This window comes from Schistosoma haematobium, chromosome ZW (genome assembly GCF_000699445.3).
Source record: "Schistosoma haematobium chromosome ZW, whole genome shotgun sequence".
Lineage (NCBI taxonomy): Eukaryota > Metazoa > Platyhelminthes > Trematoda > Strigeidida > Schistosomatidae > Schistosoma > Schistosoma haematobium.
The window spans coordinates 22594348-22736431 of NC_067195.1; the positions used below are offsets into that span (position 1 = coordinate 22594348).

General features: G+C 30.9%; 1 protein-coding gene across 1 annotated transcript; it reads left to right on the top strand.

Annotated features, from left to right (window-relative positions):
- The first annotated feature begins 52330 nt into the window (after window positions 1-52330).
- Window positions 52331-87391, top strand: TSHZ3 (Teashirt 3). Its single transcript, XM_012942158.3, has 5 exons — window positions 52331-53088; window positions 64622-64721; window positions 73133-82283; window positions 84359-84508; window positions 86111-87391. Exon 3 carries the CDS (start codon window positions 73273-73275, stop codon window positions 79657-79659), a length of 6387 nt encoding a protein of 2128 aa, XP_012797612.3. The 5' UTR covers window positions 52331-53088; window positions 64622-64721; window positions 73133-73272; the 3' UTR covers window positions 79660-82283; window positions 84359-84508; window positions 86111-87391.
- Window positions 87392-142084: the final 54693 nt, after the last annotated feature.

The window sequence follows — 142084 nt, forward strand, 5'->3', positions numbered from 1 at the left end:
TGTACATAAATCCACTCCACTACAGTTTAAACAACAGGATAACACCACTAACCCTTAAAAAACTCTGCTTTCCATTTTTAGATACACAGATCTGTAGTTGATAAATGAGGTACGTTCACACTTTTTAGCTTAACAATTCGTTAATGCCTGGAGGGAGAAGATTTTAAGAAATTGTTCGATTTATAGCTTACATTACGCGCTGGCCTTAATTAGTCACTATTGAGAACTAGTGAACAATGGATTGTTATTTCACTCGAGTTTGGGAATTATCAGAAGTATGTATCTAGGACTCATCGAATGGATTTCAGCTACAGAGTAGACGACAGCATCTTCATCTATAGGTCACTAACTTTGAATAAAAAGATCTACAATATCAGCTCAAGATAGTGCACAAATATTATCTGGAGTCATTGATTATGTCTGTCTCACTACCGAAATGGTTGGAACCCTCTGATCACGGTTTCCAGAGTTAGTCACTAGCTAATGTTTATTATCAGAATATAGATTTGAAATAATAATAAATCAAATACAAAATATAAGGCATCATCAACTGTAATGTAATACTGAAGTCAATATATGATACATACTGTTAATAGAATTTTTTAAAAATCAAACGTTATTTTCTCCTAAAATGCCTTATTTCAAAATATAAGCAATCATTTTCGTAAGCAGTGATGGATAGTGGCTAGCAGTGGGATCCAGGACGCGCGCTTCGTCCTATTTGGGACTCGTCAGCTGGACGTGCCTGCATCTCACAGTTAATGTTCACACCGGGACTCGAACCCAGTACCATTCGCTTCAAACGCCATCGCGTTATCCATTCAGCTACTGAGTCCTGATAGCCACTTGCTTGTGCAATGGAGTGAATTTAAATTCACTTGGTATTGTTTGGCTTGTATCTTCCCATTGAGGTTTAAGACTATGAATTAAGGCAATATCGAGGCATACGCATAGTATGCACATATGCCAATAACAGACTGATCAATTGCAGTCTTAAACCTCAATGGGAAGATACAAGCCAAACAATACCAAGTGAATATAAGCAATTATGTTTGATAATAATAAATCAAAATTACACACAATAACTGTACTCCAGCCTGTACCTTCATTTTTATTTATAATAATGAATTCATAACTACTTATAACAGTATTTAATTTCAAGTACTAACAATTCAATAGTATTATTATTAATAATGATAATGCTTGGAGTTGATAAACAAATATAACCATCGTGGTGAACTTAAAAAAGAAAAGAAAAACATACACATATATATATTCTGACAGAACCATTGAATATGTATAAAAGTTTTTTTCTTTTTTTCTTTTTTTCTTTTTTGTTTAAATACTAAATTTTTCTTACTTTGATCATAAATATACCTACTGACAATGACCATTAGTAATCATGACATTTTAATCAAACTATCAATTACTTATCATAAAGTTTACTAATCTATTAAATATCTGTAAATAACTAAAATAATAATTCAATTTATAATTATTTATATTAAAAATATTTAATGTAATTGACGGTATTATAATAGAGAAATTACATCATTATTTATGTTATTTTAATGAAGATATTTTTAATCTAATAGAGTTATGACAAATATTATTTATTGTAGTTGTTTCTAAATTCAATTCAATTCATCACATACTTTGATTAGAGTTTATTTGACCAACAACAACAACAGCAACGAGAGTAACAACAAACACAAATGAACTGTAATAGGTATCATTGATTGTTCGATATTTTGTAGAAATCCATATCATTTGTACACTTATCTTAAATGTGTTCTTGTTTGTTTTTTTTAAAGAAAAATAGATGGTACAGTTTTAAAAGATTAACCGCTTGATAATAAAGGTATTTTTTATGGAAATATATTTTTTTTCTATAGAACAATGAGAACATGAAATTGATCTGAAAATATGTGATGTATTTACGTTAAACATTTCGAACAACTAATCATACCTATATTTGTCGGGGCATTTTTATATGAAAATTAATAAAGGTAACAAAGGGGTGAGAAACAAATTTACATCGTATAGAAAGAATAAGAAATCGTCGTGTTATTCTAGGCCATAGAATGACTTAAGGATTACCAAGGTAAATTCAAGCTTACGACAAATTATTAAGTACACATAAGGGGGGGGGGTAAATTTACGAATAACCAAAGTTTCAATAAACCTGAGAATTCGTTCTTGACAATTTCTATACAACGTTTTAAAAGCTGTATTAATGTCAATTTTATACCCGGTTTCAATGAAATGTTTCGCTATAATTTTTATAGAAACAAAGTTAATATTTTAAATGATTATTTGTTTAAAATACATAGATTACTGAATGCCACCTCATTAGCCATAAGTTAGTTTGATTACAATGACACCTTGATGTCTTTGAGATTTCGGGTTGAGTTGTTGTCTCAATACTCTTCTTAACTGAACTGTTGTAAAGAATTCACATTAAATAAAATTCATATATCTGTCAAATTATCATTTTTAATGGAAATACTTTGATGTGTAATTCACTTTATTAGCCTTTTGTAATGGTGTAATCATTACATATTCTAAAGTTATATAATTATCAAAAGTAAGTAAGTAGGAAATATATACACTGAACAGTTACTAGTTTATAAATCTAAATGGAATTGAGAAGTTTTGAAAACATGCTCACTTTCTTACTACATGAAACTTCTTATCGAATTTGTTATATTAGTTGTATATGCTAGATCTCAGATGAGTAATCTATTATTCTTGTTTGATTTTATTTAGTAGTACTTAGATGCATATATTTGGATTAGAGTCTCAGATTTTGCTACTATCATAGTAATTCAACACTTACCGCTTCAAAGGACAGTAAGTCACACAAAACTCACTCTCTGATTTTCCTTACAAAATATAATAACTATGTTATTGAACAAAATTACTAACATCCATGTTCTAAATCTGAATACCTACAAAGCAGATAATTCCAGTCCTATAAAGTGAAATTCTTATGAAAGCGTTCAGTTAATAAACGTAAATGAATACAAGTAAGAGGATCTTAAAGCCAGTAAATTTAGAACTACCTTAAATTTTTTCTAGTAAATCCATATTTGCCTACTTAGCCTAGAAATAACTGAAAGTAGTATATTTTGGAAAAAGTTGTATAGGAATCTAGTCTTTTTCATGAAATGATAGTATATTGATAGTTAGAAACACCTGTAATTCATAAAAGGAGTCTCGAAAAAAGTTATTTCAATTACCTGAGTACTGCACATCTCAAGAAAAAGCTGAAAAGAAAGTCTGCAGATGAAATGAATCTAATAGTTTAATCCTATTTTTTACATCAGTATTATTCTCCTGTAAGATTAATGTAGATTATAAGTATAGTGATATGTGGAGTTCGTAGTATTTTTACAGTTGAAATCACGAATCAATCTCAGTTAGACCACCATTGGAAACCAGAAAACACTGGGCGGCCATTTCGCCCTAGTATGCGACTCCTCAGTAGTGCACATTCATGATTATTTTAACTGTGAAAATACTATATTCTCCACAAAGCCCTATGCTGATAACAACCATGTGCTTAATAATGACTAGCTTCAAGATATAACTCTCGGAGTTCTAGTGGAAAGCTGTGACTAGTGGAGTCCAATCCGTGTCAGGTGTATGACAGCTATCCACCTCAGGAAATGGACGAAGGATTTCATATGATGGCGAATTGATTGAGGTTAGATATCAACATCGTCAGATGCCGGCTCAGTGGTCTAGGGGTTTAGCGTTGGCGTATCGGACTTTACATCCTGGGTTTATTCCTGCGTGTGGGAATGTGGGTGAGCACTTCTAATATAGATTAGCTAGGTCTTATTAAAATTGAGAATAAGGTTTCTACGGGTCCATACCTCAGCTAATTCAGCTTTGTTTATATTTAGAATTATTTAAAAGTGTTTAAGAGTTTTTTAAAGAGATCTTGAAAAGATTAACAAGTGAGCGGCATAGTATGTACTCAAACATTTGTGTGACCTGTTCAAAAGTATTTACGCCACTAGCAGCCATTACCATGCTCAAAATGAATTAACTTGTATTAATCAGTGTTTTGATGGTAAGATAATTATACTGGCCTTAAAGTTTAGGTGAAGTTGAATATCGTACTGGCAACTTTGATTATTGTCATCAATTAGCATCTAGGAATAACCCGTATGGCAAACTATGAAAAAAAAGATTATATTTTGATTCACAAACTTTTATGAAATATCTTATTATTATTGATCTACTGCTTTTATTGTTTTGGATGGATTAACAACAAAAATGAAGGTTGGCTTCCGTACAATGAAACTTTTGTGATATTCACCCTAAAAAGTCATGAGTAGTTTGTAATGAACTGGTTGATGAATTATTCTATCAAAACCCACATCAGTAATATATTATCTAGACAAAATGTACAAAATGCAGGCAGATCTCAGATGATATACAGACCTGACTTTGTGAAAGTTGATTTCTTTTAGTGTGTCAGTAGTATCAGATGAATACATTTTAGATACTTCCACCACACAAATGTTGTATCCACTGTCATCGAGTAGATGGATTGTGGTCAACATTAAACAAAATTTCAACCTTATTGGGAGTGAAACAAGTATTACTGGTAGGACTTGATGATCATTGGGTAAGACTGCTAAAATTTGAAAGATTAACCACTGGATTCCAACTCATTATTTTGACAATTTCATGTATGTCAGGGATTGTTAAGAGTTTTGCTTCAATTTTATGTAAATCTAGATAAAGTCAGTAGGAACAGAACAATACAAATTCATTTTTTTGGCGGTTTCTCCTTAACTGCTTACAAACTTATTTGTATTTAGATATAACATGATTCAAGAAGTGGGCGTCGGTAACTGAAAAAGTGTGAAAACAACAATTACCATATATATATATATATATATGCAGATAGATGTCGAGAACATGAACAGAATGAGGCAGTAATTATCTTCAATTCGTAAATTGATAAGTCAGATGGTATAATAATTTTAGGAGACTTGAAGGGTTCACATAAGTTCAACAACTGATAGAGTGGGAATCAAAGACTAGTGAAAAGATAATTTCGAAGTGGATAAAATAACATTTAGCTAAGAGAAGGTTGCATAACAAAGTATAACCAATAGTACTAATATTAATTCAATGAGAATTCAACGAAAATTCTAAGTTTACCATGATAGTGATAAACTGGTTACTGTTTGAATGCATAAATTCGATTTGAGTTTTTTGTGGTAACTGCTTCAGAGAAATGCAAATAAGTTACATATTCTTATCTGTTAGTAATTTCGAAAGATTTGTGAATCCCGTCTAAATATTTAGTCATTACACTATTCAGGTCTGCGACAATCTTTAGTCTTAAATTCTTTAAAGCGTGCTCGGAAGTATGAATGTTCAGTATTCTTTCTATTTGACAAGTACATGTAAATTGATATAACGAGAAAAATAAATTTGTCTTTATTCAAGAGCAGTTCATTTTACACAAGCAGATAAACCTTAATAGTGGATAAGTAATCATTAATGCAGAATTCATTCTTGTGTACACAATACTTTTGAGTCTTACATTTGTTGGAAACCTCTACTCATTAACTTTGAATTTCTACAAGCTTCCCACCTGATATCAGGCCGTGATGAAAACTTGATTCAACGTCAACATTAATTTAAACGATTACTCAAATCAACAGATAAACTAATAAATATGCAAGTTATGTCATTTTCTTAGTTGCATTTTTTAATATTTTGCTCCCCATATCGTATTATTTCCATTGCTAGTATTACCGTATTTCTCGTTTTGGTATAATAATGAAACACTTGATTTTCAAAACTCCACACTTCATTTTTTATACATTATATATCTGTTAGTTACGCAAAAATTACTATGAACAAACAGTAAATCATCTTATCACTTACTCCTTTAAACGTCCTAGCATAATCCTTCTAAATCAACATCGAGCAAGTGGAGTGAGTGTGAAAAATTCTGAGTAAAATAAATGCTCAAGTCGACAGAATTCACTTCAAACTTTGTTTCTCACTGTGATTTTACATGTAGTAATGAATATTTCAGTGGATATATTTTTTAAACTGCACAATGCATACAGTATGGTAACAACTAGAGAGGAAAAACAACACTATAATTTAAAGTGTTAAATAGCAACTACTCACTCTTATTTATAGATATAGTGATATGACCTTCTTTATTAAAAGAAACATTTATAAAGACAAACAATGCCCACAAGTTAATGGATCTCAGCAGATATTTGGAAAATTATGGCTAAACGTTAACAACATACACATTTATCATGGATCATCATTCCTTCTTTTGTTCTCTTCATAAACCATTCTTTTCAAATCTATCAGTATTACTACTGCCACTACTAATATTACTAATAATAATGTCAATACCGTTTTGAGGCTATCAGTAAAAATATTAAAGATAGCATTAATGAGATGTCGAGTGAGAATCAAACCCGTTTATTCTATTTAACATATATATAGAATTTAAATAAGTAAGCCCCCGTTTTTTACAAGATTATTTGAATATACGATTAATTACTTGGTTAATTTGGTGTCATTATTATTATTATTATTAGTAGTAGTATTATCCCTACTGCTATTTCTACCATTACTTTTACCATTAATCTTATTATTATAATTGATGTGAGAATATAATCTATAACTTCTTATTTCAATTATACACAATATGATAAATACAGATGCGTACTTGTTGTATTTCATAGAAAAACAAAGAGATTACTAAAACGCATATATCTTCTATTGGAAGTAAGGAAATAAGTTTAAATAAATAAAACGTGATGATTTGTGTAACTATACCATCGGTGTACATGCCATAAATAGATAGACACACGAACAAGTGAGAACACAATCACGGACGCACACGCACATACAAATAAATACGGAAGGATGCTTGAATTCAACTTAAAAGAAAGATGATTTATATTTGTGTCACAAATTTATTTATTTATTACTTCTCTATTAAAGAGAATAACTTTTTTCTACGTATTTCCTTGTTACATCTCTTCCTTTCATTTATTCATTTGTTCAACTAGCTATCTATCTATCTAGTTATTTATTTATTTATCCATCTTTTTTAATTTTGTTTACGATTATTTCTTTCTCCGTTTTCTTTTTATTTATTTACTAAGCGGAACTAATTGTGAGATGATTTGTTGTCATCAGAAGAATCAGAGCAGGTGTATAAAGACATATACAGATAAATACATCTGTTCTTATTTGAGTATATGAGCATATTTATTTCGGTATATAAATAAGAAAACATGAAATATTGGTTGAGAACATTTCTTTTAATGTTTGTGCGACGTCGTATTATGACTAATGTTATATATATGTAAATAATTGTACATTGATAAATTCATAAATATATACAACAAAATTGTTAATAATTCTTTTTTTTTTTTAAAGTTAAAGCAATGCAATAGTATTCGCTTATAATTTATCGTTTGATTGAAAATCATTCTTAAAGATATATTCACTCGGTTATCTATTGGTGAAACACTAGTCGTATATCTACAATAATGGAGATCTGTAACTTAGAGGGACGTAGTTGACGATGGTGTCATATTCTGTGAGCTGAATAATCTATTTATTCCCACGATAACATCACGAGTAACACTAATTTCTTCATAAATAACTAACACAACTTTCGGTAATGGATTATAGTATTGTATTTATTACATTATAGTAATATGATTGAATAAGTAAACTTAGTTGTATACTCAAAACTAACGATGGAAAGAAGTAGATGAGGTATATATATATATAATGTCTAAAATGCCTTATACTTTTGTCATTATTATTATTAATAAAAGAAATTTATGTCATTTCCTTTGTTATCCTCCATTATTTTTTGTGAATACCGATAATCCTTTGAATATATATATATATATATATATATATATATATATATATATATATATATATATATATATATATATATAAGGACACAGATAATTCGACCGACTAATACTACTACTAATACTCCTCTAATAAATGAAGGACGACTGACAAAAGCCGACACCGTAGATCAAAGTGATTCTGTCCATAAATGTATGATTGCATGTATACATATTTATGCATATGTACCTACTTCGATGCTCGTTTTGACTTGACGTCAAATAACTGTAACATAGCGTGCATATATATATATATATATATATATATGCTGTGAACACAGGCGTTCATAAACATTATATATTCATATGCATACATAGCCTGTCATCTTGTCGCCGTGATCCATATAGCTTCCGATTTACAGCTGGCGTATATTCCTTCTTTCAATGTTGAATAGATGAAAGTACGTAATACAAATTTTTGTTATTACTAGTCTCGGTTTTCCTATTTTCTTTTCCACTCAGGAACCAAATATACGCAGAAATAAAATGTAAAGAAAAAAAACACTAAATAAAATGATAATTTGTTCACAATGCTAAATAGTGATTATTATTATTATTATTATTATTATCATTATCAAATGAATGCCTATCTTGTTTTGATATTTATTACATTGTATAAATGTATTTTCATAGCTTTATTAATGATAACCAATAATAATCGTATTATTACTATTATTATTATTATGGCTAATATTGTTATCACTGTTACTACGGCAAATAATAAATTGGATAATTTGATTATAATCTTTCTAATAAGTAATTTACATCATTAAGAATACATTATTCATAATTATGATAGAAATTATCCCTTGATTCATTTTAATTTTTAGATGGTAAACAGAATTAAGTTCATTAATTTCTCAAGTTAAATTATTTTTATTTAACCATTATTATTATCAACATCATTATCATCATTTCTTAATCTATTTAATGGTTCAATGATTAGATCTTTTAAAAATATCTTCATTCACTAAATCTGATCTGTGATTGATTTGAGTTGAAGAAAAAAAAAGTAGTTAGCTTACGATAAAAAAGGAAGTATGTGAAATATCATAGGAAATGTTACTTTTCATTTATAGTTACTAATGTTAAAATGATATTAGCTTAAGGATTCTAATCGTTTTTAAACTCCAAAAAAAAATGAAAAGAAATTATGGCATTTTCGGAAGATATACTATTAGGATAGCCGAAAATACATGAATATAAGTAGTAATTAATTACCAAAAATACCAATTAAACAATGGATTACAATTAGTTTGTTATAAATAAAAATAAATGTAATTATTTCTTCTTATCATTATTCTAAGATACTAATGATTAATGAGTTTATTTTCATTCTGAATTCAATATGAAGTCATGGTATGAGGCAGACAATTAAATAAAATCTAAATATATATGCATAGATCAGTATAAATTGAATAATACAGTATAGTTATTTAATTTCTATGATTGATATTCTGAATGGACAGTCAGTTCATAATAACGCAACCATACCAGGAGTTAAACAAAAATCAATGGTTGTTGTGTAGTATTATCATTTTGCTGGAATTGGAAATATAAGCCACTGAATTTTGATATAGTAATTGAAAGGTATCATATTTGTTATAGGACTTAAGGATTCTGGGTTTGATTGGGTAGTGGACAGTAATTATAGATTGATGATGAGTCTCAAATTAGAACAAAACAACTGATCAGTTTCCTCTGATTTATAATTATTCTCAATAAATTTTAGATAATAATAACAATTGTCTTCAGAATGATCCATAAATAGGTGGTTAAAAATACTTCAACTCTTAGGGAGAAGCTAAAACTACAAATTATGAGCAGCTTTCAGTTAGAATATAGTGAATACAAAATTACATTGTCTTCAAAAAATATGAAAACTATACATTAAATACTTCATTTTCATATCTTCCACCAGTTGTCTCTTACAAACCTCACCATTCCTTCATCCCTGTTGTTATTACAATCACTCCTATTCTCTTCAATTCGATTTTCTCAACCTCCTGCTGCTAGGCATTCCACTTCTGATCGATGATAAATACTACATATATTTATTGGTATAAGTAGCACGCAACAAAGAAATACGTTGTGGTGAATCAAACATAATAACAGTAAATAAGATTTTGAATAAAAATTAAAAGGCAACTAAACCTAAACATTTCATGCTGAAACACGTCTTAAATTATTTATGTAAATTTGCTGCAAGGGATAATATCGAATAATGGTGTTTGTTTATTCTCATCACCTCACTAGGCAAATTTAGAATAATATTGTTCCGAAGTCGTCAATAATCATTAATTATCATTTTAATGAATCTGCACATTGAGAAAACACGTTTAGTAAAAAGTTACCAACTATCGTTCTAGCTTTATATCAATCTCACTAGAATTCAGTCAATATATTCATGATCTTTATTATTTGATCAGAAACTTGTGAAAAATTATATCTCTTACAATCAATTGGTACTTATATCTTTCGTTTGGATCATGTATTGATCTTAGTTGGCCCACAACTGAAAGCTTTGAGACACAAGATAGTTGTTTCGTCATAGTTTGGAACACCTTAGGCAAATCTTTCCAGCTGGTCTGACAGCACTTTGATTAAGATGAGATAGTATCTTTGTAAATTCGAGAATGATGTTGAAATTTCGTAATACCATTATCGTACCAAGTTGTTTTTGATGTAATTACTAATTTAGAAATTACTTACATAAATATAGTAATTTCAGAATAAAGCAAAGATGCCATTCGAAGCGGAGTAGTTTGAATTCATTGTATTTCTTTCATTCTCAGCAGCTAACTGTAACCATAACAAAATTTACAAGATGATCACACGTGTGCATGCTAAAGAACATATATTACAAGAGCATGGAGTATATTTCATTTTCACAGTTCTCTTCATGTCGAAAAGAACTTTTTGACCAAAGTTACCGATTTTCATTAAACTACAGTCAATCGATAAAGTCATACAGCTATAGTAACTCTGTCAAAACATTTTCATTTAAAAGAAAATACCTGTCAACTCGTTATGCGTATGATAATTTGGATATTTTGTTCATTCTTGCCTTCAGTAGTTGAGATCATAAGCTGATTGAAGCTAGACCACCATGGAAAACCTGGAAGCGCCGCACGGCTATTTCGTCCTATTGTGGAGCTCCTCAGTAATGCGCATCCACAGTTCCACCTCGCGAGATTCCAACCCTGAACCTATCAGTCTCGCGCACGAGCGCTTAACCACTAGACCACTGAGCGGGCGTACAACGTTGTTAATGTCTAACTTCAACTAATTCACTATCTCACAAAAGACCCGGTTGAACTCCACTGGTCACTGCTTCTCACTAGAACTCCAGGAAGTACCTCTGAAGAGTCCCACAATAGGACGAAACTGCCGTCCAGTGCTTTCAGGTTTTCCATGGTAGTCTAGCTTCAATTGGCTCATGATCTCAACTATTGAAGTTACTATAATATCCACAAAAACCCCTTCTAACATTCTTACTTTGTTAGATTATCTTATGTTTACCTGTTTATATTTAAGTTCATCCGCTCTAAAACACCCTGCCATTCATTGTATGATCTCTACTTACTTACGTGCAAATCTTTGAACACTAATTGGAAATTCTACGTAACATATGTCACTAATCTCTCATTTATAGAATAGTTCTCGTGTTACAAAAATTTCAGATCCTTACAAATATATGCGTGAGTATGTGATGAACCAAGCAAAGCTAAATGGAAATAATAAAAAATAATAATAATAAGTAAACCCCAAGTTAAAATCACCACGACACTTAATTCATTTGTATTGCTTGTTTGAATCTTCTTATTTATGTCTAGGACTGTGAGTGATCAGCCATTTTTGTGATATGTGCATTCTGTGAGGACTGTCTCGATATCTCTTTAAGTCACAAGTATTATAAGCCGCAACGCTGCTTATTACAGCACGTGTGCGCTCGATTTCGAATGTAAATTCTCTACAAATCTTTCATTAATGGAAGTGTTTCTCATTTAGACTCTTTTACTTGTTGCTCGTTTAATTTAATTTCCAAATGTGACAGTTGGTAGACGGATAGAGCCGAATAGTTGGTCTTTTAGAATCTCAGTATCTTGTGTTTAGGACATGCTGAGTGATATAGGCATCAATGTGAACTGGAAACTTGACTAGTAGTATAAGTGTATCCACACTATACATTCTACAGTACAGAGTTGAGTAAACATCTTCCCTTACCAATGATAAATTTATAGAACATACGTGAAATTTTAAGAAATACTTTTAATAAATGATATGAAAAAACCAACTTCAAACAGTTTCTAGAAGCAAAATGAGCAATAAAATGATTGCTTTTCATATCATTTGCAAGCACTCCCATATTTAATCATAAAAGATGCTTAGGTTTTCAGCTTAATTTCAAGTTAAGCCAAATAAATCAAAATGTTCCCTACAATTAATTTACTGATATGGAACATAAATATAACGGAATAATTCTATAATACGTTCTTGTTTCTACTTTTCCATAAAATCGTATTGAAGCACACTGAAAATAAGTTATCTATGACTGGAATAAAATTATGGTGGTCTCTCTTACAGAAACAGTGTGCTGTAAGTTCGAATCTCACACTGAGCATCCAGTTCCTTCAGTGATACACATTTTCTCTCTGATAAGTGCTAATAAACACGAACATTTGTTTAAGACTTTCTCCTGATAGCATTTGACCACGTCACATCAAAACACAGCAGACTATTATGTTAAACAACTAAAACTACTATTCATATTCAAACTTCCCCATTTGAAACTGATTAATGAGTAGGGTCAGACAACTTGACATTGATTACTAGTCGATGATCAATTAGTGCTAATGGTTAACAATAAGTTCATTGGCAAAGTGAATATTTGATCATAACATTTGTTCCATATCAATCTCAATTATTTTAGTTCATGTGAATCTTCAATGTTTTTTTAATCAGATATGTAAATCTTGTTAAATAATTACACAATTTCAAATAAACTTTCTTATCAAATAAAAGATGAGTGGAAAAAAACAAGACTTAATTTAATGCAGTCTTATTTTAGACAATTTACTGTCTACTTTTCCTTCCAGTGAATGCTTTATTTCAAAAAAATACATACGACATAAAATGAAACTGCCTACAGCATTATTAAAGTGTTCCCTTCAAAGTCAACATCAATAACAACGAACTGAAAAAGAAATTAAAAAAAAAAGAAACACAAATGTAAAGTCATGTTGTCTTTTAACATTGTTTTTTTCTTTCGCTCGAGAATTAAAACATGATCATAGTCTCTTTTATCAACCACCATTGGTTGTGTTTTTGAACCGGAATGAGTTGTAGTTGTTGTTAACTAACTCTCTAAAAATGATTGATTACACTAGATATGTAATGGAATGTTTTAATAACCTGAAAAGTAGGCAAAAGAAGGGCGATATTTAAAATTTTCGCTTTCTTTCACTTTCTTTTTTTTACCTTCATTCATACAAGTTGAAAAAATATAAAGTTAGTTCAAACATTGACATGCAGAAAAAGGAAAGATATAATCCAGAGAAGAAATAGTATTATTGTACACAAATTTATTTCACAATATCTCTCTATATGTATTAGTCGGGATCATTCACTTCAAAAGATTATTCATACATATTGAATTACCTATACATATATATTGCATACGTAAAATGAACATGGTAATAAACATGTATCGTATAGTTGTCATAAATCAATGTCTACACACATTATCATTTTAAAATAATCAAGTCGTCAGTGTCTGAAATGTGACCGACGCCAAAATTTTTTGCGAGGTTAATAAGACTTTGAATATTAGTGTTGTATATATATATATTAATGGATTGAGTGGCAAAGATAGGTAATTGAAACAGATATATAAATCAACCATCTGTAATATAGGTATATAGAGAGTTCTTATAATGGTTTATATTACTTCTGACAAATATTTCCATTATATATAAATAAGTTACAACTTTGGACTTGTAATTGAACCAGCTATCTTCAAACAGCTTGCCGAGTATGATACCCTTAAGACTTTTAGCTAAAAGGAATTCAAAATTCCACTCCGTAATGGGTGGCAAAAAAACAAAGGGCATGACCCATTAACATTAAATGTTCCTCTTCAGGCATTTCTCAAACCTTATAAGATTGGGTGACTAGTTACGTTACTGTTGAACTGCCTTTTGAGGAATAATCTTTTTTGGCATTGTCGGTCATTCCACTTTAGTTTTTTGCCGCAGAAATACGTTTTATTAGGAACTCAGACGGAAACTTGTTTTCGTCAAAAGATTACGGGTTGTCCTTAGATTCTCTACAAAAGTGTCTTCAGAGTATATTATTTTAGCTCTATAAACCAGGGTGCTGACAATAGTTCGCTTAGATGGTAGTATACTAGATATCAAAGATGAGTATATTGTTCCGGTGTGTTTGTTTAACAGTAATCGTTTCTTTGTGATGTCTCAATTAATCTTCGTAATAGGATATGTAAAGAGGAAAAGTTATTCTGGTTTTTTATATCAGTCCGAAAAGTAAATACTGAAAAAAGTGTTGTCAATTTAACTGCAATATAATTCCAGTTCTTTTGTCACACCTCAGAGAGCTGTTCTCCAATTTTGCTAAAAAATGTCGGTCAGAATCTTGATTTCATAGTAATACCATACCACTGTCCACTAGACTCTTGTTAAACAAAATGATGTACATTCAAAGTAAGTCTTTGCAAAGTGAGAATCTGGTTAATAATATCCATTCGTTGATTCACCTGCTCAGTATATATAACATCAAAAGAACATACAATCTATCAAATATGCAGTGACAAACAAAGATGATAGTTTGCATGACGTCATATATTTGTCCAATTTGCAATTTCTGTTTCTGACAGTAATTTCTAAACGATCTTTTACATTGTACTCTACGATTTTTGTATGATACAACTTTAAAGTTCGTAAAACCACTTTCAGACAGTACGATAAACTGAATTCAGAATATCTGTAACTTTAGTAGATAGTAGACCACTTTTTTTGGTAGACTGAAAAGTTTGGGTACCACTGTGTTAGTAAGTTTGAGAGATTGAACCCATTTATTTTAAACATTTCGCTGAGTGGGTCAACTGTCCCATCGTTTTTTTACGAGAACTTTGTGAACAGATAACTGTTGAAATTTATAATGATCAGTGAACAATATTTTCATCTCTTCTATACAGCCCGCTTTGCCCATAAGAACTAATATTAATCTCCTTTCAGGTTTCCTTGTTCTTTTCGTTTATGTAGTGATTCTATACACCATTTTGCGAGTATAATGTTCATGCGAAATTTAGTGTTAATGGATTTGTAGCAATAAAGTCCAGGTCTCTCCTACTGAAAGCCTTCGTGAGTATTAAAGCTAAAAACTTTCATCGTAACTAATTTCACTAATGAACCTGTTCTAGAAAGTGTAAGGGGATTACAAAATGAAGAAGAAGAAATTTATATCGATTCAAGCTACACTTATGTTTAAAATTTGATAACTGACTTAGGTGTTATGGTGTCCTGATAAAATTTAAAACCTTAAGTTCATAATCATAATGAAATTTCAACTTTCCCGATCATGTTTTATGCTCAATATCTATACCTTTCTGATTTCATTCTAATTCCGTAAATAATGCACAGAAATGCTTGTTCTATAATTTCATACATCCTGATCCATTGATAAATTTAAACCAAACGAGAAGAGCAATAATTGTATATTAAGATGAAATTCATTATATTTCCAAGCTTCTCACCAGCTACAAACGGTCTAAATTTACGTTAAAAATATTATTATAAAAAATGTTATTACATACCATAATCAATGAAGTTTAGTTCAAAACGACTTAAGAAACAAGAAGAAACTACACATTTAACATAATCGTTAGGGTTGATTAGTATTTATATGTTGAGGATGAAATCGTAAAAAAAAAAGGAGAAAGGGGTAAATTAGTAAGTGATAATAAAGGGACAATAAATAATAAAGACAAACGGCTGACAAAAGAATGATAATCAAGACACCCTCTTAACATAAAATTATGTTCAACGTCTTGAGTGAATGTCAGTGGAACTTTTTACTTTAGGTTATAAACCATATTGAAGAGATGTTGTGACCTACAAATGTTGAAATAATACAACTATCTTAATATGGTAATGATGAGTTTATTACACCTTCTTACTGTATGCAAAGGTCAGGTCGAAAGCGCTTTATGGCAATGGCCTCTACAAAAACGGTGTAAAAGTGGTGTACGTTGCCTGTTAAAGAAACGATTTTCTACGAAAGTTATGACTTTTGACTATTTGTGTTAACAGCGATAAACCGAAGGGATTTCAAATTTTGAATTTTTTCAAGCATTTACAAAAATTCTTTTAGTGTTTTGAATGTCTTACCATTAATATGGTTTGGTATTTCCAGTGTACTTATACTTATTAACATATGGTCACATCATACATAAACCGTGTACATGCAAACGAACTGACATATATATTTTTTCGAAGTTATCAATGGAACAAACTAGTCAGTTTTGATTGTTGAACTTTTAAATAAGAAAAGCTTAACAAAGTAAACCCTTACATATTTTTGACAATGTAATCAATCATCACTACTGTGATACTGTTGATAAACACACAGTTAAATATATATGAAATATATAAGGCGGCACAGTTTATCCAATTTGTGTCGGCAACCGTACAAACATAACTAAGCTTCTAATAAATAACATAAAAGTAGAGAAAAGCAAAAAATGTCAGACTTTGAACCAAGTGTCATGTTGTTTCTGTTGTCAGTGTATCCTTCTGATTAATTCGCCTTTTTATACTCCCTTTATCAATTTGGTTTTGTATTTCGCATTAGTTGTACATATCTACTAATTCTTCCTTTCTTCAATCTTTACTTTATCTCTGTGCCTACTAGTTTATTACCTTAATTCTATCTAACTAGTCTATTTATTAACCTTGGATACCAACTACACTTATTGCTCGATTCTTTTGCTTTGTTTTTTCCTATTTCTCTGTTTTTCCCATTTGACAGTTCTTTGAACATTTATTCTCCCAGACAAATAGCCATCAAAAATTCCGTAACAGGAAAAAAAGCATCATCAATCAAAAAACTTCGGATGTTTGATCTGACATTGACATGATCTGCCCATCTTATTAAAAACTTGTATATGTTCAGAAGTTTGCTAATAATATCTGTTCTTGATATGATGTTGATGTACGTTTATCTATACATGGATGCAAACATACAAGTATATACATATTCATACATGTGAAATCTACAAACAAATATAAGAATACTATCTATCACTTCATTCCTGAATGCTATATACAGATTGACTACATTTACACAAACAATTTTTTTCTAGCGGTATGAATGTTATATTAATATGAGACAGGATGTATATAGATGTATATAAGATGAATTTACATCAAAGTACTTCATATATATATATATATATATATATATATCGTAAAATGTCACTACAAACGCTATCAGAAAACAGAAGCCCTAAGAAAATTTCTATTTTCTCTTCAGTATTTATTACGTATTATTGACTTCGTAAAAATGATTTTCATTAAAATTTCCCGAACAGGAATATGTAACTGTAGGAACGGTAAGAAGAATTAATTCTTTCAATTAATTAACTCTCTGAATCCGAAGCCGAATTCCTCTGATAGTGAAGCGCTGTGTTAAAGATAAGTGTGTCGGTTGACCGCGCTTCAGTACTTAAGGACTTTAACTAAAACATTTACAGTTGGATCAGCGTTTCTATATATCATTCAAGAATGACTTAGTTAAATGATGTTTGTTGCAACTACACATATTCCAAGGTCCGAAATTCTCGTGGATACAAGTACATTGGTAACACTTTCTCGATTCGATGTCTCATTAATTACGTATTACTTTAAGTAAGTAGAGAAATAGTTATGTTACATGAAGTTGGTGACAAATTGAAGTAGTTTGGCATGAGATTTCTGAACTGTGGCCTATGAAGGAAAAGTTTTTTTTTACAGCAATTTCGCATTGATGAAGAGGAGAGAAATAGTTGAAATATTGACTAGACCATTTAATATAACAGCTTTATCAGTTTGATTGTCTCAATTCCACCATCGATACAAGAAATCAGCTCGATTTCTTCTGACTTACATTAGCTGTGGGGCAGTCAAACTGTTTGTCTTTTTACCAAAAGGTGAGTATACAGTCTGGCCGTTCTCCTGATTGAAAGAACAGTCATTTGGTATACAAAACATTTGAATTTTAAGTATCATGTGTCATCCATGATTGATTGTGTTTAGTAAGATTTACGAATTTACTCTTCTGAAATTAGTTTAATTACTTACTATTCAAAGGAGTTAGAGTCATCGACAGATGTGTATATGTTATAATCTGACATAAGTTGGGCGTAATCCTCGTATCAAATCAACTATCTAAATGCACTTTACTAGCTAGCCTAAGAGCAGGATTTGAAAACAAAAGTAGTCCATGAGATTATTACGTGTTCGTCTAGGTTATTTGGGGAAATGAAAGTATCCCAGAGTAGTTCGTGAAATAACTAACATTAATCGGGAAGTTTAGGTGGCACAGCTTGAAATCTCTTGTAATGTTCAAAAGTCATTCATCCAAAAAATCTTTCTTACATCCCTGAACATCATTGCTTTCCTTTTACGATACCTCTAAATTCTTCGGTGTTTTTTGTCCTTTTAATCTTTTACTACCATCGACATTGTTCTATTTATTCTTTTATTTTCAATTTGTCTATCTCTACTTGTTTGCACTGACTGATGGCGTGACAATTTGAATCAATTTATAGTTGTGCCTAATTTAGCATTTCTTTGGTTATCTCTCTATGCCGATCAGTATAACACTATACATAAGCACACTGAACTATTCCATTCTTTCCTCAGTAATTAATTCAAGGTATATTTAACTAAAAATATACAAATGTAGGGATACAATTAAATTTGGGAAATTTACCTTGGACAGCCAAATTTCCTTCAGCAAAACAGTAATAGTAAACCTTCCGCAAATGAGTCATTTTCAACGGGATATCACTGATATGCTTCACATATATGTTCATAGTATGTAAAATAGAAAACAAGTTTTGTACAATCCTACAATAAAATTCACTTGATTCCTTTCATTTTTATATAAATGATTAGAAAACGCTAGGAAAAATTGATTTGCCTGAACATTTCTTATTACCTCAAATGACTCTTATATTATAAGAACTTTCATCCAAATTTGATCGAATAGTTTCACAGTATTTGAGCCCCGAGTTCATATGAGACATTAAAGATGAAGAATGTATTTATAAAATCTCAGTGAATGAATTTGAAGTAAATCCAACGTTTAGTCTGGCAATCTGGTCTAAGCTTTTTCAAGAAAATATTCTTGGATCAAATTACTAGGCGAAACGTTCGATTTACTCAAAATTCATTCGCTGAGATTTTATAAATACATTCTTCATCTTTAATGACATTTTTTACGCTAGTTGTAGGCAGTTCACTTCAATTGATATGTCTATTGAAAAACCCATTTATAATGGAAATAAGTTTGTTATTACTGTTGAATCTCGACACGATACTTGAACGTAAATTTCTCCTCATAGAACTATATTATTGTTATTATTATTATCAACTTATTTGAGGATAATAAAACATGCTAGATTAAGTATAAAAGAAAAGGATTTAAGCAAACAGAAACGCTAATAATAAATTACTTTAATTCTGAATCAACACAATTTAGCTTACATTTAATTAATTAATTTATTCATTAGTAAATTAAAGATAAGTTCACAATACGAACTATCTTCGTAGACTGAACAAATCTTTACATAAAACATTGTCATAATAATAATTACATGGCTGATATTACCTAAATTCAGGATGGATTCTCGAAGATCGAATGCGAAACTATGACGAGTGTAGTTTAACTGCTTTGGGTGTGAATCGGTTATCCACTAAAAATATCAGTTAACTGTTGCTCAGTATTATCACTTCATTGTATCTGGAAATAGATATCATAAGACTTAAACTCAGTAATTAAAAAGCAGCGTACTCAGACCTATACTGAAAGTTCTAGGTTTCATTCCTGAGTGCAATCTATGTTTGTATTGATACTTTATTTTTTGTGTGGTCGATTTATAGTGAAAAGCATAATACCATGATTACATATTTCTTTGTTTGAATGTATCTTCGTACGAGTTGTATTTATTAATTATTTTTCTTAACTGATTGAATTTCTATAAATATCAGTTAATAAATCAACGGAAGGGAATTAGTTCATTTGTTCATTATCTCATGGAGCATTGAAAATTTAAATCCAGTAATGCAAATTGTGTTTTTCTTCAAATTAAAGTTTTATCTTCTTTTGAAAAAAAACAGAAAGAAAGAAACAGGAAAAAACTAAATCATTCAACCATAAATCAATGGTTGAATGGAATCGTACTCATAATGAGACCTGAGGATTTCGTGTTCAAGGTAATGCGGAAAATTTTTCCACAGAAATTATTGATGTTCACAAGTGCTAAAATAGATATAGGGTAATAATGGGAAATATTTTCAAAATTAAGGCATCATCACCAATCAGTCAAATACCCAGTATTTTAGTTCTCAGTTTGATTCATGAACTAAAGTTCGACAACCACTAAAACATTTAACTTTAGTGTACAACACCTAAAAAATGTGCACTCACAAACCTAAGAATTGTAGGATCTAGGAAATGTAGGTCTAATAATTACACTGTAATTTTGCTGACTCGAAGCAGAATGTACTATGTTAAAATGTTATGTGATTGGAGGTAATCGACAAGAAGCCCTGTAGGTAGGTTTGATGTTTGCTGACTTTTAACAATAAGGTGTATATGTAATGTTGAAGAAACCGAAGCTCTCTGTGAGATTGGGAACAGCGTCACTCATCTTCAGAATCTGAAACAGTACAACTGAGTTATTTGAACCACTCCTGACTTCCTGTTGGCCAGGTTGCAACTTGATTGGCCGAATTTGACCAGTATGAAAGGATTAAATACAAATGACATTTGCTGTTACTCAGGGACTAGTCAGCTATAAATTTCATGAAGTGTTTGCTTATTAGTTAAGTTGTAACCAACCTGACCAGACTGAAAGTTGAGGTAAAGATGAGACGTTGACAGTTTACAAATACCTTTGGATTTAGGGTAAACAAAAGCAACTAATTAAATATAAACCAATCTGTTATTAACTTTCCTGAACCATTTTTAGAAATATATGAGTTCTTCTATTAGGTACTTAGAGATGTTCGATAAGAAACTTTGAACCCAAGGTAGTGAATATTTATATTCCTGATGGATTTGATGTCCTACACATGACTCAAACTTGTCTCACCTTATTTAATAACTAAATATATTACCGGTGAGCTATTTCATCTTCAAACTATTTCTTATAAGAATGAAATGTAAAAAGTAGCTGACTACTGGGTAATAACCAGTTTCAGTCATGTCTAATCTTTAGTGATGACGGAATTCTGTCTGGGGTTTGTGGAGATCGTAGTAATTTTAATAGTGTTGGGTAGTGACAGGCGTCTACCTCAGACAATGGATGAATGGTTGCATAGCCATTCATGGATTGATGAAAGTTAGACATTAGCACCATCGAACGCCGGCCCATGGTCTAGAAGTCAAGCGTTCGCGCGTGAGGCCGAAGGTCTTTGGTTCGAATCCCGAGTGCGAGATCGTGGACGCGCACTGCTGAAGCGTCCCATACTAGGACGAAACGGCCGTCCGGTGCTTCTAGGTTTCTAATGATGGCCAAGCTCATATCGATTAATGGATTCAACTATTAGAATTTTATCTATCAATTTCAAGTTCTCCTAGTCTAAGTGATTGGACTTATCAAGCACTATATTTTGACGTTGGGTCTTTCTTGGTGATGGACAGAAAGCCTTGAGAGTTTGTTGTTCATCAGATTCAATAAAATTAACTCTAATGACTGAATGCTTATCCAAGAATAAGGCATCGATAATGCGTAAGTTAATTAATATTTCTTATGAACGTAAATGAAAGATAACATGAAGCAGCTCGCTACCGAATTGTAATATGTTATATTATCACTAAAGAACAGTAGTATTAATTTTGGTCATCATTCAGTAAAACCGTACTTGGCACGCATGGCCTGATTAAATCAACAGAGTCTAGTTGTAATTTACGGTCAAGTAGAAATACAGACAAACCAAATCATTTTATGTTATAAATTTATATGCTGTTGTAATTCACATGATTTCCGATGACATTAGTTTGCTAGGACTTTGATATCCACTTTGAATCAAGTGAAATATTTATTACTTATTGGTACTAAAGTTAGTCAACCAAATTCAGCAACTCCAGTGAGCAGAACAATGTTATAGTCTCCCCGATGTTTAATAAATCCATTCTTTCATCATTTTCATTCCGATCACTGAATATTTGGATCCTGAGGTACAACACAGTGAACAATGACCAAATCAAACTTGATGATAAAACTCTAGAAGAGGTAGAAGCCTTTAAGTGTTTGGGCAGCATCACAATAACTAAGGAGGATCTGATTCAAATGTGAAGGCACGAATTGACAAAGCAATGGTAGCATCCCTACAAATGAAAAATGTGAGAAACACTAAGGAACAAGCAGACCAAAGAACACATGGTGTCAGAGATCGGAGAGAGATACTAAGACCATAACTTGATAACAAGTAGAAAAGTGATCCTAGGACAGAGTTGGTTGGAGATCCAAGGTCGATGGTTTATGTCCCTAGGAGGGTTCACATGATTGAGTAAGTAGGTAAACTTATCACCATAAGATGGGTCTTTTAGCTAGATATTTATGGTAGTTGATCACTTGGTGGAAACTAATGTCACTATTCTCTAATTCTTAGAGATAACGAAATTCTGTCAACAAAGTCGCGGTGTTGATACTGATAGAAGCGATATGTCATCGTTTTCTACTTTGTTTTACACTAAGTACTTAAAGGTTATTGGCAATTAAAAATGACATGAATTATTACTCAGTAATCTGATTGAATACCTAAGTGGTAATGTATTATAATAACTCCCCCTATAGCTCTTCTAGGGTTACTGGCGGTCCTGAGCACACATAAAGGAGGATTGGTTATGGGGTCAGCAACCCCACCCCTTACAAAATAACCTCGCTAAAATAACGCTAACTAGAATGAATAGATAAATGAATAAAACCATTAAAACTATGTCCTCCTAGTTCAAGGATTTTCTTTCAGAAGAATTATGACGCTTATTGGTGAAAGCCGATATTCTTTGGAAGTCACGAGGTGTTTATAAACAATTATCTACGCAAGATACTCAATATCCGTTGACCGGATACCATGAGTAACAGTCTAATGTGCAAAAGAACAAACCAGCTTCCAATTGAAGAGGAAATTAAGAAAAGGTCGTTGGAAGTGGATAGGACATTCACTAAGGAAATCACCAAATCGCAGCACGAAATAAGTGCTAAATTGTAATTTTGAAGGGTAACTGAAAAGCGGAAGGCCAAACAACACACTGCGTCAATAATTGGAAGCAGACATGAAAAGGATGAATAACAATTGGAGACAACTGGAAAGGATTGTCTAGGACAGAGTTGGATGGGGAATGTTGGTGGTCGACCTATTCTGCTCGACGAAGGGCAACAGGTGTAAGTATGTAATATATCTTAATATGATAGTGAGTTATATGAGTATGAATATAAACCGACAATATCAAACTCCTCAAGGTTTGAGTCGTATGTCTAGAAAGAAACGTTGATCCAAATTGTCTTATCGACGGATTTCAACTTCCTAACTGAAGCTCTTTTCCGGTGTACACACACACCCCACCCAAGAAAGAAAACTGTATTCATATTTTCTCACGTAACAAAACCGTTTTCAGCGTGAAGCAATCTCTACAAGCTCCGCCCCTCCACCCAAATTTTCGAAAATCCTGTGCTCATTACTGGTTGAGCATAAAATGGATTCCAGAAATTTCCACTGCGAATCTGTAGCTAATTAACTTTAGTCACATCAGAAATTATTCAGTTGCCTTGCGATGAAGTTGTATGGTCATTGCGTTACATAACAAATTCAATGATGAATCGTTATCGTCCATTGTTAAGCTATCCCAAACTGTTATGATATAGTTTTTTAGTACCTCTTAATTCATGATGATTTTCCACCTGATATCATCTCCGAATAAAAGAAACTATGTTCAAAACTGAAATTATCTTCAAAAATCATTTAACTTAATAACCAAAAAAATTTCATTACTTGTCTATTTCACTTTATTCTCTCTATATGTTTGTTTTTTTTTTAAAAATAATTCTTGTTATTATTTCACTTCTCTCATTACTATTGTCATTGTTCCTTAGACTAGTTTTGACAATCTATAGTGGATGTAACAATAGCGACCACATTAAATTATAATCAAAACTAATCTAAATCTATGAATTGCAATTAATCAAATTTCGGAACTAAGTCTAATTTATGTGAACATAGTATCAGTAGGCGAATGATGATTGTGAATAACAAGTGTATGTTATTTTGAAAAATTAAAGTAAAAAGTTATTTCAAAGTATACTAATGTATAAATCAATGTGTTCATGTGTAAACAATAATAATAACAATAACAATAATTCATGTGTACACACAATCTCAAATCGTATTCATAAAGAGTATATTTATCAAAGGCTATAATATAAATATGAATTAGACCAAACCTAACTGATTAATACAATAGTCGGCTACTTTTGAAGTTCATAAATTTACATCTCATATTAAACTTTGCCAAAAATCAGAAGAAAAATAAATAAACCAAATGTGAATTATTTTAATTTATGACCATTCATTACAATTTTAAATCTCGAAAACAGAAAAAAAAGAGAAAAAAAGAAAGAAAAAAAAACGAGATCGTAAACTTTTCAAAGTATTGTCATTTTAATCTCTTGGTTTGTACAAACTAATATAAATGAATAACATTTCCGACATTTGTATAAATCATTATTCAACTTTCTGAATACATGTGCATGTTTTATGATTACGTAGTTAATATTATAAATACTTTATATTCAGTAATTTAAAGAAATACGAGGGAGAAAAAAACAATCAATAATGAAGACTTAATGTTGATTTCATCATAAACTGTTATTCAACAGATTAATCATTTATGATTAGAAATGATCTAGAGTACAACTGTTTAGACGTTCTATAATATATTTGATAATTATTCTCTATCAACCGAGTTTATCATCATCAGATTTATAGTAATGTGTATAATATTTTGGGTGGATCATCCTTCCTTCAACAAACTGTCATAAGGAGAAAGACTTGGAAACGATCAATTTTAAAGATGAATTAACCTGGAACCTACAATTTCTTGTTGATCAATCACTGAGTATTAACCAGTGTTATACTGTCCACAGTTTTAGTGCAAATCTATTGATACGTTTATGGTATGATGTATCTGCTGCCTTCAAACAACAAATATCATATGAAGAGCAGTTCACTGTCCAACCAACTATCTTGATGGCTACATTACAGCTTGATCTATAGAATTCGTAAGAAATAACAATCAGAAAACATGAAGTTGATGAATTACTATTCTGTAACCGATTACTGTAAACGCATTACTCTTACAGATGATAAATGATTGCCTGAATATTCACGTTGCAAGATCTTTATTGTAACATCTATCGAACCCTGTTCATATCCCTCTATGACACATTTCCCTCACGATTGCATGTACGCCATACTGTTGAGTGTTAAGTACCATGCAACCAAGATTTTGAGTCCTGTGTATTTGTTTTCATCACTTAGCCTATAATTTAAGAAACTATCCACATATTAGGAGCTAGAATAACATTCGATAATGTCATTCTTCGTTATTTTAATTAATGATGTCCTGAAATTTCAATACTTTTAAATAATACCATGTTTATGAAGCTACTGTGATTGTTGATAAAAACACTACTCAACCGTTCGTTTTTCTGTAGCCTTTTAGGAAGAAACTAAATAGGTCTTTGTGCACTCATTTAACTATCTATTCCTATTGATACAACAAACACATGACTTTTGTACTCATAGCATTATCACCACATCAATCATCACTGTCTTTCTATGAAGTACTTGAAATCATTACAAATATCCTTTCATACTGATTTCATTGTAGGTAATTCTAGACGATTTTCATATATAGATAACTTAAACTTGTGAAAAAATTAGTTTGTGTATAAGTTAATAAACTTAGTTCTGTTGGCTACCAATCAAGAACATGGAACTTAGTATCTCTCATGATAAAAACTCATGAATTCAACTATAAAATTATTAAAATCTTCACAAAACCCCCTTCTGATATATATAATATCATTTTTATGAATGCTGAATTCGTTTAAGTGATTATATCGAAAAGAAGAGCCTCAGACTAAAACGAGATGTCTGTCGAATTCTTTAATAACCACTGTAATAAATAATATACTTATGTTCACTTGTGACTATGTTTGAGACAACTTCTTTGAAATTCTAGTAGGAAGTCATGCTCTTTGAAGTTCATCAAATCTGTAATGATGTATGAATCGCAGATGACATTTAATGAAGATTGTGTTTGATTCTAAAACTATTAATTTAGTTTAATAAATACGCACATTGTGCCTTAATACTGTTGGTCTACAATTTATTACATAATATTACCTGTCGAAATAAAAGCAAAACATTTGATACCAACTGTATAATTATCATAAGTAGTAATTGAACATTCTATATTATGAAGTACAATTTCTGTATAGTTCGGTTTATTTCAAAAACCTCTGATAAGCGTATTCCAACAATGTGTTGTTGATCTTAGATTTAAATTTACAAACACTACTGAAAATCAAAAATCTAAGCACGTCAACTAATCTTGATTTAACTATGAATTATGAATGCATAAGTAGAACAAGTATTCTCAATTTTATCAATAATTAATATATTTTCTCCCAATCCTGAATATTCACTCATCATATCAGTTGTTCTGTAATCCAACTAAGTATTTTCGTAATCATTATAGTTTCTAATTATCACGATTCAACTGTATATTGTTTGTTCGAATTGAAAACAACAAAAGGACTGGAAACTTTTTGCGCTTTCACTGTTTTCCTAATAACATTTCACATTTATTAGTTAGTTTTAAGACATTGAGAATCCTCATGGTGTAAATTAAAACACCATATAAACGAACAAAATTTCTTAGATTGATATAAATGATTGATGGAGACTTTTTGAATTTCATGGTTGACATGATGGATTGGACTTAGTTAAATAACCATTGGAAACCAGGGAGCACTATACAGCCCTGACATCATAGAATGGAACTCCTTACTAGTATCTATCCATGACCCCGCAGCCGAAAACGAAACCCAGGATTTTCGGTCTAACATGCGAACACTTAATCGTTGTGACACTGAGCTGACGCGTATTGGTATATATTCTTAACTTCAATCGGTTTGTAATATCGTACAACCATCTTTCAGTGCACTTGGTGAATAACTCACGCTCAACATAGTTGAACTCTACTGTCCACTGTTTCTTACCAGAACTCCCTAGAACTGTGGGAACATTCCGCTGAGGAATTTAATAATAGGATAAAATACGTATCCAGGGCTTCTTGGTTTTCAAAATAGTTTAACGAAGATCAGTCCGTATTGTTAACTATAAAATATTTCTCCCAATTAGATTTTTATCAAACTTTACTCTATACCGTAATATTTATATCCATCTAAATAAAAATATTAAGCAAATCAAGACAATTTATCAGTCGATGATAAGAACGTAAATGAATTACATGACTAATCATAATAAATAAGAAGTGTGAAATGACAGTAAGATGACTGGTAGGTAGTGTGGTGAATATAAGTTTTAAGTAACATGATATCGTGAAAAAAGTTTGCCAACATAGCAGTTTGTTTGATCTTTGAGAAAATCAACTTACTCAAATAATAATCATTATAAGTAATGTAACGAAAAATTTCTATGAATAAACAGATTAACTGCATAAATATTGAACAGTAGATACTAAAGACGTGAAGAAAAACAAATTAAAGGTGTAAATAAAATGGGTTCAATTGTTTACTAAGTCTTATCCTGTTTAAGAAATGATATGGATGTTACAAGTTGCTTTTGAACTCAGAAACTAGGATTGTCATCTCGAATTCCTAAAACTTCTACTATATATATATATATATATATATATATATATATATATAGAGAGAGAGAGAGAGAGAGAGACTAATGAAGATCTAATTGAAACTAATATTTATGCTTGTATATGTTGTTCTAATTCATTCTGTTTGAACCTTTATCTAATTAAAACATTTTTTCGAACAAACAAGAAGTAAAAGTTCCCCTTTCTGGAAACGATGCAATGAATATAAAACTTTGTTCTATCTAATATTTTAAACTAATAAAAGAATAAATTTTCTTAAAAATTTGTTTGTCAGTTCATCTGTCAGTCAATAAATCTAGTCCATACATTTGTGCACTTTAAAAAAATCAAACAATAGTGTTATCATAATTCTTCCAATGTATAACCATTTGATATATGTATTTATGAAGAGAACTAATCGTGTTGAGATACCAAGATCTAGTGATCAATCAAAATTTTCTTTCCTTGTTTCTTACTTATCTTCCCATTACCTGATAATAATAATAACAATAATAATAATAAGTATTAGAATAAATTATCATCTATTCCAGGTACAATATGCTCATGGTATGATAGTTATTTAGACGTTAGTTTATCATATTTCAAACTGTCGGCTTTGTTCTTTCTCTTGCTCGTTCCTATTCATACTTTTCAGTTGTTCAGTTCGACTCCTTAAAATACAGATACTTGGTGTTTTTTCCTCTTCTGAATTTATTATTCAATAACTCCAAAGAAGTAGGAATTTAATAACAATAATAATAAAATTATAAATTAAAAAATGTTGATTTTCGAAAGAGAAAATAAACACACTTGAGTACATTTTTACAGTAAAGTATCATCAAACAAAACCGACAGCTAACTATTAAATTGAATGAAGAAAGAACCAACCAATATTTAAAATGGTTTCATTTCGCGCTTTGGAATGATTTGGGAAATATCCTTTGATTTTTTTCCACTAAAAGTAAATAGAAAATAAGGGTGTATCGCCGCCACCCAATATTATTAAACATAAAAAGTGAATACCAATTAAATGAATATGACTATTAGTCTACTAGTGTCTCGTCTTTTTTTCATATATAAATGTGTTTATTTCACAAAAATCTTTATATTTTATTCTTTTTGTAAGCTTGTTGACGTATGCATTCAGCGTTGTACATAATGAAAAAGGGAAGACGAATATATACTTAAGCTATGAACACTAAATATATAGTGAAATGATGTATACACAAAAATCCCCATATATTGAAATGAATCAAAATTGCATTTCCCTTCTTTTGTTACAATCCCCTTTTAGTTATCTATCCATCATTAAACCAGACGTTCCGAAGAAAAAAGAGACGCACTGATGACAATATCAAAATACGATGGAGATATAAATAATAATAGTAATAATAATAATAAATATCACAGTACATCAAGAGTAAGGTTATGGAAATACAGTGAAAACAGGTCAGTTGATGGAGATGTTATAATTAGTACAAGGTATGAAATATATATATACAGAAAAAAACAGAAACTGGAAATTCACAGATAAAACAAAAAATGGCTCCATTTACCGATCTAAACGGCGACTTATATGAATGATTCATTCATGATTGATGGTTTCACAAGAGAGTAAAACAATAAAGAAAACAAAAGTCATTTAAACAGAAAAGATGTGTAATGTCGCCGAAATTTGCTTAATGACACCATCAAATAAAGCATATATATATACACGCAAATAAAATGAGAACTGTACTGAAACAACATGATAGACGACAATCTAATGGTGAGATTTAATAAATAAATATCTTAACACAAACGCATATATATGTATATATGTTTAGGCTAAGCTGAATATCATTATTTCGTATTACATATTAACATTTGGATCGGACTAGTTCTTTTTATGCATTTCGGTAGTAGTTACAGTTCATTCTGTCTGATTTTTTTTAAACAAGCACGCGATATATGTTATATTCTCCTTGTAAATTTTCTTGATTCCGCCAACAAAATAAATGAAATACCTGTAATTATATAACAGTGTAAAGGATGTGCATTTTTCAGTGTTTAAACTGAAATAATATATGTCATTGAGAAAGCCGAAAGAAAATATTAATACACTAAATTTTTCCATATATAAGATTTGCATAAACACATTTAATATCTTGTTATAGTTATGGGTAACAAATAAAACACTTATAATTAATGTAGGTTGGTCTTGATAATTTAATTCATGTCAAGCGGAAAAAATGATCGGTTTGCCTTGTATATATATATAAAGCTTTGACTGGGTCGACTAATTTAAACTAATAGTTTTATATGTAAACAATCTGACTTAATTTTACAAAAGCGATCTACATCTCGTACTGACTTCATTCTTTATACCGTTCTGAGAAAATTGATGTTTATGACATCTAAGTATTTCGATTCCTTTTATGTTTGATTAGGCATCTTTATCAAACTGAATTGATATCATTCTTAACATGAAATATTATATGGCTTGGGTTTATAATGTACAACTTATGGTATTTATTTGTCATAGTCGACATCAGAAATTGGTTCAGGTCATTTCCATAAAAAACTTATTATTATTATTACTATTAGTTCAGCCATAAATAAATGTACATAAATAGCCTTTTTTTTAAAAGAAAAGACAGTGTTCCCTATGATAGTCCCAGTTTATTTCAGACGGTAAGTAATCAAAAGTTGCAGTAAATCTTTTTTTAAGTTTCTCATGTTTTATTTTATTTAAAAAAAATTCCAAACAAACATTTGACAGAAAGGTTGCCGGCTGTCAATTAAAACAAATTCGAAAGGACTTACTTTGAAAAATGAAAAACAAACAAACATAAAGACAATTCTGAAAATATAAACGATTAGCTACTGGATGAATATTTTTTATTATTGAATATTTTCATATTCATTATCTATCAGTGATTATGCATATTTAAATATTCACCTTGAATGTATAACGAATTTAATAGACAAAATTTATGATTTTGTAATGTTTTACAAATCACAGATACAATTAATCCCTTTTACATAGAATAGAAGAAAGAAAAGTACTTTATATAACTATTGGTTCTTCTTTTCCAGAAGGAATTATAAACTTTGATAAAATTAACTAGTTAGACTCTCGATAATCATTTTAATTATATTTGGTTACATTATTTATAATCTATGTCAAAAGGGAAGACCGAAAAATACACGATAAATAAAGGTAGTTTGTTTGTTTTTTTTTTGTGTTTTTTTAATGTGGGGGGATTTTTTTGTTTAGAAAAGCAAACAACTCTATTCTATCACTTAATCCATGATTCGAGTTCCTTTATTTCCTTTGGAAAAAAAATTTATTGCGCCTTTTTTTCGTTTGCTCATTTATTTGTTTCATGTCTCACATTTGTTTCAAAAAAGAAAATAAAACATAATTATCTTCCAGTGTATGTATGTATGTGTGTGCATATGAGTGCATATTCTATGATTATGTTGGTGAAGGAAATTCAGATAAAATAGCCTAGTGAACGTTACAATTGAAGAAAGACATACATTATTGTTTGTGCACTTATCTGTATGTATGTGTATTGACTTACCATCAAAATCGCATAAATTTTATATGAAAGAAACGACATCTATATGTCTTTCTTTGTCTAATATTTTATATATGTGACAGCTTTTCAAAATAAATTGTCTCAGATTTATTTTGTGGGTATTTCTCTCGATTACACACACACACACTATCCATTTTTATTTCATTCTAGTTAGTTGTTGTTCTGTTTATTTATTTTTTTAAATATTTTAATGAGAACAATATGTCGGTTTGTTTTAATGAATCAAAATAGTTATCAGCATTTTACTAATTTGTCTGTGTTATTTCAAGATGAAAATTGAAATGTGTTCCATGAAAATCTATTAAAATCATGGCACGCTTGGTAACTTAGTATTTTAAAGAAAAATTTGTTTTTAAAATAAATGTATATCACACATGTAGTTGAAGAATTTATCATAGTTTTTTTTATAGGAAATATTAATTTTGAATCTATCTATTGGTGACCAGAATGAACTTAATGGTTAAAATGAAGTCATAATAGTTAAGATGAATGAATTAATTTGTTTCCTTTAAAATTTCGAATTGAGATTCCTCTACTATAATTATCCATATAGAAATTATTCATAATTGATGACACTATTATTATTATTATATCCACTTTTTTATTTTATCTCATTATTTCGACTTCTTAAAGCAGTACCTATCTAGACTTCAACCATATGCTAGTTTATGAATGACAAATTGATTGAATCATGAGTGTAAAATATTTGATTAGTTAGGTGTAATCATAAATAATGAATAGTTCCATATCTTATTGAACACAGGACAGAATGGATTAATTGGAATGGAATGATTACCAAATAATGCATTGAGATTCAAGCTAGGAATTTAAAGACTATTATTTTGAAAATATCGGTGTTCCATTTTCTCTCTGATCAAATTATATCTTAATGAGTAAAAAATGTTCTTAGTAAATGAGCGGTTTTAAACCATTTTATTAACCAATTAGGCTTTGCATATCTCGTATCCACCAAAAGGGTAATTGTTTTATTCACCGTTTAACATTTTTGTTATATATATATATGTATATCGCGAGAAACATAGTACAAGAAATGGTGCTTTTTCGGTAGCATACAAACAAGACAGTTTCGTTAACTGTTATGATAAAATTATTTTATAATTAGGCCTATGTTCACTTTCTCCCAACAATGCATACGTAATAATAGGTGCGAAATTCTTTCCGACGTAATGTTCATTTTTTGCAGTTAATCCATAGAAGAATAAGTTTATGATTATACGTTTTTCCGAAATAATACGCTGTGTAACTACTATATTCTTGATGGATTAAGATACAGTAGGCAAAGAAACCGATGAGATTTAAAAGATTTTCCATGAATTAAGCAACTGTTAATTAATTTACTTAGTAAAACAGTTTGAAAATGAAATTCCTGAATACATTTTTTAAAAAAGTATTCATTGATAGATCCTACTGATTTAATTTATGTTTCATGAGTACTTAACTGAACAATGAAGAACATTTAGCTGGCTAGTGGGTAAATTTATTTAGTACACTTTAGTGATGAGTTTATTGGTTAGTGGTATGTTCTAAGGAGAATTTATTTTCGTGGAAAATATACATTTCACTCAAAATACTACCGATAAGTGATTCATTCGACTAGTTACTTGGTTAGAATATATGTATTCCTAACTGTGTGTCTGACTGTATAATTCAGTATTCCTAAAATCCTTTGTGACTCCTAGTAAATATTGTAATTGATGTCTCAGTGGTTAAATTACTTGGAATTCAATCAGTAGTTTTCAAATCATGCTCCACATAATAGAGTTAGAGCAATCGAATAGCATCAATAGCCTCGTATAAACAGTTTGACTAAAAATCGAATATATAATCCCGTACTTAGTAAATGAGCTACTTTATCAATCTAATATAAATTAAGAACAAAATTATTGACTTATTACAAAAATAACAGTCAATAAGACTTGCTAGAAGAAATTAAACTCCGCCTGTACCGCTTCTAGGGTTACTAATGGTCCTGAGCCCTGGTAAAGGAGGATGGTTGGGTATGGGGCCAGCGTTTAAAATCTGTCCTGTGAGTTGAAGGATTTTCACACAGAAGAATTATGACGACCCATGGTGAAAGCCAATATTCTTCGCAAGTCACGAGGTCAATGCCCCTTCTAACAACCAAATCAACAATTAATATAGGAAAGATTAGTTCATCCCGGACGAGCCCTAACTTTTCTGCTGAACTAATCTTTCTTATTGAATTGGTTTGTCGTTATTTATTTAATCTAGTTACTGAACACAAACAATTAATATAGGCATACGGAATGTCCAGTCAATGTGAGTGACTGGGAGAACCAGTCAAATAGCTTCGGAAATGAGCAGTGAAACTCATTAGACCCAACCTGGGCAGAAAAGGATAGATACGCGAGAGATGTTGCTGTACTCCGGTCACGAAGAGGAAATTGTTTCACACACTCAGGGAGTTGCTCTGCCGTTGTCCAAAGAAGCAGGATAGGATGGGAATGTCACAGATCCAGAATCATCAAAGTATCCTTGAAAACAAAGAAGGAGGGAACTACAATGAATTTTATAAACTGTTATGGACCCACCATTGATAACAGCGACAGAGACAAAGATCAGTTTAACGAGATACTGCAATCGATCATAGCCAATTACTCAGGAAACGACCTGGCCATCCTGATGAGAGACCTAAACGCCAACGTCCGAATGGACGACACCAGGTATGAACATACCATGGGACGACATGGACTGATTAGGAGAAAGGAACGAGAATGTTGACAGATTTGAAAATGTATGTGAGTTCAACAAAATGGTTGTAGGCGATATTATATCCTCCCACAAATGCATACACAAACTATATGGGTCTCACTTGATCACACTACACAAAACTTGATCGATCATATTTGCATCTCTTAAATATTCACGACGTCAAAGAAAGACGTGCGAACCAGGAGAGGAGCCGACATAGCTTCAAATCACCACATGATTGTAATTATCAAGATGAGACTGAAGCTAAAGAAACACTGGACAACTGGAAAAATAGCATCATTAAGGTTCAATAAAGCCTTCCTCCTACAGACTGACAAATTCAACGAATTCAGCATTACTTTCAACAACAGGTTCCGAGCTCTACATAATCTACTGGAAGAAGAGGAAACTATTAAGTAGAACTATTGGGAGGGGATCAAAGGAGCACTAACCTCGATGTTTTAAGAGGTTTTGGACCTCAAAAAGTACCATCATACGGAGTTGATCTCTATCGACACACTAGAGAATATTCAAGAAAGGCAAAATAAGAAGATAGCAACTAACAACAGCCGAAGAACGGAGAAAGTCAAGACAAGCTGAATACACAGAAGCAAATAAGCAGGTGAAGTAGAGCATTGGAGCTGACAAAAAGAAATGTGTGGAAGGCCTAGCAATGGCGGCGGAAAAGCTTCAAGAGTAACCCTTGAATAGATCTGCTTCACTGGACCCACCGGACATTGAGTCAGCATACACAGACATTACGATAAATGTCACTCCACAAACGATCTCAAAAATAATAATGGCCATCAGAAAATCAAGAGTGGGAAAGCAGCAGGATCTGGCAGTATACCAGCTGAGGCACTGAATTCAGACACACAGGTAACTGTAAACATGCTCCACGTCCTATCCAGGAAGATGTAGGAGGAAGAACAAGTGCCACTGACAGACTGGAAAGAAGGATATCTCGTCATGATAAGGAAGAAAAGAGATATAGGCAAATGTAAGAACTACACCACTATCAGTACAAGGAGACGTTTTCAACAGAATATTGTTGAAACACATGTAAGATTCAGCAGACACTCAGCTTCCAAATCCACAGGCTGGATTCCGTAAGGATTGGTCGTGCACAAACCAAATCGCGACATTACAGATCATCGTTGTGCAATCGATTGGATGGAATTCGTCAACTTCCCTGACTATAAGAAGGCGTTTGACAGAGTGGATAAAAGAACCACGTGGAGCCTCATTCGACACTACGGTGTACTTGAGAAAATCGTTAACATCATATGGGATTCATAAGACGGGCTACAGCACAATTTAGTGCATGGATTACAACTGACAGACACATTCCAATTGAGGATCGGAGTCAGGCAATTCTGCTAACTCTCCTCCTCCTTTTTCTTCCAGTGGTCGACTGAATTATGAAAACCTCCACATCTGACGGGAATCACGGAATACAGTGGACAGCTTGTACGCAGCTAGACGATGTGGACTTAGCAGACGACCTATCCCTTCTAGCCCATACAGACCAACGAATTCAGGTGAAGACAACCAGTGTAGCAGTAATATCTGCATCAGTGGGCCTCAACATACACAAGGGGAAAGCAACATCATCAAATACAACACGGAGAACACCAACCTAATCACACTTGATGGCGAAACTCTGTAATAGGTGGAGTCTTTCACGTACCTGATCAGCAGCATCATCGATGAACGTAGAGGATCAGATGCAGACGCAAAGACAAGGATTAGTAAAGCTAGTACAACATTCATACAGTTGAAGAACATATAGAACTTGAAACAACTGTCAACCAATATCATAGTCGGAATGTTCAACACAAAGCTCGAGACAGTTCTAGTGTATGTATCTGAAACCTGTAGAGCTACTACAACCAACATGAAAAATATACAAGCATTTATGAACAACTCTCCACCTAAGAAACTGAATGTCCGTTGACCGCATACCATCAGCAGCAGTCTACTGTGCAAAAGAACAAACCAGCTTCCAATTGAAGAGGAAATTAAGAAAAGGTTGTTCGAAGTGGATAGGACGTAAAGACAAGGATTAGTAAAGCTAGTACAACATTCCTACAGTTGAAGAACATATAGAACTCGAAACAACTATCAACCAATATCATAGTCGGAATGTTCAACACAAAGCTCGAGACAGTTCTAGTGTATGTATCTGAAACCTGTAGAGCTACTACAACCAACATGAAAAATATACAAGCATTTATGAACAACTCTCCACCTAAGAAACTGAATGTCCGTTGACCGCATACCATCAGCAGCAGTCTACTGTGCAAATGAACAAACCAGCTTCCAATTGAAGAGGAAATTAAGAAAAGGTCGTTGGAAGTGGATAGGACATTCACTAAGGAAATCACCAAATCGCAGCACGAAATAAGTGCTAAATTGTAATTTTGAAGGGTAACTGAAAAGCGGAAGGCCAAACAACACACTGCGTCAATAATTGGAAGCAGACATGAAAAGGATGAATAACAATTGGAGACAACTGGAAAGGATTGTCTAGGACAGAGTTGGATGGGGAATGTTGGTGGTCGACCTATTCTGCTCCACGAGGGGTAACAGACGTAAGTAATTATGTAAGTAAGTAAAAAGAAATAAGTTTATTACAATCATGGTATCATCTGTCAATACATGAATTGATTTTACTTTTAATCTTTATAGTGTATCAGTGTGACGTAAGGCTTGTAAAATTAAAGAATCCTATAATTAGTTGCATCCAAATTTAGATACTTCCCGTGTTAATTAATTTGAAAGGTAAAACTTTTATGTTAATTTGTGATGAACAAAGATGATTCTTTGTAAATTAATGTGTAATCTGAAAAAAACACAGCGGAAAAGTAGACTGTACGTTCGGAAGATGATTTTATCTAGTTTGTATTATACCTTTGTGATAAAAAGGTATAAATGATGTTGATATATTCATACTAAATGCACTTTTCAAGTTAAGGGAAGTTTGATTTTTTTATAGTATCGCATGATGAAGCCACTATTATCAGGACATTTATTACTCATTCATGAGTAACTCAAAGCAACTGCTTATTCCGATGTTTATTGTAATTAGTCATATAATTTTTTTCAATAATCAAGCACTGTGAATTATCCAACTTCATTCTGAATGACCTTTAGCCATGACTGACCATTAATTTTATTTTCAAGATTTCTGTTAAAGAGGGCAAACCATGTAACTGTGCACCTCTTAAAATATTAAATGGAATGTTCGAACTGCTGTTTTATGTTTATTATTATTTAACAATCCAACGGTAAATGACGCTTTCTTAGAATTTCATGCTTCTGAAATCTAGCACCATGTTTAGAGTTACAATCATCCTGATTTTAGACTGTTAAGATTTCTAATGGACTGTATTTGCTTCCAAACTCTATGTCTCAAAATAGAACAAGATCATAGAGATTAATTATCCTTTGCTAATTAAAGTTGAACTTCAGTTGTTTTATTCGTAATTAGTTATAAAGTGAAGTACATTGAAGGTCAGTGCGTGTTCAGTGAAGGTAGTTGTTAGTTATAAAGATAATTTTCGTCCTGAAGTGATATTATCCAGGAAACACAATGTTTCGTCGCTTTATGGACCGTCTCAAAAACGTCCAGTAACTGCCCTCCACTGGCTCAAATCTAGCATCAATAGATATTATAGAGAGCAACAGAAATTTGAAACAATGAGTCGGAAATAGAATGGTGAACATTCTTAATCCTTGACATCACATGGACATGCATTATGGCAACTATTCCCAAACAGAATTAAGCTCATCAAGCTTTATGAATAGCGATAATAATTCAGTAATTGATATTCATTTTGAGGTAACCTTGGTTCATGCTTATTATCTTGCGATTATTATGATTGATGATCTTGGATTGTTAAACACGAAACTAATGCAGATAACATTACTGTTTACCATAAACATCATGATAATCTGTTATTAATATATAACGTTCTTATGTAATAATTACGTTTTTAAAGTGGTCTTGTGATTGACATTAACTACTTAACTGTATATTAACATTTTACACTTTATTTGCTGGAAATTAATTCTATCTAAAACTGTATTAGTAAACTTAATCCAGTTACACATTTAAAATACCCTTCATTACTGACACAGAAAAATTTTCAAATTACTAAACTAAAACTATAATGTTCAATGATCAAGTCGAATTGAAACATATTTTACAAAAAAAATTTCAAAAATTTCTAATTACCATCCTTAATGAATGGATAGAATAGTTCCTGTGATAATCATTATAATAAAGATAGCTTCCATTAATTATCATACATATTGTAAATAATAGGGATAACATAATAGCAGTTGAAGTAATAATGATAGTAGGTAATAATAGGAATAATTACACTTTGTAGAAGCCACATTATCGTGTTATATATATATAAGTAAATTAATATTTCGGCATATTAAATGATACTTTGATCCTTTAATTATCAGAAAAGACAGCTAAGCCAAATTAAATGTTATTGATATACCTATATCTTTTAAACAACTCAATAAATACAACTGTAATTGTAATATTTATTTTGTAGTTTCCCATAATGATAACAAACAGAGGTTAATAAAAATAATGATAACAAAATAATATATTAATTGAATAGGAATAATTCAATAGTACTAGGGAATTAATTGTGATAGATACATATGTAATTGGCGCCTTTTAATAGAAGGAAAGTTTAATGGTTATATTGTTGATTGCCAATTATCAATGGATAACACGAACAACAACTACTGTGACGGTTAACAAGAACACTGATAAATGTTTTAAACTTACACATACATAGTAATTGTATTATACATCATAAATAAGTAGATAATTAGTTTATTCATTTGGTTTATATGAAATTTTGATGGGAACTAAACAATTTTTTTACAGCCTTCGTTTTTTGTTTCTAATTTCTATTATTATTGTATTAATCAAACTAGTAATAATAAACACAAATAACAGTTGTAACAATGATATCATTCAAAAAAATGTCCCATCATATAGCCGTATTTTTTTAAAGAAATATCTTAATCGTTGATAATTGATGGAACCAAACTGATAAAATTGAAGGCCCCTCATAAACATTGATAAATGAATGAATATATTGTAAATACATTGTAATAAGTGTACATGTTTGTGCATTTGTATACCTGTATGTACACAATGTAGTGTTTTTATTTTGCATAGAAAAGGGTTATAGAAATCCTAATTAATTACAGAAAAGATAATAATCACAAACGTAATTAACAATATTAATGTTGTTATATTTATTTTCTACCGTTGGTTTTCACTAAAAAAAAATGTTTTCAAATGGTTTTTCAGTTATTTTATAGTATTATGTAAATCTTTTCTGTTTGTATGCAAGTTTCTCACTGATTTCCACTTATTGAAGATAGCAGCTCTCTCTCTCTCTCTAAAGTAAACAAACACATAATAGACATATATATATATATATATATATATATATATATACTATGTCTAGCCTTTTATAGCATCTTGTTTATTTCATAAACAAGGTGCCGGTTTGAAACCCCAAAGAACTAAAACTACACATACATAATCACTAGTGTATCGAAAATAGTTTTCTAATTGCTTTAATTTTACCTTCATTTCTATTATTTTTGGCTATTTTCTTTCCAAATCTAATTTATTTTCCTTCTTATGGCGGCAATATTTCCTGGGATGATATGTTTTCTAGTAATGATAATAATAACAATCATTTACCTTCCATTGTTAAAAATGCAATGCATTTATCCAATGTATTAAATCAAACACAGAGGATAGAAGAGATGATTTTTAAAAAAACACTGGTAGGCAGGTGAGATGTATGATACAATAACTAAGCTGTATAGATAAGACATTATAAGAAAAGCTACTAATTTATTGAAAAAAACTGTCTGTTAGGGAGGAGGTAACCTGAGAATATTAAAACCAATTATTAACATTACCATTATTAGCGTATTATCAATTTCGTTTCATCATTACGGGGGAAAAATATGATCAATGTAGCATTTTTTTCAGAGTTTAAATGCACCGATTGAATATCGTTATGAGAGAAAGAAAGAAAGTCGAATAAATTTAGATAAAAACGGACGACCAGCTACTTACCTAGTTTGTTGTTAAGACATTTTATTGCGATAAATTGTTAGAAAGATAATAGCTGAAAGATAGATCACAGTGGTTAAACATTTTCACGGTGTTATGTGTTGTACGATTTCACTGTATGCTTGCAAAAGTTCTGTATTTGTACCATTATTTTTCACAGTTCTCATCTATAAACTTATAATTTGTATTTGTGCATTTGTTAGCACATAATTAGGGTTGGGGTTTGAAGGAAGGTAGACAGATAAAAGAAGCAGGAGAGAGAGACAAAAAGACAAACCAAGAAAAGAAACCACACAAAAAACACGATTTATTACTCTTTTTTCTGCGGTAAATTATTTCTATTTATTTAGTTTAATCTGTCGCGTAATTCCTTTGATCTTGAAATGTACACTGGCACTGTATTATATTATTAAACTGATTAACATATAGTTTATGGTTTATTATAATATTCAATAATGACATTATTACAATACAATATTTATTATTGTTATTACTAGATAAATAGGGCAAAAAGATAAATGACCAATAAGCTGAGAAACAGAACTAAACAAAATAATTCAGTAATAACTCTAATTGAGAAGGATAAAAAGTGCTTAAGAAAACAGTAAAAACTTGTACTTGGGTTTTTAGAGATAGCTGACCGGACACTCTACATTTGTGTTTCGTGCTAGTTCGCACTTGTCAACTAAATGTATCCATAAAATTGAAAGTCCCGACACGTATTACAGGAACTTAATCTGCGTCACCGAGCTATATTATTTGTAACTTTACAACTGGGTTATTCGAACCACGGATGACCCCATATAGCACTGATTTATTTGCAATTGACCAATGCCACGTTTATCGAACCTTTTATGTAGGTAATACGCGTGGATGAGTCCTTCAAAAACATATTTAAATTTCGAGTTACAGTTAATTTTATTCGACAAACTTTTGCGAGACATCCCTTCAAAGAAGAGGAAGAATATGAAAACTAGAAAAGGTAGATAATGCCACAGTTTGCATAGGTGTCCATTACCTGGTAATAAACCACTATAAAATGATAACGCTTCTTAAAATATACATATATGCGAAAATAAAAAGTAAAAATGAAGCCGATTAGACAATTCAGTCGAGTTCAATGATTAAGTTTTAGATAAGTTTATTCATCTGCCAAACACAACTGAGTTTAAATTATTTCTTCAGATCCCCTTGGTTCATCTATATGCATTCGAACTAAATAATTTTAAAGAAACAACAGCTACTTCGCACTGATCTAAATAGATAGATAGATAGATAGCATACTAAAATTTGTGCTGACTTTCATAATGAGTTGCAAACTAAGTAATCACTAATGTCGACATTTTTTAAATATTATACCATAATGAAGGAATGATATATTAATTCATCAACGGAAGAACTTCGTATGTCAAAATATATTGACTCATTTTTCTATAAACCAATTTACTATGAATTACAAGTTGCACCAAAAACTAGTATTTTTATGTTTTGTATCGGAATTCTGGCAGTCATTATATCCTGGAAAGTCAGTAAGACAGTCAAATTAATTTTATGATCATTTTTCTTTCTCAAACAACGGAAATCCTTGGACTACGGATAAATTCACTAATTTTTTGAGGCCCACACTCTCTAAGCTTTCCTTTGCCTTTAAAAATGAAAGATATTTTGAGATGACGGCTTTCGTGGAAAATATCTTGCTGTAGTTCCGTTTCAGTCAAACTCAAAATATTTGGATGTTATAGTGGAAATAATAAATTTGAAACAACGAGCTGCTAACTGGTGATCGCATATTGATTAATTAGCTGGATGGTTTATTCGGATCAGTTTAGTTTTTTTTAAAAAAAAAAACATTTTTGTCAACATTTGACACTAACTGATGGTGTGTTGTTTTGAAAATCGCCCCTATTAATATTACTAATTACTAGTCATTCATTCAATTATTTGATCACAACAAATAATCTGTATAATTTATTTTGGCCAGTGGTAGAGATTAATTTTGTTGTTACGGAATTCCTGTTACTCATTTCTAGTAAATTCTTCTTTCTTATTTGCACTCATCTATTCACCTATATTACATAAGATCACAAAAACACGATAAGCAGCATATCAACGTAATTCATCGTTTGTTTCGCACAACAGCAAAAAAGGGAAGACCTATTTGGTAATCGTTTCAAATAGGCAATTATCAGAGTGACAAAAAAACAGTATTCGTTTAATCGAAAGTAACAGACACAAATATACATAGAGAAACAAGGTTTTAATGGAATAATAGATGATCATTAGTTATGCCTACGATTATCATGTTTATGTTATCAGTGCATTAGCCATGCCTTTTTCTGGGTAAATAGTTCACTATTTTTAATCAGTTAATGAAAATCTTTTGTCTGATGTACTAATAAATTAGTTCTGTTGATTAATTTTTATTTCGATATTTATTTATTTGTTCAATTGTTTTCTCACCAAGATATTTTAGAGATATAAAAATCAAAATAAAACAACACCACATGAAAATTCATTGTACATTTATATGTTTTGTCGGTTTATTATAGAAGGAACAATAGTCGGATATTGAATAAGTTAATGTTAATCGGTAGAAAAGAGATTGACTTTCTATAGTAAGATCTATTTATATTCTTTCAGCAAACTCTCATTCACATAGAAGAATTAAAATTTATTATTATAAATAAAATGGATAATCACTGGTTTGGTTGAAACGCTAGTAATTACCGAATACAATAATCATAACAATAATAATAATAAATACACAATCTCGCTACCTGAATGAGATAGTAGGCTACTTATATTGTTTGAATATAGAATTGAACCAAACATAAGTAGAAGTATCTTTTAGTTATAGTTGATAAGTTTACAAAATGATATAAGACTGTGCTTTTAGAGAAAATAAATCCTCCGAGTGTAATAAAAAGTGTTATTTTAACACTAGGCTAATCTTTTTCAACTCTCTGGTGCAATTACATTCAGACCACATTTCCAAATCCCAGAATCGGCTTTTAACGAACTATGTTAAATGTTAGCGATGTAAAAGGCATAAAAGTTTAATTAGCGCGTAGAATGTAATTGGTTTATTGAGTATATCAACAAAAACCTTACATTTCATGCAACTAGTTTCCTTTACGAATTTGAATAAAGCCGAAACAACAATTGATACAGAGTAGTGTGAGTTTATCATATTCCGTTGTTTTTCATCAGCTACTTACAACAACGTATGTATTGAAAGGTAACATTGATGTATGATTGTATGTGAACCAAATGGCGTTAATGATGGAATGAATCAGGATAACAGAGATAAGTAATAGTAACTATATATATCCAAGATCAAGTATGAGGTTATTTAAAGATGGAATTCAAAAACATTATGTAGGGGGTGAGACAGTAATCAAATGAAAGCGGAAAACAGATAGGATAGATTGTGTGATAACTGTAGGAGTTGTGAAGAGTTTGCATATGACTCATGTCACTTGAAAATAGACATAAAAGACATTTAGTTATGAGTTGGCAATTGTCTAGAAGTAGAAATTGATGAGATGGGTCACGTAATACCTAAACAATATACGAAGAGTTTACATAAGTTCAAAGAATTGAGTGAATGGGTAGTTGTGACCAGTAGAGTTCAACCGTGTTGGCTATGAGGCAGTTGCTCACAGAAGACAGTGGATACCAACTCAGTGATCTGGAGGTCAACCGTTGAAGCACAAGACTAAAGACCCTGAATTGGAGTCGCGCACAAGGATCATGAATGCTTACGGCTGAAGAGTCCCATACTAGTACGAAATGGCCATCCAGTGTTTCCTGGTTTTCAATGGTAATCTAACAATGATTGGTTCACGATCTCAATAAAAACTCATCAATCGCAACAATCCTATACTGAAAAAAAACGAGGAACGGAAGGACGATTTTGATATACATTAGGTAAGAACTTGTTTGGTGATGACCACGTAACAAAAAAAAACACTGACAAAATAATAATACTACTAATAATAACGACAATAAAAAATATTCAGTAATTGCAGGCGGAATTAGTCAAAGCTATGCTATGTTAAATTGCTATATTTTTCTAGACAGATAAATCACGTTTATTTATTGCTACAGCTCCGGCTAACCGGAGAATCACTGCGTCTTTTTGTCTACTAATAATTTTAAAAGACGGGAGAATGTCACTGGTATGCCCAGTATCAATTAAATGCCGAGCCATTGAATTATATAGAGCCGTCCCTCCTCTCAGTCTCAAATTGTTTGGGGCGTACTCAGAAATGTAAACCCTCGAAGCTAACTCGAAAGTATTTGTTGATTAAGATGTATTCAGATTATGGGAATTAACCTTAAATAAGTTTATGGTTGTTTTACGTTGTAGCAATAAGTATCAATAAAAATAATACATAATTACACTATATATTTCGTGAAAGTGCACAAGTTTATATTCAAGCTGTGATTGTGTAAACAACTTCATACAGTTTCATTTAGTTTCAATAATAAAAATGTCTAAACAACTGTCTGTCTTGGTGACGGATATTTATCTCTTAATATTTAACTCAACATTGTAACAAAATGATCTATAGTAACCTTATTATTTACATGTGTTTGGACTATAAAAATACTGGACTAAATGATTATTTTATTAGAAAGGTTATCTTAAGGATTAACTTAAGCTGAAAAGTCATTGAAAATGAATACAGTATAGGATAGCATTACCTTATCTGGTTGAGGACTCTTCAGTAGAATGTGCTTGAAAGTTAACCTTAAATTCTTGTGAGAAAAAAACACAACACTTTTAGACAAATGAATTATGATAAAGGGATTTACACTTTCAGTTTCATTCATTTCATAGTTTTAAACGATGTTATCAATTAGTAAATAATCCACTCCCAGTTTGTTTGATTTCACCGGGTTACAGTTCGCAATATTCATGTAAAATTCGATCTCTCCTATTAAATACTGTACATTCAACTGGCAAAAAAATTATTAAAAATAGAATCATGAGAATTGGTGAATAAATTGAATAAGCTACAAACATGAGATTTGAGTCAAAAACGAAATTCATGCTGACTGTGATAGAAAAAGACCTAAAGTCTATTTGTTTGAATGATAAAAACTCAATAATTCAACATTAGATAAATTACTTTCTATCATCAATACTAATTACTGATTAATCCGATTACTGAAAACAAAATCATATACAGAATTACTTCTAATAAATGTTATCGGAATTGCTTATCTTGTGCATCCACTGTTTAAATTAAATTGCTTACTATGTTTACCCATTAGCAGATTTTGAACTTATAGTTGAACTATCTCACCCAAATGTCCTGGGGAGAGTCCGCTCTACCTCTCGTAATGCTCTCAAATAGCCACGAGTATACATCCACAACCGGGTTTGTGGACACTGTTATGCTAGTTAACTTGAACGCTACTACTGATTCGTCTTACTCGGAACGGAACGAAGAATCAAGGATTCAGAAACTCGAGAGGTTATACTGGTCCGTTGTTCCCGTCTCAGCTAACTCGATCCAGAAGTCTTTGTAAGATGTAGAAAGTGTATTCTACAGACAACCAGAAGATACCAGGTCAATCAAACACAAATCAAGAGTATTTATACAAATATATATAATCGATATTGCCATGGAAGTTTTTAAACATTTAATCGATAAGTTCGTCAGTCGACTATGGGCGTGGGTGGTAAGAAATGCCCAAGCATACATCTGCATACAAGCTCCACAAAGGTAAAATTACAAAATATGAGTTTTGGGGACTTAACGTCCCCAACAGACGCGGAGAGTACACCTAGTGGATTTGGAAAACCCTGATTCCAAACCATTCGTGCACATAAGCTCCAGGATCCTGGAGGAACAAATGGAACATGAACCTATTGTTGATTACCGGCTATCAAGGGACTATATCTCCTAACGTTGCTCTACTGCTTTGTGGATTAGACCTTTAGGTCGAAGGCTCCGGGTGTGGCTCCTACGGAAACCACCTACTTCGGTTTGGGCACCCGGATAGTATCCCGGCTCACTCACAAATCAAATGACGATAATTACTGGAAAAACTATTCTTGCTTCAGTTAGCATTGAGGTAAATAACCCTCGCGATCATTTGATAAGATTCATTTTTATTTTTTATACTACGTCACTTATCTACTTTCATTCTCACTTTGTGTATTCTTATTTTTCAACTTACACAACAGCTCACCTATGGTGGAAACTCTGCCCTATCCTAACGATCTCGAGTCGTTGACCGGTCGAGAGTTGAATGCTACAATAGACTACGAATAGTGAAATAGTATTTCTGTAACCACGTGTACCATTCAAACTGGCTTCCTTCAACGTTAGTGCACCGATTCAGATCAGACAACAAATATGGTTGGCTATGTCTTTAAAAAGTCTCAACATCGATGTCCGCTGCCTATCCGAGACTCGTATTCAAGACTCTAGTGAGGCAATACAAATTCGCTCTATATCTGTCTTTCTGAGAAGCTTTTTTTACGTGCATTTATCCGGGGACCCTGTAGCATCTCTGGTCTCGCTGGCGTTATGTCTCACTAAGCGCTAGAGCTGAGGCAGCACTAATTTATTGGATCCCCACTGATAGTGGGTTATGTGCTATTAGATCAGAAAGTACGAAGAAATCGGTGTGAGCAACAATGCCCTTTCTTCATCTCCGGCTATGCTCTGACAGACTGTAGCCTGAATGCGATCAAGGATGTGTCTTACCACCAGTTAAGTGTTCTTCTACAGAAAGTGCATTCGACAGATAATATAGTACTAGCCGAAAACTTGAATGCTTGGGTATGGCGTTTAGGAACAGAAGAGAGTCATTTAAGTGGCCCATGGGGACTTTTTGGTCGCAGGTTAGATAATGGTGACCATCTACTGCAACTGTGCGCTGACTACAACCTGTTTCTGGCTAGCACTAACTACCGGCACAGTCATCGCCAGTGTGCCGTCTGGCGTCCTCCCTCTTCATCTCATGCCCAGACTTGGACTGATCACATCGTAATCAGCTACCGCTGGCGTGGTTGTGAACAAGACTGTCACTCCTTCGGGAGTACCTAGTTCGACTCTGACCATTCCCTTGTTTGCTCTAATTTTACCTTACTTTTCAGTGGCCAACAAATTCATCGTCCTAAACAGATCGATGTCAATAAATTGATTGCAACAGAAGTTGCAACTACATAGCAAACCGGCTTCCCAAAATGTCCCACTTATAAGCACCGGGTTTCCTCAGGCTCCTCACAACTCATTCAAGCCCGTTGATCTACTCCGTTGGCCACGAGTTTGGCCACAAATGAAGATTGTTACGTTACGAAATTGGGCAAAGCTTGTGTAGGGACCGAGAAACCTGGTTGTTGGAGCGTGCCAATGATTTAAAACAGTAGCCGCATCCGGTAACTGCCGGAAGCTCTTTCAAATTATCGAAGTCACTGGCAGTAAGACGTCCGGTGTGAGTGAAACAATCTGTGAAGCTGACGAAATGCCAATCACTAACATCTATCGACGTCTTGGACGATAGGTAGGGTTTTCCTAGGAGCAGTTCAACTGGTCTGTTGCCCCGCAACACTGGTCAGACTGTCCTACCCTCCTTGGCCTCTGATGACTAATCCACCTAACAAGGCCTCAATAAACTCCAACTCTTGAAGCACTACAAGCCACCAGGTCCAAATGTCTTACCTCCGACTTTTTTTTAAGATGGTGGTGACATTCTGGCTAAGAAACTGACTGTGTTGTTTACAAAGGTCTGGAGAGGTCTAGAGAGTGTTCCAACATCATGGAATGAGTCGACAGTTGTCCCTATCTTTAAAAAGGGTTCACGTCGTTCCTGTAACAACTATCGGGCGATAAGTCTACTTCCGATTGCGTCCAAACTATTGGCTTCTATCAAACTTCGTAGGTTTTTCAACACCCGAGAAAGATTGACTCGTGATGACCAGGCTGTTTTTCGTTCTGGTCGAGGATGTACTGACACCCTCCACCAAATGTTAGAACACCGCCATACTTATCAAAGGCCAACAATCGTAGTGTTTCTTGACATCAGGGCTGCCTTCGATTCGTTGGATAGGACTGTTCTCTAGGATCGTCTATTGAAGAAGGGTGTGCCTAAAAGCCCTATATACAAACACCTCAGGCAGAGTGAGGGAATACAACCATCTCTCTCCATTGTTCCACTCAAGCAGTGGGGTTAGACAGGGTTGCCCAATCTCACCATTTATCTTCAACTCTGCCATCCATGACGTTCTGAAAACAGCTTTGATGGACATATGTAATTGTGGTGTGGATCCGTTGCTTGGAGAAAGACTTCTCGACATTAAGTATGCAGATGATATTGTCTTACTGTAGGATTGTAACCAAGCCGTGCAATCCGCACTTAGTCAGTTAACATTCAGTCTCCTTAGAAACTGCATATGCTTTGCATCTTTTACAAAACTGAAAGGACCCTGATCCTGCACTCACCCTGGGTAGTGAGTGGATAGAAGTAGTTGAGAAGTTCGTGTATCTGGGTAGCTGCGTAAGTGCTGGTGGTAGTGTGAGTGATGGGATCAGTTAATGCATAGTGAAAGCCAGAGTGGCTTATGTCAATCCGGGCCATCTCTGGCTCTTTCGTGATGTTAGTCTGGCTGTAAAAAGTCGAACCTATAACGCGTTGGTGAGAGCAGTTTGTTCCGTGCTTGTGAAACCTGGCCTCTCCAAGTTGAGGATGCTAGAAGACTCTCTGTGTTTGATCATCGTTGTCTCCGAAGGATTGCTGATATCCAGTGGCAACACCATGTTGGCAATGCAGAAGTTCGGCATCGTGTGTTTGGACACAGTGACGATATCTCAGTTAGTGTCACCATCTTGAAATATCGACTTTGGTGGCTTGGAAGCGTCCTACAAATGCATTATTTTCCGATTCTAGGACCAGTTGGGAAAATCGGAGAGGTGGTCAGTGTATGACATGGTGTTGTGATAGGAAAGAAAGCTCTACAGACCTGGCTTGTGTTGGCCTTTCACGACTCCCTGGTTGGAGTTCTAGAGATGGTACAACACAGTGACCTAAGGTGTTGTCATACATGGCTCAGAATAGAAGCCAGTGGCGAGCCTTTTATGACATTCTTTTACTTTTCTTCATAAAAATGAACGTAACTTCTCTAACTGAAAGAATTATTTCTGGTTGTATTTTTTGCTAACTGAACTGACTGTCCCATTTTCATTATTCCACTCGCATACACTAATTTCTGTTCGTTGTTGTTCTCCTTTTTATTATACACACCTTACATTCTCTATCTCTTCATAGCCTGATTGTTATTGTGTGGCGTATCTGTATTTGGTTCCCATCTGTACCTATATTTATGTGTTCAAATAAATAACTACATAAATAAAATGAACTCTGATTTGTAAATTAAAGTGACCTGTGTGCACATCCAAAAGGTTTTGTTCATATTCAAATATAAGTAGTACAGTTTGTCAACAAAAGTCACCATCTTTACTAATTCATCAAATGAAAGCAATTCATATATGTCAAAGCAACGTATACAATTTTCATAATTTGATAAAATTTTATTGTACAAAAACAAAGGATGAAAATGTATAAAGTTGATTGGGCTAGATTTATAAATGATGATCATTTTGAAGAAGCCTTCATGATTTGATGAATATTGAAAATTCATAGTTAATTAATTTCCCTATTTTGAAAAATTAAAATGATTTCAACAAGGAAAAACTGCAGTCTTGATTTCATTTCGATTTATAAATGAGTAACGTTAATAAATTATAAACTGGAATGAATGAATTGCTCAAAATTCTTCAGAGATTTTGGCGGCAATTTGGAAAGATGCTCGCTCTGTATGAAAATTAATTTTACATTAAATGAATTTTTTAAAAAGAAAATCAGGTCCTAGTAACTATTGAAGTTTGCATGGTAAATAAATGGAGAGAGAGAGAGAGAGAAAGAGACTTATCTGCTAAAATATAACTAGATGAATAAAACGAATATATCATAAATGTGATTAAATTGATTTTATTCAGTTTGGAATTTGAAGACTTTATATCTCAATAATTTTTAAATAAACTATTTGAGGAATCATTTAGGCTAGTACCCATAATATAACATCAAAAGAATTAGATCAGCATCATATTGGCTACCACTTAATGTCATATCAGTCATGTAGGTTATCGATTACTACCTCAACTCCACATTGTTAACATTCCCGACAGTAGTACTATGTGACAGATTTGAGCACTGAAAAGTAACAGATGAGTCAATATTGTAAGTACGCCTTGTTAAAGTCACCCAAATGGCATTTTATTCAAGTTAGGAGTTTAGCTTCAATCGTCTGAAAGCTGGACTTTTGTTTTGGTAGTTTGACTTAATTATTTAGCACAAGATAAGGTCGTTAGATTAAAAATAATGATTTACAAGAAATTATCATGAAGTGAATTGCCGACGAGGAGTAACTGAAACATAATTTAATTAGAGGATAGTAAATTTCGTTGGTGCGCTTAAACTATACAGATTTACTTCACACACTCCAATCACTTTCATTCAAACTAATGTAATAAAGTGTGTAACAAAGTTTCAATAATTATTAGCGATCAAAGCGTAATGTTATAAAAATACTAGACACGTACATTTTGTGAAATATTACGACTATAATGACGTATTCGAAATATCATTTTAGAAAAAAAACAGAATAGTTCGGTGACACTTCCCTGTATGTACGAAGAACGATATATATATATATATATATATATATATATATATATATATATATAGGGTTCACGATTATTACAGTTTCTGAACATTTTATAGAGTGTAATGATGATGATGATGTTAACAAAAGTTTAATGAGTAATGAAAATGTAAAATAATCAGAGAATCTCAGTTGGCTTTTCAGGAGGAAGTAGTAAGATAAAAGATGAACGATTGTAAATATTTTGTTGAAATACTTTTCCAATTTGTAATACGAATCTTGGTTAAATAAAAAAAGTGAAATTTCTCCTTGAAGTGTATTATGATTGTTGAATTCCCACTACTTTCACTTTCTCAATGTTAAATTTCAGAAACTTGTAATCACGGGGTTTCGGGAATAAAAATTCTTTCAATTTAAGAAATGTGTATTCGGAAATACAGCGAATGTTTCAGTACATTTTAATACCAAGAATAGTGAACATCTATTTTTCTAAAAAATCGTCATTGGTCATATTAGGCGAACGTAGAAAATATCTGGAATACTAGATATATTAATATGCCGTGAGTAGATTCTCACACTTACAATTAGTACTCTTGAAATTCTTGTTACCCCCTTTTTAACTCGTCAACCCCGTCTTCTCATTGTTTTGTCGAAATTTATAAAAGGGACTGATTGCTTTAAATATTTGGAATTGACTTACTGAGGTTTTAATTTAGTGATTAAATATAAATCCTATAAATTTGTTTACATTTTTTCATAGTATTTTCACCCTTTGCTAAAGGAAACTGGAGGAAAACCTGTACTAGGTTTATTTAAGAATAGAATATTTGAATATCATATGAAATTGTTTGTTTTGTATCGTAAAAAGTGTTGATTTTTTCTTACCCTCTCCTGCACCTATAAAATTTACTTTAGTGACAGTAAATCATCAGATTTTGACATAAACAAATAGAATTACCAATCCCTTTTTAGCTCATCCAATTTTGTTTTACACGTGGTTTTCTTAATATCATCTGGGCGCACGAACAAATAGTTGGTGCGCTATACAATCTCGGGGCTGATTGACAGCGGGCTTGTCATTTTATTCTGCACTGATTGGTTGAAATCTGTTTGTTCTCTAATCCAATCATTGAAAGGTGACCTTAACACATCAATCTCAACCAATAAGCATTTAACATTAAATGATTGAATATTTTGTCTAACTGAATGTCCCCTTCATCATGTATGTTTTGTCGGAATAGGTTTATAGTAATTGTTATAATCATGCCAAGATTTCTTTTGCCATTCACTGAAATTTCTATCATCGCTGTTATTATTTACTAACGCCACTCTATCTGGTATGTTGGGAAGCTGATACAAATATGAAATCGCATACATACACCATCCCCACCCCCTTTGTTACAGTTAAGGAGGGGTAAAAGGAATAATAATTACTATTATTAACAATTCTGTTTTCTTTTTTACAAGAGTCACTACTTTTATCCCTGTTCTAAATCTTTCTGTCCTTAGTTGACTGACATATGAAACACGTCTTAAAACAAGCGATATTTAAAATGATGACTACTTTTTCCACTCAATGTAATCAGTCATACTTTTGCAAATCTCACTAACACATAATATCATACATTGAATATACATGGGAAAATAGTGACTATTAAAAGGAAAAAATATCCAACTGACACATTGATCTAGTCAGTTATTATCAGTAATTATTTTGATGTGCAAATTGGATTAAGTGAATAAAATCATCACTACAAACCGATCATATTTTGTTTACGCTCGGGAATAAAATGGTCATGATAACCTCACTGGAAAATCGCAATACTGGTAAGTCATAATAGTTAATTATTTTATTTTCGTATTGTATCGAGTTGTTTAACTTCGTAATGTTTTCTTGTTATTAATCCTCTTTCTGTCCAATAAAGTGTAATTAAGTATATAGTCCCACTTGGATTTGTAAAGTAAATAGTACAACAAATCTACGATAAAGATTAGTATGAAATTTTGTCTTTGGTCTATTCACTCCGATCATAGTAACAAAATGTGTTTTTGGGGGATATTAATTCGTAACTTCGACAGATTTTAAAAAAATTCAACTTCTTATTAATTTTGCACCAATGAATTAATTATCAGATGTTTAGATTATAATCGGAATAAGTCGATTACATTTAGTCAGATTTATTTCCTTTCATCCTTTTGATCTACTAAATCATTGCATACTACTTATTCTTTCATTCTAATTAATCTTTTCTAAATATATTCATAGTATTCTTGAGATTAGTAATATTTCGATTCCTTTAGAAATATATTTTATCAATTTTCCTCCTGGTTTTGACAGCATAAAAAGTATAGTTCATTCGATTGGTGTACATATGGCATATGTCACAATTTTTATACGACAATATACACAACTGATCCCTACTAGTAATCGTTTGTTTTTCTATGTTGATAAACATATTTGCCAATTATTTATATTATCTATTGATACTGAGTAATCATAAATGTTCAGTGTACTAACTTCATTCCCTTTTTAATTTTAAAAATGTATGGTTATGTTATGTAACCAACGACTTCAAGGTTTCAACAAATTTTTCTTTATATCACTTATTTTTTTTCCAAACAATTTGGGAAAAAATCACTGAAAAATTCATTCAAAAAAGATATGGATAATTTAATCATCTGACAACTATAATAATTTGTTAATTCATGAAAGTTATGAATGTATTATGTTGATAGGTTGCAAGATAATAAATAAATAACTGTCAAATACCTTTCCAATTTATAATAGTTTCCCAGTAAATTGACAATCATTGTAAAATAGAACAGATCAAATTGACGAATGATTGAAATGGTGAAATGTTTACGATCATCTTTGAATTAGTAACTTTTCAGAAAGTTCATAGAGTTGTATATTTGATAAGTTATAGAATACAATGATATTATAATAACAATGAATTCAGTTCGTATTAATGCTTCATCCATTATCCTATAAATCACTCAGTTATTATCAACAGATTATAAAACATTTTAATTTACATGTATTTATATATATATTTGGTTGAAATTTCCCTTTGATTTGTAACAGATACTGAAGTGCATAGTATCTTAGACATTCGAACTGCAATTATGGTGGTTAACAGTAAATTGTAACATTGAGTTCATACTAGATTGCATAACATTGATTTATCATTCTATGAATCAGTCTAGTTTACCCAAAAATTAGGTTCAACTACCTAGATATTATTGTCTTTATTCGAATGAGTAAACTATATTAATGCCTTGATTAGTACTTAAATAACAATATTAAAGGTTACAATTTTATATTCAGCATAGTATCAATATACTGTGCCGTCTAATGGGATATATTGCTCATTCTTTTGAATCATACATTTATTGTCAACCATGTCAACGGTACTTTTCTAAAAACCGCATTAAATTTTCTACCTACCTTTTTTCAATTTTATGATTATAGAACAAATAAAGATATAAATGAGTATTCATTAGTTTTATTCATATCACCTATGTGTTATGTAATGCACTGAACATTCATAATTTTTCTGAAACTATTAACAGTTTTTAAATATTTTGTAAATCTCAGGATAAATTTCGTGAAATCTTACAGAATCAAAACTGGCGCAAAATTTTCCGATGATTAAGAACTGATCACTGTAATCTGTGATTGGAGACGCTGGATGATATGGATCACGATCGGTCATAGTGAAACGGATGCATTCAGTCTTTTTCTTCATTTAGATTTTGATTTTCAGCATTCCTTCCTATGTACGCTTGTATTCTGTTCTCTTACATTTTTAATGCTGAATCTTTCCCACTTTTACTGCTTCTACTATTATTTTGACTCCTTTTCTCTATTCATTTTGTTTATTTCATCTCGTTGTATGGCAACATGCTCTAACATATTTCTACCAGATCACAGGCCAATTATAACTTCATAGCTATCTGACTGAACGAGAACTGATATCAATTCAGGAACAATGATGGACTGAGTAAATCTTTTTATCCTAGTTTGGTATTCTTAGTACATGTACTATTCCAAAAATATCTGTCTAAAGTCCTGATAATACATTTTTAAGGAGTCAAATGCAGTCTTTATATGCTTCACACACTTAGCTCTTTTAAAATCTTTTTGCGAAAGAGATCACGTGCTTGTTACTTGCATGCTATTATTTGGGAAAAATGTAGGAAAAGAGCAGTTTTTCCCTTACAAAATAGAAGAAACCATATTACAACACACAATATTAGTGATTCCGTTAAATGATGCTTGTCTAATAACCTAGTCAGCAATAAGCAGTATAGAACCCTGAATATATGCACATTAATTGAAGTTTCACATTTTCGATTAGCGCAATGAGAAAAGGAATTGTTAAAATGAAAGTCAAAGTAATCGATATAGCAATATCATTGACAAAGGGAAACTTTAAAGAAGAAAAAAGGGAATATAATTTGCATAACACAAATGAAATGAGAAAATAATTTATAGTAAGTCATATTTTAAGCGAAAGTAAATAACTATGTATCACTGTCACGGAATTCATACTTTGTCGATTCAGACCCCCCTCCAGTCATAGATTATAGTACGATTCTCTTTGGGAACTCAACCTCTAAATTTCTCACAAACAATGAATTTTCATTTAGTAAATTCACACTAAAGTAAATATTGTTATATTTATCAGTAATTACAAAATACTTGTCTAGGTACAAAGTAATTTGACTCGTCTGAGAAACAGTAGGAATATTTTAAAGAGGAACATGAGTTACTTATTCATTGGTTCAACTGAAGTTCATTTGATTTTCCATTAAATGTAGGTTAGTTTGTAAGATCTATATTACTGTCTAGTTCATAGAAATAATACAGATAGCCTGTTTGATTTTTTTTTAATCAGCAAAACAAATACTTTAAAACTTAATTATTATGCAACAAAAACACAGTACCTGGATGAAATAATTAATCTGGCTCGAAATATTGCACATTGAATACTATATTGTAACTATGTATATTACAACATCGTATAATAATAGGTGATGAAATTCAAACTAGCCAGTCATTTTTAATCTACAATTATCACATAGTCACTTGTATGCTACATTACTTGTGAAATAATGTTTACTTATAATAATTTAAGGATGACAATGCGTACCGATAAAAAAAATTATAAAATCAGTTAATTGAATGGGCTGATTAATCACTTACAGACCGGTTCTAAATGTTTAATTGAATAACTATTTTTAAAAAAAAACACAGAACCGTTGGTCAACTAATGAAACTAATTGCACAGATTATACGCAATAGTATTTAATAAATATAGCATGAGTTTTACATATATATATATATATATATATATATATATATATGGTCACCAGACATAAAGTGACCATGTTGTTATTAATCTCGTAATTCCTCTGTTTGCTTGTTTTGTTTTTGTTATTATTGATGTTTTATCCACAGACTATAAAATAAAATGTACTCATACTTATCAGACTAGAATAAAGGCAAAATAAACTTTAGTTCAAACATTGTTTATTCTAACATAAGCATATATATATCAAACAACATAATGAGTCAATTGATATATCGGTTAGAATTATATTTAACTACAATAATTTCTTCTGATTATCTTTTTCTCTTACCATTTCATTGAATGACACAATTTATTTGTCTGGAATATATATAATAGAAAAGGTAATTATTTAACTTATATTTTCATATAATTTCATTTGTTTATTTTATTCCGAATGAATTAGCTTAAATTATTTGATTTACGAGGTAATTAACAGACTTCTTAATGAATGATCATGTGATATTTTTGTATGACTGCTTTTATTCCGACTCCTGGTTGATACACTTATGAAATATACGGTAGTAGTATAGATCTATTTATCTTTAATCCTCTTCATACAAAGTTTTTGAACTAATTTCCTTATGTTCAGTTCTTCACTGACGTTGACACCATTTTCTTAAGTCCTTTGATGTATCAATATGAGGTTGTGGAAATTGTTGAATTTTATTGAAAACATAGAAGCACTGGTTGGCCATTTCATCTTAGTATGATACTCTTCAACAGTGTGCATCCACGATATCTCAATCGGCAGTCGAGCTCAGGACCCTTGATATTACATTAGAAATCTCTAACAGGAAATACTTGTCCCTCGTTTGCCGTGGTCTAAAGAGTCTGGTACGAAAAGTATAGTTCAATTCCATGAGTGATCGTGGGTGTGGGCTGTTAAAGAAGTCTGAACAAGCATGAAATGCTTGCCCAGTACTCTCTGGCTTCCAATAGTTCCCAAGCTAAATTTAATTTACTCAAAATCACCCAAAATATTTAATTGTTGCCACAAAACCATCTTATTTTACGTGAAATTTACTGATTTTTAATATTACTGTTTAAGAATACCAGTTCCGACTAATCCCACTGTTTAGACTTTCTAGTATGTCTTACTACTATAATACCGAAACTCTCCAATTAACCTAGGGTTCACACTGCAAACATTACTTCTTCCAAACAACTACTAAGGTGGTGTTCAGTGAGTTGACAGAATACCATACAAATAACTCATAACATATTTGTATGTAACTTATTACTAACAACGTCTGCTTCTAACTTTAGTAAATTAAGTGGATACACACCAAGATTCCTGCTATTATTTCATGGACAAGTGAATGTAATATTTTTTTGAAGTCCGATCTAGTAGGGGCAAACAATAATCTGTAATTACTGACAAGCAGAATAAATGCTTGAATATTAAAATCATTGTCTTTCAATGTCAAGATTTAATATCACATATCTTCTGTTCTTGGTTTTCCGTAATGTAAGCTCATTGTAATACATTTGCCAAGTTTTCACAAACATCTGAGTGAATAGTAAGTCAATGTTGACTGATTTGTTTTTTCATAGCTGCTTCCGAGTTCATATTAGGAACAGTGGTCTTTTAAGTCAACTAGACTGATAGTGAAGTTTCTGATAATGATCTACACTGAATGATGATCACAGTTTATCAGTGACTGACCGTGGTTAGAATATGTGAACCATTAGATTCTTGCTTAATTAATGAAACTTTTATTATTAAAATAATTAAATTAAAATCTCAAGTTACAACGAAGCAATTATGTTACCTTTTTAGATCCCAATGATTGCACGGTAATTAGAAAAAATATATATATAACTTAACCAAATTATCAATATCGAATTGAGTATAGAATATGCATTTCAAGGTAAACATGTTGTTCTTAAAGTAATGTTACTAGATTAAATAAATCACACTTACATGCCACTGTTTTGACTGATGAACTGGAACAGTAGTAAGAATAAAGATCACTTAGCTATTCAAAGTTGTATTGACTTCATTCAGAGATCTTTACTTTTCCCATCATCATAGCTTGGTCATCCGGAAATTTCTTGAAAATTACACCCAATAGAGTTAAAAAAGCCTCAGAAGCTTCGTAAATCAGAACTTAAAATGTTTTGAACTCAACTGATATAGACAAACGATTTCATTGACTAGGGTAATTACATTGTATCAAATATCAGTCAAGTTACGAGGTGTTTATTCGGAAACTATAAAGTTTTATGACGTTGTTCATTTTCAAAGCTGAGATTTAACAAAATATTACATACTACAACGAGATATATTACGTTGGTATGTAAATGTTTCATAATACAGTCAGGGTAACCGAAAGGTATTAAATAAACCACCCCAATAAGCTATATTCAGCTCTGTAGTGGAAGGAAGAGGTCAGCATATTTCAGTAAACAATTGGTATTTTTAAAGTAGTTTTTGATTCAGTTTACCGTTGTTATGTCATCTTAGCAATAGTTAATACTCGGGACTATAGAAACATTACTAATACTCAGATTTTATAAAGGCCTCATATTAACAAATAGGAAAATTCTCATACATTCCAGTGCTTTTTTGTGTCTCAATTATCATTCCTAAGTATAAATACAATTGATAATCCAATACGTTGGAGTAAGCAACTAATATGATAAAACTAGATTATTTAAACACTTTGTATCAGTCTAATTACAAGTAGACTGATTTAACTGTCCAGAATGACAGTGACAGCTTCTCAACTAAGTCAGTTAACTTAGAAAAATCAACACTACTAAAATCTTCAGTCCGTGCTTCAACTCCAGTTTATTACAGTAATTATGTCCGGTACATTAAGAAATCATCAAAGATAAATCTTTTTTATTACAGTTAATATTTGATGAAAGCTAAATATCAACCTGGTAAAAAATATCACCTCATTAATACACGGTTATCTTTTCAAAAACAGTAGACGGATTATATCATTTTAATACATCGAAAATACCTGGTATGTTTTTCTTGATTATAAGTTTTTATTTTACAACGACAAAGGTGATTCGACTGAATGAACATTTTAATAGAAGTACTAAGTTTATCTGATTTCGATACATTAATATATTAATAAGTTCTAGGCAAGTTCAACCAAATGCACATAAGTACATCAAGGATTTTTACTTGTTAAATCATTTGTGGATAATATATCCAGCAATCTTTACAAATCAAAGGAAAATATATCTAATAAATCTATGACAGAAAGTATAAAATACAGAACATCTTGATCATAAGAATCACAAAAAATTGGTAGTTATTTTTTGATTCAATGCGATGATTTTGTGCATATTTCTCATTTAAAATCAATGTATGTCGCCAAGTTACAGTAGGTCCAGGAACTTCAGAAAATCGGAGAAAAAACTGCTGTTTAGTTGTGATCTGACTTCTCTGTAGCACATATCAAAGACTCAAAACGAAATGGAAATTGTGGTCTTCAGATCTTGTAACGAGTGTGATAATTTTTGACCGGTAGCCCAAATTTTAGATTTCAGGTGATTAGAGTATGCAGGGGTTGATGGATGTAATAAGTCATGACAACTATTTACAAATGACCTCATTTCATGATGAAAATTGTTGCCAAATTATCTAACATTTTCACGAAAGTAGTGTGTCATTCATTCAATTCTGACTAATAAGATTCCCACAGTAGAGAGAAAGTATCAGGTACTGCACGATTAGTATATATATATCAGATTATTTATTTTGACACTAAAGTTTTATTCTTTCCTATCATACATCTTAGTTTGTTGTTTACTTTTGGGTGAAGTTATCAGGGAAGTCACTAATTTCATGCTATTGAAATTTGGTAGTCTTATATCAAATTAACAATGATTTATTTTTTTAAGGTCTGTGAACAATTCACATTTTAAAGCAATTTTCATCACCAGTTAACATTTCTCAAATAGGCTGATTGGAGACCTGAAGAGAACTTCATAGCAATTTTGTTTGTAGTTTATATACTTTCACTAAAATGCTCTCAGTATTTACACATAATTTCTCATAATGAAACTCAACGACAATTCAGGATTCAATCGCTCACATCTCCAAATTCAATAGATTTGCAATTCAGCTCTATCCTATTAAGTAGTTGATTTTTTTTCTCATAAATCTACCTTAAAACCAATCGAATGTTCTGTATTTTACAATGAAATGCATCCATTTAATATTTAACTTTAGTATCCATTGTCTAATAGTAAAAGATCAGACAACTTGGTAAAATAATTTAATTAATGAACACTATCATAAATATCTATCTAAAAATCATATTAATAGTCAATGCATAAATGCTTTTCTAAATAGACAGTTTACAGTCCATAAATCTGTGAATGCGTTATACTCCTATTAGTTTGTTTACAAGAATGTGTTTACATAACTAATTAAGGTAGCGATTTCATGAGTTTATCCAATTAAGAAATATTTACTATCAGTTTAACATTGATCTTATGTGCTTATCATATACCACTTGATCACCTATACTAAAATGAAATATCGTTATTGACATAAGTTACTTACTTAGTGAACATTTCCAAACGTATCATCGAACGAAGCAAACTCAATCCATGAATTGATACATCGATTCAATTAGAGTAAGGTCACATTGAATAAATTCTAATTTTGTGTGCTACCAAAGAGTTGACGGTCAAGAAAAGGGGTTTGGAAATAATATTTTCATATAGTAGTCGAATAAAAAAATAATAATTATTATTATTATTATTATCATAAGGAAATTATTTTCTGTGTACACTTAATCATTCTGCTCTTTTTCACTTACCGCCTTTTATTATTAATTTTCAGAAATATATTGTTTATCAGTCGGCAAATACAATTGTTACGATTTTTAAAAACTAAATTGAGTGAGAAAGAATAGGGTAACACAAATAACAATATAAAAAGCTCTAAAGACAACATTCAATTACACATTTATCTATCTATACAGAATGTATAAGTCACGCAGAGAGATGAATATTGTCAATCCCTAATGCCATATCAAATTATGATTTTTCCTGCGTTTCTATGATTATCTGAATTTCACAAATGGCGGCATCTCATGATTTATGTGTTTGTCCAATTCGTCACACACAAATTCCTTTGATTTTCCTCCTATTACTGACAGCAATAGTAATAATATTATTATTATTACTACTGTAATGACAAGTGATAGTGTGTATATTTTATCCCTGGCTAGTTCCCTCTCCCGCTCTTTCTTGTCATATTGTTGAAAGAAGTTAAAGTCAGAGGGATAAATGGGATACTCATATTTCCAGAACTAAATGAATGAAAAGTGTGTGTGTGCATCCGAGTGTGGATTTATTCATGAGAGTCTGTGTGTATATCTGGTATTTTGCTATTTGAAATTAATACTAGTCATTTTTCTTCAGTCCCGTTTACACATGATTAAAATGATCATAAGTTGTTTTTCAGTTTAAGAGACAAATGATTACTATTACTTGTGGTTGCCATGATTATCATAAACCATATGCTTATCCCTTGTATTGTCATCAATTATGGTGTATCTGTTTAAATTGTAGCTATTTTTCCAGATATATTATATCCAGGTTATCTAGTCAACATAACATTATAAAGAGCCGGTATATAAAAATGAATGCAAACTTTTGAGTTTAATTAGGGAAAACCTCATGAACTTTAAACTAAATTGAAATTATGTTATTACTTAAAAATCTTTTGATTTTGCATAAACTAAATTGTGATAGAATCTGGGATTTATATGTTTACTAACATTCAAATGAAAAGTATATTCTTAACTGTTTATCTCAACGATACTGTAACTGATTTACAAACGAAAAAGAATTACATGAATTGATAGTGAAACAGGTATTTTTACAGTGGGTTGTATGAAACTTTTAAATACACGCTACATTTAGGAGTAATTACTGAATAGAAAAAGAGACCAATATTTTGAAATAATGGAAGTTTGTACCAAATGTTGAAGCTGTAAAAAAGAGTAGGTGTCGATAACGTCCTGAATAATAACTAAAGCTTCACAGTCACACCATTTAGTTCAGAGAACACAATACCAAGAATAAAATTATTTTATAATAGTTTTGTTTTTGAAAATCTAACTCCTCCCATAGAAAATTCACTTATTGATTATAAATCTATCTCTGATACAGATAGTCGAATTGATGAGAAATATAATGAAAGTGAAAGCTTTGTTTGAATCTCACCGCCATAACAGTTGTGATCATGTAAACTGATTTATGAATAAATGCAAGTAACAAGGTTAAGGCTGGTTTAAAAAGATATATTACGGTCTGAAGAAAGTGGGAGGAAATGTGTCTAGTTAACCTCAACTATATACTCTTGAATACATAATTTTTATGTTCAGGGTATTCTGCCAAATTTATACTCAATACTGGGTTACTAATATGCTTTTTCTTCAAGAATATCAGTTAATATACACATTTATTACCAAATCTAACTGTATAGTATTATGAATCACACTCAAATTCTGGTGTCTATAGCCAGTTACAGATATATGGATGTTTTAAATTGTGATTTGTCTTAAAGTCAAGTGTTGATATTTGAGTTGTTGACTGAAGAAATAGCATATAAAAAATGAAAATTCCGATAAAGACAAAAGTTTCAACCAAGACAAAAGATGACTCATTTTTAATGATAGCATTTTGACTTAAGACAGAAGACTATAACCGCTTCAAGTAATTTCCATCTACCAAGATAGAAGAAATATGTTAAAATGGTTATTTTGTTTTATCCTGTGAAAATTTTTGTTAGTCATTCATCATTCACCCTTTTTGTTCTCTTTTCTGTCTAACGAGACTGATTTTTAATTGTATGATTTATTTATTCATAATTTGGCGCCGCTTATCGTTTTAATTCGACTTAAATTAAACACAGATTATTAGGTGAATGAACCTGTCAATGAAAAAAGTGTATTTTGTTTAACGTGCTTGTCGAATATATTTGAAGGTCACCGAATTCATAACTCAGTGTTTATTGGGTGATTTAGATCAAATAGTATTTATAAACAAATACCATACACCTACGCAACAAATGAATTTTGTTAAGGCACATGCATAGGCATCAATAACTATGAATCTTTAAGTAGCAGTAATAAATGACAGCATTCTAAGCACCCATCAGTTGTCACGACATATTAATAGACTTTCTAGAAAATGTATAACTTGGTTAACAGACATTTTAATAAATAAAAAATCAATTTATTTGAAAATGTTAGACTGGTACTCAGAGAATTAATATTTTCATATCAATGCATCTAATTAATGGAGTTAACTATTAAATTACAATATAAACCAAATATGTAAACATTGTACCGAACTCTGTGACCAGTTGAAAATCGTTTTACTAGTGATGAAAGCCTTGAATTTGTTTATTTAAGAGTTGAAGTACAAATAGTGATAAGCGTACCTACAATATATTGAGGTACATATTATTTTTTTAAGTTCTGAGAAGGTATATATTACATTCATTGTAATATATACGCTATTATTTTTTGAACTGATCATGGATACTAAGATGATAAATCTAAACGATAAACAGAATAACTTCCCCAAGAAATGATGTGTTATTTCAGATACTTGGTTTTATATAATTGGATTATGAATATTAGATAAAACTACCATAGCTTCATAGCACTTAAACACTGGATCCAACTTATTCTGTCTTCTCTTGCTTGACTAATATAATAGTATTACAGAAGTTTCATTTTTCAGTAAACTGTTCGGACTGTATCACTTACTTTTACTTACTTACTTATGGCTGTTGCCCATCGCGGAGCATATGGTGCTGACCAGGAATTTGCAATCCACTCTATTTTTACCATTCCTTCCGGATGTTTTCAAATACTATTCACTCTTTTAATGCCTTCCTTCGATTCCCGGTGCACTGTGATCTTTGGTTTGACTCTTTCCCTTTAGCTTTAAAGATTCCAAGTTAATGCTTGATTTGTGATTACTTTCTTGTATTTATGGATATTTCTTTTCAGTTATTGTGTGAACCCATACACACTGTTGAACCTAACAACAGAATATACTCAAAAAATTTTCCAACAGAATTAATCCCAGTTGTCAAAGGATCAAGCACAGGTGAGAAATCTTTTATTGTGTAAGCAGTTAACTCCCAATTTCTATCACTCAACGAGTATTACATATTAATATTAGTTGAAGAAAGATCTTTCAATACCATCACAATATTGCTCTACATCATCCTAAACAAAGAATATTAGATTAATGGTGTGTTTAAGTATCAGTTGACTGGATCTACGTGAAACATCACTAGTTTTAAAAATTTACTTCGGCACCAGTAATACCTAAGTCTTATTAGATTAGTGAATCACATTTCATAACTGACAGTAGTTATTTTTTGGACTTAAACGTATATTTGTATTCAAAGTAGAGAATATTCAGACAAATATTTATCCTTGATAACCTCATTATCAGGTTTTATCGAAACAAACCTAAGATTATTTTATCACAATGTAGACGTAAATGGATAAATCAATGTTATACGTTGCTGCATCAAGAAATTCACAGAATTATCTCATATATCAATAAAAACAAGCATCTATGATAAGCTTAATCTCGGTTGATTGATTTTAAATATCACTTGCGTTGTCAAGACCGACTGATAATAGACCCTTTTTAATATTTAAACAAACATATGATTTATAATGAATTAATAATTTATATCTACATAGTTAAAATAACAAACACTTTTGATTGACATCTATTAAGATAATTGATTGACATGTAATTAGTAAATAGATCACTTTCAGTCTGGTAGCATTCATTCGCATACATGCATTCACAAACAAGTCAATACCAGTGGTAATCTAAATTTAGAAATTAGTTCACAAATTAATGACACTAAATAGTCCTAATTTTCTTTTGAAATTCTGTTAAAATTAGTAACTAGATGATTGTTGAAGATTGGAAAGTACTGAATAGATATTTCATTCTAGTTTGAAACTCCTCTTTGGTTAACAATCACAAAGTCCGCCTGAAATTGAAACCAAAATATTTAGGTCATATAGTGAACACATTCTCATTAGACCATAGAACTGGAATCCACTGGTTTATCACTCTTATTTGGAGTTATTTTAAGGTTTTACTAGAAATATAATTCAAATTCTAGCACCCTTACTGTCTAGTTTGGACGGAGTTGCAACGAAATTTATACTGCAATAGTGCCTTTTCACTTAAAAAAAACGTAGAAGTCGGATCATTGAACATTTTATCTTTATTCTGTAGGAATCAATGTTAAGGTTGTACTTGATAATTTTAAATTAATTGAACATTGGATAAACGGTTAATAATAACTATATTTGTGTGATATCTTAATGTGTAGAAGAATTGTATTTCTGACGTTTCGTGACTTAATGAAAGTCAATTATTCAGAATAAATAAATAACTTGTGTTAATTTTATTTCAGTTATTTACTTACTCTGAAGAAGTGGCTTACATTAAGTCACGAAACGTCAGAAATACAATTCTTCCACACATTAAAATATCACACAAATATATTTATTATTTATTATTAATTGTTTCTCAACTGTTAAGTGTTAATTTTCAGATAACTAAGAAAAAAGCCGCATTTAAATCACTTAACAATCAAATCAGTCAGGATTTAAACTTCAATTTAATTTATTAATTAATTCCATTAAATTCTCTTTTAATTACAAACATTGTGACAAAGTTGATTTTGTTCTAAACATAATACTGACTAATGATACTTGTAAAATATGTATATGTGTGTTGTGACTACATTCCCGGAAAAATGAACTTATAATCTGATCACTACTTATACCACTTGGTATATTTAAAAGAGTGTTGTATTGATTTCGACATAGGTTTAGCCTAAATTTTTTTTATTATATCATTGCAATTAGTAACAAACTTTTTCGGTTTTTAAATTTTTCATGTTCAATGGGTTTTTCTCTTTAAAGAGTCACTTTACTAAATAATTGAACTTTTCAAACAAATTACAATATTAAAGTAACTCTGAGTTATAATAGGCAATTATTGATAATAGAACTATTATTCAATGGACATTAATTTGTGAAATGCTTTTATTTTGATCACCGTAAAATAGTGAGTAATGTCTTGTATAACAGTCAAGTTCACAACATAATCACTAAGCTAACTCAATGAAAAATATAGGTAAATAATTTCTTTGTCATACATGAGGATATAATTAATAAAATAGCAAATCTCAAAGGTGTATTATTGACAATGGGCACTTGTTTTGACCAGTCGAGTAGTATTTATAGTTTGTACACATAGATTTCTTATATTTGAGTATAAGGACCTATACTTGGTTACGGAGTCAAATGGAGTCAATATTTTCAGACAAATTTTCCACCACGAACTGACACAAGTTGGAGAAGCGCTAAAACTGTTTTGTCCCAGTTCGAGATTATTATTCCGTATCCAAATACCACTCCATGTAGGCTTGAAACAAGCAATTTCAAATTTCACAGTGAACATAAAACATATCGATCAATGTTCCACGATAAAATAGTCAATACAAATCTATTTTTAATATATTACATTTCTCAGTAAAGTTTTCTTGCCAACTGCTGCCTCACTTAGAATTTCGTTGATTGTATGTATTCAAAATTGACCTCATTAACGAAATCATGTTAGTTGTAGTACGACTGAAAACTAGAGAGCACAGGTTCACGATTGCAGATTATATTTACAGTGTACGTACATCGTTACAAAATCACTTCGCTAATAATATTTTGGTTAAGAAAATGTAATTAACAGTTAATAGCGATTTAAATTTGATTTTAAGAAACATACATTTCTGGTAGGATCCATTCGGTTCACTCACCTGTGCACTAAAATATTGAATTTTAAGTATTCTCTATATTAAATCAGATTACTTTCAATAAATAATATCATCAAAACTGTCACTATTCGTATAAATATTTATCAGTAATCTGATTTATGTATATATATAACCAATAAACATCTACAAATACCTTCCTTTTCTGCTCAACACACATATACAAATAAGTTGTTTATTAAAAATTTTAGTATTTGACTGATATGTTTGAAATCTGTCAACAAGAAAAAAATCTTGACTGAATTGATAAACTTATATATATATATATATGAAATGAATAAGAAGCTATTTATCAATTATGTCGTCGGCAGTATGATAAACAACAGTGTATTTTGTATACACTTAGTAAAATTAACAGTACATACTGTATATACACTTAATACTATTATATGATTGTAATGACTACCTAGAAGTATCATATAATCCGGTTGTTTAACAATATCACTTTCGAAATGTTACAAATTGAGCTAGTAATTATACTATTTATTTTAATCCAAAAACGAAGAAATATGAGTCTAAAATTATTCTTAATATTTCCCTGATATTTAAGGTTAATAAAATTACCTTCATGTCGAACTACTATGCATAACCAACTAACTAGTCTAGTTTATTATCCAGAGTGACGAGGTTTCAAATTGTTTCCACATTATTTTCTTTGTTATCCTTGTCTTTTCTTACCCTCCATTTCTAGTTTAGTTGACCTTTTATTTTTATATATACATATTCTTGACAAGTATATGTATGATCAGATTATTCGTAATGTATTGCGTTAATATATAACATAGTTCTGATAATCTTCGTCTTCTTATTACACTATCGAAATTTATCAAGCGGAATAATTGCGTCAAACCTGATATTCATCCATAGCTGGGACTATTCAACAAAATCAATGTTTACTGAAGTTAATTCACCTCACAAACTTTTAATAATGAAATAAACAACAGAAGCCTATTGTTCATGAAACTTTGCAATACACAAAAGTAACATAAATTCTTTAATCGAAATTCAAGTCTTTATTATACACAATTATACACCAATGTTTCTGTCAAAATACTTTTTAACAAACACCAGATAATGACCGTCTCATCATTAGAGATCTATTGATTATTTGTGATAAATCTATAACTGGTTTGTCAACTGATCCACCGATTCTATCCTACTTATTGTTCATATGTGAAGGTATACGTGTATTTGATTCATATGAGCTAGTGTGTTCATTTTCAAATATGTTTGTATGTGCATCAAAATCTGTCAGTCCAAAACTTGAAGTTTTTATTCACCGTCAATGTAATTGATTTTAATGCCGCTCTAATATATATATATATATATATATATATATATATATATATATATATAACTTTTGGCAGGTTCAGGCAGTCAGTCAGTCAATCAGTCGTTAGCCTAGTAATTTCTACCCGCTTGTCACTCCATGACCAGCTATTATTCGTTGAACGACCCAACTACCGCTTTTCACCATTTCTTAAATATATATTTAACCATAAGATTATAATGTATGTAAATGATAATTGCTTTAATTAACATTACCACAACCACCACCCCCATGTATACTATGACGTCCATCACTCAAATCTCCCCATATATATATATATATATATATATATATATATATATATATATATTATTCGTGCATGCTTTTTATCCAACGCCCTTAACTCGAAACATATTTACTAATAATTCAACTCCATGTAACGCGTGAACACACATGTACAAATACAGACACACGCACATAAAACACACCCATGGGAGTATTCGCGATTACAAAAACCTAAAGCCAGCCATAGTAATTTTCCTATTAGTCGTAATGACTACGAACAAACATAGTACGACTCAATAGATTGCAGCAGAAATGTTTGTTTGTGTTGCATTAAAATTTTTAGCCATTTAGACACGTGGGAAGATTGATTAGTGTATTTATTTATCTTTTTCTCATTATTTCCATATATAGAAAGAGACTTATTTTGCTCTAGTGTCGTTCTGACTTTTTAGCACAAGGAAGATATCTATTACCACTTTTTGTGTCATTACTAATAATACCATTACGACACATTCTCTCTCCCCAATGATTTTTTTCGTTCTATGACATTTATCTACCGGCAGATAAATTGATAATCCAGGAAAAAATAGAATAATGTCAATCATATATGAATTTGCTTTGGTTTACGATTTGTTTGGTCAGTCAAAGTTTGGGATTGTTAAGCGTTTCATTTTGGCATATAGAACAGGGGTTTTCAATATTATATATATAATATATATATATATGGATAGATAGATAGATAGTTTTGTGTACACGGCGGTAGAGAATGATTTATGTATGAAGTGTTTGTCTATATGCTTATTACGAAGGTAGTCTATTCTTACCGACATATTTATATATGATTTTCTGGTGAACTATGTATGTATGTTTGTATGCGGATGTAAATGAGTGTGTATTGTAAATACACTCACCTTATACATGATCACAAAGCTAATGATCCAACTGACATTGATTGATAGAATTTTAAATGTGCATAAATAAGTTTTGTACACTTACACTGACATAGATATATATATGGTATGTTTAATCAATTTTTAAAAGTTTTCTGTTTCTCTTTCACTTCCTCAAAGCTAGTTTCATTATTGTGAGCTAATCCAAATCACTGTATAGAAAACAAAGAAACTTTATCACATATAAAATCATTGAGATGATTTTATACAGAAAAATAAAGTATTGGTCTTTAGAAGAACGTAAAATACAAATTCACGGTGATATCATAAAAATAAACTAATTGTTTATTGTAAAAATAACAACGAACATACTAATCAGTTCTAATGATTAGTTGCTAATTTTCATCATGATTCCTACTAGTAGCCTGACGCTTAGCAGATTATTTTGAGGTGAACTACTGACCTCACCTGAAAGCGGTGAGAACTATAGAGCTATTTGGTCATGTTATAATCCTTATTAGCAATTAGTCAGGGTTAAAACGGTTATTTTATACACTGCATAAAATAGGTGATGCATTTCAGAAACATTTTTGTGAATATCAATGTGTTCCCTAAATCTCGATTGTACTTAAAGTCAGTGTTTAGTTATATATTAACAGTGAGATGGGATAACTGTGCGAAATAAATTAGCTCAGTTATCCACTATTACAGAGAGATATGTCACCTTTGTGTGTTTCGAACATTGAAGTTTAATTTTTAACACGTTACAAGTTGGTAAGTTGCGTGGATGGTTACTTAGTCTAATACTGAAATATCATTAATACCACTAGAATTTTCTATCTCACTCAAACAACTGGAATTAAATATATATGTACATAAATATTGCGGTAGGCTGATATACAACCCAAATTTTATTATTATATTGAAAAATATAAACTATCTGTCAATATTCAATAGCGGTTTCCTGTCAAGTGTATGGCAATTCCAAATCATTTTTAGAAAAAAAATCTGCTTAAACTGTCAATATATATATGTATACATCGCCTGATGGATTGAAACTGCCTAGGATCAAGAATAAAATGGCGTGATAATATGATGCATTGATGCATTTAATAATGTCTTGAAAATAACGGAACACATATTTCCTTACAATAAGTCGACATTTATTAAAAGAATATATAATTAAACAGCTTTCTCTATAGGAAGGTAATAGGTTACGATGAAATATGAATCATAAATTTGTATTTTTCCTAGTCAAAGAGTGTATTTTAAAGTTTGTTTTGAGTTTTAAATATGCATATACACCATTATTTCATGAACTATGAAGTGACCGATTATAATGTAACGTAGAGTTTCTTCATCAATATCCGTATAATGGAGATAACGATGGGAATACATGTGTAAAAGTCGAGTTACTACTATCACTTTCATATTAAAATGTCAATAGTGATAGACTTAAAAGATAATAATATAGTTATTTGTCTATTTTTTTGTTTCGAATGATGTGTTTTGAACCAGCAAATCTATGGTTCCAATAATCTTCATATAAATCAGTTAGAATAAATGGATAATATGTTAAACTATCACACAATAACCCTGTAATTGGTTAATAAACCACTTATATAGTGAACAACATTTATTACAATACGATGTTTAATTGAATAGTTTTATTGCTAAATTAATATTTTCGATTCTTAAGAGAATATTTTTTATCATCCGATTGTGTAGTTACAAGTTACATTGCATTATCATCAAACTAAAGCAAATAAATCGGTGTACCAATCTATGGTTCAGCTTCTACAGAGAATATATCGAAATTCTCTATAGATTTATCACTTTACATAACATAAAAATTGAATCAAGACAGTATAAGCATGGAACAAAATATATCACATATTCTCCTTATCCAGTTTGATTCATACACTTTCACTTCTATGTTAATCTATCTGATTGTGTATACAGTTTTATTGAGCACAAAACTTACTAGGTCAATCAATAACTCATCGTATATATATATATATATATATATATATATATATATATATATATCTTTATGTGATAGATAGATATATACAAAAGAAAATGAATAATAAGGTAATTAAACTTTTCCATCCTTCACTTTGATAACAAGAAAAGTAAATGAAAAGAAGAAATTAATTAATTAAGATAATAACAGAATGAAATAAATCCGACTTAAGATAAAAGATGAAAAGAAACGAAACCTTAACAGTAAACTATCATATACATATATAAATATGCTTATTAAATAATTTATATGAATCAAAATTTTGCTTCGATAGAATTTATTGCTTTTTATGAAAGAAAATTTTGTTTGTATTACATTTTAATGATGGTATTCAATTGTTCGAATGTATGATCATACCTGTGTATATATCCTATGACCTTCTTTGAAAGATTTTAAATAAAGAATAAGTGATGACATTCTGTCATATTATTTGTCACATGAACATTAAATTTAGAAGAAAAAAAATAATTGAATGATAATCATATTGATGTAACATACTTTGACAAACCAAATAAGTATTTTGTAAGAGAGAATAAGAGAAAATGAAAGTTTAATGAATGATAGGACTTGTGTGTGTGTGTGTTTGCTCTTAAATTAAAATGTTCCCATGATGGAGATGAGTCACTTAATAATTTGGTTTAGTGATATAAAATAACTTGTCAAGTTAAATTCTGGAGACTTTTTTCTAAAATTAAGAAACATTGGACAAATGGTTGATTTTTTAGTTTGGAACTCTATTTCGAATCTAGTAACACAATATTCATTGGAAAGATTAATTTTTCGTCAATTTCTTTTAGTGTATAAATAATGATCAAATAACTAATTTCTGATTTATTGAAGTGTTTCTCTAAAAACGTACATGTGTGTCAACCTGCTGAAAGACTTTGGTTTGGCTTCAAGATTAATTCAATCAAGAAAGCTTCAAATGTTAGCAACCATGATTTAAGGAATAAAACGTTTAATTGATGAATACAGCATGATCGGCATATCCACATATTTATCGTTATTTTATGTGTATACTATATTGAATCCCATAATATCTAAAGTTATGTGTGTATGGTTGCATACCAATTTATATGTTTATATACTAATATGTCTTCCCACGCATTATTCATATTTATCACTGACAATTTACTGACTTTTCTCTTTTTTTTTCTTGTTTTGTCGGTGCTTTAGAAATTACAAACTGTTAATTGTATCATTAAAATAGACTCTTTTCTTGAAGACGAATCAATTTTAGTTTGACAGATATACAAACATAACACATTTACTTAACAAGTACTGTACACAAAACAAGTTAACTTTTCATTTTTCATATGATTATGCCATGTGTGGGAATTTTATCACCTATAATCATGGACACATCATCATCTTCAACTAATCAAATTAACACTTGTAGATCAACTGATTTTAGCCTACCTGAAATTAACTCACCATCATCACATACCCTTGAAAATTCTGATTATATGGGATCAGGACACCGGAAAAGCAGTAATAATAATATTGATATAAATAATTCCAATAAACCTCAGAATTGTTCGCCCGATTTATCACATTTATCGTATACAATGGTTAGTACTCCACAGCCTCCTCCATTGGACTTGTCCAATATACCGACTTCTCCAAGTAAATCTCAGGCTATAGATTTTATGGAGGTATCAAGTGGGAAGATACAAAACTCTCCAAAAACGATTGGTTCCCTTGAAACGAATACTACTTCTACCACTGTTACTGTTACTGTCACTACTACTGTTAGTAGTACAGCAGATACAAATCATGATGCATCTGTTAATAGTAAATCAAATATGAAATATGAAGTGAATTCAAATCCACAAGATTTAAATCCTATCCTTCCCACAATAGAAAAACTAGTCAATGTCAACTGGATCGAAGCATTAAAACAATATACGGAGCCACATATGACAATAAAAACAAATACCAATGAGTCAAACTTAGATAATGAAATAGATTTAACTAAAACATCTGAGCATACCAACAATAATAAGCTAAATAATGAACAAATAAACTTGAATTCACAGACACCATCTCCAGATCTTACTGCCCATTTTCAAGCAATAATAACTAATTTAAGTGAATTCTTATTTAATTCTTCACAACTAACGAATTTTCCCAAAAATCCCATGATTGGTAACTTAAGTTATTCTTCGCCATCTTCAGCAACAACTACTAGTGTTTCATTATCTAATAGTTCCACTAGTCAAATAAACTCAGATAACTTGAAGTTCGATAATCGAAACCAACAATCGACCAGTTTATCGAATTCTATATATCCGCAAAACTATATTGAACATCAAACAGGCTACAATATGTTCAATGCTGCTGATCTTAGTTCAACGAATCCATCATTAGCAATAACTGCTTCTTTATTAAGTTTACTAGTTGGTGGTCAAAAACCAAGTCCATTTCTTGAACAGTCATTAACGCAACCTTCTACTTACTCCAAATGTCCAATATCTTCGCCAAAATCTTGTCAGTCTCCTGACTTTTACCCTCAACAGTTTTTAGGAAATACATCTATAGTACCAACCCCATCATCGTCACAAGTTCCTCCATCGAAATTTTCCAAATCTCCAGTTACATTACAACATATGCCTCTTCAAAGTTCTCTTAGTCCACATCGGTCACTAGCACCTACATCATGTCCACTAGTAGATTTGCCTAATTTGAATGAATCAAAATCATCTGATCCACGTGATCTGCTTTACCAACTTGGACAACAGCTAATGGCCATGGCAACATCTGGTATAAATGGTACAAGGCCTAGTTTAGATTTATGGAATATGAGTAACACGGATGGCAATTATAATTCATTAAATTTAACATCATTAAGCAATCGTTCAAATCCTGCATACATTCAGCCACATATTAACTCAAATACTGGTCATATTCCTGAACAAGTCAAGTCACCATCCTTATCATCATCGTCATCTTTAGTACCATCTGTAACATCATCATCATTTAATACAAGTGGACTGGAAAAGAGTTTTCACCAAATTCCACCCCCACTTCAACAACATCATCCTAACACGAATACGGGACCCTTTAGTGGAATATCAATGCGTGGTAATCAAAAATACAGTGCATATTATCAACATCAAAGGAAACAAGGTTTTCAGACAGGTGGAATGAATGAATATGTTAATAATACAGTTGGCAGACGTCAAAGAAACTCTCTTAGCCCTTTGTCGACAAATACACGTTATGTAGGACGTCGTTTAAGAAGCGGCTTAAATAATACATTACTATCTGGTACAAACTTAGAAGTGAGGAATTCACAAAGATTTCCAGCCATAAGAAATCAAACAGCATCAACTGGAAATACTGCTAATACTACTAATAGTAACAGTAATAATACTGGCAACACAGTTAGCGGTAGTGGCAATTTATGTCCAAATTTTCGTGGGAACACATCATACCGAATGATGTCTAATATAGGAAATATAGCTAGCAGTCATATACTGAATCCTATAAAATCTCATCTTCAAGCCGAAAATATGAATAACACTACTCATGGACATATTAGTAGTAATAATAGCAGTAACAATAATTCAACTCAACAGACTACACGTCATCGTGAAACAGCATTCATATGTAGTTGTGGCAAAGATTTTGAAAGTCTCTACATATTTACTCTGCATATGAAAGATACTGGGCATAAACCAAAATGTGATCAAGCTGAAAAGGATATACCGAAATTGGTGAGAGGTCAGGATATGTGGATTAATAGTGAAACAGAACAAACACGTGAAATACTTCGTTGTATGCGTTGTCATCAATCATTTCGTAGTCTTCCTGAGCTTACAATGCACATGATGAAAACAAACCATTATTCTGAAATAGTATACAACGATTCTGGCCGTTGTGTCTTTGTTAATCCTGATGATAATCGACGAGGTAGTAGTAGCACTGTGGGTTCTAGTCATTATTCTGGAAGTAGTAACCTATCTCAAACACCCGGAAAGTCAGGACTATCTGTTATTGGTACTTTCAGTGGGAGGAGATCACATCGAAATATGAATATGAATTGGTTAAATAACACTCAAACTAATAATTCTAATGCACGCTTATCATCTAATGAAGAATTGAATTCTGTAATGAAACAGAATATTAAACAACATACGCTTACATGTGATAAATACGATACTGATAATTCAGGAGAGATTTCGAAACGATTTGGACATTTAGATGATGAAAAACATCTTATAAAGTCTAATCAACTTTCTACTTCTAAAGGATACCGTGAAGAAGGGAAAATTGAAGATGGAGAAATCCAAGACAAATATCAAGTAGATGCTCAAAATAATATCAATTCATTATCATCACCAACATCATCTCAACTCGGTGTCTCTTTATCTCCATCTTCCACATTATGTAAAACTGAAGAAGAAAATCAACAGTCTGCAAAATCATCTTTAGTGTATGATGATGCTTTAGATAAAATTACTAGAAAACAAGATACAGAATTATCGGAAAGTGAAAACAACAATAATGTTCTGCAAAAAATGGAATCATTCGTTGATATATCAATAAATAATAACAGTTTATCAACTAAAAATGAATTATCGAGTCAAAATTTTATTCAGTCCACTTCACCTGAGTCTGTTATCAGTGTTGTGGAAAGAAATTCTCCAACAATGAGATTATCACCAAAATTACATCGTAAACGTACTTACTCGGAAGCTGGTATCTCTATTAATTCAGTTTCAGATATTCCAACTAATAATACTTCCACATCTATTGATACTGTTTCCTACACTCCAACTTCTAGTCCTGTTACTACGTCAAGAAACGAGTTAAATTATGATGAGAAACTTGATTCTGATATGACAGTAGATGATAAACAAGTAATACCAAGCACTTCTAATTCATCAAATACATCATCAAAAGTATCTAGTACAAGTGAAATAAATAAAAATTTCTCTGAAAGTCCCTTATCTTCCTTACAAAAATTAGTGGATACAACACATAAACCAGTTAAATCTTCAAGTATATTAAATCCCAGTAGTTCCACAAATTATTCCAGCTTAAATTTAACAAATAATAACATGATATCGAGTAATACTAATAACAATAAATTTTCCAGATCTTCAGGCTTAACTAACACAACTACTGTTCATTCACAATATTCACCGAATAAATCCGGTATGAATACATGTCCTAATTCACCATATTCTGTCCATTCGACAATTTCTTCTGGCAAACTTCAAACAAGTCCTTTATCATCACCAATAGCAGAAAATGATAATTTAATCCCTGCATTATCAGCATTATATGCTTATGTTGAAAGATCATCATCATCATCATCAACGCAACTTCGTGATAACCAGTGTAACTTTAAAAACGACTTAGCTTCTCCGAATAATGGTATTAATAATAATAATAATAATAATAATAATAATAATGGTAATAATAGTAGTAACAATGATAATTGTGAATTAAGTAAAGATAATTTATCATTTAATAATCCTGATAAATTAAGTGATATTAATTCCTGTGTATCTTCACCGTCTTTGCTAAACCACTTATCAACTTCTACTATTAATTTCAATGCACCTAACTATCCATGTAATAACGATAATGCAACATTATTATCATCCCAGTCATCACCACAACATTCAGCAGTTATGTCACAGATGTTGCCAACATTTCCAATACTTACTCACCCATTGATACAAGCAATTTATGACGCTGCTATGTCTAACTTAGCAGGACAGTATTTAAATCCACAAATTTCTACTTCTTCAAGTAATACATCAATCAATGACCCTTTAAATACTTTTAAATATGCTGTAATGAATTTTAAAGAAGGATTAGATTCATTTGAAGTTAGTTCGACAAATATACAATCCAATGTAATACAAACACCACCATCATCATCATCATCAACAACAACAACCCCAATGCTACCATCAATCGGGAATAATAATGGAAATGATGGACATACAATGGATTTAGCTAACAACTGGCTTAACATGTTACGTTCATTAGTTGAAAGTACGGAAAAGTCCGATGGAATTAATTCTAGATGTTGCAAATCGATTAATTCTTATTCTGAATCACCAAACTCCAACATGAGTACTGCATCAGACAGATTTGGAAATCACCGATTGGATGATTTTACTCATCATTCATCAAATCCGAAGTCATTGCCCACCACTGCAGTACATGAACAGTCCACATCGAATACACAACAGAAAATGTTACCATCTTTGCAAAATGATTCAATGCATTTAAATTATTCTTTAGCAATGAATCGTAATAGATCAAATTACTCATATAATCCAACTTTACCATCTTCATCATCACCCATGTCAACAACAGTGATGAATACACCGAATATGTTGGCAGTTAATCGATCAACAAATATTTCATCATCATTTCATTCAGTGATAAATAGGAGTTTAAGTTCTTATACTACTGCTAATAACAACAATAACAGTAACAATATAAGTAGTAATATCAATAATACCAACAATAATAACATAATGACAACAATTACTAAAAAAGCTAAATGTCACTTTTGTGGTAAACCGTTCGCTAATAAAGGCCAAGTACGATTGCATATTAGTAAAAATAAATGTCCATGTCTGCTTCAACAATCATGTCATGTAGCAGCATTAACAGCTGCTTTCGGATCGAGCACTAATAACAATACTAATACAGTGACAAATAATAATAATAATAGTGTTCGAAAAATACCACAATCTGTTGGAACAGTTAAATCAAATCCAGTTAACACTTATTTATCTTCCACTGTAACTAAACGTAATAACAACATTACCAGTGGTAATACTATTATTGCTACTACTAATAATAGTAACGTTAGTCAGAACTTTACTGATTCAATACATCATTGCACATCTAATTCTCTTGGATCTAATTCAAAAGATGATTTGACGAGTGCTCCATCCGCTTTGAGCTTGTTGAAAGAGCGATTCCAAAATTATGATGTTAATCAAAATTCAACTAATTATCCCAACTTCTCTTCATACTTACCTACAAATGTAAGTAATTCGTTGGAACTTAAATTAACTCCCGCATCATCTTCTACGATAGCATCACTGTCATCTTCAAACAGCGTTTTTCCATATTCAAGTAAGACTTCCACGGCTTCAATGCCGATATCATCTTCCATGTCCAATATGTCATGGTTAGGTGGGTTAAATTGTACACCATCATTCCCAACCTCTCAGTTAAATAAAGATGCTGAATTTATGAATACTTCAATTCCAGGGGCAGCTTCTACCGCTGCTGCTGTAAATGCAGGTCATCTGGCTGCTATGGCATTGCTTGCTCAAACTCTTGTCCAGTTAAAAAATGCGTCACAGTCACCTTCAACATCTAATCCACCCCTATCCCAGTTGATGGACAGTGTTAACAGTAATATCAGTAAGACCAATATGACTTCGCCAAAACCGAATTCTTCGGAAAATTTATCTGAACCAAATAATCCTCTATTACCACTTATTGCTTCAAATTTGCTTAATTTAAAACCTTCAAACCAAACAACACAATCTGGTGCGCCATTTAATTTTAATTTAGAGAGTCTGTTTAATCAGATGAATATGGCAAAGCAGCTGAACTCATTTAATTGGCCAATAAATAACCAAGCAGTGAATATAGATGATAATCAGTCATATCGACAACCTCAACAATCTCAACAACAACAACCACAAAATTAGTAGTAGCAATAATATTAGTAATAATCTTGATAAATAGATGGATTAAAAATTGGTCATCTTAATTCTAACTATGAACTTATTCTTTTTATATAGGTCAGTTATTTAAGTCATCAATTCACGGTGTTCCATTTCCATCAACACCTTCCAGGTTTATTTTCGTTCAATAAATTTGCAATATACATAATTTCCACTGGGCTTATAAATTATTCTTATTTCTAAATAACCTTATCATAAATTGTCAGTCATATAGAACCAATCAGTAACATAATCTACAAATTATATTTTTTGTTTGGTCTTATGTTGAGTCAGAGCGCCATGAACAATAATTTGAAGAAAAAAAAGACAAAAACAAAATAAAATTAATTTACTTTGAGAAAATTTACATTATTCATACTGGAAAATATTCCAACTTTGAAATACTAACCCAATACTACTTTTGATATTATTTGCTTACACAATTACCATAACACTTTTTTCCCTTTTAACTATGTATGTATAAAACTGACTTATTGGTGTCCGAAGACCCTTTCTTCTTTGTAAATACTATAAATATTACTACTGTTTGTGAATTAATCATAGAATGTTAAAACTCCTAATACTACTGTTACTCAAAATATCGACAATCTTCAAATGTGACATTACAAACTGATTTCGTAAATTGTAATAATTCTACTTAAAAATAAAATCATTAATAATCTATCAACGGGAAGGTATACTGACAATAAATTATTGTGATAATTATTGGTTGAATTGTTTCCTATTTTTTATTGCTTTACTTATGATCCTCTATTTTCATCTCTTCAACGTTTCTTCATTTGTTATTTGTGTTTTTTTGGGGGGGGGTCGATGAAACTAAGAGTCCTGCCTAGTCGTTTCTTATATCATGTCTCATCATAACGAGATGGTTACTCTAAGTAGCAAACTACTGTAAGATTTGTAATATTGTTCAATACTATATTCATTCTGTCATTTATTTATTGGTAAATCAATTATCTGATCAGTTAGTAATTATAGTTTATTCAGAATTAAAGATGTTTACCGAATTATTTTCTCTTTGTCGTTCTTTAGCGATTTCAAACATAGTCATTCTCGTTTCATGACTACGATATTCTTCTACTTTACTCACCACTGAAAAGGGTTTTAGTCTTTATTAAATTTCTCTTTAAAACAGTAAGTAGGAAACCTACCATTACGTTGCTTTTTCAAGTTTTCTCTTTTAATCTTTATTGTGATTTTTTTCTTCTTACCTGCCTACTTAATTATTCATTTAGTTTTTAGTTTTCGTTCAACTATGATATATATATATATATATATGGAAATGTATGAGAGAATCACCGGTTAAATTGTCCGCTTTCATGTTATTGTCATTGTTGCCGTCGTTTCTTTTCGCATTTTTCTCTTATTGTTCAATTTTTTTCCTTCTTTCGTATTTCCTCTGTATGTACAAATGTCATATATATATATATATATATATATATATATACTTAAATCTTTAAAATAAATAATATTTCTGAGCAGTTATACTAATGCTTCTCTTCTCATCGTATCATTCAAGTGGTATGTCATCTAATAAAGAATATTTATGAGATATTATTCCACTAATATCCTACTATTAACTCATCTTCATAAACAATTATGAATAAGTTACTGAAAGCTCTTAAACAGGAATATGATTACCAAGTGTACAAATTTCATGAATCAATGAGCTGTATAATTGGATCATTGGTTTTATTGATCGATCTAGAGGTGGCCTTTCTAATGTCTTATTGTGTAAATTAAAGACAGATAATAGAAACAACAGAGAATGGAATCAAAATTTTCGTCTAAAATGTTCTAAAAATCACGTTGAGTTACTTTCCAGTGATGAATAAATAACAATCAGACATGGTATGGTTAGTTTTTTATTTGGAATATACCAGATCAGGATATTTTAGCCATACCGTGCTTGAAAACACTTTTCGAATGTCTAGTACATATTTTATCGGCAGATACGGTACTACCAAACATTTTTAAAATTCAGTTTCTGCAAGCTAGACATATCCGATCTCATCTTCTCAATTTAATTGATATACAATAATCTGTATGATTGTGGGGTTAGTGAAAATAATTCTTTAATCGTTTTCCTATAATATCGTGTTTGGCGATTTCAACATGCATAGTTGTGTACCATTCAGTCAGCTTCTATACGCAACATTACTCACATATCATATTTCTGACTGAGAGAAAAATAAAGAGAGTATTTGAAAGCCGATTCTGTTTACGATAAAATTTAAATTCATCAGTTTGATAAAAAGAATTACCCTAATTAAATCATACATTGATATTCATCAATGGATCTCAGTAAAAAAAATACTTGAATATCAGTCACTAAAAAATAGTTTAAAACGCGCTTCATTTACTTTTTGCTTAATAGAAAAAATACTCGTTTGTCTACTTTTCATTTGTGCTATTCTAAGCTTAGTGTATAAACTTGTTATTGAGTTATGAGTATTTAGTGTCACGATCTCAGTCAATGAATTGATGATTATTCATTCATGATTACTCACTCTTCAATTTTTTTTTTCAGTTGGCTCTTAAGCATAAGCAACAGTCATAACAACATGTAATTCAAATTGTTCTAAAAGGTAACTGTATTACTATTATTCTACAAGTAATTGTATTTAAGTATTTAAAGATTTTTATAGAGTATTAGAAAAAAGGATGTTTAAACAAAGAAAAGTTACCTTCAGCAACTCCAGTATTATAATTGTATATAATCTTCCTAATTAACTTGAAAAGCCTTAAAATCTGTCCAACTAGAAGAATAAAGTGAGATCATCTTATTTCGTTAGGTTTTTATTAGTTACTTACAGTCCATAATAATTCAGCAAAAAATATCTAAAACGGAGTTCAACATATAGAAGTGAATTTGATCTTATGTTGTAATGTAATCATTTATCAACATTGTGCATATAAAAAATAATAAGATTTTGCAAATGAACATCACTGACGATATATGATTCTGGAACAAAAATTATGACTGTATCAAGGGGCTGTAGTACCTAGACCAAGTAGCAACGTAATGGGATAAGTGAAGGGATGATGATAGTGATTAACAATAAAGCTACGTAATTCTGATCAGCTGAAAATTTTAAAAACATGAGTTAGAAAAAAAGTTAAAAACCGATACAGTTGAATAAGATTTTTGTTTTGACGATTAAAAAAACTCTATTAAGTAAATCCTAAGTATACAAATTAAAATTTTGGCCACCTGAGAAGTTCAAATCTAGCAAATTTGAGAGGACCAAAGCCTGTTTGTATGTTAATCACTTCGCAAGATTTCGTGTCAATGAGATAAATAAAAATCCAAATATAGATCGCTTTTGTTTCATTTTAAACGAAGGATTTTTTTAGACATTTCCAAGGATTCTGAGTTATATTCTTCTTTCAGTTCTGCCGTTGTAACTAATTTAGTGCACAGTAGTCTATACAGATTGTTAGCAGTAATAAACTAATCAGTATTATACATTGGAAATACCTGGTTTTACGTCTACTACAACTTAGATACTGATTAATCAAGTTGAATTATACGGTGATAAAAGAAAGGCATGATACAATGGTAGCAAGGTGTTCAGTCATGATCATCTATGGTTTAAAATGGAAAAACGGTCATTTTAGAGTTATTATAATAGTAACTATTATAATGTGACATGAGATAACGAGGTTGAATGCTGATCTAAATTAAGGGTTATATTTGTAAACTGACTTGATGTAAGTGATGTAAGTTTCAGAAGTATTTAAACATGGTGATTCAGGCAAAGATGTAATACGAAGGCGAGATATCTCAATGGTTCAGAACTTTCAAAAGTTTCCCCATATATATAATTTAGTTGTTATATTAAAGCTAATTTCTCGTGTTATTTAATCAACTTGATTTTTTTAATGAATATATTTCATGATCTAATAAAAACTTATTAATTTTCACTAAATTTCCCGCTTTTCATCTTTACTGTGAAAGATATCATAGTTATACAGGCGCTCTAACTATTATGCAATAACTAATTGTAGGCACTATTAAAGGGTAAGTTGAAAAGATGCTGTCATTATATAAATTAGTATAAGTACGCGTACCGCTGTAAACGTGACTTAATTTGATATGTACACGTATACACGTGTAAATTTGTTTTAAAGATGATATATAGAAGCATACATATTGAAAGATTACATATATCTCTTTAAAACAGGAATGTGAATGTACATAGGAATTATTAGGGTAACAAAAACTGGCAACTCATTTATCAATCCAAAGGGTCGAAAAAAATCCTGATATTCCTCTACCGTAGATCAAAACATCATTAGTCAACTAATAATGTATTCCTTAGTACTGTGTATTACATGTTACATATTATACACACAAGCGCACATCTACAATGACATTATACTATTGAGTAAAAGTCGATTTAACAAAAGAAAAGTAAAAAAAAGTGTTTCCACATTCTTTTACTTCTTCTAAAACACTTTTTTGATACAAAAAACAACGAGAAATTCCTAGTCTTCAAAATCAACAATTACTATATTGGCGAAACATACGTGTTCAGAGAGAACATTCCTTTATTCAAATATTCATCATTACGGATATCTTTTTCCAACAATTATATATGTAGCATAGTATAATTGTTAAAGGAAGACAAATTTTCATCTATTTATTTTCTCCATATAGGTCAATTTTTTATCACACCAGCTGTTTTCCGAAAATATGGTTTTCGCTATAAAATTTATACGTATAATTATATATATATATACGAACGCAAGCACATACGAGAGATTTATCTCATGTTACTTTAATCTTTTTGCGGGTAATTAATGGCTTGTAAGTGAAAAATATTGAAAAAAATGATTTGATACAAGTTTTAATGTCATGACATTTTGAGTCGCCTACTGCCTAACTGAACTCATCCATCATCGTCATTATCGTCATCAATTTTGTTTGTTGTTTGGTTAAAAAAATACATACAGCTGACCTTGATAAATTATAGCATTAAAAGTAATAATAATATAATGATAACCGTGTCCTACCACCCTTACTGTTTAAGTCGACGGAAATGCCTGATAAATGTATATTTTATGACATTACATAGATCAAAGTAATATGCGGGACTGACAATCTCCATTTGTGAATGAAATGAATAACTATGTCGGCACTGTCTAGAAAGATTGTTTGTAAGTAGTTGTGTAGGGTGGTACTTATCTTCGTAATTGTAGCTATACTAGCAATATTAACGACTGTAGTGGTGGGGTTAGTAGTAACAGTAATAATAATAATATTTATCTTACACTGCTAGCCTTAGTAGTAGTAATATTAACAGAAGTAACAGTAATATATCATTGAAACCTTGAACTGACATTGGCAGCGCAAATTTCGACATGACAAGCGGTCTGTAAAGCCGGAACTAGTCAAATATACATAAAGAGAAGCAGAGAAGCATAAAAGTAATTCATTCGGCTGACTTGTATGATTGATGGATCAGTAAAAATAGCTATTTAACTAACTAACAAGCTTCCTATCTAATATAATGGGATTTTGTATGTGCAGTTACATATTTACCAATAGAAATTAACATTTCTTCCGTATCATTGCCTAGTTTACAAGAAAATAAATACATACATAAGTTTGTTAGTAATTGTATATGGAATAAAAACAACTCTACTAATATCAACAAGTCATACTGACAAGACAGCTGCTGCCTTCCTAACATCATCCTTTAGAAAATAACAATAATAACAACGGACAGTTAAGTGATGTCGATTATGATCAATGATTTTAAGGTGAATCTGAAGATTACCAAACACAGAAAAATAACAAAAAATGTGAAGTGTAGAAAACACAACAACAAAGTTATTATTATCAGTTTCACTGACTATCAACAATAGTAGCATTACTACACCTTATATATATATTCGTATGAAAATTGGGTTACATAGACTAGTAGTACTTTTACACATCAAAAGAAAATAGTATAAAATGTTCCGACATTTGTGTAAAAATATTGGTCACATTAATAAGGGTGATGAATTGTGTTTCCCTTTTTCCTTTCTTGTTGTTGTGCGCATATTTTAAAGAGAAAACTATCACCTAGTGAATTTTGACAAAATTTTTTACTTTTCCTATGTATATACAAATCACAGATTAAAACCTACAACCTGAAATGTTTTACTCTACTAAAGAGCTTAAATAGGTGTGTATTACTTTATTGTCTGACATATCTGTGTATATATTTATGTTATACACCGTTCTTCACCATGCGTAATATACAGTGTATGTCGATTCATAGACATGATCATTAATCATTTTGATACAAGTTCAGAGGCAAGCTATAAATCAAATTGATGTCAGACCAACATTTTAATGTCTCTAGATTTCCACATTTTTACTCGTCTTTTTATTTTTGCTTCTTTTTCTCTCTCTTTCTAGATCTTATTGCTTCGCTATCTCAGTCCCCTTCATCTCTCTATCAAAAATTCACTCTATATCTACTAAATATACATGCAGATAAACACATAATTTAGAACTATATTGATATGTGCTTAAATGAAAAACTGAAATTTTCTTAAAGAGCCAGAAAGATAAGTGCATACACCTCTATGACATATAGACATGCATATAAAAATAAATTATTTTATCACTGAGATAGATAACAGATAATAATGGGCTTGATTTATTACTGATTTCAACGATAAGTAATGTTGATTTGTTGGTTTGAATTTATCTGGAAAAGTTTGAAGTAGTGGGCCATCTAATATACGAATTATGTTCTTTAAAGCGTATAATTTTATAAATTGTGTGTAGTCATTGGTCAGGAAATTTATGGAACAGAGTATATAAGATGCTTTGAAATTTATATTTGATTAACTTAGAGGGCTGAAATAATCGTTTTTTGATGTACTCTCTACGCAGGTGAATAAATATATCATGCAAATAATTTTATGGATTGCTCTATAGTAACTATAAGTCATCACTTTGCCACAAAGCAAACAGATCATCTTGCAAATCGATCAATAGAATCCAACCAACATCAAGGATTAGCTAAGTATGATATCACTTATGGCTCAGTGATCAATTGATGTGTATATACACACAGGAGATTAGTCACCTGAACAACTCAGTTGTAATGTCCGTGACATTGGCATGAAGTGACGTGGATCCGAACCCCACAACAAGTATTTATTTTCTCAAGACTTTAGATATACCCTGTTGAAGAGTGCTTCTCAACAGATAATTTAGATTTATTTCAACCTACTGATTGCTTACAACCACACGGTGTAAAAGTCATCTATTAATTACTCATGAAGGCATATAAATAACTGAGATTTATATGTTATGGTCTTTCTTACATCAGAATCATATTCACAAAACAGAGGTTTTATATGCTGGATGGTTTGGAGCAACTATATGGATGTTCTAAACTTACACAATGTTTTCGGCAGTCATCAGGAAAATGTACAAGAAGTCTTGATAGATCTGAGGCTCCCTCAAATACTCAGACATCTGTCCAAGACATAAAAAGTCCACGTTGATGTCAAATCACTTCGTTTATTGGTTACAGTGCAGGACTATTTATCATGGCATTGATTACCACTGAGTGAAAGATTCCTTCAATTTTGTATGGCTTGCCAAAAATTTATCTAACAGTATTTAGTTACAAATTCTACAATATTTACTGCAAATAACCTGCAAACTTTTAACAGGGAAACAGTTGAATAAATGATAAATAATAGAAATTCAGTTACATTAACAATAGTAAATTATTGTTTAAATTGATTTGTTTTTAAGTATACAATTAAAAGGTTAATAAATCCTCAAATTACTAACTTTATACATGAAGCTCTACAAAAGTTTGATGAAAAACATTGAAGTGAATGAAATAATCTGTAAACAAATGAATAAATAGAAGTAATAGCTAATAAACTGACTATAGAAAATGTGAATTATTGGGTACTGGCTCGATAATTGAACAGTACCCTGTTCACCATGAAATTCATAGGTGAAAGGTTGCATGTAATCAATACTCAAGTGTCTAGAATTGTAATGAACAACTTAGACCAACGGGACTAAATATCCCAAAATTATGTGGTTTCCTTAAAGTACATAAGAAAGATGTTTCACTACATCCTATATCTGATAAAAATAATTCGTTATATCATGCTATAGCTAAATGGCTAGCCGAAATTCTATGGGCAGTCAAAATACAAAACAGCAGACACACCACTGCTAAAATTTTTGATTTTTTGATTCATTATCCGGCGTGAATGAAATTGGAAATACGATGATTTTACTAAAAATTACTTCCCTTTTGTAAATGTATATCATACAGAGATAATCTGCCTACTGTGTGGTCGTGTTGAAAAAAACTCTGTCAGTATTCCAATACACTAAGTGAAGAGCTTAGTTTTTCTGTGCACTTTCGACGTCCGGTTCAAATCTACCAATCAGTTCTATAGACAGCCCGTTGCGATTGGGTCGCCACACGTTTCATTTCTAGCTGACTGCCCTATTGCTAATATTGAGAACACTACACTCGGATAATTAATTAACAGTTTCTATCTGTACAAGATATATTTACCAGATACTTTCACTATTTATGACAAAAATGTATAACTTCCTTTTAATATTTGATTTTTAAAAACATTTTATGACACGGTACTACTTTAATCTATTAAAATTACACAACACTTTTCTAGTTTACCATAGACTGCTATAGTACCATTATACAGTTTAAGTAAATGAAATCGTCAAAAAGGGAATTTTGTTTGCTGAATTATCTTTAATTCTTCTTCAGTGACACAACCGGTTTCATTCGTTGTTTAAATGTACAGTAATTGAATTTTTCATATATATCATAACGTATTTATTTGTTTAACTGTTTTATGCTACTTGTTACTCTCAATACATTTGAGTTCAGTTTAAAATGACTACAGAGCCGGATAATGAATAACACCATCTGACATTAATATATCCTCATATCTTTAATGTTCGTGATGAAATGAAATATATTTTACTTGATGGTTTATTATGATGCATTCATGAGAAAAATTAGCTCCTTTTTTATGAATAGAAAGACGAGTGTGTATACTGATAGTATTAATAAAAAAAGATAGTATAAACCAGAGAGAAATCACTACATTAAGCCTGTTATATAGCTTCAAATGTACCAACAATCTTATAAATGACGTTATCTAGCATCATTCAACAATAGATTAGATTATTTAGATTAGAAAAACATAATCAATTTTAGTTAAATTGAAAACAAGGATAACTTAGAAACATATGTACATTTAAACTTTATAATGAAAGCTTTTGTTGACAGTCATATCCAATCAGCAACTTCGGTGAATAATGACTGCGTTCACAATTAAAAAAACCCAGTTTCAAGATGTATTTAGTGATGTACAGAGGCAAATAATTCAGAAATGAGATACTAGATGTTGGTTTTGCAATTCTATATTAGATCTAGAGCAATCGCTTTTGAATAGCTGGAAAGTAGAACAAATTAGAGAATGTCAGTTCAAAAAGAAAACTATATTCAATTTAGGTGGAAATTCATAACCTGTCTACTTAAACATTCTTTATGTATACATGTTTTTCCATAAGAGGTGAGACAATCTGATAAATAAACAAATCAGTGTCATTTAGTTATAATTCAAAAAATAAATATTCTGTTAATCAAATAAATATGGAATTTCGTATGACCGAACAACAAAACTGTTTACTGTTAAACCACGCTTTGTTATTGTATTACTAAATATACCTATATGTGTTTGCCCTGTCTATATCACCTATGTTCAAAGTACATTCGCAATTCTATTTGTATTTATGTTTTTTGATTAGATAAACAAAGCAATATATCAGGGTCGCAAGTTATATAATTATACTTAAAGGGCAACATGTAATAAATAGTAGTTTTACAGATTCAGTTAGGGTTATTTGTACATAAATAACCAGAAAAATAATACAATAAACTGCTGTTTCATAAATTCCACTTGAATATGATTTGAAGAAACACGATTCTGAATGGTAATCTTAGACACTAAGTTTTAACCATTTTCATACATATATAGTCCTCAGTGTTGGTCGAAGACGATCGATTAAACCTGTATTCTGACAGCTAATGCAAACGACTCAGCATCCCGTGTATTACATTTTCATGTTAGATAGTTGAAGGTGATCGATACGAAATCCAAGATTTAGGTTTAGCATTAGTCGGGATTTACCAGCAAAGCTATTTCTGCTATTAAGATAACTGATGCTCTCTGTGAGATTCAAAACAGTAATATTGCGTTTCATAAATTAGTAACTACATTGCAATTTAACCAAGCAGATCCAACCAACATTTAGTACTAGGAAAACGGCATTGAATACTACTCATGAACCCAGATATCTTCGCCATAAGTCAAAGCAGTTGTAGACTGAATATATCAGCAGCAGTGTACCATGATGGTCATCGGCTCACCTGTAGAAACATTTTGCTAACAAGTTTCAGATAGCAAGAAACTTGGATCCATGTTTTCCTGACGGCCACCCCTAACTCCTCAACATGAATTTTATTCCAGTATGGTTCATTGAAGGTAATTATTAAATTCTTATAGAAAAGGAAAATAACTGTCCTCGATGGAATGACTTAGAAGGTCTACTGAGGAAACACCTTATACTAATAATTTTGAAGTGAAGAATCAAATTGATAAAGTACTCAACAATAGTACGATGGAGATATGAATTTCGATTTCACATTATTTGACGGTCAATTGTATATTTGGTGAGAGCTGCTGTCAAAGAGCAAGTGTTATAAGCAAAATCAGGATTGTAAAGATAACTTTGTCACAGAACAATATAGGCTATAGATCAGAGAGGTTTGAAGGATACTGAAATAGTATTCCAGTGCTTCTAAGGTCTTATTAGTCCTAAAAGTTGTTTCAATGTGTATTAGATCTTGTATGGAATTGTGATCAAGAATTAATGAGTAAACTCTTAATTTCTGGTGGTTTTCTAGGAGATGTTAGCTTGTGAAGAAGATTTTCTCCACCGATCATAGAACTTTAATACAACTTATAGAGTTACATAAACTGAAAAATCGTTATATACAGATTTGGAAGAAACAGAGCGTATTGACATTCACTTGTGAAGAGCATTATGCAAATATAAATAGAATAATCTAAATAATGTAAAAGTTATGCATTCAATAAACTTACAGATTTACTTACAGATTTATGAATTTCGTTATCAACACATCATACTTCATCAAAAATATTTGATTTCAATTAGCTTTTCGCAGTTTGGATGTTTTGAAAACGTGAATACTATACGGATGTATGTGCTAGTGTTACAGTTTATAAGGTTAGTAGTTTAGTTATTTGTTCACATTGCTATATGCCTAGTGAAGATGAGGTAAATAATGGGGATGTAAGAATAGATGGTCAGGTAATTTTCCATGACAAAGACAACTATTTTCTTGGGTTGGACAAAATTAAATAGAGAATATCTTTGAATTAACATTTTTTGTTCACCAATATTCATCAAATGGTAATAGCCTAAGAGGAACCAATATCATCTCAGATATAAACTTAATAATAATAATAATAATAATAATACTAACAGACATTTAAACCAGTACTGGCATCCATAAGGTTGAATTAATAGTATGAAAAGACGTTCAGATTGTAACTAAAAGGGTTCCTATGTCATTGATGAAAAAATTATTTTAATTAATGAACATAACATATTCAGCATAACTTAGCTGTAAATAGAGTCATTCTGTTTAGTTGTTGTCTTAGATTTACTTATAGATGGATTTCAGTTTGTGTTTAGCAGTTGAATGATCTACTATGGAAGGTATAGTACTCAGTTTGTGTCAGATGAATAAATTTTTAGATAATCTGTGATTCAATCAATCATAAATGAATGTGCCCATCCAAAATGAATCTGCTGGTTTATTCTATTAAGAATAGAAGTGGTATACGAGTTAAATTATTAAAATAACCAAATAAAATTACAATCTAAATTATGAACTGTAAGGAATCAGTCAAATTTAAGGAAGTGAACATTCAGAACCTGATCACTTATCAAGAGACTATTATGACTCATTTCATTTATTATACACTTACGAAAGAAACTCACGCATTAATTAAACTAATCTTATTAAGTTGGGAAACATCATAAATCAATAAGGAAAGTGACACTTTCCAATTGCCAGACATAATATCCTTCCCCCAGTTTATATTCGTTCGTTATAATTTTCCATGAATTCCTTCTAATATTTTTCTCCTTTAAATATTTATCATAGTATTTTATCTTAACTGAAATTCAACATTTCAGTCTTAATTTCGCTAACTTATTATTCAATTAATAAGAAAAAAGGGAAATTACACAAATATCTATTTCGTCCATGGGAACTAACAACAACAATAATAATAATAATAATAATAAATAACAACAGTAATATAATTCAATATTACAGCCAAATAATCTTAAATAAAAATAAACAATTAGACTATTGAACTTCACTTCACTTCATTACATACACATTGTTATTTATTAATTTGTTTATCCTTTTAAACAAAATAAACAATGTTAAATATGTGAATAGGATTTATTGTGAACAATATAATTTATGTGTTCAATTTTGTTATGATTTAATCTTTTTTTTCAACTTTTAGTTTTAATATCTATGTCGTCTTATCATAATTAATTTCAATATATAACCTTCTTAATGTTTCATTTCTATGATTATTATCATGCATAAATGGTGTTCATGTTTACTTCTTATGTTATAGACAAAATGTCTAATATTACACCAATAACATTAGCTATATTAGTAATAATAATAATGATAATAATAATAACATTCTTTTATGATAAATAGCATTATTTGAACTAACATTCTTTGGAGAGGAAAAAAATAAACACGGACAGAAATATTTTGTAGTGCTGGCAATTAAAGTTTAGATTAGGATTTTGCTTATGCTTCATGGTGACCTACTTTTCAAACGGTATAAATATTGTAAGAAATTTTTGAAATTTTTATTATGGATTTCTTTTAACTGACTATTTACGTAAGTTTATTGACGAACATGCACAATAATGGGTTACAGTCTGTCGTAAAGCTAATTTTTATAAAACTTAACCTGGATGATTATAATAATTTGTATATTTTCGTCTTCATCCATGCTTTACATTGCAATTTATACACAAAATATATTACTATATGGAAAAATGATATATCAATGAAACTGATTGTAAACGTTGACAGATGAAAAGGAATAGTTAATTATTGTTGAAAACGTTTGTGAATATTCACATGCTAAATGGATGTCAGAAAGCGATTGGTTGTAAGCATCTGTTCATATGAAATTTATTGACTCAAAGAAAAGCGGATTAGGGCTGATAAATCGAAATATGTAGAAGACCTAGCAGTGGCAGTGGAAAAAGCCGCTAGAGAATGAAATATGAGACAAATATATGACACAACAAATAAACCGGCAGAAAAAAACTGTAAACCACATCAACCAATCAAGGACAAAGAAGGCAAGTCACAGGTAACTGCAAGCATGCTCCATGTACTATTCAGAAAGATTTCGGGTGAGAAACAAGTGCCACTGACAAACTAGAAAGAACAATACCTCAGCAAGATACGAAAGAAATAAACATCAGAAAATGTGGAACCACACCATTATCAGTACAAGGAGAAGTTTTCAACAGAATATTGTTGAACCAAATGAAAGATTCAGTAGACACCAAATCTCGAAATTAACAGGCTAGATTCAGTAAGAATCTATCATGCACAGACCAAATCGCGACATTACGGATCATCGTTAAACAGTCGATTAAATGGAACTTGCCACTATGCATAAACTTCCTTAACTATGAGAAGGCTTTCCACAGAGCGGATGAAAGAACCTCATAGAAACTTCTTCGACACTAAGGTGTACTTGAGAAAATCGTTAACATCATATGGAGTTCATACGACGGGCTACAGCACAATTTAGTGCATGGATTACTGCTGATAAACACATTCCAATTGAGGATCGGAGTAAGACGAGTCTACTAACCCTCCTCCTCTTTTTTCTTCTAGTGGTCGATTGGATTATGAAGACCTCCACATCTGACGGGAAGTACGAAATACTATGGACAGCTTGTATGCAGCTAGACGATGTGGACTTAGCAGACGACCTATCCCTTCTATCCCATACAGACCAACGAATGCAGGTGAAGACAACCAGTGTAGCAGCAATATCTGCATCAGTGGGCCTCAACATACACAAGGGAAAAGCAACATCATCAAATACAACACGGAGAACACCAACCTAATCACACTTGATGGCGAAACTCTATAATAGGTGGAGTCTTTCACGTACCTGATCAGCAGCATCATCGATGAACGTAAAGGATCAGATGCAGACGTAAAGACGAGGGTTAATAAAGCTAGTACAACATTCATACAGTTGAAGAACATATAGAACTTGAAACAACTGTCAACCAATATCATAGCCGGAATGTTCAACACAAAGCTCGAGATAGATCTACTGTATGAAGCTGGAAATTGAAGAACTGCTACAACCGTCTTGAAAATATTACAAATATATTATTTATTTACATCTTCAAAATGTACGGGTAATAATAAACGATTGTCTACACAAGATGCTAAATGTCCGTTGACTGGATGCCATCAGCAACAGCCTAATGTGCGAGAGAACAAACCAGCTTCTATTTGAAGAAACTAGGAAAAGAAGATGGAGGTGGATAGGACATGCATTTCAGAAATCATCAAACTGCATTACAAGGCAAGTGCTAACTTGTAATCATGAAGGTAAACAGAAAAGAAGAAGGTCAAAGAATACACTGTGTCGAGAACTGGAAGCAGAAACCAATAGGATGAATATCAACTGGAAATAAATTGAAAGGTTTGTCTAGGATAGAGTTGGATGTAGAATGCTGGTGCTCGACCTATGCTCCCCCAAGAGCGCTAATAGGCATAAGTAAATTAGTAAGTTATGTAGAGTATAAGATAAACTAAATAATATTCTTCACTGATGAACATGGTGGGTCTGATGCAGATGTGAAAGCGCGGACGGTAAAGCAAGAGCAGCATATTTACAACTGAAGAATAATTGGAACTCAAAACAACTGTCAACCAACACCAAGGTCAGGATTTTCAATACAAATGTCAAGACAGTTCGACTGTATGGGGTGGAAACCTGGAGAACTACGAAAGCCATCATCCAGAAAATACAGGTGTTTATTAACAGTTGTCTACGCAAAATACTTCGGATCAGTTGACCAGACACCATTAGCGACAAACTACTGTGGGAAAGAACAAAGCAGATCCCAGCGGAGGAAGAAATTAGGAAGAAGCGCCGGAAGTGGATAGGACACACATTGAGGAAAGCACCCAACTGCGTCACAAGACAAGCCCTCACATGGAATCCTCAAGGCCAAAGGTAAAGAGGAAGACCAAAGAACACATTACGCCGGGAAATGGAAATAGACATGAGAAAAATGAACAAGAATTGGATGGAACTAGAAAAGAAGGCCCAGGACAGAGTGGGTTGGAGAATGCTGGTCGGCGGCCTATGCTCCATTAGGAGTAACAGGCGTAAATAAGTAAGTAAATAATATTCTTGGTGTATTATTCATCACTGACTGACATTAGCTGTTGAACCATTGAGAATTAAGACACCATCAAGTCATTATTTGAGACTTCTCGGAAGGATGTAACCTCAACCACTCCAAGGATTTGAAAATATGACATATACTCTTTATGGTTTGTGCGTTACAGTTATAACTACAGAGCTGTGACTAAAACGATATCACAATTGCATTAATTACCACAACCAGCCAAATAGACATTACAAATATTTATTTCTAAACTACCACACAGTAAAGCAAATGCAACTTAATGCATTTGAAAGCACAGCTTTGAGCTAATTGCCCTCACTCGTACACAAATTTAAGTCAATACAAATCATGACACACTGCCCAAATTAAATAAACCTAAGAACCAGTTAAATTTCATACTATCTACTGCAAACAATTCTAGAAATAATTAACTAGTCAAATATAAAAAGTTACGATAAAATCAGTTCATAACAAATGTATATATATATATATATATATATATATATATATACGTTTAATTGTTTTAATGTTTTTGACAAATTCCTATTTCCCACAGAAGACCTCGTGTTTAAGAGGATGAATTTTCATATAGAGAATATACAAATTACAATAGGAACACATGTTATTTATTTGAACAAGAAAGTTCTGACGATTTGTGTTCAGTCAGTCAGTTATTTTTATTTTTCGTTACATATTTAATTAGTAGATAATTCTGAATAGATAAACTAATGATAAATTGTGACAGTTTATTTATCAAATGAATATTATTCTCCGTTTTGGACAGATTTCATCTTTTCTTCTTTTTTTTTAAATAAAGTATTTTACGATGCTGTCAAAATGCCTGTTTATATAAGGTAGAATGTTGATATTCTTTCAATGACCTGAAATAGATGAATAAATTTATATTAAGATGAAGTCAAAATGAAGTTGAAACGTAATAGAAGGTTGACCACAATTGAATAAGAGTTGATTATGAATCATTTTCCGTGGTGGTCTAGCTTCAACTGACTCATGATTTCAACTATTGAAATTACAAAAATATTTCTTAATGATTAGAACTAATGTAATTTAAGTGTATTATATGTCATACTTTTAATAACCAACTAGTATTTTTAAGTTCGGTACAGTTGATGTCGTCATAGAGTCTGACTAAATGTGCATATGAATTGTAATGGTAGACAATTACTCAGATTAATTAGTTGCATAAGCACCCAACAATGATGCTCACCACCATTCCTCAAAGACCACAGTCTAAAACCTATTCCATTTTACCTTATGCTCATATGATATGCTTTTTCCATCCACTCGATGGCGGTCTCATATTCATCCACTTGTGCTCACAGTCAAATATATAATTTCTGCCGACTATCAACAACTTCCTCTTTGTCAATATTTTATTAAGTTAATATGCCCCATCTTAGTTTAACGTTTCGAAGAATTTGACATCATATCTCTCTATTCTGATTTATCTACTCACCTTCTGCATATAAAATACACAAATAATTTTGGGAAACTTCATGTGGTTATCTTAAAAAATGATCGAAAGCATTTGCCTTTCATCATTTTGGAAAATAATTAGGTCTACTGGGGAATTCCGGATTATATGCACAAGCGGAATTTAATTTAATCACTTCAAGTATTTAAGGGTCAAGCACTAGAAAGCTATGTACCATTAGGTGTTTTGATGTCTTATTAATTAAGAGAATTTTTATCATCTTACTTTTTGCCAAAATAAACCTTAAAACCTTCAAAGGAATGGTGAAGTAAACATAGAATTTTAGTCACTATAATACATGAAAGGTTGGCACTGTGACTTCGGTAAACACAATTTAATAAATAATAATCCCAAAGTACATTGACTGATAATAGCCGTTTTTCTGTATCACTTCATGAACTGTCCCATACAGATAAATAAAAAATTGAACACAAAGTACTATTTATGTTCAGAAAATATGTGAGTGTATAATTCACAAGATCACATTTGGACTAAATGTACAACTTGTTTTTAAGGAAAAATGCTAGAGAATAGTGAACAAAAACTCGAAATAAGTATCTCATTACTAATTTGAATTTGACCAAATATGATTTCATATTTCTAAAATTTTTCGCAAATTGAAAGAAACTACACTGTAACACTAAAAAAGTTCAAATAACTTCACTGCTTAATTTCTTTTACTACGTCATACGCTTATTAGATTATTATTTTTATGAAATTGCAGATTAGGTCAAGTGCTCACCGACCAGACAGCAAAGGAGTGAATTATTGAACCTATAAACAAAAGTGAAAAAATACTTCAAAAAAAGATTACAGTGGAATGCAGGAATGAGCATTATTGTAAACAAGAGTTAAATAGTTACGGTTGTGGGGTATACAATATATATATACGTTGATTTAGGAGTCTGTACGATTTAACAACAAAAATTAACATCTTATGGACACATTTAACAATTCTGTCCTTTTAAATTCTTTACTTTATGAATTTAACCGATCAGATTTAAGAAATCGCTAATTTAAAATGAACCCAAAACATCCATTCGGAAATAGCCTTTAAAACTTGTAACATTAAATCTGGATTAGAAAAGCATTGTATTCTCGAATCATTAAAATATAGTTTCTCATTTAAATCTATAGCCTTAGACAACTAATTTGATTCTCAATATTTTGCCAAGCAATGTCAATTGAATAAATACTGTATAAACTGTCTATTTAACCATTCTATTTAAGGAACAGTCATAATGGCAAATCCTGATTTCAATGTAAAACAAGATAGGATCTTTAGTCATTTGCATAAAATTCATTATATTTGAATTATTATGAAATGAATAAAAAAATGTTCAATGAATAAAGCAAATAAATTAAGAATGATTGATAAATCGATTATGTGACATTGTTTTAATCGGTAAACCGAGTTATATACTTACAACAATATTTGACGTTGGAAAAAATTTGACTAATATATATTGCTATTAATATATTAATTAATATAAGGTAATTAGTATATTGATTGTTATATTCTTGTTTTTCCTTTCTTGAATCTTGTCCAGGGTTTCCACAGAGGTCAATTCCTGATGATGCTGCTTCTTGAGACTGAGACCCTCCTGACACTTCGAAGTGAGTGCTCCTTTGATCCCTTTCCAATAGTTCTACTTAATAGTTTCCTCTTCTTCCAGTAGATTATGTAGAGCTCGGAACCTGTTGTTGAAAGTAATGCTGAATTCGTTGAATTTGTCAGTCTGTAGGAGGAAGGCTTTATTGAACCTTAATGATGCTATTTTTCCAGTTGTCCAGTGTTTCTTTAGCTTCAGTCTCATCTTGATAATTACAATCATGTGGTGATTTGAAGCTATGTCGGCTCCTCTCCTGGTTCGCACGTCTTTCTTTGACGTCGTGAATATTTAAGAGATGCAAATATGATCGATCAAGTTTTGTGTAGTGTGATCAAGTGAGACCCATATAGTTTGTGTATGCATTTGTGGGAGGATATAATATCGCCTACAACCATTTTGTTGAACTCACATACATTTTCAAATCTGTCAACATTCTCGTTCCTTTCTCCTAATCAGTCCATGTCGTCCCATGGTATGTTCATACCTGGTGTCGTCCATTCGGACGTTGGCGTTTAGGTCTCTCATCAGGATGGCCAGGTCGTTTCCTGAGTAATTGGCTATGATCGATTGCAGTATCTCGTTAAACTGATCTTTGTCTCTGTCGCTGTTATCAATGGTGGGTCCATAACAGTTTATAAAATTCATTGTAGTTCCCTCCTTCTTTGTTTTCAAGGATACTTTGATGATTCTGGATCTGTGACATTCCCATCCTATCCTGCTTCTTTGGACAACGGCAGAGCAACTCCCTGAGTGTGTGAAACAATTTCCTCTTCGTGACCGGAGTACAGCAACATCTCTCGCGTATCTATCCTTTTCTGTCCAGGTTGGGTCTAATGAGTTTCACTGATTTTGAGCACGTTCAAACTGTGTCTGCTCATTTCCGAAGCTATTTGACTGGTTCTCCCAGTCACTTACATCGACCGGACATTCCGTGTGCCGATATTAATTGTTACTTTGATTGTTAGAAAGGGCATCGACCTCGTGACTACCGAAGAATGTTGGTTTTCACTATTAGGTGTCATAATTCTTCCTTCAATTCAGAGGACAAAGTTTAGATGGTTTAAATTATTTATTCTGGTGAGCGTTTTTTAGTAATGTTATTTCCTACGAGATGAGGATGCTGACTTCATATCCAACCCTCCTCCTTTACCCATGTTTAGGATCAACTATAATCCTAGAAGAGCTACAGGCGATTCAACAGGGAAAGTTAATAGTGGAAGTAACACATGTCACACAAGAACTTAATTAAATTAAAAATGCATTAGCAATTAAATATTAGGTCACTTGTGATTTAGGTTTAATCATACTATTTGTGTGATACGTACAATGAATCATAACACTGTATGAATTTTTAGATGGGAATTTACTGAAAACTTAATAGTCACATATTAAACGTCTTGCATTAACAATCTCATAAAATAATTCACTTATATTCAGCCGTAAATACGTGGAATATTAGACGGCTGAAAATCGCGAGACGTAGAAATTGGAGTAAATTACATTATGAACTTGAAGAGCCTTATGCAGTCAGTTAGATGTTCAACTAAGTAGTCGATCTGTTTTCAAGATTCTAAAATGGGAACACTTGAAAAAACTAATATCAGCATTTAGTGTCTCAAAAAAGGATTTACATTTAGTTAGGGGCTTATTTGCAGAAAACCACCTTTTATTGATATGGATAAATTTATCGTTGATAGCAAGATGTCACTATGTTGGTACTGGTTTTCACATTCTTTTTCTCACTAACAACACATTTAAAATCTCACCATTATTAAAATGAGACCTGGTTGAATATTTGGGCTACCTGTTCCTACCATCTGGATATTTCAACAATTTATCTGTTTTCTTATTTGTTTTAACACACAATTATGCCTATTAGTCTACTACATTTCTCTGTACAACTTACAAAAGAGCCTAATCAGAGACATCGTGGTTGCTGGCAATGTGCTTCGAAAAGAATATAGATTGCTCAGATATCCATTCCTGAACTACTAACATCAAACTGGCGACCACTCAATATTTATCTCAAGAGTCGATCAAGAAATAAGAAAAGGAAACTTGTTGAAATAATTTATGCTGAGAATTCTATATTGTACCAAAAATTATAATACTGAATAAAGCTAATAATAATAATAATAGAGTCAGGATTGTTTTTGTTAAATTACATGATGGAAAAGATGATGGAAAAAGAATCTTGACAAGAAGTTAGCTGGTAAATAAAAATCCTCTTTTTATACCAAAGGAGTGACTTAAACGATTCGCCAACGAATTTGACTTTTCACCTAAACAGATCTGTGACAATAGTTTGAGTAAAACAATCAATTATGGTACCTAGAACGTTTGTATTATGAAAGCAAATAGCTGAGCACTATGCATATATTCAGTTATGTGCAACTTTTAACATTCTTCATAGTGAAAACGAATTATTTACTATATAGTTACGGTACCAAATATGTACCTCTATTTTCTTATCACAGTAAGATGATCATAGCATACAGTTGATGATCTTGTCTCGTATTAAATAAAATACACTTTCTACGCTGAATACGTTATCTAAAACTACTCTTTTAGATCCTAGATATTGCCAATCAAAATTCAGTTATTTATAATTCATTTGCATTGATTGTTTGAACCTTCCCGACGATGTTTAGAACTGCAACTGATTAGGTATTGTGTTAAAATTCCAGAATGAAGATCAACACTGGGATGAAGGTACACCCAGCTAGCCAGTCCCAAAAAGGCCAGAACGCGCGTCCGAGATCCATTTACTAGCCCCCATCCATCTCTTGAGTTTGTTATAGTTCGCGATATCTGTAAAATTGCACATGACAGACTGAATTACTCCAAAATATGTGACTTCATGTTTTCACTGCTATTAATTCACATTCGTTTTGTTCCTTCATTATTCTAACTACATTAGTGCGAATGTCTGATACCTCGATACGTTATCTGAGTCAAGAGAATCTGATCAATGAACATTTATTCAATGATGATAAAGTGTAATTTGAAGATATTTTCAACAATAATTTTCTAAAATAATCACATCCTGCGATCAAAGGAACAATTTCTTTGCTTAGCTAAACTTTCAAAAGAGAAAACAGATATATTATAATCAGAGAAGGGTTTTTGTGGATATTATAGTAATCTCATTGGTTGAGATCATGAGTGAATTGAAGCCAGATCACCTTGAAAACCCGGAAGCACGGGACGGCCGTTTCGTCCTATTGTGGGACTCCTCAGCAGTGAGCATCCACGACCCCACCTCGCGAGATTCGGACCCAGGATCTATCAGTCTCACGTGCGAGCGCTTAACCACTAGGCCACTGAGCCGGTATCCAACGGTGTTAATGTCTAACTTCAACCAATGCACTAAATTGAGCGACATATTCACCAATGTCTTCAGTGAATTACTATCTCACAACAGACCCGGTTGAACCCCACTGGTCACTGCTTCCCACCAGAAATCCAGGAAATACCACTTGGAGACCGTCACTAGTGAGCATATGATGATTATAATCAGAGAAGGGTTTTTGTGGATATTATGGATATTATTACTGGACGAAATGGCAGTCCAGTGCTTCCAGATTTTTCATAGTGCTCTAGCTTCAATTCACTCATGATCTCAACCATTGAAATTACAGATGTATTAATTATTCACAAAATAAAATTAAAACAAACCTCTCCTGTAGTTAATTTAATACCTTCAATAGGTGAAACACAATAAGTAGAGGGAATATGCACTTGATTGGGATATCCGTATAAACAAAGAAAACTATCCTACATCTTTTAATGTAAGGATGAATGGATTATTCTATCTCGTTTCTCTCAGGTATGCTTTTTAACAGAATAGTAACATGATAATCATTGACAATACAATGGTTAAATGTACAGTAAATTAGAATACACCCATGTATGTTTGTGTACAAATACTTGTCAATTTACTCTACATTTCTTTAGATTATAAGCGGGTGTTTCTATAGAAGAGAAAAACAATAACAATTGAATTAGTAGATGTCAACCATCAAAGAATAAAAACATTGAACAACAGTCACTCATTCACTTACTCTCTGACTAGTGCATACACACGTACTACGCATCGACAGATAAACATTGGAGGTAATCGTTGTCAGCATAAATATTTCTCTTTTTTTAAATAAAAGATTGTCGTTATTTTGTCTTGTTTTATATCGTATTTGTGGTGTTGTTACCACTACATTAATTCATCTAAGACTCGATATTATATGACATTTTTTCTAATCTGGCATATTATGCCGATTTTGACGTCAAAAAATTCAATCTATTTGAATACATGTTCTACATACTATGTATTATCTTTGTTTTTGTCTTCTTCCTATCTACTTACCTATCTATCTATCTATCTGTATTCTTATTTATCTCTTTGTTTAAAAACAGAGATTTTGACAAGTTCTTGTTTTAATGTGACAGGAATTCTATTAAAGTCTCCATTGAATCAATTCTGAAAGATTGACAAAAACTTGACAAAAAATATAAATGAATAGATAAGTGAAATTCCATTAGTAAAGAAAACTGTCAAAATGTCTAAATTGTATTGTACAATTTTTTTTTTAAAAAAGCTTTTTTTTTGTTGTTTTTGAGTACAAAGAACTTTCTTTTACACAGTCATAAATTTATCTAAAAATTAACTCTTGTATTTATATATGGTATATAAATACAATATTCTCTTTATACCTATTCTAAGTTTAATTGGTTTATTCTAGAGTATCTAATTATCGATTGGTAATGGATATGTCCAGCTATCAAATTCCTAGTTTAACCATGACAGGGTGTAAATATGATTGTAGTTTTACACCATGCGGCATATATATATATATCATGTTCCCCTAAAACGGAAAAGACTTTTGAGGCATCTAAATCTTAATCTGGAACTAAATTTCTGACATTATTTTTTAAAAAGTTGTGTACAGTAAATGTTCATTCTGTGTTGAATTATTATTAGATAATACAAACTTTAAGAAAGATTCAACTGTTCTTCATTTCAGTGGGAATAAAAATTTTCTTTAAAATCTTCGTTATTTCCTAACTGCAACATTGTATTTTTGTGTTCACGATCACTTCTCTTTCCTAAAATACATTGTTAAATTACTTATATGGATGATATGTAATTTTGACGATGGACTAACAACATGGTCGATAGCATTCGATCTGCACTAAATAAGGACTTGACACATAGTGATCAATCAATTGTGATTACATCTCAGTCCTACAGGAGGTCAGTCGCGGCTCGGATAGCTCAGTGGTAACGTCTCTGACTGTGAAGCTGGGTGACACGGGATCGAGTCTGCCAGGGAGCACCAGTTCCCTCAAGATTACAGGTACACCTTGCTGACGAGTGCCAAGTAGCACGAAACCCGGGTCTAGGGTTTCCTGTCGACTACCTCCAACCACCATCTAATCTCAATATATAGTGCACGCAGTGTCGAGTCACCAAGACTGGTGGCCACATTGCAACATGGTCCATAGTATTCTATCTGCACTAAATAAGGACTTGACACACATGACATTGATCACCACCCAGTGATCAATCAATTGTGACAAAAGCCACTTGTTTAACAATTATGCACTTATCCTAGCAACAAGATGAATCCTGCATACACAAAAATTATTTCCTAATTCTTTGATCAGTTGATGATAAATGTATTAGACAGGTGTACACTAAGATGTGTTTATTCAACAAGTTAACTAATTCGATATTCACAGAATGGTATAATTGTGTTGTGTTACATATTCACAGGAATTAAATCTAAAAAAGCGCATTATTCATGTTGTTAAATATAACGTCACCTCAGATACACAAACTCTTCATAAGGTTACTTTGTATGCTCTAATAATGTTGACAAGTAATACCACTTAAAGGCTGTATATTTCTCATAACTAAATCAAACCTAATTAAGTGGTATTCTGCCTAAGAAGTACTACAGTGATTTACTTTATCTCTCAGTAGACATAATGTTTTCTAGTTACTTTGTAAAATATTATTATCCCCATAAAATGATAACTGCGCGTACATTTATACAAATATTTTTCCTTCACGAACAATAAGAGTTAGTAATTAAAAGTATTATTTCATATAATCAGCTTCCATATCTTCAGATCACTGTAGTTTAGGATAACAATCTGATGCATTTTCGTAAACCAACTTTTAATTCGTGATAGGATACAGAAAAACAAAGAAATGCAACTAAGGCATTTTTCACTAACAAGTTTATTATCATAGAGACAAAACCTATTCAGATTATTAACCAACATTATATCATTGTAACATGAAGTCAACAACAATAATTAACGGATTCTCGAGACTTAATTTTCGAGTTAAGTGAAAGATGTTTAGGAAAGTAACAAAAGAGTTTCTTGTTAAAGCGTTACTATTTTTTAAGGGACGACTATTCATAACCCTAGTGGATACTTGTGATCATATTTTTTTCCTATGAGCTTAATAGTTAAATTGTCAAACTTTTATTATCATTTAGGATACCGTCAACTTTATTAAGAAGTAGAATCCTTAGAACCATTCCACAAGAGCTAAATTGATTCATTCTGTTCATGTTGTTTATAGCTGGCCGTCTTCTCAGACTTCATCATATTTATATACTTTTTCACATTTTGTTTCCTTGTTCAGCTGTTTTCTAACTATTTAACTGGCTAAACTCTTTAAATGATCACAGATCATTTTGGATGCTATACTTCTGGAAGCTCTCCTAGAAACAGGATTTCTACGATTTTCCAAGATAAAGTTAGTAAGAATTGACAAGACATAAACTTTTAAAAACATCTCAAGTTAGGTTTCATCATGAAATGAAAAAAAAACTAGAGAACTACTAATGATCTGGGTCACTTCACCGCCTATATGTTTTAGTTTAGAACTTATCAGGAATGTGTATTCCTATTCATCTAAAGACATCAAGGAATCGGTCTGAATACAATAGATAGGTGGTTTGACTGTACAACCCACAGTATTAGTGTTCAGTGGTTTATATTTCTACATAGTGCTACCACTGATAAGCGTTACTGTCGACTTTATTCATAATGTTTCTCATAGGGTTTAAGTGGGAATTTATGACTCATAGTGAATCTTACTCTCGATTTAATTAATTTCAACTCATATGTTCTTACTCGAAACCCTATGGGACGGATTGTAAATAAGGCTGAAAACTTATTTACTAACCACTTTACCCGTTAAAGAAAACCCCCTTAATTAGTTATTCATAAAATTCACTAAAAAAATCTTTTAAAAAATATCACATTTCTTTAGCAAATTAATGAATATTGATCACATCAAACAAGAAAATATTAAAAGCTGTTCAGGAGAATTGAAAAGAATAAAATCTACTTTTAAAGCAAAACAATTGTTTCTTACACCGATGATGATAATGATGTCATTATTTATTAACTTTGCTTTCATTACTTGTGTTCATTGATCATAAGTTTCTTTACTCATATGGCCTTCTGTTTCATCCATCCACATACTCAATAACTTATCTACCATAATGTACTCATCTATCTGCCTACTCTAATCACTTATCTACCTGTATATTGACTCGTTTCACCAATTCATCATGAATAATTAAGGTAATACAAGTTTAATTGTTCAATACATGAGTATATGATAATCATGAGTTTCGGGCTTGAGTATATCTTCTTTTAAGTTATGACTTGACTAGTGATATATATATATATATATATATATATAATCCGCGTGATACCTAAAATAATTTAGTTACTTAAACCAGTTTAATTAAGAAGAAAGTAATATATGAAGATAACTTAGTTGTAAGTCACATATCAAATGACTGTCAGATGTTTAGATCATATAGTTTATATTTATTTTATTTATACATGATAGCACTGTTTGAATTGATATATCTTTTCACTGTAATGGATCATGCTATGTGTGTTCAACATAAATGATATTATTAAACTCATAGAAAACATCAAGAGATTGATGATTAGTGTATTAATTCTAGTGGATTTTAGTTATATATGACTTAATTGGATTAGTGAGATGTAGATTCACAGGTATCTTGATCATTAACACATTCGAAGTTCATAGGGTAGAACTCAACGAGAACTAAGGAACAGATAGCATAAAATTGATTACTTAGAACCGTTTCAGTATTTGAGGTCATTTATTCGCCATGTAAGACCATTTTTCATCGCACTAATTGATTGTGAATTTGTATAACGCTACAATTCTTTACACATGATTATCACAAATTATGTAACCTATGGCCACTGTTTCTTGTTCATTGTCTCAGACGATCGAATGGATTGTTTTGTTCCTTTCGAAAATTCTTACTCACCACTGACGAACCAAATCTTTTAAATAAATCGTTATTAAAAAACGGTCAACGTAATTGTTTATATATGCCAGGATATATATATATATATATGCCATATCATACACATAAAGATCGAAAAGAAGTCTTTTTAAATAGTGACAAAAGGCAAACAAATAAAAATAAAACACTTAATGATATACGTTTAACTTTTGGTCATTCATTCTCGGTCATAAATAATTGATTATTGACTACTTGAACAAGTGTTTACATCTCTAAGTTTATTAAAAGACATTAAAGACAAACTCGTTTTCGTTAAATCTAGCTAATGTTTATCTTTCAAAAAATTCATATTGTCTTGTCAATTTCACAAATGACAGTTGGCTTAAGTTCTTTGTGTATATAGCGGTATACTTAAAGAATGATTTATGTAAATGCTATGAAAGTTATTTCAGTGTTATAGATCAGTTTTAAATTTAGAAAATGATTAGCTTGTAATGTAGATGTGAAATCAAATTTTTTAGTGAATTTAAGTTGCTTGAGAAACCATTGTCTATGTGATACATTTAGTATCATCTGAAATCAGTTCTAACTTATCTGAGTTTTTCAATAGATAAAATGAGGATACAATTTCACTAATAAAATCAATAAAGACTGATTAAGTGAAGAATTCTCTTTTCGACGGGCCTATTCTCAAATCTGCACAATCTCTGTACCAGGGAATGTGTTTCAAATCAACATTGAGTTCAAAGTTGAGAAAGCTGCAGACATCTTGAAGGGAAGGATATATTACTCCTCAAAAAAACATTGAATGCAGTAACATTAGGGTTAGTATTCTCCATTCAATCAATTTTAAACAAAGACTGAGGAATAAATTCAACTGTTCCTGATCGCTCGATGCACGCTCTGTCCAAGAGGATGCTGGGATATTGTCTAACTGTTTTAAGAAGAGGTGAAAGTGGATCAGTAAGAAGCTGTATAATCAGATATCTTGTGAATACGAATCATTCGATTATAGCAGACTGTGTTCAGGGTCATCTGTATGGTGGACAGAAATATGTCTAAGACAATGAGCTATCATCTTAGCCCTAGCGTAAGCTTCTCTACACATTAAAAAAACCTAGAACTAAGTGAATAAAAAATACTTCGAATGTTTCCTTCTATCATTGTCTTAACTTTTAGCTTTCCCAAGCCATAACCCTCCTATCCTTCTTCAATTCCTTTTTACCCCCCGTTCAATTTATTTCCCTTTCATGCTCTCTCTGATTCATACTTAATTTATTATTGAATGTCCTATCTAATATTACATAACTTTTTTTCACTATTACTATTCTTCTAACATCTGTGATATTCTTGATGAATATGCATGGTCCTGACATCTATATTTTTGTTTTCCTCACAGGAGTAATATTTTCTCTATGATTTAATTATTATGTTCAGAAAAACATTTTTTCCCACCAAATTAATCAGTAATACATTCGTGAAAGAAATGAATTTAGCAACTACACAGCTTTCAGAATGAACTTGCTGAAAAGAGAACACTTCACCTAACTAATCTTCCTTGTCTTTATGTTTCAGTAAATGAATTTTGTTAATGTTGCAAAATCTCATCATCGATCAGCGTTGGGATGAGTGGAATAAGATCTCACAGCTTCCTAACAATTTACAATTAACAGTAAGTGTACAGCAAAAATACGAATTATGATGGTAAGTGTAAACATGTACCCAAATCCATTCCTATCAAAGTTTGCTCTCTGGTGGATTTCAATCATGAAACCTATAGCCTGCTTCATAGTGCTCAAAGTGACACATATAGTTTGTGAGACTTTTCTATGTAATAACTTAATCTCCCTTAAGTTTGTTCCTGATTGTCACCTGTACACAAGGAGTAACGCAAAAGTGTGTTTAAACTTCAACTACCCACCTTATTGCCTTCCCACTTTAACTGTATTTAGGATATTTGGAGAACCATTTACTCCTCGTTTACAGTAGTTGTATCGTAGCTATTGGCTTCGTATCATTTACTCTCATTATTCATATCCTTGAAATACAAAAAGGTGAATCAGAGAAGCATTCATCAATAGAGACTGAGATTGTACAACAAAGGTGCATATTGACAAAGTTAACTACATTTTTGACGATTCATTCCTGCAGGTACACGATATATTGGGGGCGTTCGACCGTTTCTTTGTATAAAACCAATATCAAAATTCAGCCGGCGAAGACAATTATTGAACATTTTAAACCTCTTGGCGGTTATTGTAACTGTTTTTGAGCATTGATTAGGCATTATTTCCAAAAAGTATCATGTCTGCCATACTTTACTTAATTAATTACGCCTATTACCCCTCGTCGAGGAGCATAGGTGGACCACCAGCATTCTTCATCGAACTCTGTCCTGGAAAATCCTTTCCATTTCTTTCCAGTTGCTATTTATCCTTTTAACGTCTGATTCCAATTCTCGGAACACTATGTTTTTTGGTCTTTGATATCTATCAATCATGGCAGTCGATAATTAATTTATACTGTTGGATAAACATGTTAGGGGAATACAAAACTATTTAACCTACTGCATAACCAGTTGAGTTTCTTTTTTCTTATATGAATGCTGATAAATGATGCAAATGTTTTGTATACACCAAGCCAATCGATTTCATTTTTCTTTATGCTGTATATCAACGAACCGTTAAGGAAACATTAAAATTATAAAACATAATCCTACATACAAACCATACGCATATTTTAATTAACTTCCTTTTTCTTCTTTAAGTCAAACTGGATGAGTACATACTGAATAGTGAGTGGTCAGTTGTGAAACATCCGGAACGTTTGTCTTGTTTTATTCTAAACATGTCAATGAATGAATTCTTCTGAGATAATCAAATTCTCTGTGAGGTCCCAATATTTAGAAAGCAGAATAATTATGTAATCATTTTATTCTAAAAATGGTAATCAATATTTTTGATACACTAATTAATTATTATTTTAATTGCAAAATATAATTTTCTTGAATAAAAAATATAACCAATAGTAAAGGGTGGGTCCATAAATAAGTGGAATTTCAGAGTGATTAGAAATCCTAAACAAATTTCATGTTATTGCTGATTAGTTTTTTTCGAAATTTTGGAAATTTTTTTGGTAAATGAAACACTATGACAACAATAGGTAGAAGCTGAAAATGTTAGCTACTCGATTCCTAATCAATACGGCATTCATTACATAACTGACCTTCCTGGGCAAACATTTTGGATAAGTTTCAAAATAGACTGAAATAGCTGTCTATTTTGTCATCTAATTGACATTATTTAATCCTAGAAACTATCGTCACATTTTACATGGTACATTTCGTGAAATTTAACTTTTGTTCTAACAAGGCTACCTATTATAGATTGTTTGTTTCAAAATATCGTTAAAAACTAATTTCAGTATGATTTATTTTTTACTAATGAAAAAGCTATTTAATTGTTTGAAACAATTATCCAGTCCTTTCTAGTTGCTACCAATATATTCCATATTATCGGTTTGTCGAGATCGTCGTCAATCAAATTCGCATTTATGGAACCATGGACTGGACGATAGTACCTGGACGTTAATTATTGATTTATTTTACATCTTTTTAGCTTCATGAAGAGATTAATCAAGTCACATTATATTCAATCAACTATAAATCAATAAAACGTGGATAATGTAATTACTCACTATACAGTGATAATATATTGAAGAATTTCATACTATATCTACTACTTATTTCCCTGAGATTTCTACGAATATGCAGAGTTACGACATATAACTCAACGAAACAACTGGATGGAAGATACCTTGAATGATTAACAATGAGTCATATCATTGATTCTTCTGCATGCACATTTTATTCTTCAGTGGTTTTCACATGTTAGATTTTCAAACTGAATCAAAGGCTACAGGGTTATTAGAAATTGGACACCTAATTAATTTAGAACAAAACTGCCTAACTCATCAAATTAACGTTTGATTTATTAAATCGTCGTTAAGTCATTTTTCAGTCTTAATCTGACCACTAGACTTTATTCGTTTAAATCTTTCGAAAAATAAGCGACACTTTCAATGACAACTCATAGAAATTTGCACAAAATGGTCGAGAAAAACTTAACAATGGTAAGAAAGCAAATTCTCTGCTTTTAAAAAGAAAGTAAATGTTTCAGCGTAGACAAGAAATACCTCTTTCGATGATATCGTATTCATGAGCTGTTCAGTCATATTTATAGGTAACCTTTTTACATGTAGAAATCTGCAATGAAACAGAAAATTGCTACAGGATTAGACAAATTTATTAAAAACAGTTAAGCTTATCCAAGTAGTGAATGTAAAAGTCTGTAAACACGAAATGGTGTTACATCATTTACTAAAGTGATAAAGGACTAGTAAAAGCTTTTAAGCACTAAAAAAACACAGGAGTTGCATGAACCTGTCAAGTTTCCTATGTTTTTTTCCCGCTTTCATTTTTAAAGAAGCATTAATTTCTTTCTAGGAAAAGTTCCGATTACATTGTTAAATAAATAAGCACACTAGACAAAATACAAATACCGTTGGATATTGACTCAGTGGTTTGGAGAGCAAGCGTTCGCGCGCAAAACCGAAGGCCCTTGGTTCGAATTCTGCTGGCGGGATCATGGATGCTCACTGCTGAGGAGTCCCACAATAGGACGAAACGACCGTTCAGTGCTTCCAGGTTTTCAATAGTGGTCTGATATCTCCACAACTTCATACCGATAATTTAATATTTCATAAAATCCCCAACAAATCCACATATTTTTCGTAATAATTTTTTTCGATTTTACTTTACAATCCATATGATATCAGTTTTCTTGTCCACGTCAAGTTCACATGATCTGAGGTTATGAAAATATTTTCTTCCAAAAAATGATCAACATTTCTTAAATATTTCACATAAGATGGCATTAAAAAACTTGTCAAATTAAAAGAATACACTAATTTTGATAAACATATTTACCATTTCATTCAATTAGTTCACTTGGTAATCTTTTTTACAATGAAAATAAGGAAGTGAATTCATTTCATTTTCTGTGTTCTAAGTCATCCCCACTTACACACTGATTTATATACAGTGTAATAATCAAAAGAAATAATTCTAATTATTTTTTTCATATTCATCTAAGATCAATAAAATAGGCGAATGGATTAAATAAGAGAGACACCATGGTATATTCAAATTTAAAACATACGTATAAGTTGTCATGCTTATTGTAGATAAAGTAATGAAAATTATAGTAATCAAATAACAATGGTAAAGTAATCATAATAGTGCTAATAATAAAAATTAAAGAGGTTGTGACGAAACGAAAGTAGTTAGATGTCTAAATTGACTAAAAATTAGTCTGTTTAAATAAATAATGCTCGTTATGATAAATATGAATCAGAAATTAAAACTGAATTGAAATGAACCATGGAAACATTGTAATGTAATAAAGATGAAGTCAAGCAAACAAGAACGAAAAAATAAAAGACAGGTAGCCTAGAGATACATTTGTCATTATGACAGTTCTAGGTGAAACACAAGTTCTCTTTTCATAAATACTTTTGGTTTTAGACGACGAATGTCTGCTGCTCTTTTGTAACGTAGAAGCCTTCTGCTATTTCATCTACTAATTACTCGAAAGTAGTAGTACCAATATCTACTAGATAATTCATATCCAAGAAATGTTTTACTATGGTGCTGCCAGATAGTTTGAGACCATTCAAATTAACTTCTTTGAGATATATTGTGAGATAATTTTAGTAGAAAAGTGAGGATAATAAATTTCTAAGTGATAAATAAAAATATTTAAACAAAACAGGTTTTCTGTAATTTTATATTCTTAAAATATCATTATTGGATTAGTTGAAGTTAGACATCAACATCATTGGATGCCAGCTCAGTGGTCTGGAGATTAAGGGCTCGCGCGCGAGACCAAAGGCCCTGGGTTTGAATCTCGCAGGACAGGATCGTGGACGCTCAGTGTTGAGGAGGCTCATACTGGGAAGAAACGGTCGTCCAGTGCTTCCGGGTTTTCTATGATGATCTAGCTTCAATTGACTCATGAATTCAACTACGTAATTTAGTAAATTTAAAATACATCTGTGGATTTTTGTATTAAAGATTACTTAAAACTTCTAAAGGTATTCATGAAACGGGCGTTAATATATGTTAACTTTTTAGATAGTTTTCCATTAAATTAGTTAAATTCACAAAATATCAATAAAATAGTTTTGGAATGGTCTATCATGGCAGTTTTGACTTATGGAGATCATTCATTGTCTTTCTTTATTTCTGTTTTGAAATTCTCTAGTGTTATGAGCAGCACAATTTGCGAGTTGGTGTGATCAAAAACTAGATATTCATAGAGTGAACATGTAATATGTATGATTATAGATTGAATAAATCGACAGGCCATTTTGGTTGGAAGCTATTAAAATGTATTGATTCGTCAAGGTTTGTAGATGTACTAAAGAGTATTAAGAATGCAACAAGATTGAGCTATTGAGTCATGTTATCCAAAGGTTCAAAGTATTGATTTCGTTATGAACCGATGAAACGTCCTGAACTTAAATGAGACATTTCTCTACTCGATTTTTAGGACTGAAGTTGATCATTCTGTTATCGACATATGTGCATCCTGTGCAGATTGCCTCGATATGGCATTAATTCACAAACATTATAAGCAAAGATGGTTGGTGGCTAGGAGATGAATCCAAGACTCGTGTTTTGTTCTATTTGAGGCCAGTCTGCTGGATGTACCTGCGATTCAGAGTTGATATCCACTCGGGACTCAAACCTAGTAGCATTCTCTTGAAACGTCATCGCGTTATCCACTTTTAATGTTTGTGAATTAAGGCAATATCGAGGCAATCTACATTGTGTGCACATATACCAACAAGAGATTGATCAATTGTAGACCTAAATCATCCGTGAGAAGATTCAAGTAAACAATCCCAAGTGAATTTAAGCTTCACCACATTCCACAAGCAAGTGGTTATCAGAACTCAGTAGCTAAGTGGATAACGCGATGGCGTTTGAAGCGAACGGTACTGAGTTCGACTGCCAGAGTGAACATCAACTCTGGGATGCAGGTACATCCAGCTGACGAGTCCCAAATAGGACGAAACATGCATCCTGGATTCCACTGCTAGCCATAATACATCTTTGCTTATAATTTTTTACTCGGTTTTTATTGATTCATCATATGGTTGGTTTAATCAATCTAATGCAAACACTTACTTCAATAAAATAATATACCAAGTTACCAATTAATTAATTATCTCAATTAAATCAAACAACATAAATGTATATATAGAATAGACTCGGAATTCGGTAAACCTTTGAAGGTTTTTGGCTATCAATTAATCCACATGATTACGTTATGTTTTTAATATAATCCATTGAAGTTCACTAATAATTTTTCAAATATTTCAATAATTCTCATTTGCACTGATTATATGATCTTAATAAATTATTGAAACTAAGGAGAAATGAAGGAACTTGTTTGAAAAAAAATCAAGCTAGATGAAGTTTTTCAATTTACATAACCTAATAAATTAGATGAATAAATCAGTATATTTGTCAGAGTTAATTTAAGGACGTACATATTAAACTATGATATTAAATTATTTAACAAATCATTTATCAGTAAGTTAGTTATCATATCCTTTGTATTAACTGGCAATTGTTAACCAAGTCGGTGTTGAATAACTAAGTCATTAGTAACATTAAATGGGGATTCGTATCACAATATAAATTTATTTAAATTGAAAATATAGTCTACTGAATTCTGATAATGTAAACTAAATCTGTTGTGCTCATCTATTCAGAGGCTCAAATATTATGGATTCGATTTCATAGAATATTGAGGATTATTCAATTATTATCTTAATTTTTATGTATTCAAGATGAAGAGCACTTCGTAGTTCAAGATAAATATAACAAATTGTTCAAATTTTAACAGTTGAATTAATGAGTCAATATAAGCTACATCACCATTGAAAACTTGAAAGCACTAGACGGACATCTCGTCCCAGTATGGGACACTTCAGTAGTGCGTATCCATGATTCCGAATGCGGGACTGACACCCAAGACCTTCAGTCTCACGCGCGAATGTTTAACCTCCAGACCACTGGGCCGGTATCCAGTGATACCATTGTTTAACCTCTACCGATTCATGATCTTGCTCAAGCCTTCATCCATTATCTGAAGTGGATAACTGCCTTTATCCGAAACGGGTCCTTTTGATATACCAAATTTTGAATGTGTATGCATATTGTCAGATACAGTTAGAGATGACATTTGATTTGTATTTAATTACCTCTATTCTTCTCTTTGACATCACTTTGAAAGCCTTTAAAGGCATCCACTTATGGACTTTCACCTGATTGAATCTTTCCTATTAATATTGGTGATCCGTTTTTCAAACTTCACTTATTTTCCTGATAAAGCTCGTCACATATGCCATGTTTTTCAATGTGCTGATATTTGATTATTAACTTGAGTGACCCTACAAAATCATGGCTTTACACTTAGCTCTCAATAATTTCATTTAGAAGCTAGTCACTACTATACCCTGCAAAATACTCATTAGTAATGGTGTCCTGATATGACATAATTTTTGCAATGCTAGATACAGACTTGATTTTTTAGAACATAAACATAAGCCAATAGTAAAACTGAAGTAAACCAACGCTCATTAGAGTGAAAGTTGTCATCTAAACATGTTTAAAACAAAATGTATGACATACATTTGCTCATTTATAGATATTCTTTTCTAGTTGTTTTTTTGTGTATGTGACCTTTTGAAGAGAAATCATTAATATATAATATATGCTGAATAAGTGGTGCACAAATGGCTTGTCAACGTTGTTCTATTCTGTGTAGTGTGGTTTGACTAGGTAATCTATCAATGTCATACAAGCTTTATAGTTTCATTCCTATGATTATTATGATCATCTAAATGTTGAAATTATGAATAATGTTATTTACGATGTAAGAGAAGTGTTTTATGACTTGGTTTATGAAAACAGATATTTTTTTAAAAAGAAATGTTTATTTTCGAATAAGGGTAATAGCGGTTAGCACTAGTATAGATACCATAAATAATGGCAGAGAATAGATTGTTATGTTATCCGTATGTACATATATTTCAAAAGTAATCAATCATCCTTGTGAACGTTGCAATCTATGTCCAATATTATATATATATATATATATATATATATATATATAAACCCATTGGCCTTGTTGACAGCTTCGATAGAATTTTAGGCAGAAATGAATAATGGCCAAGTGTCAGTGACAGTTTATTATAATCACTGGTCTCGTCATAATTTATGGGGTAGAGAACATAAAATTGAAATATGGTGTTTCACTCATTTGTCGATCTAATTCTAACCCACACATCGACAAACAAACATACAAATTTATAACTAAAAGCAAACACTAGTTAAGATTCCAGTGACAAGACTAGCGGTATTATGAGAATGTTTCGCATTCACCTCAAGAGAATTTTAAAATTGATGGATATTTGCCTAGTCAGAATCGGCGTAATCCGACAACATATACTGACAGGTTTGTATTCATGCCATCATATAAAAATTGTTCTTCGAATTTGTTGATTTATGATGCCATCACGTAATTCACATAATCATCAAGTTTAAAATATTTATATCACTGACTGTTTTCCCTATAACTGACTTGGAAAATTTACTTTTCAAGTTCCTGTTATTTTTAGTAATACATCACTCTGAATTTTTTTTCTGTAGGTTAGATTTGAAAGCATGTGTTCATACTGTACACATCAAAACATTCATTTATTCAGTCATTTATCATTGTTTTGGATAGGAAAAGTAGAACTTGTATTAAGAACACAAATTAAAAACAAATAGTTTAAGGACATCTTACATCGAATTCCGAAATAATAAGCTTAAATTTCATAGAAAAACCCTTTTATATGTATGGACTATAAATTCTTTGTCTGCGTTAAACTTTGAAGGTTAAAACAGTATGATTTTCACTGAAGTCTATGGTTGATTAACCAACAATACACTAACGTGTTACCAATAAATGAATCGGTTGATTCTCTAACAGACGATTTTCATAGCGGACTCGATACCTGAATTAGTTCTCTGAAAAACTGTCAATGTTATTCAGCTGCTGATCTTTCTTGTAAAGCGCCTAATTTAAAAGGTTGTGGAAACTGAATTTAAATATTTGACAAGTTTATTTACATACTTTCGAAAGCTTACTACCATTATTATTGTCTATGACAACTTGGACCTTCAATTTGTCTACTTACATTGATCGTTTCATTAACTAACTGTTTAGACCTGATAACCACGTTATTTAACGTGAATTGAGATGACGATGTAAATAATACTTTTACTACTTATTATTATTTAAGTAACCAGATTAGGTAGTTCGAATATTTAGATTATGTGGGTATTAGTTGTAACGTGAAATAATGATTAATTTTCAGTTCATATAAAAACATTGTATATACCGAAATACATCGAATTTAATGGACAACTATAGCCAATGATTTTAAATTTGTTTACAAGAAAGTAGAAATTGTTTTGAAAATGTGGAAGATTATGACTATCAGTTTTCCATATAACAATTCGGATTTTAATGCTAACAATTTTATGTCCTGACAGAAGTCGGTCGATTGAACTGTCTGACACGGTTAGTGTAATTCGATGTATTTAATATTAAAGGTTCAGTGTACATGCACAGAAAGTTTCGGAAATCCTACTAACAATTATTAGGATTTATTCTTAAGAATTCCGAAGCTTCTTCTATGTCAATCGAGATGAGTCTACTTGACAATTTAACTACAACGCGACGGTGGTTTTCGGGATGCATCAAACCAATAAGGATTTCTGTGCGGTTACTTATGCATCGATAAAAAAGACGCTAATTAATGTGATAAAAAAATTGTGAGGTTATGTGATTAAAACTTCGTGTGGACAATAAATTTTCAAAGGATTTTACAAGAAGGAAACAAGTCATTTTCGAAAATAAAAATGTCAGAGATACATAGGAAGAATAAGTTGTATTAAAAAGCTTCTAACAACTAAGATTAAGTAATTTTCAATAATATGCTCGTGGTTTCTGTTTCGGAGTTAACTTTAGGCGGAATAATCTTCTATTTACTTATGACGGAGGTAAACAATATAGTTTCTCATGAATTTTTATGACTTTTTGTTGTTATTAGTCCATGACCTGTGAATAAACAATATCTCTTTCTGTCCTAGTGATAACAAATGTAGCCTTTTTCAAGAAGCATCGGTTTAGGAAACTATTTTTGGATAGTTTCTCGGCATAGCAATGTGGTCAACGTTTCTAATTACTGTGGAGACTCCATGCAACTGACGTTATATCTCCTGATCTGTAAAACTATGCTTCTTCACAAATCGGTTGAAGATTTTACGAACGAGATCAGTTAGTTCAAACTTTTACTCTATAAGCTATCAGCCAATCGCTTTATCAGTTCTTTTTATTAAGCTTTAATAGATATGGATGGACGAATCTTTCGTTCTGAATTTTGTGTGCTTACGTTAAATGGATAGATACATGTCTGAAATTCCTAGAATTTTCTAATTCCACTTCTTTATTACCTGAGCTACAGATTATAACTTAGTATTTTCTATAACTGTCCTAACACCAAAAGTTAACCACTAATGGGATCTAAACATTAAGTCAAAATTTATAGTATTCATGCATAAGAATATATTAAGGACGTAATATTTCTGTGAACCTAACCGTCTATTGTTTTAAAAGTTCACAATGCAGTTATATTGAAATAAATGTCTAGGATATTTGTCCTGTTTCCCAATATGACCTTTTTGAAAATGATCTAAAAGCAAGTAATCATTTAAAGGAAATAAATAAGTACATAAGAACATGAAAGCTTTGGGATTTTCAGAGGTCCATAAGAATTTGAACAGGCATTAAATAGTTATTTGTATGTAATTGATTTGTAAATTAGACATCTTAAGACGGATATCGATTATGCTGACATAGTAACCCGTTCCTGATAAAAATTATACTTCATGAGTGTTGTCAACAAAATGAAAGTTAATCTCGTCTTTTATCCAAAATAACAGTTACTATAACACTAGCTCTTCTATCCCATGCACAGTAACAAATCCATGTAAAAACAGCCAGTATAGCAGTAGCTTCTGCAACAGTAGGCCTCAACATTGACATAAGAAAAGGCAAGATCCTGAAATACAGCAAAGAGGGCATCAACACAGTCGCACTTGATAGAAAAGCTCTATAAGAGGTTGCAAGTTCCACGTACCTGGACAGTACCATCGATGAACGTGGAGGATCCGATGCAGATGTAGAGGAGAGGATTGACAAAAGAAAGGCAGCATTCCTACACTTGAAAAACATATGGAAATCAGAACAACTCAACCAATATCAAAGTAATAATCTTCAATACAAACGTCGAGACAGTTCTGCTGTACGGAGTTGAAACCTGGAGAACTACCACAACCATCATAAAAATGTACAAGTATTTATAAACAGTTGTTTATAAAAGATACCCAATTTTCGTTGACTGGATACTACCAGCAACATTCTATTGTGCGAGAGAACAAACCAGCTTCTAACCGAAGAGGAAATTAGGAAAAGACGTTGGTTTATAGGCCATGCACTTAAGAAATTATCAAACCGCATCACTAGGCGGGCGCTAACTTAGAGTCCTGTAGGGAACAAGGGTGAGACCATAATTTATGAACGAAGCAATCAGACTTAGGATAACAGGTCTTGGGTTTTGGCGAGAATTCCATTCATCCATTTGGTTAAAGATAGTTTAGGCATTTTAGCTGATGTCAGTTCGTTATAAAAACTCTAAATCTAATTCTCAACCCTAACCATGAACTGTAAATCATAATTTTATTTCCTCACACTGATTTATAACTCTCATTTAGTACTAGTAAGTAGGTGGACACTCTCAAAGTCACTTTAGCGTCTCTCAAAGGTCGTCCATAGATTATAGTCCCACCGGGATAGGAAAAGAGACAGATATGAGAACAAGAAATAGCAACTGGAAACAACTGGAAAGGATTTTCCAGGAAAGAGTTTGTCGTAGATCCTGGTAATTGGCCTTTGGTCCTCATTGATGGTTAAGAGGAGTATGTGAGTAAGTATGTAATAATAGCACCACACTAACAAGTGGATGATATTCTCCAGTTACTCGCAACTCCACAAATAATTTAGTGATCTATCCTTCATTAAATTTGTTCAAAATATAGTCGTCAAAAATTATGTTAGCTGATTAGCACGTGGATAATTGATAAACATCTACCCCCATCATCCATAACAGATCACTTTGATAATGGATTATAGGTAGATCTATCTTATAATTTTACCAGACAATCTACGGAATTTTATGTATTGATTATCACAAAGCAACTTCTTTAGCCTGCTATTCATATTCAAAAGGCTATCATTCTACGTGTTAATGAAATTGATTGGACACTAAGTTACTTAACTTTATTATCTCGTGATTGTTAAATTCCAATGAATTCAGTTTCTTATATTCATTCTGTTGTTTATCAATTTCGGTCAGTTGATTTTAATGTTTAACACTTTAAAATTATATTAAATCAGTCTACAAATTATGATTATCGTCAACTTTTTAAAAAGAAAATTATTAAAGATTCTATGAACAATTTTTTTTTCACAGTTCATAACTCTACTTATTTGTTAACGTTCAGTAGAGTATACGATTATCCATAATAATAGTAATAACAATAATAAAAATGTTGATGATAGAAATAATATGAAATCATTACATTTGCAACGTCAAAGTGTATATATTAATCATTGCCGCAGTCTTTAATTTCATTTAGTTGATATATCTTTCACTATTTTCTGGTCACACTTAAGTATTTCGTTAAACTAATTGTATAATCAGAAGCGAGGGAAAAAAAAGCAAAACCTATTTGATGGGATAAAATGATAAATACAGAAATTTACCGACATTTAGGTTGTTTTTATTTTGTTCCATCCTTCCTTCTATCCCTCCCTCAATTTTTTTTCGGTGCCCTGACAAGCGACTAAAAGTCTTTGTCATCATAATAGAAATTAGGTGAGCTTTTCAAAATAAATAAATGGAAAGGTATATGTTCATGCTTTCTGTCCGAAAAATATATTAAACATTATACTTTACTGAAGATATTTTTGATGTATTCCTCAAAAAATGAATGAGAAGTCAACTGACTAAACGATTCAAACAACCGTTATGTTGATCGATCATCCGATTCCCACACCAATATCCACGCTTCCTCTATACAAGTTCAACCTTTTATTTGGGTGAAAAGATGATGAATGAATATAAGGCTGTATTGGCTGAGCGAATCGAAACAGTGAACAAATTCGTTTATATATATCAGACAGTTGAGTATAGTCTCGAATTATAGCGTTCATCCATCAACAGTATTCACCTATTATTCGACCTTGGCTTAATATGTGCGCATAGGTATATAATATGACTAAACTGCCTATCAAAAGCACAATACTTTTAAAACTGCTGTATGAATTATGATTATCACATTTTCTTAGAAAAACACCCACAAAGGCACAAAATTAATCCAAAGTATAAATACACTACAGAGATAACTTCGAAAAATATCTAGAGAATGTATATTAATATAATAATGCTTAGTATTTAAATAGTTATGAAGTGAATATTTAAGGCGTGATTGCTTAGTCAATATACAGTAACACCAACAAACAGTTACTTTCAATGATTCGATATAATAAATAAACATGATTTAAATGTATCATTGCAATTGTTTTAGAATTATCCAGAACCATCTAAAGACAATTATGTAGCGAAGTGCCAATTAACAGATAACATTGAAAATTAGCTGCAAAATCTAGATATCAAATACTAGAACAGTAAAACGTTTAGTTTTTAGATCAATTTATACAAAAGAACAATTTATTTAAGTAAAGATTCCCATCACCATATTTCTTAAGACGATTATACAAATGAATATAATTCCGAAATTCTGATTAATATTACATTCTAGCTTCTTATTATTCTGGTTTATTTCCAGAATTTTCATTTTAGAAGTAGATTTTCGAATTTGTAACACGAGTATATTTATTGAACGATTTAATATTCTTGAACATACTCTTACTAACCATACATTGAATGACTAGTTGTAGTAACAGTTTTAGTTTATCAAGTTGATTCAGGCTTACTTTATAATTTCAGTTAAAATATCTGAGAAAACATTGCATTGTTATAAACAAATATGTAGTTTACACTACCAAATGGCCTAGGTCGTAAATGTAAACTGTTGACTTTCAACTTAACAATCTGAAGATTAATGGTTCACTTTAAAACCTTAAGTTCCTGTGCTGAATTCATAGCTAGTTGTAGATCTCGACTGAAAAGGGGTTTTAATACTAGGACGAAATAATTTTTGCCTAGATACAATCAATCCATAGTGCAAATAAAATATTATCCACAACCCCCCTCCCCCATATTTGTCGTTAACACTTAATTGTAGTTTAATAATTAACACTTCATGTTGGACATTTTATTTACCTGCTCAAAATTATTTTTACCAATCAAATTGTTTTTCGTAACTCCATTTACTTTACACTATTCGCAAATACTGTGTCTGAATAATTAAAAATAAATAATTAATTAATTCAATTAATTTTTATGGATTTAATTATTTCGGATAGTTACTAGGGTTTATTTATATTTTGTATTCCATTTATTGTTATGATGATATAAATTTGAGTTCAATATTAAATCATTATTTTATTGCTTACAATATTAAATTTGACTTGATTTAAAAAGAAATTTTCACGCTTACTTTCACAACAATAAAAAAATAAGTGAGTAGCCATTTAAAGAAAATAATGATAATAATAATTTGTACATATTTATTGACGGAACTCAAAATTTCTCAATTTTTGTATAAAGGTAGAAATAAGAAAATTGTGTCGAAAAATCTTCTTGATATATTTTTTCTTCTTACTTCTCACAAGACGTTGAATTAGTGTTGTTTCTTATCTTAAAGTGATGATGCATTATTTTTCGTATATTTGTAGTATTTATATATATACAGAGAGAGAGGGAGAGAGGGAGGGAGAGAGGGAGGGAGAGGGGAGGATAAGAATATTTCTACAGATAGATGACAGTGAAGAAGTTTTCTTGATAATTTTTCTTACGGATAAGGAAAAAATAGAGTAAAGTATTTTGAAGTCGAGTTCGGGTGACATTCATTATTGTTATTACTATTATTATAGTTGTTTGGTGATATTCTTTCTTTATGGAGTAATTTTATTTTCATAAATGTCTTTCTGTTAGATTTTTGTAAGTTTGTCGTTGATTTCGTTGATAAAATCAAGATTGTCAGGAAATATGATTTTTACCTTACTTTAGTACTCGATTATTCCCTTCTCTCCTTTCTCTGTTATTCTTAATATATTAATTTTATACAAAAACAAAAGATATGATAAAAGTCTGGAAATATAAGACAGTAGTAATATTCAATTTAAATGCCTTACTAATGTCTTCTTGTTTTTATGTTGTCTTTATTAGAAGTAGAAGTTGAGACGAGAGTTGACTACATTAATACAGAATAACAAAACAAACCTAGAATTTAATCATTGTTAAGTATGTGCTTTGTCGCAATACTTCAAAGTGACTTTTTTTCCAAAATCCTACATTGTTATTTCATCTTCATTGTGTATACATAAACTTACAGACATTAATATATAAAATATATTTTTATGTGTAGGCAAAAGTAGGAGAATAAACCATGCGTTCTTCATACTCAGTGTGGATAATCACGTGGATTTATTACTGTTATAGTCATAACTCACTTTTCAAAAGATTATTATTTTATAATGACAATAAAAAACTGAAGATGATCTGTAGTAGTAGATAGTTGGACACTAAATAATTTCATAGTAATTATCAGTGAGTGACGTATTGTGTTTATGGATAATGATATTGTTGTCTGTTTTATTAAGTTCATAAACTTCCGGAGAATTTTATGAATTCTTTGGAGATAGTCAGTTTGTTTGAAAATCTTCGTTTACTTGTTTTTTTTCTACAGACATTTACCCCATATTAGTAGTAACCTCGTTGGTCAGTTATCTGTGAAATAAATGTAATATAAATATTGGGTGATAATTAATTTCATCGGTGTCAGCTACAATGTTCTTTTTGTGGTTTAAATGCTTTAAAATAAACTATTTCACATATTCTAGTAAACAATTCAGAACGAGATTATAGAAATAGCAATCTCCTGCTAACCGGACATTTTACATTTCTTTCTTTCCATAAGTTGAATGCTTCATTTGTTACTCTGTACATGGTCAACAGTGCCCATGTCAAATGGTATATAGATTCATCCAGTTGACGAGCCGAAAATAGAACGAAACTCATGTCGTCGATCCTACTACTGATCACCATCCAAATCTGCCTCAAATTCTATCTGATAGTTCAACATAATAGCACTCGTTACTTCAATATATAAGCATTGGTGACTAACATACCGATTTATAGCGATACATTTTTAACGAACTTATATCAGTCAGTCAGTTTTGAAGCTTTCTGTTATTTCTTTACCGGACAAAAATGAATTAAAATGATTTGTAATAACTTTTAATTGATTCATAAATCTAACTCTCCTTCTTAAAATACAAGTTATTCATAAATATAACCTAAATGGACTGATAAATTTTAATTATACAAATGTACTGTAATGTAATGTAACTGGAAGTAATTTGTAGTTGACATACAGAATTTATCTTCACCTTATACCTGAAGACAAAAGATACAATTTTAAAAAAATAATAAAATATCCGAATACAGGAGACTGATTACAAAGTCATCGGAACTGATGCCCTATTCTAATTGAATCATTCTAATAAGGCAATAATTTGGTTAGATGATTCAACCTTTGGACAAATTTTAAAAAAATTCAAAAACTGTTCACAAAAAATGTATATTACTCCTCGTGTGATTTCAAGCAACAGATACTTTCATTGAAGAAACTTGATGAATAGACGTGAAATCTATGATCCAGTGATTGTATATAAGTGGAATGAATAAAGAAATATTTAACTATACAAATATAATGTATATCTTAATATATATGTGTTAGCACTTTGAAAATTTTGAAACGTCAAAAAATTAAGGCGGTAAAAATGAACAACTGTCACCGACGAAGTAACCCGATAAAAAAAGCCAACAAACAAATAAGATCAAAGTAATAAAATTAAGTGTCTTAAAAAGAAAGATACAAAATAGTTTTGGAAGGGAATTATTCTTTCTTCTTTTTTTGATATTAAACTGAAGTGAATGAGAAAATGACACTAGAGGTTACTTCTCTGTGTAAAATATATGTCACAACAACAACAACAGCAATAACAACAAATAAGAATGTAATTGTATGAAAAGTGAAGAAATATACAAGTTATTAATTTCTTACAATTTTCCAATCAGTACCTTCAATACATTAACCAAATTTTTCAAACATTTAATAAATCGAAATTGCATAATTATTGAATATAAATCAGTAGGATACAATTATGTGTCGATTAGTTGCCTGATATAATGCTACTTACTTTTCTATTAGTTTAAATGTAATTTATGTTTTTAAGAAAATGTTAAAAACACAATAAGATAATGCTGCCTTTTACCTAATATTGAAGATCAATATGTGAACTATTGGATTCTCAATCAGGGATTTAATTGGCAATCAACTTTTATCATGAGAAGTAAAAGATTCTGTCTTGTTTTTAACTGTGAATAAGTTTAAATGCAAATGAAACAATTGTCCAATGTTTCTTGATTTTAAATTTTCATTTAACCAATATCGAATAATGAAAATGAAATGGAAATGAAGTGTAAAAATAATAAGTTACATCAGATGAACAATTTTATTCTGGTATTCTAATGAAAAGATGTGGCTTTTAGGGTTTATAACATAAAAGCTAATAAAATCACGCAGTGATAACATTGAAGAGATGTTATTGTAGTTTATAAAATAACTGAATGTAAATTAAATAAATTTCTTCTGAGTACATCAACAATGAAATACATTCTGTGAGTATAAAAATTTCACCAATTCGATCTCTGAAATACTAAAGAGTTTGAAGATTGAATAAAATAACTACTGAACGAAGTTACACACTGCCAATAACCGTTTAGTTATACTTCTACGGACCATATATATATATATATATATATATATATATATATATATATATATATATATATATATATTAAAACTTCTTATCAAAAGTCCTAAATTTCATGGGATCATTACTGTATAGTGAATGAATGTCCTTTAAAAATAGATAAACTAATCTTTCTGTAGAATTAATTTTTTCGGTCATCATTTTAGCATTGATTCAATATGCATTGAAAAGAATGAATGTTATTGAGTTGTGAACTCCTGAAATGCCAATAGCTAAGTGGCGATCACTCAATATTTATCGTCAATATCGATCAAGAAATAAGAAACGGAAACTGGCTGAAGTACGTTGCGCTGAGAATTCTATATTATACCAAAGATATAATATTGAATAAAGCCATTAATTCAGAATAAAGATTAAGAAATTTCTATATTTCAGTTAAGAAAATGAAACTTTTATGTTAATTACTATAGTGATAAAATAAATCAAAGATTATCTCAACTTTCCTAATCATAACAGCAGTCAATATAATATTTCAATATGAACTAAGGAAAAACACGAAGCAACTATGAAATGAATTCAGTTTACTACCAGGTTTCTTTTCAACTGCTTACAACTTAGAGAAATTTTTTTAATTATTCCCAGCTAATGTACATACGTTATATCATAAATATAATAAGTAGAATAACGGCAATAAATACAGAAGAATTAAAAAAATGTTCTAGTGACTAGGTATTTATACGTGAATTAGTGAGAAAATTCTAGGAGAATGATTTAAACGCATATAAGGACAAGTTGCTAGAAAAGGAGAAATTAATGACAAAAGTTGAGTAGAAGCTGCGTAAAATTATATAAACTGACAAAGCGAAGCTCAGAAAATGAAAGAAAAGAATCGATAGCGTAAAATAAGATATTATGTTATTGTATAGTAAGCAATGGGAACCACAAGGGTAATGCTAATTTTACAACAATATTCTTCTGGATATACAGATTCGGTTTCAATCATCTAACAGCGCTATAGCCTTGGAAAAATGTGGCACGTTTTTGAACCTGTTTGAGTATTGATTATTTTGAACTACTTCTACAGGTTATAAGTAAATGAATAGAAACTACAAAATTAATAAATTCATATTATATTCTACCATATTCATCCTTCTTTCTTTAACCAAATTTATCACTGGGAAAAATTATATGAAACAATAAACGAATAATATTAAATCTATGTGAAAAGTTTACTTACAGTTAAATTAAAAAGTCAGTTTAAATATTCTTTTCCTCTTGCAAAAAGAAAATAGTTTTCTTAGCTTATAAACTAATAAATTACGGTACCGTACATCATCACTGTAAAATAAAAAGAAATATTCATCTAACAATAATAATAATGATGAAACATTTACATATATCCATGTTAAAAAGAATATACCTGTTAGTATGTAAACATGTGAAGCTTATTACTCGACCAATGTATAATGAATGCATTTATATATTTGTAATAGGAGGGGGGGTGCAGAATAAATGAAGTAATTATTTATGCGCTAATCATCGTCATTATTATCAGTATTAGTAGTAATTTAAATGAGAAACTTACAGCGTTCACATTATTTCATGTTTGTTTGCTTGTTGTTTTCTTTATTTATTTATTTATTTATTCCATTTATTATTTTCTTTTTTACTGGCTTGACTTAAATCATTTACATTATGATTTTATATCAGTAATTATGAATGATTGTTAATTCATATTATTCGTATTATTGAAGTGTAATTATACACGTTCATTTGAGATAAATCAGTGTATATTATTATTCTAGTAGTATAAAATATTCTTTAAAAAGTATACATAACGAAGTATATAGATCTGAATTATTTCATTCTCTTTACAATGAGAATATATTTATATATCTACTGATTATTACTGATTATCATAATTTAATGAAGGTTAAACACATAAAAATATACATAAATAATATTTATTTTTTTTAAAAAAAAGAAGAAGCGCGAAGTGTACCATTCATTGATTAAAACAAACGTTTTATCAGGTGAATGGACATGTAAATCACCGAACAAAAATAAACAAATGTTAAAATAGATTTATGAATAATGATAGTGAGCGCCATTTGAATTGAGTTCATTTTTTATAATATATGTACAAATTAACCAAAACTATGCAAGAAATATAATCTCCAAGTAAGTCAATAGTAATAATAATAACCATCAATGTAACGAATTGTTATATAGAATTAAACTTAGCTTTTTAGTTGTTTTGGTAGTGTGTGTGATTTCATGAAAATTTTCTTTCCATTATTGCTTAATATTCAGTGTTACAGCCATTTATATAGCAACTAAATAGGATCTAAAGTACATATTTTGACATAACATTAATATTACAGCAACACTATCGCCTTCTCTAGGTTACTTATTCATTATTGGGTACCGTATATCACTATAATTTAATCTTTCATTATGGACTGACAAATAGGGTTGTGACTGACGGATATATATATCACTTGATTTTTTATGATTATCATGACTGATGTGTTTAGTACATAGTTTAGAGTCTGTGTTGCTTTCAAATCTACCTGTCAATCTAACATCACTGGTTTGATGTTGATAAGAAACAAGTTTCAACAGTCATCTGAAAAATGCAATTTAATCAGTTACCAACTAAAATTTGATAAGAATTCCAACACCATTCGGTAGTACATTTTTAATGATAGTTCTCTTAATACGCTGAAAATCGGTAGGTACATAAAAATCAACCTAATTAATTAGTTTATAGTGCCATCGGATGATATCGATATTTAGAAATGATTTACTGATTATGTGATAAGAAATGAAGTCAAACTAGAGCAACGGAAACTAATGAAAAACCCACCTATCAGTTAATGATTGCTTAGCATCCGTTTTTCAGAGAAGCTCGGTGAATCATTTCGCACTAGAAATAAATATCACAACGAAACACTATTAGATATAGTTTATTAGAATTTTGTAGTGTTTCATAATTTTGTAACTAAACTTTTGTTTTTAAAAATATGGAGATTTATACCATAAACCTTTATTTGACTTTATAACTTCCAAGTATTATCCAGCTTATAGGCAAATGTATGAAAAGGTAAACGCGGGATCTAATTTGTAGATTTTTCACTTCATGGTATTAAATGTTTTCTTTGTGGTTGTAGAACATAAAGATATATTCAATTAAGATAGCAGTATGAAACTTCTCAGCTTCAAATCATGTTTTTCGTTGCTAACTGCTGTCAGCTGAAGGACCAGTGCAAACTATGAATTATAAAATTCGCGACTTGTGTACCCTACGTTCATTTTCGTGCTGTCGTGAGTATAGAGTAATAAAGAGTCCCAAGCTATATCAAAATAAATGTTTAGTCATCTGCTTCTTAATACTTTTCAGGTGGCCCCAGACAGTGATGAAAATTCAGTTTAGGAAGTGATTTTGATAGGAAAACATGATTTTCAAAATATTTCACTTTCTCTAAATATTAGTAACTGGTTTTCATTGCGATCATCATTAACTCAACCAGTATAGAATTAATATGCTCATCTTTCAGAATGCGGTGATAAGAATTTCATCTCTTTGATGACTTATTAATGCATTATAACATACGCAATACAAATGAAATGCAATTTTTAAAAAGTGGCGTGTTAATCTCAGTAATTATCCATCTTATGATACTTCCAACTATGATTACCAAATATTCCGAAATATTGCTTCACTTTTCAAGAGGACAGTATATCAAGCTTATTAAACACAGTGATCTTTGGCAGTGATGGATTCTTTAACATGAATATTCTATTCATGAAGCTTTCATTGTCATTTTAGACAACAACTGCATAGACTTTTCACGAATCTTCATGTTTAAGTTATACAGTTTACAATGAAAATCATTTTGAAGATCTTAGTGAGCTGAAGTCCATCCCTACTCTTATGGAATTTTTTAGTAGGTAACTTATTACGTGTGAGGATGGCCCATAGTTCTACTCGAGGAAGCCCTAAAAAGCTCCGAAAGAGCCGGAGATATTCCATCCAATCAGTTATTGGAAGGACATTTCAGAATCTCAACATGCAGCTTCCCTATTGGATAAAAGCTAAAAAACCACTGTAAGCGGATTAGATTACTATAATGACGATTTCACTTTTAATAAAAAACTATAAATACCTGAGAGTTTTGTACCATATTTGAAACTGTTTGGAATAGCATTCCTTTCAATTGTTTTTTGTCTTCCCATTTGCAACCCGGAGGGTTCTAGAGTTCGAGTGCTCAAGATGTACATGGTATATCAAGAATCTAAGCTCTAGATATAACATTACGTAACTCAACAGTTTATAGTAGAATATTCAAGCTTACGTGTCTGTTGATACGAATGTGTAACCAGGAAAGTAACCAGCAACTGCGGTGATTTATTTTAATAAAAGAAATATTACACAATAAATGAAAATTTATGCAATGAAATGAAGCCAATTAACTTTGTTATTTACTTATATTAATATTTATAGGTATACGACTTTCAGTGATATATGACGTTTAGTGTCGAAAGAGAGCACCAATGGGAAAAATTATTTATTGTCTTAAATATATATATTAATACCAATTAGTGGGCTATAACTCTTGATGAATCATGCATAAAATTGACTATTTTATAGTTTATCTTATTCACTAATAATAATGATAATAAATAATATTATTATTATTCCGTAAAGAATACCGAATCGGTCATAGACGACCAAATGATCATAACATACCCATTGGCACATGATAAAAAAGAATTGCAGACTGATTAAAAATGAACAATGAATACAGACATTATCTATTTAAATTATTTATTTGCATATTTTCAGATTAACATTTCTATTTCATCCGTCTTTGATTTTATTTTAACTTGGCTCCTAAAATTACAGTATACTATAATAAATATTTTTCTTATTTGAATACGCTTTATATATATATATAGGTCTGTATTTACTAATTAGATATACTTGGCAACATGTTTCATGAAATTTTAATTCACTTAGCCAGAAAAACATGAAGTCATTTCGATTTTGTTTTATTATTCTAGAAATTGTTTGAAATGATTCATTTATATTTCAAGATGTACATGGAATCAGTTTAATTTATTAATCAAGTTATCTAGATTTTATGTTCATCAACTGGTCAAAAGATATTCTAGGTAAGACTAATGGATTTATTTATTTAAATAAATAATGTATACTCGTTTGACTCAACTAATTTAGCCTTAAAATAAAGTCACGTAAAATAATCTATAAAGATTTATTTGAATATTACGCATATATCACTGAGTAGAAATTTGCTTTATGACCTGAAAAGTAATTTTTAGAAAAAAAAATCTTAAGTACTCAATCTAGAACCGTTCAAATTATTTGAAACTTACTTCCACCTAAAAACAAGAAGTTATGTATAAGGGTAAACATGGGTTGAAAATCATTAGAAATGCTAAACAAAGGCTGAATACATGATAAAATGCAGGTTTTTGGAAATCTAGTGGCTAATAAAACATATCAAACTACTCGAGGCAAAATTTTCATCTGTAATCAGTCTGTATTATCGTATGATTTTGAATTAATAACATTGGTGAATTGCTTAATGCGATGTTAGGTTATTGAAGTTAGTCTATAGGAAACATCAGACCTAGATTTTGTTCTTACCACTAACAAATGTCTTCAATCTTAATTAAACTAACGCTTCCTGTGGGATACTGGAAATTTGTGCGGAGTCTATTCATAAATTACCTGAAGTTAAAGACTAAAAAAGCACAAGGGTTTTCAGCATGAGCTATTATAATATTATTTTAGAATCGTAAACCTCAACAGAATCAATGGTACAAAGTTTGTCAGTTAATTAATTCTAATTGACTTGATTCATATTGCAAAACCTCATCTAAATAGCATGCCTTCTATATTAGATTGGTCTTTTTGTCCTCATTCACGAAATACTTATGAATACCAGTTCGAATTTTGGAATGACAGTGTTTCATTTGCTTGAAAATATTTTGTTTTTACTACTTTTGAGTGATTAGTCCGAGTATTGTACACAACTTTGAAAGCCTATTCCGAAACAATCGGAATATCAGAATTAATGAGATTGTCTATAACAAATAAATTTCTTTATTTTTATTGAAATATTGAAATGTTTCCTTTACATAAAATATTACCAAGACAACATTTACATAATCAATGATAATAATTAATCGAATCTCAAATATTTTCTTTCTTATTCCTCATTTTATTCTACCACAATTACATCTCTCTTTTTGTATATAAATTTAACATGGATTAGAATGAACTATCCAAGTCAACAATGCTGATACACATATATACACAAAAAGAATTCCTTGTAGTTTTTATTATAGACTTAATTGAATCACAATCTAATTAAAATATCATTATTATTATTATTATCCTCATTTGAAGTGATGACTTTTCATGAGAAAGAAAAATCACTTATTAACTGAAATTTTATGTTTTCGTCAAATACTTTTTTTTTATCATCATTATTATTTGTTTCTTCTTTGTTTGTAGTGTTGTCGTCATCATAATATGCATACACATTTATATGTTTATGAATGGATAAATGAAATAATCAAGTAGGATAGTCTGTTACTGAGAACGGATACTAATAATTATCGGTAATTTCATTATTGTAAAGAAAAACAGAAAGATGGATGTAATCATTACTAAATCTCTGTATTGTGCATAGACACAAGCAAGAAAGTTATATATATATATATCCACGATTGAAATATTTCATCTCCCAACTGAAAAGTGTAGAAAACATTAACTCTGCTTACATATGTGTTCGCCTGTTCATCTACAAATTTTCTTGGGCAAAGACAAAAAAAACTTTCTGCACAAAAGAAACTGATATTTTTTTCTGTGTACATATTTGTTCATCTGTCATAGACACTTATACACTGCAAATTGACATAGTCATGCGGGACATGACTATATAATGAATTACTTAAAGTCATAAATCAAAATTTTCAGTTTTAATGAACCGCCTGTTTAAGTAACGTTAGTAGTATAATAATTACAGAATATACATAAATAGACAATCATACGTTAGGAATATTACAACAATGTGCGCCAAAGTAATTATTATAATAATTACTATATAGAGAAAATTAATGTTTAAATTTCGAATAAAGATCTCAAAATGGGACATACAGTCGCGGTATGTCAAATGATTTCTTTTTATCTAATTACAGAAGGCAAAATAATTCACTCAGTCATGGATGATTAAAAAAGATGTTGGAAGCACTTAAAAAAAGAGACTTATATGTATAACACTGAGACATGAAGTATTAACAATTATGATGGCATACAATAAATGGTATTTACGAGACATGATAAAAACACAGAAGTGAAGGTAGAGAAACACAAAATGAGAGACAGAGAGAGAGAGGAGTGGAGCCATGCAATGTAATGCATACTTAGATACAATAAAACTGAAATAAAAATGTAATCGCATGAACTAGTCGCCAGATGTTAAAAATTGCCAGTCTCTTTAATATAACTAATCGATCAAATATACATAAGTCATGCTTATCTAGTCAACATTAAAATATTATCACATCTGTTCTCTATCACGTTATTCCTGTAATATTTCTCCTTAATGCCTATATTATCTGATACTATTGTTGTGGCTGTTAATCTTTCCTTTTTTTGTTTTTAATAAGAAAAATTTCTAATATTTGACACTGAGACAAAACAATGCAGGGAATTCTACAGATAATTTAAAGAAATAAAGAACGAATAAACTGAAGTGTCCAAAGACAACCACAAACACACAAATCTAAACACATACACATAAATTTACGTGCACATTTATCCTGATAACAACACAAGAGTTTCAAAGTCATTTTTCATAATTTTAGAATATTAAAATTCAAATGTAAATTAGTTTTACAAATGCGAATATAATTGGTATGACAAAATGATAAACAGTTTTTCAAAGATTATTCCCACACATCACTAACTAAAAAGGGTGGCTTAGAAACATAGATATCTGACGCCGACCAACTGATCATAACTCGAACGTTTTATATACAGATTTATGATTAAGGATAAGATAGAAATGAACACAAGTCAAAAATGGTTTCATTTGATTCTCTATGGTATTGTATTCATGTTCATTGTGTATGTATGTGCTTTCTTCACTTAATACAGATGTGAATATTTTATGGAACATACAATGAACATTTCATTATTATATATAAATGTATATATTACTACATTTGTAAACATCATAACATGTCAACAAGTTGTTTTAATTTCATTCTAATAGCTATTCAGATTGTGTGGATTTGTTTTAATTAACTTGAAAGTTAACCAAGCAAATTTCAAAAGCATGTGAATTAATTTACCAGAATGGGGTTTGTAGAGATTATAGGAATTTTCAGTAGTTGAATTCATGGGTCGATCTTTGCTAGATAATCACTGAAAACCTGGAAGTACTGGTCAGCCGTTCTGTCCTAGTATGAGACTCTTCAGTAGTGCGCATTCACGATCTTACATGTGGGACTCCCACTCAGGACCATCGGTCTTACATACCGATCCCAAACCCTTAGAGCACTGAACTGACTTCCGCCGATGTTAATGTCTAACTTCAATGAATCCACGATCTTGCTCAAGCCTTCATCAATTGTCTGAGGTGAATGGCTGTCTTTATCCGACACGGATTGGACTCCACTGGTCACGGCTTTCCACTAAAACTCCAGGAAATCTACCATGAAGCTAGTCACTAGTGAGCCGTGACCAGTGTTCGACCGTAAAGCATGTGAGGAAGCTACCCATCAAAGATAATGAAATATGATCCCACCCAGTGGTGGTGTTCTTGTGAGCGAGATAGAAGGTTCTGGGTCCGTTCCTTGGTTGTGGATGACTACTACTAAAAAGCCCAGTACTAAAACAAAATATTCGTATGTTGCTTCCCGGTTTTAAATGGTTGTCTAACTTGAATTGATTTGTGATCTCAACAAAACTCATTTATTTATTAATTTATCTATGGTTAATTAACGAATATCAGGTTTGGAGGAATACGCAGAACTAAAACAAAATGAATACTGCAATACTGAGTAAAGTCCATACTAAATAGACACAAGCAATATTATGCTGAACATTTCTCTGAAAATAAAATCAATGCTATGCCGAACAATATATCACACTAAGACTAAAACGAATGATTATATTGAACGATTATTACACTGAATTAAAAACGGAAATAATATGGAACAAAACCGTGATCTCGACTTTTTACTCAGTCCCAACAAGAATATTCCATTATAAGATTTCCATAAAATGGCAGTATAAATGTAGGTGTTTAAATTGTTTCAAATATTCCTTCAAACATGAAAAAAGGTATTCAATGTATAAAAAATATATAAATATATAAACCGGCAGTGATTATACGGACTAGTGAAACACTGTTATCAGCGAAGGGATCTCTTTTCAACGAATTTATTATCAAGCTGTACAATCGTATATATATGAAAATTTTGTTTTTGTAAAAGTACTAATTCCGTGAGGAAACTGTGTTCACATTTCCTCACGGAATTAGTACTTTTTACAAAAACAAAATTTTCATATATATACGATTGTACAGCTTGATAATAAATTCGTTGAAAAGAGATCCCTTTGCTGAAATTCGTGTTTTAATTTTGATGTTTAAATGGGAATTATCTGTCAAACACTGTTACATAGGTTAAAGAACAAGGAGATTAGTACATGATTCCTTCTATTTCAGTTTATACCACTGCATAATGGTACTATCGTTTATATAAGGTACCCTACACAACACAGAGTATATTACATTTTACATGGTTTCTTATTTGTATTAATTTCATTATTTTACTTCATCTATTAGCTTTTAAGAATTAGATGTACAAAATTAACCCAATGATTCAAGAAAATATCCTTTCTCAAAATGATTGTTATAAACAGTTATTAAATTTATCTATAAAGTACTTATAAACCAAAATATATAACGTTAAACAACAATTTATACCATCATTATAAGTCGAAACAATCTTTGTCATAGAAGATTCCTCATAATTATCAAAAATATCTGTAAATCAAGACGATACATTTACCCATCGTGTCTTGTTTCTGACAATTCCTATTCACCAATAAAGTGGTTAGTATAACCACTTGAGGACTGATTCTATAAAGCTCATTCACATTTTATTTGTAAATGCTGAATTCCTTCAGAATAATAATGTATGCGCCTCAATCAAATTATTTAACTCAATTAGAGAAATCACTTATTAAAAGGGTGTCATAATCTTTGGCGATAACTACTTGGCTGATAAATGGTCACGAATAACTAAATATATATGTCAATGAATTATTTCTTTCAAAAGGTAACATACATTAAAAAGGCAAAAGAGATAACTACTTGAAAATAAATAAACTGTCATTTAGAATTATTGGATGTTGATTGAATAATCATATATATTACTTCCATATCATTAAATCTAATATTTATTAAACCATCAATAAAACATTGTTTCCGGCTTTCAAACTGATATATTGATGAAAAAAGGATGACACTTGTTATAGATGAAAATTATGGAACAAGGATGGTTCTTTGAATAACTTTTTCCAAATATGCTCACTTTAGAATGAAACTCTTTTTAAAATAATGAGCCATATGAAAAAAAACTGATTAGTTATTGTGTTACAGTCAGTCTAATGACGTCAACTGACAAACCGTTGAAGAACAAACAGTATTGAGCAAAAGTTCATTCCCTGGTTAGAACAAATCAGTAGGGTAGTAATACAACACGAAATAATTTACTTAAGGTATTCGTTCAGCAAGACGAGTCATACGAAGATTTAAAGAAACAATTATTGTAAAATATTTGTATGTTCGAGGGAGTGGTGGATGGTGGCACATTTCTTCATATTTGGGACTCATCATCTGAATGTGGCCGCATTTGCTTACAATGTTTATGACTTAAGGCAATATCGAGTCAAGCCAAACAGGATCCAAATATCCCAAAAGAGACTGGTTAATTGGAGTCCTAAATGTCAATAGGAAGATTCAAACAGCTATAAGAAGATGAATTTGTAAATTCAGTTTATGTAAAGAACATGTTAATGAAAGTACACTCGAACTTTCCTATTCATTATAATGATTTGTAAGTTCGTTTATAAAATGTTTAATTTTTTATGGAAGAAATTTTAGTTCTAAGTTTTGATGGTATGAAATTAGCGTTTTCGCAAATAATACGGAATCCCCTACCTGGAAAACATTATTAAATTAATTTTACTACTGATATATTTTTAGTAATATAATTTTTATGATGGAAGATTCAGATATGTCATGCACTAGTTCGCTTCCTCAAAATATCTTATAATAAATAATGTTAGTACATTATCTATCGTTTCAATAATTGATATAAAAGTACAAGAACGTCTATATGAAACTTCAATCACAAAGCAATTTTATAGATACATACTACTATATGCTACTGATAACATTCTTTCTCAGCTACATTATCCATAAGCCAATAAAAGAAGATTGGTCGAGTTTTTCATATATCTCTTCGTATAATCTGTTTCTTTATATCTATGTGCAAAAAGTTTATTTTCTTATTTTTCCCCAACAAATTCTTTTCAGACAACATAATGGTTTGTGTACAAATCACCTCGTAGTATAAACAGTCCAAGAATTCTATCGAAATTAAACAACAACAAAAAATCACCCTAAATCATTAATCTTTTCCATCGATAAATTCTTTCACTTTTACATAAATGAACCCATCTTAGAATCTTTAATATTTTAGACTTTGTTTTTATGATACGTATCTATGTATGGTACATAATTCATCCTAATAAATGTATTTGCATAGTAAAATAATAATTGCCTTAGCTACTTAGTATAAGTTGTTCAGCATAAAACATGAGGTTCTATTATTGTTTTGGAAAGAAAAATAAAAAACAAAGTGCATATAAATTAAACTAGGTTATATGAAATTTATTTAATGTTTTTACATACAAAATTCACCCAACTTTATTCATTATTACTATCTAAAATATTATATATCATAGGCATAAAGCATCAAATTACCATATGGCAATCCCTTTTTGTTTTTCTCTCGCAACATTCCATAATGAAAACCAAGGTAGACAAAAAAAATTTCTAAAGGAAAGTTGACCTTTAAACAGACAAGTCAACAACTGTTAATGGATAAAAGAAACTAACAACAGTACAGTAAATTGATAAAGAAACAGTAGTAATGATAATAATAATAATAATAACGTCAGCGTTATTTACATAAAAGTAGTATATATGAAGTGAACAAAAAGTTATTTTAACCTCCTACCTAACAACTATGTTGGTCATAGTGATGGCGGCGACAATTATAGCAGTCACGTTGACAAGTTAATAGTAATAATAATAACTACAATAATAATAATAATATCATTTCTTTTATTTTGAATATAAACAGCTCCTTTTCCATCATGTAATGACTTGTAGGCTTGATTATTCTTTCAATTAATCATATTTATATCGAACATCGAAAAATTCCATCAATCATAAATAATACTAACAATTATAATAACAAAAATACAATCCAATGAGTCAGTTGCTAAGATTTTTCTTTAGCTAGTAAAGATTGGCAGAAGGCAAAATGAATAATGAAAGTCCAATTCATAAATATACAGACAGATGATTATACTTATAAAATGTAAATTAATTAGTTTGCTTTTGAATGACTGACTTTAATTTGAAAAAGGCTTTGCAACATCATAAATTTGTCATTATCAATCTATAGTAAAACAAAAAACAAATAATGATGAACAGTATAATAAAGCTGGCGTTTATGTTTTAGCCAATTCTATTACATAAACTAATGATAACTTTGGAAAATTTTAAATAATCTTCAAAATGATCATTTTCTTATTCGACTTCATCAATTATAAAGATAGAAAATGACTGAACTGATTTATACACAGTCTCTCTGAATCATTGATTCATATATAAGTTTATATTATATTCCACTTACAAAAACGTGTTCAGCTTACAGTTCATTTGTTTAGATGTTTGTTACTCAGTAGTCATAAGAGAAATGGATTTTAAAAGTGGAATACTCAAACGGATTTATGGGTGTTTTTCACTTTTGTCTACGAAATTTTCCCATTAAATATCGGCAAAATCATTTTTCTTTTGATGTCTGTACGTTTTTTTTTGGAAGGTATACAAAATACAAAAAGGCGAATAGAATATGTTTAATCAATGAAATTTATAAAAAGCTATTTCATTCCAGTTTTCTTCCTACATAAATAATTATTTAAATATTGTTTCAAGAAGCTACTTAAGTAGGATATAGATTTTTATTACAAATTAAACATAATCAGAAAACTATTAAATACTAGAGATCACAGAACCGTCCTGTATCTCTACTTTGGAATTAATTGGTATAAAGTATCCACGACACAACATGAAATTAAACATAATACATTTGTCTTATTGATTTTAACGCAATTCCATTAAACTAACTTCGATAGAACTAACTAACATGATCTTTTTTAAGCCTTTGACTCATTGTTCTTCATAATGAAACTTAGTACTGAAGAATGCGATATGAATTTCTACAACTTCAAATGACCATCCCTTAGTTAAATAAATATCTTGTAAACTGTATAATATCCAATTCTAGCTACTGATTCCTGGAGATATATATTAAAAACTATTTCTGACTCAATTTGTTAATAACAATGTTGAAACTGTTTCGGTTATTTCATGTTTCGTGACACTTTAGAACCAAATATACAGATATGGAAAAGTCTTATTTACACTAAAAAGGCATAGTGAAGATCCATTATAATGTCTTTCCAAAAAAAAATTTATGCCTTTATCACTCAAATAAGCAATGTTACGTAACAACAAATATAGAATACACATCAGTTCGTTACAGTTTTATTAAAGAATTTAACCTGTAACTATAACTACGATATTAAAAGTAATAGATTCCAGTAGTTTGATCGAAAATTATTGACATTTCTAAGCTTTCCATTGTGTTTGCTGATGTTGATAAATGATCAGTTATCACTTAATGATGAACCACATTTGATATGAAACTAATCTTTTCTTTAAACATTTATGAATAACAATAAATCGCAATTTTAATTATTATTATTGTGGTTGGATAAATGAAGGTTGATGAAATTTTAAATTGTGGTAATTTTGTATATGGTTTGATAACTATTACCAATTGATAGATACTTCAAAGGGAGGAAATCAACAAGACATTTTTCATCATCATGAAAAATGACATAAGTATAAAGGTTATGAAAACGTATTATTCAAGCACAAAAATAAAATCAATTTAAGTCAACGTAATGAAATGACTAAATAAACATTTAACTGAAACAAAACAAACGGACAGCATTTATTAAATCAATATTGAATTTTGCTGTAGTTCGTTCTCTTCACTCAGACTAAACAGCAGCCCACAACTTTAAATATTCACATTATTAGCGTAATATAGAAAAATGAATTATCAATTAATAACGAACAAGTAGTTTGGAATGTGAAAGGAGTTAAGGATTTAGGCTTCTACAATGTTTTTATTGTTGCTTAGGGTGGCTATTCTAAAATACTTAAGATCATTTTATCAAGTGATATGATGACAATGTTAAAACTTTTTGCCAGAGAAGAAGCATGTGATTTCAATTACTAAAAAAGAAGAAAGGTCAACTGAAGGTTAACTACTAACTCTTTTTGAATACAGAGTTCAGATTTAAACTTTCTAATCGCTATTGCCTCTGCGAAATCTTAATAATTTTTCACTGAACTGCCCATTGAAAACTTGGAATAAATTAATTGTATCCACGGCATTCCCCATATCTATCACATGGCTTGCCATCGAACTACGTAGACATTTTCCTCCTCACAGGCATAGGTTCTTAGTAATGTGGCCAATAAGCAAGTAAAAGCCAGCTTTTCTATATTCTCATTGTAAATTCTTTCGTATGTACATACAAAATTATACATTTAATTGTTAGCAACATATAACGGATTTTTATCTACTTTTATTTGCGGTATTCATCAGTGCTTTGTATTGTGGGACCATTTTTGTAGCATGCAATGTGCTTTTTATCACTGCTTTTAGTTTTTGATTAATTTCATTCATGATTGAATTACCTTCAAATGAAAATTGAATCTGAAGTTTGTGCTGATGATGTCGTTCAGAAGAACGATGAAAGCTCCACGACCAAACCATCCAGCTCAGAGAACAAAACTCCATCAAAATTGAATATAAATATGTTTCTTTTCAGTTTTGTACACTTACCTCAGTATTCACGAATATGTTTCTTTATAAAATAATTGAGGGTATTCTCTTTCTTCTCAGACTATTTATTACCGCATACCTCCTGTCGAGCTCATTTAGTGAACATAATTTTCTGGTTTTACGGTGGAGCATCTTCACCAACCCATATTTATATCTTACAGAATCAAACCTATAAAAGTATTGGTCATTTCAGGTTTCTTCACAATGTATATACCTTTGGCAAGTTCCATAATTTCTAGAAATACCATAATCGAAGGAATTGAACTCATCCCTTCTTTCGTGTTTCATTGTGGATCTAATAGTTGGATGGACTTTACTGAAAATTTTTCTGCATGCTAGTCGTATTATTTATATCGTTACACAAGAAAAGGTTTAATCAACGTTCTTCAATTAAAGTTTATTCTTATTGATGACAGATAGGAATTTTGTTCCCTTTAAAGTCCCAACGATCATATCGATAGGGAGTGGTCCTAAAGGAATTCCTATAGACACATTATATGGTTGACAGTTTAGTTTAATGTTAAATCATAATTGGACATTTCAATGAACTTGAACTGTATTGGTGATATGAATATATCTTGTGAGCATTAGCTAATAATGCCAATTGTTTCTTTAAAAGTAGTATTGTTAAAAAATGAAAATGTGTTGTATGAAACCATAAGTGTATTTAGGATATTTGTCTAGTCTATTCGCCCAATTTTTTAATAATTATTTCTAGTTTGCTAGATGAGCATCGAGCTAATTTATGTCACAGAATATCAACCATAAGAACAATAATTCTGATTGATATATTAGATTTATGTAATCTAACTTAA

Excerpts from the sequence above, each read along its gene's own strand:
- TSHZ3 (XM_012942158.3), top strand. The coding sequence starts at position 73,273 with ATGATTATGCCATGTGTGGGAATTTTATCACCTATAATCATGGACACA.